This window comes from Taudactylus pleione, unplaced genomic scaffold (assembly GCF_031769625.1).
Source record: "Taudactylus pleione unplaced genomic scaffold, aTauple2 ptg000066l, whole genome shotgun sequence".
Classification (NCBI taxonomy): domain Eukaryota; kingdom Metazoa; phylum Chordata; class Amphibia; order Anura; family Myobatrachidae; genus Taudactylus; species Taudactylus pleione.
The window spans coordinates 9,259,735-9,403,913 of record NW_028284468.1 but is presented as its reverse complement, the minus strand read 5'-3'; the positions used below and the strand labels follow the sequence as shown (position 1 = coordinate 9,403,913).

The 144,179-nt window shown below is 44.7% G+C and overlaps 1 protein-coding gene across 1 annotated transcript; it reads left to right on the top strand.

Annotated features, from left to right (window-relative positions):
• Positions 1-51,764: 51,764 nt before the first annotated feature.
• On the top strand, positions 51,765-116,907 carry LOC148534436 (serotransferrin-B-like). Its single transcript, XM_088466657.1, has 17 exons — positions 51,765-51,868; positions 63,664-63,824; positions 67,283-67,391; positions 69,516-69,707; positions 74,626-74,764; positions 85,742-85,794; positions 87,380-87,543; positions 88,964-89,117; positions 92,024-92,172; positions 94,872-94,965; positions 95,819-95,854; positions 101,772-101,930; positions 105,333-105,483; positions 105,917-105,981; positions 108,780-108,964; positions 112,984-113,176; positions 116,414-116,907. Exons 1-17 carry the CDS (start codon positions 51,826-51,828, stop codon positions 116,452-116,454), a joined length of 2,088 nt encoding a protein of 695 aa, XP_088322783.1. The 5' UTR covers positions 51,765-51,825; the 3' UTR covers positions 116,455-116,907.
• Positions 116,908-144,179: the final 27,272 nt, after the last annotated feature.

Here is a 144,179-nt window from a genome sequence, read left to right as displayed (position 1 = left end):
CGCCCCCGGCACGCCCACCAAAGGGGGCGTGCTGTCACTCACCATCGACAGCATGCCCCCTTTGGTGCAAGACCCCGAGCGACGGCTTCCCCGTCGCTCGCCGGGTCTCGTGCACGCACACGACGGAGCTCCCTCCATCGTGCGCATGCGCACTTGGGCACCATCGACCCGCTTGCGAGCGTACAGCGCTCGCGAGCGGGTCTGAATGAGACCCTGTGTTTCAGCTTACAGCAGGGAAAGCCTGAGGAATAGCTACATTTCAATTAACAATCGGTAACATCGAGTAACATCGAACCCATACGCAGCACTTGTGGCTGACCATACCCTACCGCAAGCACTGCGAGTGCTTCAGTGTGTAATTCAGCCATGTCATGTTATGAATACCCCTTAATCGCTAGTCGCTTTTAGCGCTGCAAGTCGCATAAGAAATAATTGCTTTCCAGCCCAACTGTGTTTCCAAAGCACAAAAAGTTCTTATTGCAACAAAAAGTAAGTTACACGCTTTGATCTATCACAATTAGCGCAAAGACAATTAAATACAAAAGGTACAGCTTGATACTTGATACGCATGCACACTGGTCCCAGTAAACAGTCGTCATTCCAGAAGCCTGTGGTCATCCAAGAAGAATGGCTACTGACTGGGACCGGTGAGCAGGTTATATACCCTACAGATCATGATAACAACAATGTAGACAGACAAACATAATTCCATTGGTTCTTGCTCTTGGTCTATGTAGTACGCTGTAGTTCATAGGACAGTTCATATGTTGTCACTAGGTGTATGTCCCAATTCTCCAACAATGTCTTGAGATTACATTGTTTTTCTTTAACTGGTTTAAGACACTACATACAGAGTATACATTCTAACCAATAATTTCCTATAATCCATAACCATCGAACGCAAGATGTGACTCCCTCGCTGATAGACTCGAATAACTGGAAATAAACAGGGTGTCAGTAAAGTACCAAACATGCCATGTCTACCATGTTGTATACCTTACATATCACATATGCACACTTTATACCATAATGATTGTCTAACAAAACCTTTTCTTAATGCTAGGGAACCTTTTATACATGTGCTTGCATAAGATATACTGAGATTTTTACAGGAATTCTTCAGTGTGTCTTGTGTTTCTGAATGCAGCGCAAACGCTGCGCTGCGTGCATGTGTCGTGTATCATACAAACATGTGCTGTATGTATTTTATTATATTATATATATATATAGCTTTATCCAGTAATTTTTTTTTATATTATATCTGTCTGAATCTAATTACAAAAGGTCATATAAAATTAAGTTTGCCCTGCTCACGGGTGGAGCAAGCCTTGGCAAGAAGTCTGATAATTTTAACAAAGGCTTTCCTATGCTTATTTAGAATACAATTGTTAGTTCTTCTTAACCACATAAGCACTGGACACAAGGCATACAATTGCTAACGATATTCAAACTTCTGACAATTGTTTCTAACTCTACACTCAGAACACTTCAATTGTGCATATCAGTGTCTGTGTTACATTTCAATTGCCACGGACATACTGTATCTGTATGTGGAGCTTCTCAATTTATATGCAAACACTCACAGTATATTTGTGTATTTTTAATTACTTTTCACAGACATACTCCTGCTTCTCACACACTTGGCTAAACCTTGAATTATATAAATATATATATATATACGCATTTGTGCGCATCGCTTGCTTCCGATGCAGAGTAGCGTCCGATTTTACTCTTTATCAGCCCATAAACGACTAGATCATCAGATAATAATTAAAAACGATCATAACCAATTATTTGACTTCGACGATGTGTATTATAATGCTGCGTCTCAATTATGTACGCCTCTATAACAGCGTAAGGATGCACAGACATGCCAGCGTTCGCACCACCACTCCCCCATTTCCATTGACCATCCCCTGTCACCACCCACAAACGGCTCGTCCTGTCACTCATTCTAGCGAGGCAGTTATGTGCAGCATGCGAATGCTTCCCGATCGCATGGACTAGCTCGCGCACACATGCGCACATTGTAAACATCGGCAGACTATGTGCGAACGCAGCCTTGCGTGCGGGTCTGAATTGGGCCCTATATACTATAATTATTTGAATAGATGATATGCGACCATATCTGGTACAAGATATAATGTATGGAATATGGAATTACCAAAAGCTTCCCACTCATAGATGCAAATTATTCCCCATGTTATAATGTCAGGATTATTATTTAAAAACTGAGTTAGTGAGAATTAGGTTTTTGATATTACTGCAACCCTAATAGAATTAGTTACATTGACAGTCCGCAGTCTTATTTTAGTTTTCACTCCTTTGTTCTATAATTTTATTTAGCTGATTTTTAATATATACTGTCATTTAAAATGGTTATTAATGCATTTTAATACAAGTTAATTTTTAAATATGGCCTGCTGAATCTATGCAACATCCATGTGCACTCTATTTAGCGACTACTTTTCACTATTTTGAGCTTAGGATCCTGGCGTGGTTTGCTAATGTGGTGGAGCCTGGCAGGGGTCCTAGGCACAGCTGCAAGCTTAGATCCTGGCTGCCAAAGTGCTGGGGACTGGCGGCAACCTCTGGCATGGTGACAGGTCTGAATCTTGGAAGATCCAGTCTCCACCGTCCACTCCAGAAGAGCGCCACAGCAATTCCAGGGGCAGCTAATATGGGTCTCTGCCATCGTCGCTCAGCATGGAGAATGGTGGCGAGCCTGAATCTACAAGGATCCAGGTTCCTTCATTCACGGGACGGCATTTCAAAACCGATCGCAACTCCCTGAGTCATGGGCTGGGAGCAGGAAGCCAGACGAGCAAGCAGAGCACTGAGCACATCCACCCTGGCACCAGCACAGGGAAACAGAGACACTGGACTGGAAGGTGAGTAAGGGAGAGGACTTTGCAGTTGGCGAGTCAGCGATGCTGATGGGAGCCAGCCAAGCCAGGAAGGTGGTGGAATGGGCAGAGTGGGCAATGTGTGTGGGCCCCTGGACAACCACCCAATCCGCCCCACCTATTTTCTGGCCCTGCCTATGGGCAGTAATAGGACAATAGGCCCAGGCAGCATAGGAGGGCACTAGGCCAAGGAGACATAAAGGGCACTAGGCTCTATAAGGAAGGTCACTAGGCCCATGTATATATTGGGTCCCCCCCTGCTCTTTTTAAGATGGACACTAGACCCAAGGGTATAGAGAAGGCATTAGGCCCTATAGATATTGCTTTTGCCCCATGTACTAGGCTGTGGCACAGAGGGCACTAGGCCCATAGGTACTGGTTGGGCCACCTTGTAGGTGGTGCTAGGCTGAGCCACAATGAGTAGTAGGCTCTATAGGGTTGTAAAAATTGTATGGTTAGAAGCACCATTGGTTAGACAGTCAGACCCCCATGAAAGGTAGGCTGTGCTAAATCATTGTGGGCCTGATTCAGCATGGATCGCTATTCTGCTTATATGCACACAATGCAGTTGCTAATATCAGTGGGGATACGTTAATGTTTTCAATCGCATTGCGATCGCAGCCTAACATAAGGACGCCCACTTCCCTTACTCACATCCGTATACATTGGTAACATAGTGAAACAATCAGTAACATCGAGTAACATCGGACCTATAATCACAGTTAAGGCAGGTCAGACCTCACTCAGGAATTGCTTACTTCAGCGCACACTATGAGACCTCAGGCTGCGCATGGTATTGCAGTGGCTAATTTATGCACACCCCTGTAATGCCATCTCAACGCACTGGCACGCCTACGTTCGGCCGGCCACCCTCCCATCACCACCCACATATTGCACTTCCTTTCAATCACCATGGATCTGCATATCCTCTGCAATCGCAATCACAGTGGCTAGTTTGCGCACACATGCGCAGAACACAACAATCGGCCGATTACGTGCGTATGTTTCCCCCACAACCAGGCCCCCATTAAAAGTAGCATATATTAAGTCATTGAATCTCCCGCAGGCTGTACAGCCGCTTCAAGTGCCCTAAGGACACTTGGAGCAGTGCAGTAGTGATCCAGAGTTGTCAGTCCCCAAACTCACCTGTGAGTGCACTGTCGAAGTCAGATAATTGGATATGATCACTTGCAATTATTATCTGACAATTTAGTCGTCTATGGCCTGATGACGAATTGCTTGGACGCTACCCTGAGTCAGCGCAATTCAGATATGCCCAAATATATATTTATATCACTACAGAATTTGGTCAGAGTGTGGAAGACAGGTTTGGTGTGTATGTCTGTGGGTGTTTGCATATTGTTTGAGAGACTCTGCATACTGATACTGTATGCCTGTGACAAATAATTAAAAATGTAGCACAGTCTGAATGCAAGGTTGGGAATCATTGTCAGAGGCCTGCAGGTCATTAGCAATTAAATACCTTTTTGTTCGGTGCTGTTTTGGTTCATAGGAACTGACACCTGTACTCTAATTAAGTGGAGAGGGGCCTGTCGCAAGCTACCAGACAGAGTGGCAACGGCAAACAGCTGGGGGTCCCCCCCTGCTTAGAAATAAACCTTTATTTACAACTTAGAATTTGGTTCAGGCAATGTCTAAATATTAAAATAATGCCAGTAAATAGATAAAGCTAGGAATATATATATATATATATATATATATATATATATATATATATATTAATCCATCACAAATACACTGAATTGCATAGCACACACACTTAGACTTACATGGTTACACATCTCGAATGTGTAACTATATGCATGCACCTTTAAGTGCACACGCACCCACATATATTATACACACAACGCATACTAGCGAATTTACACAATTATCTTACACTCACATATGCACGTACTGATAAAAAGGTTCCTTCACAGTAAACGTGATATTAGAGGTTTTATTAGCATATAATTATGTTGTGAAATGTATGTATATGATACTTAAGGTACAGAACTATTAGACATGTCATGTTTGGTACCATTCTAAATCCCTGTTTATTTGCAGATCATTGGTTCCATCTACAAGGAAATCGCATCATGCGTCTGCAAGATTTGAATTATAGGTTAGAAAGTATCTCTGTATGTAGTGTTTTTTATTAGTTCTTCGGAGGGAAACCTACACAAAAAAGCAGTTGGAAAGCTGATCCATACCTCTGATGACACCATATGAACTAACCAATGAACGGAGTGACCTGATGCAAGAACCAATGAGCATCTGTTATTCTGTGCCTTTGTTGTCTCTGAAACCTGTACCGAATATAGGCTTGTGAGCTGGGGCAGTAGGCAGTCATTTCTTCCATATCCTTGGGTGACGGTGACCGCAGATTCAGGACTGAAATACTGCATATTGGGTCAGTGCGCATGCGTAAGTATCGGTTTGTATCGTATTATGTATTTCAATGCCTTTGCACTAATTGTGCTAGATGAAAGCGTGTGACTTTCTTTTATTACAATAAGAACTCCTGTGCATTGGAAACACAATTATTGGATTGGAAAGCAATTATTTCTTATACAACTTGTATCGCTAAACAGCGACATTTAGGGTGTATAGATTTAGGGGTATTCATAGTGCACCTGACACCCGCGACACCTGCTGCTGTGAGTGGCCGGAATGCAACAGTGTGCACCGCCACCAATGTGAACACAGGGGAATGCAAGGTGAGCACAGAGAGAAGTGATTGGCCGGCCACCGCATGAGGAGGAGATGAGTCTGGGCATATAGGATGCTGTAACATTCCAAACCACAATGATAAGGTAAGTGATCTTTTTAGATAACAAAATCAAATCCTTCTGTGGTGGTCCTCAATAAAAAAGGAAGGGGTTCTTGATTCAATCCTTTTCAGTAGTAAAACATCATATGCCCCCCAAAAAGGAAAAAAAGGGTATATATAGTGTAACACAGTTTTTAATAGAATTAAAACATAACACGATTCAAACAGCAAAGATTTGCATGGACTTCAGAATCCCCTAGTAGCTGAATAGGTAACAATTACCAAGTCTCAGAAAGAGCTGACACCGATCAGTTCTTTAGGAGCAGTAAATGGTTAATTCACAAACAGGTATCCAGGATCTACAGCCGGCCGGGATTCCTTTCCAATGGATCTGTTACCGTATTCAATCAGCGGGGTCCTCCGTCCTTAAACTCCAACGCGTTTCCACCCTTTTACTAGGGTCTTTTTCAAGGTGTAGCAGCAAGCAGAATGATAAGACTGCTTAAAATCATCCTATATATACTCAAACTAGCCTATCGTATCGGCACTAGCACTGCGGTTCCTATACACAAATCGACTACAAGTCCCATGAACCCCTGCTGTGCTAGGCCTTTCAATATGAAACCAATCCTTGGGTCCTACGTCAAAGTGGAAACCTCCACAATCACTCCATTTGTCTGGATTGGCTCCATCATTCGTTTGTTTCGTTGTTATGGAAACCATCTCCTTGACGCCCTGGACGCTAACGCTTTGCATCATGCGGAACGTCACTTCCGGGTAGTTGCCAAAGTAACCGGGGGCTTTTTTGTAATCAAGTCCTGCGTCATAACGTAGTTGATTCTTAGATATCAGATATAGGGCCTGCTTTAGAGCCGCTCGTAAGCGGCCGCTCGTTCGTTCCGAGCGATGTTAGCCCAACTGCGCATGCGCACGGATTGTTATACGCATGCGCTAACCAGTCAGTGCGGCCAAAATTCATGTGCTCGCAAAATAGCGAATGCCTGCTATTTTGAGTGACAGAAAGAGGCGTATGTGGGTGGTAACAGGGGAAGGTGCTTGAAAATGGGGAGTGGAAATCAGAATGCAGGCGTGCTTAAAGGTCAAAACGGGCGTTTTATGGGTGTGCATATTTAAAACAGCAGCGTCATGGACCACGTCACTGGGTTATTTTATAGTCAGAACTGCTCGCAAAATTGTGGTAGCAAACACCAACCCCAAGAATAGCGAGCAGTTCATACCCTTGTCGATGTACTCGATTAATCTAATAAATAGCGGACATGACGTAAGATGCGAGCGGCCAGGGGGCGTATTTTTCCAAAAAACGAATGCAAGTTTTGTTCGCTCGTTCAGACATAGAGGCGTGAACAGACCGCAAACAGCGAACGGTTCATTTGAATAGCCACCCCTAGTTTTAGAACGAACGACCGGAAATAGCGAGTGGCTCTGAATGAGGGCCATAGTCCAGACATTCATCGTAATGGAGTTTTTATATATTTGAAGCATCCCTTTTCATTACATGACGTAGGGCATAGAATACAGGCTTAGATCACTACAATTAAAAAAAGGGACAATGTAAATAACACACAATAAAATCGGGACATAAAAATGAATTTAAAGTGCACAGTGCAAGTGAGTATGTGGTAAAATGAAAGATAAAAATAAAAACTCATAGGAACCATTTTACTTCGAAATCGAGGTTTAAACCTCCAGGTTTCAGAGTATTAAACTCATATTTTATTTGCATCTCCGGCTTTGCTAATTGACTAGCTAAATCCCTTTGTCTCCAGTGGCCCTTTACCCATGCCAACCCCACAAATCTTTTTATAACAAAGGGGGAGCAGTTATGATGTGTTTTAAAGTGGTTACACAATGCATGCATCTCTAACCCTTCTTTAATATTTCTAAGGTGCTCACTAATTCGCACCTTAAGTGGCCTACTGGTACGACCTATATAAAATAGCCCGCAGACACATTCAATAGCATAGATTACATTGCTGGTATTGCATGTTATAAATTCTCTAATTGGGTTGTTTTTCCCATTTATCTCAATTTCAGTCATTTTCATGGTTCCATTCCCAGGAATATGCCTACACCCTAAGCATAACCCACAACGATAAAAACCCTTTGATTTTATAGTCGAGACAGTTTTCTTCTTGGGTAAGGCACTTCTAACTAAGGACGATCTAAATGGTAGGTGCATTTCTATAAATACATTTAGGTGCAACTGGTAATAATGCACCGATAACTGGATCTTTTTGGAGAATCTTCCAGTGTTTTTTAAGAGAATTTTCTATTACCGTATATACTACCGTATAAGCCGAGTTTTTCAGCACAAAAAATGTGCTGAAAAAGTACCCCCTCGGCTTATACTCGAGTCAAGTGTAGCGCTGACCGGACGGAGTTCGGTCAGCGCTACACGCTGCCAAACACACAGCCGCCGGAGCTGGCAGCTGCGTGTTTGGTGTAATCAGCAGCCGCTGAGAGTCTGTCAGACTCTCAGCGGCTGCTGCTGCTCCCACTGCGGGAGCCATCTTCCGGCTCCCGCAGTGGGTGATGGGAGACACGTCGTCATGACGACGTCTCTCCCATGCAAAGCGGCCGGAGGAGCGGACAGCGGCGGGACCAGGAGCGGGAGTTTAAGGTAAGTGTTAATTTTTTTTATTCTTTTCATGTCTCTCTCTACTAGGGGGGGGGGGGGGACTACAGGGGGCACTACCAGGGGGCGATGACTACAGGGGGTGATTACTACAGGGGGCACTACCAAGGGGCATTGTCAGGGGGCGATTACTACAGGGGGCACTAAAAGGGGGGATTACCACTGGGGGAACTACAAGGGGGGGATTACTACAGGGGGCACTACCAGGGGGGGATTACTACAGGGGGCACTAAAAGGGGGGATTACTACAGGGGGCACTAAAAGGGGGGATTACCACTGGGGGAACTACCAGGGGAGGATTACTACAGGGGGCATTATCAGGGGGCGATTACTACAGGGGGCACTAAAAGGGGGGATTACTACTGGGGGTACTACCAGGGGGGGATTACTACTGGAGGCACTGAAAGGGGGGATTACCACTGGGGGCACTACCAGGAGGGATTACTCTGGTATAAAAAGATTTGTGGGGATGGCATGGGTAAAGGGCCACTGGAGACAAAGGGATTTAGCTAGTCAATTAGTAAGTTTTGTTCGCTTGTTCGGACATGGAGGCGTCAACAGACCGCAAAGAGCGAACGGTTCATTAGAATAGCCACCCCCTTTTTCTGAACGAGCAAGCGCTAATTGCGTCCGGCTCTGAATCAGGCTCTAAGCCTGTATTCTATGCCCTACGTAATATAATGAAAAGGGATGCCTCAAATATATAAAAACTCCATTACGATGAATGACTGGACTATATATGATATCTAAGAATCAACTACATTAGGACGCAGGGCTTGATTACAAAAAAGACCCCGGTTACTTTGGCAACTACCCGGAACTGACGTTCCGCATGATGCAAAGCCTTAGCGTCCAGGGTGTCAAGGAGATGGTTCCCATAACAATGGAACAAACGAATGACGGAGCCAATCCAGACAAATGGAGTGATTGCGGAGGTTTCCACTTTGACGTAGGAGGCAAGGATTGGTTTCATATTGAAAGGCCTAGCACAGCAGTATTTCATGGGACTTGTAGTCGATTTATGTATAGGAACCAGCTGTGCTAGTGCCGATACGATAGGCTAGTTTGAGTATATATAGGATGATTTTAAGCAGTCTTATCATTCTGCTTGCTGCTACACCTTGAAAAAGATCCTAGTAAAAGGGTGGAAACGCGTTAGTGTTTATGGACGGAGGACCCCGCTGATTGAATACGGTGACAGATCCATTGGAAAGGAATCCCGGCCGGCTGTAGATCCTGGGGATACCTGTTGGTGAATTAACCATTAACTGCTCCTAAAGAACTGATCGCTGTCAGCTCTTTCTGAGACTTGGTAATTGTTACCTATTCAGCTATTAGGGGATTGTGAAGTCCATGCAATTCTTTGCTGTTTGAATCGTGTTATGTTTTAATTCTATTAAAAACTGTGTTACACTATATATATACCCTTTTGGGGGGGGGGGGATTATGATGATTTATTACTGAAAAGGATTGAATCAAGAACCCCTTCCTTTTTCATTGAGGACCACCACAGACGGATTTGATTTTGTTATCTAAAAAGATCACTTACCTTATCATTGTGGTTTGGAATGTTATAACTATATTTTTTTATGTGATTGCGCTGGTGAGCTGTGTCTATCCTATTTCTTTACATATTCTGTTTGGTGGAGGTTAGGAGGAACTCCTTTAGACACTGATTATCCTAGCTGCTTCCATCACTTTTTGCGCACTCTAGTTCTTCACAATTTGTATATATAGGATGCTGTTGCTGCTGCTGATGTGGATGAAGATGATGAATGAGGTGTCAAACTTAAGTGTTCTGGAACCTAAGACTGTAAAATTTAAGTGACACTGATCTCCTGCATAAAGCCAAAGAGTTCACAGATATATACAGCAAGGGCATTTCTCCAGCATTTTGTGAAAGATTCTAAGGGGTAAATTTACTGAGGGTCGATTTGACTTTCATTTTGTAGTTCGATTTGGCTCACCTCAAACCGACTCAAATCGAAAGTTCAAATCCCTCTTCAAATCCCTCATTTACTAATATTCTATTTGAGAAGCATTTCTCAAATCAAATTTGATTTTGGTTCGGTTTGGAACAGTGATTTGCTGTTCGATTTGACATGTTCATGTACAAATCGAGCAGCAAATCCCACTTCAAACCGAACTGCAAATACCTGACTGACTCAAACTACTTCCTGTTTTCACACTAATAAATGCAGACATCAGTGAGATGCCTGCATGTATCTTACTGTAAATAGCTTATAGATAGACATAACCAGCTCCGGACTTTATAGAGCTAGTCCTTTTTGTTTAGTCAGCCCAGGCCAGGGATCCCTGGGGAGTTGGGGACCCCCCCAATAAAGGGGTCCCCCTCTCCAGGGCACCCTTAGCCTAGGCTGATAGCCTGGGGCTGTCCCTGCCACCCCTGGGTAGTTGGTGGCGGGTTGATAGTGTAGGTGTTGTGTAAAAATAGATTATTAAAAACATTGTCTTTACAGTAGAACTGCAGGTCCAAGCAAGTCTCCCCCGCATGCTGGTACTTGGAGAACCACAAGTACCAGCATGCGGGGCATTAAGGGCCCGCTGGGACCTGTAGTTCACCTGTAAATAAATGTTTAAATAAACACAAGACACACACACTGTGACAGTAAAGTTTTATTCCATACATACACACTCACACATACTCACCTACATTACCTGGAGTGGTCCCCTTCTCCTGTAGGCATCCAAGGTCCTCGAATGTTAGTAAATTTACCCCTAAGTATGTGTTTGGCATTTGGCGATGAGATCACAAAAGTGATAACAATCAGTGAACTCGTCTGTCTTTGTAAAATAATCACTTTCTTTCATCCAGTTTTCCTGAAGTTTGTACACCTTTGATGTTATTTTTGATTGTTCCAGTCACAACTGCGCATTCTTTTTCCACACTTAAAATCATAAAAAAAACTATCTTAGAAGCACCATGATTCAGCACAGATTGAAAGGTTTAGTAGTTCTATCCATTGAGCAGTACGTGGCTAGGAAGATGAATTTCAAAAAAGTCATAGATGACTTTGCCAAGGTCAAAACCAGAAGGAAGGAATGTTAAGGTAGGAAACGGTTTATAGTAATAATCAATTCTGATTATTATTTATTTTGCATATACAGTAAAACATCCTATTCTTTAGAATGTTCTTGGACTAAGGGGTTTATATATATTGTGTTGTGTGTGCAGGGTCGGTGAAGGGTTCTGGGCGCCCTAAGCAAAGATTCACCTTACCACCCCTGCTCCCCCCAGCAATCTAGATAAAACCTCACTCATATGCTTTTAAACTGAACTTTGGGAACAACATTTGTGTGTACGCTCTGGATAGTAATATGCCACACATCAGTGCCCCCAAAACATAATATGCCAGATAGCTCTGCCCTTAATACATGCTTATGTCAGGCATCAGTGTCACATTCACAAAATGTCACATAAGTGCCTAATATGTAATTATGCCACACATAAGCGCAACAGTACATATATATGCCCGACATGAGTGCCGCAATACATAATTTTGCCACACATCAATGCCACAATGCAATCCAATAATGATACCATGACACATGTAAATACATATTTTTACCTCTGGCCAGGTTGATTCAGAGGCAGACAGAGGCTGTAAATTGGTGCTGGCTGTGGAATGTAGACTCCAAAATAGCCATGGAGGCAGAAAACAGAGATGTCTCAGTATAGGAGGCAGCGTGGCACTACCTTCCTCCAATCCAAAGCACTCTGGTTTGGAGCTCAGCGTGGCATTCCAAAAGGAGCCAGGATGCATTTTTCCATCTGAAGATGGGCAGTGAGCAGCGCCCTGCTGAACCAACCGGGCATGAACCTACATATCCTGTCTTTAAATCTATTAAACTGTTGTATACTCAGAGAACCTAATTTGCCCGATTCACAACCCCCATTTACCCCCAGCAACCAATTCACCCATCCTGTCAGCACCCATTAACTCTTTTATCAACCATTACATTCCCCCCATCCATCACCCTTCCCCTCAAGAATCCATGAATATATTAACCCCCTATTAAGCCTTTCCCTCATAAACCCACCAATCTCCACTGAGAATCCATTAACCTATTCCTCTTCATTCCATCATCATTTCACCCATCCAGTATCCAGTAACACTTTCATCCCCTCTATCAACGCATATAAAGATCTCCCCATACAGCACCCATCAACCTATTTACTCATTACCACCCCCACTGAGCACCTAATAACTTCACTCCATCCACCTATTAAGCTATCATGTCACACACATCTCAGCATCCATTAAAGCATTCATTCACCTTCCCTCACACACACATACACAGACACACACCTACAGTATATACACACACATACACAGACACACACCTATATAGTATATACACAAACATACATACATACACACGTGCATATATACACACACACATGCATACACACAGCACACATATACACACACATGCATGCACTCAACACACATACTGACAGCAGCTCCTCGTGTAGTCTGGAGGGGCGGAGCTCCATTTGTGATTGACAGGCTGAAACTCCCAGGTTAGGAGAAGACCAGAGGAGAGGGAAGGGTTGGCCACCACACTGCCTGCTTGTGCCATGTCACTGAATTCAGATACATGACAGCCAGGAAGGTTCTTCTGATATGACCCTCCAAACCTCTCCCCCCCTCCACCCTCCCCCACGACACATCCTTGCACTTCACAGTCTTCAGTCAGTGACAGAGAACAGGCAGTCTGGTGGCCACCCCTTCCCTCTCCTCAGGTCTCCTCAGCACACGGTGACAGCACATCAGCTCTGAGCCTCTGATGCTGACAGCCCGGGAGCCATGACAGAGAGACAGTGTTGTCAGGACAGATATCGGTGGCTGCCGCTGATTAGACCAGCAGCCACCACCAGTGCAGTGTAAAAGAAGGATGTCTCTCTTTCAGAGGCATCCTTCTTTTTTGTTTGGTAGACTCAGCAGTGCCCTCCAGGCACCGGAGCCCTTGGGCAGCTGCCTATAGTTGCCTAATGGTAGCGCCAGCCATGTGTGTGTGTTAATCAATGAATTCTAGTTTCACTGTAAATTTCTAATGCCAGGGGCCTCCAAGCCTCTAGTTATGTCTCTTTTACTTTAGTCCTCATTGTAGGTGGCACTAGGCCATGGCACAGAGGGTACTAGGCCCATAGGTACTGGTTGGGTCACCTCGTAGGTGGCACTAGGCCGAGCCACAGATGGCAGTAGGCCCTATAGGGTTGTATAAATTGTATGGTTAGAAGCACCGTTGCTTAGACAGTCAGGCCACTATGAAAGGTAGGCAACTAAGTCATTGTGCCCCTCACAGCTGGACACCCATTAAAGGTAGGCTGTAGTAAGTGACTGAATCTCACACACTCAGGGCCCCATTAAAGGTAGGCTGTTGGTAAAGTACCTGCATGTGTATTTGGTTCTGTAACTGTACTTTTGCATTGTTTCATAACTGCACTAAATTATTGGGTAAATGCATTATTGGAAAAGTGTAGGAATAGTGTGTTAAGGCAGTGCACTACACACCACCTGGGATATTGTTGTTGTCCATTGGGATGCTAGAGTTAGGGCCTGATGTGTGACGGAGTAGCCAAGTTGTTGTGGGTGGCACATGCTAAGAGGTCAGTGTATTGCAGCCGTGGGGTTGGGCTGTTTCTTTGTTCTCATTTGCAGGTGCCAAGATCAGGACCATTTGTCCATCAAAGGGGCAAGAGTACATCCAGTGAGTGTGATTTGTGTTCTGCGTGTATGTGTGTCTTTTGTGTCACCCCCTTCCCCTTAGGGTATTTACATTTGGGTTGCACCCCGGAGCTCTGCACTGAGGTGTAAGCAGTCTGAGGCCAGAAGTGCCAATGATGACCATGTGGATGTTATCCCAGTTCAGCAGGTTTTTGTCTGCAGGGTTCATGAGCAGGTGGTTTAGCCTGAAATCTATGCATCCGACCTTGGTTCCACAACCATTGTCTGGAGCATCATTGGTGGCCTGAGATAAGTGCCCAACTACACCTGCTTTTGCACCATCCTAGATACCCCTTTATATTTGGTGTAATTGGCAGGATCAAGATAACAGGCAAGATGAAGGCCAAAGACATGGAGATCCACAGTTTGAAATGCTCCAACATAACCAAGACCCCAAGAAGACAGACTACGTGGTCCAGTTTCTGCATGCAATGCTGCAGCGTGCGAAAAAGGGCTCTAAGGAATTGACTGAGGAGATGACCCATGCAGAGATCATACAGCTGGTCCAACAAGTGGTGCGAACATATGTTGAGAAGGACCAGGTGAAGAAAGAGCCCTGGTGTGAGCTCTGTTAAACTATGGGGTGTGAGCTACCGGGTTCTCCATGGGGTGAAGACCAGATGATTGTGGATGAGGCCAGGGGGCTGAGATAAAAAATGCACAAGCTCCCCACCGACAAGCAGCACAAAGATACAATGACGTGCACTGAAAAGAAAGTCATGAGTAAGATAATTGTCCAAGGGACAAAGAATGGAGCCATGAGGAAGGATAGCTCTGGTGTAAGAGATGTGCAGACCCCAAGCATGAGCTACTGAACTGTCCCTGGACTGATGACCGGATGATTGCGGATAAAGTGGTAGAGGAGATGTCGGCAGAAGGAAAGGAGTACGCCATGACATATTGAGATTCCTTGATGCAGAGATCTGAGATGAGACCGGACTCTGGCCAGCAGAGCACTTTTCCTCAGGGGGCCCAGAAGAAGAAGTTTGCCACATTCGAAGATTGGCCAGTCCATCTAGAGAGGATGGATATGTTAAAGATGAATGCTCGACAGTGGAATCTTGAAGGCCTGTTGGAACATGGCTCACAGATGATTGCCATCTTAGCAGAGGTGGGCTGGTTGAGTGCATCTCACCAGAAAGAGGAGGTGAAGCAGATGACCATCAGGGGAAAGGATGGTCTGTGTATCGTGGGAGGACAGGATCCAGTAGGAGACGCTGAACCGACAAGGATGCCCCATGAGGATGTTATGCATATGGCAACAAACAACTGGGAGGAAGAGGATGCCTTAGAAGAACCTACAATTGTAGGGTGGATATTCCCAACCCCAGAGGATGGGGCAACTACTCCAGGTGATCTGGAGGACAAAAAGTGGACAATGGCTACAGTTGCAGAAGAGGAGACCCCATGATGGCTCAAATCATGGGGCCCTGATGAGTTGTCAGTCCGAAAGTGAGACTGCAGACAGAGGTCATGGGGTACAAAGAAGAGGTGAACAGAGCAGACAAGAGAAACAGGGGTGGTCACTGTTTCTTCAGAATTGACTCGCGAACATGGCCCAACAGTTGGAACCAGATATGAAGCCCCCAACTCATGGAAAAAGGTAATCTCTGTCTTTGCAGGGACTACAAAGGCAAACAGAGGGAGAAATGTAGCAGGGAACAGTGTACTAGACTAGTGTGGTCACTAACCTTGCTACTATGAGTGGCTTAAGGTAAGTACCAGACTACACCTGCACTGCAGCAGGCTTTTGCACCACCTCCTAGCCATTCCTCTACAGCCAAATAAATATTTAAAGATTTGATTAACTCTTTCCAGAACCATGTGTTTTCACTACATCTCTATTTGGTAGTCTTAGAGACCATACTGCTTAATTTACTTAACTTCTATTGTAAATATACTAAAGTGCCTGGTCTGTGCCATTTCCTTGTTATAACTAAATAAATCACAATACAAACTGTTATTGAAGTTTGGCACACTGAATACATAAAGACAGGATTGTCCTAGAACAAGATCAGACATGCTTTTAAAGAAAGAACAATTAAGACATTGTATTTATCATTTCCTCATGCCGTTTTATCAGTGCGCTTTATACTGGAGTGTACCAAATATTATGTGTTATATACCACTTGTGTATAATATTGGACACCATTATGTTTTTTCTTCATGTTGATTTGACTTGGAAAATCAAAATTACAAATACTTCATTGTGTAATGCATTTAAATTAGTTCCATGCTTATCCAACAATTAAAATCTCTAAATACTTGGGTGGACAAAATCACAGTCTTGATTATCTTAAATAATGACATGACTGGGCATGAAAAAGGGGATTGGCTATATTTCTTGGCATCCATCTGGCATTTTGGCATTTCATCCTCTTTAATCTAACTATTCCACCTTATTGTATGTGACAAGGTTAAAAGTTTTATCTGAACAGAAAATTAGGTTGTTGTTTTGGATTTGAATTCACATTATGGCCCCCATTTACTAACGAGTTTTATCACCAAAACGAGTGATAAATGTCACTGTGTATGATAAATGGTGCTCCAGCCAATCAGCTCCCAACTGTCATTTTTCTAACACTTAACAGTTGGGATATATTTTTGCATATATGTACTTTTAAATAAGGAATTTGTACTGTACACTATCACTTGGGTCAGTGTTATACCAGACATGTCTTTGTGTTGGAGTATGTAGGATCTAGATATAGATCCAATCACTATCTAAATTGGTTCTCTCATGCAGTCTTTCAAAATAAACAAGGGATTGTTGTGATCATGATGGGATTTCCGACTTGCGCTCCATGTATCTGGAACGCATGACGTTATGCTGGCTATTTGCTGTAGAGAGCATAGCAGCAGCCCATGACTGAGCTTCCGGGTTGCGTTCCACGAGGGTGGAAAGCATGACGTCATTTCCGCCGGTTACCATTTGGAGACAGCCTGGTGAAGTCCGCGATCCAGGTTATGATGTGGCTATTAACGGTAATATATGTAACATTTTGCATGTACATTTTGTATGTGTGGATGAGCCTTTATGAGCTACCGCATTTGATTTTTGGCTGATTGATTCCCATAAGAATATGTTCCTCTGAATCGGACACAAGCACTGTGGTTATTATCTTACTACCGTCTAAATTGTTTATAACTATAGTCTTGTTGAACAATTATCTATACAATTTGATCAGGGTATGTGACAATGTCAATATAGCCTTGTAATCATTCACCCACACTTCCTGGTTTGGTAAATGGGGGTGTGGTGTGATTGACATGTGTGGTATATATAGACCCACCATTTTAGCCTGCTCAAGGAAGTTGGGGATTGTAATAGCCGCGGCAGGTGCATAAATGCGGCTATTGAAGAAGTGGTGAAGAATAGCACTTAGGTTTTTTTAAAAAAAAATAACATGTTCCATCAAATTTGGGGTACATGGAAATGGGTGCAAGCATATTTTAAAGTCCCTAAAATGTATATATATATATATATACGAGGGCTGATTGAAAAGTAATGATACTGCCTACGTTTTTCTGTCCCATAGGTAGACGTAGCAACCCTATGCTGGTTATTGTGAAGCTCATACATTAATGTGTCTGAACCTGTGGTTGGACTGCCGTATTCTTCTTTGTTTGGTCACAGCGAGTGGAAGTTCTTCGTACGTTTTGTCATGGCGGATGAGGAATACGTGTCTGTGAGATAATGTCAGAAATGTGTGCTTGAATTTTGTGTTAAACTTGAAAAAAGCGTAAATGAAACATATGAAATGTTACGGCAAGCATACGGTGGAGAAACAATTAGCCGTGCTGCAGTATTTCGGTGGTGGAAGCACTTCAAAGAGGGTAATACGCGAGTGCCTGATGAAACGTGTTTTGGGAGACCATCCACTGCGGTATGAATACCCCTAAATTGCTAGAGAGAAATAATCGCTGTCCAGACAATAATTGTGGTTCCAAAGCACAAAAATTCTTATTGCATTCAAAAAGAAAGGTACATGCTTTGATCTAGCACAATTAGCGCAAAGACAATTAAATACAGAAAATAAGATACAGCTCAATACATATGCATGCGCACTGGTCCCAGCATACAGTCATCAGTCCAGAAGCCTGTGGTCATCCAAGGAGAATGGCTGTATGTTGGGATCAGCAAGCAGGCTATATACTTTACAGATCACAGATAACAAAAATGTAGACAGACAAACATAATTCCATTGGTTGTTGCTCTTAATATCTTAATATCTTAATATACATATATATAGCTTCATCCAGTAACTGTTTTTTTTTTATATTATATCCATCTGAAGATAATTACAAAAGGTCATATAAAATGAAGTTTACCCTGCTCACAGGTGGAGCAGGCCTTGGCAAGACATCTGATAATTTTAACAAAGGCTTTCCTATGCTTATTTATAATACAATTGTTAGTTCTTCTTAACCACATCAGCATTGGACACAAGGCATACAATTGCTAACGATATGCAAACTTCTGACAATTGTTTCTAACTCTACATTCAGAACACTTCAATTGTGCATATCAGTGTCTGTGTTACATTTCAATTGCCACGGACATACTGTATCAGTATGCAGAGCTTCTCAATTTATATGCAAACACTCACAGTATCTTTACTTTTCACAGACATACTCCTGCTTCTCACACACTTGGCTAAACCTTGAATGATATATATATATGCATTTGTGCACATCGCTTGCTTCCGATGCAGAGTAGCGTCCGATTTCACTCTTTATCAGCCCATAAACAACTAGATCATCAGATAATAATTAAAAATGATCATAACCAATTATTTGACTTCGACAATGTGTATTATAATGCTGTGTCTCAATTATGTACACCTCTATAACAGCGTAAGGACGCACAAACATGCCAGCGTTTGCACCACCACACCCCCATTTCCATTGACCATCCCCTGTCACCACCCACAAACGGCTCATCCTGTCACTCATTCTAGCGAGGCAGTTATGTGCAGCATGCGAATGCTTTCCGATCACATGGATTAGCTCGCGCACACATGCGCACATTATAAACATCGGCAGACTATGGCCCTCATTCAGAGCCGCTCGTAAGCGGCCGCTCGTTCGTTCTGACCGATGTTCGCACATCTGCGCATGCGTACGGATTTTAATACGCATGCGCGAACCAGTCAGTGCGGCCGAAAATCGTTTGTTCGCTATATAGCGAATGCCTGCTATTTTGAGTGACAGAAGGAGGCGTATGTAGGTGGTAACAGGGGAAGGTGCTTGAAAACGGGGGTGTGGAATTCGAACGCAGGCATGCTTAAAGGTCAAAATGGGCGTTTTAAGGGAGTGCATAATTAATACAGCAGCGTCATTGACCACGTCACTTGTTTTTTTTTTACTCAGAACTGCTCGCAAAGTAGCGGTTGAAAAAACCAGCCACAAGAATAGCGAGCAGTTCATACGCTGTTCGATGTACTCGATTAGTCTAATAAATAGCGGATATGACGTATACTGCGAGCGGCAAGGGGGCGTATATTTCAAAATTACAACCGCAAGTTTTGCTCGCTCGTTCAGACTTAGAGGCGTGAACAGACAGCAATTAGCGAACGGTTCATTTGAATAGCCACCCCTTGTTTTAGAACGAACGACCGCAAATAGCGAGCGGCTCTGAATGAGGGCCTATGTGCGAACGCAGCCTTGTGTGCAGGTCTGAATTGGGCCCTATATACTATAATTATTTGAATAGATGATATGCGACCATATCTGGTACAAGATATAATGTAATAAATATGGAATTACCAAAAGCTTCCCACTCATAGATGCAAATTATTCCCCATGTTATAATGTCAGGATTATTGTTTAAAAACTGAGCTAAAGTGAGAATTAGGTTTTTGATATTACCACAACCCTAATAGAATTAGTTACATTGACAGTCCGCAGTCTTATTTTAGTTGCTAATGATATTCAAACTTCTGACAATTGTTTCTAACTCTACATTCAGAACATTTCAATTGTGCATATCAGTGTCTGTGTTATATTTCAATTGCCACAGACATACTGTAACTGTATGCAGAGCTTCTCAATCTATATGCAAAACACTCACAATATCTTTGTGTATTTTGAATTACTTTTCTCAGACATATACCTGCTTCTCACACACACTTGGCTTAACCTTGGATATATATATATATATATATACGCATTTGTGCGCATCATCTTGCTTCCAACGCAGAGTAGCGTCCGCTTTTACTCTTTATCAGCCCATAAATGACTAATGACTAGATCATCAGATAATAATTAAAAACAATCATAACCAATTATTTGACTTTGACAGCCCACCCTGTAGTCATGCATAATAATGTATTATTCAAGGTTATAAATGGTGTGACACAAGTAGGTCACTGAACCGTTAAATAATGCATTTCAAGAGGGTAGAACAACCCTTATATGCCATCTGCGAATCAATAGGGATCATTGGTGGGATGTAGGATCTCATCAAACCTATAAAGGAAGTTTGGGGGGATTGAGACTACATTATCTCGGATGTTTAAAAATAACTTTAACAATACATTCATTCATGACCACATGATTTTATATTTCATCATCTGATGGTACACTCTAATTCGGGGTTGTATTACAGTTCTTCCTTGACCTTGGTATCCATAATATCATTGCTTACCACCATCATCTCTGTTTCTGTTTGCCCTTGTACATTTTCCACACTTCAAGACATTAGGATGACACCTGACACATAAGCCAATTACTAGGATGACAAGAAGTATGAGGATCAGGAGCTTGCCAATGCTCACAACCATTTCCTGGAGCCACTCTCCTAGACCGGAGAACCATTTCACTGGGTTCAACCAAGAGAACCACTCTTCTACCTTTTCCTCTACTTCAGCCACTGAAGCATTATGGTTCTTCCAAAATTCCAATTTTAGCTGCAGAATTTCGTCCATTTTCCGGTCTATCACCTCCTTGGGGTCACTAGTGTTATTTGTGATGTACGTGCAACACTTGACACCAAATTGGGTGGATAAAGTCACACAGTACCCTCCATTAAATAATTTAACACTAGCCTATGTTGCAAAAGTTCTTTCTTGTAGGCCTGTAACTCCTTACCTGTGTACCTAAACGTGTCATCATTCATCTCGGTGATATTATGTATCAATTTGGCAAGATCTTGTACATATCTAAAATTTAAAGTACCCCGAGCGATCCTGGTGGGATCCAATGCTACTAAAACTTGAAAGCCAGTTGTTTCACTAATCAACTGTGTGGCTTTATGTACATCACCAGGAATCATGTTTCTTTTGTCTTGGTGTTCATACTGTGTATGAAGATATGGAGATGGTATATTCTTATGGATACCAAGGATTTCACCATGTGTAAGGGTCATAACCTCTGGAAGTACCCTTCCCAGGTAGCATAAACCTTCTGAACTCAGAGACAGCCACTTATACGCTTTCCTTCCACATATAAAATACACATCATCGGGGAGAACGTAAGGAATAGAATGCACCATAATCATCAAACACATTTCCCTAGCAAATGATCCTATCTCAGGTTCTCCCATCTGACTAGCACACGTTTCTGGTTGTATAACCCTGGCACAGTACCCTTCTGGTACCCTACCAACCATTTCTTTGGTGTCACTACGTGTATACCGATACCGGAAGTGTCTCCCACTTAATCTAATTGTGCATAACAGTTCAAAATTTATAGGTTTATTATCAGCTCTTAGTGAAAAGGTGATCGTCTGGTTATTCCCAGTCACCTCCCAACTTCCTGGTTTGTTGAAGTTGGTGATGTTCAAACAAAAAGTGATCTATCTACTTGGTACTGGTGGAGTTTAAAATGAGGTGGTTTGGACATAAGAAATTTTCCATCCAGCGTCTTCCCTATTTGCAATTCTAAAACCTCAGAGACATTTAATGGAAATGGCACTAACTCTACATTTTGTTGTCCCTGAGGCACGTAAGAGCACACCCAACAGTCAATCTGGTTTAAAACTTTGCCCACCATGGTATGATAATCCTCTAAAGGATACCCACCCCAATACTGGTTATACTTAGGCTGGCACCGTTGGATGCATCTCTCATCGACTAGGGACCCACAAAACTCACAAATACTATATTCCTCAGACGATAACCCTTCACACTGTCTCCGAGTTTCCAGGCTAACAGATCTCTTAGCAATTACTGTACTGAGTTTGGTCAGATACCGCCCTTGGAAATGTATGGCTCCTTCTCCCGACTCCACTCCATCAATATCACCATCAACCTCTCCCTCCATCATCTGCCCACCGTTACAGAAACAGGACATCCCGAACCAAACAAGGATGATGAGAATTCTGGAAGAAAATAAGAATGCAAACCCAGCCTGCAATTCCATTGCTGGAATAGTGGACTGCAAATTTCTCTAGCTCAGGTATCTCACTGCAGTCTTTAACTCTCCCGGAACAAGCTTGCAATTGACAGGTCTACATTATCTGCCTCAACTCCGGCTTGTATCTCCACCAGTTGATTGACTTTTCTGCAGTGAGTGGAATGGACCCAGGTATCTCTCTCTGCCACTTTCAAGGATGTTGTACTTGTCAGCAACACTTGATACGGACCTTCCCACTGATCTGTCAGACAACCTGAATGTAAGAAATTTCTGATCATAACAAATTCTCCAGGTTCAACATCATGACAGTTTGTTTCTGGCATATCAGGTGACAACAATTTAAATTTCTGCTGCTGCTGTTTCAACTGTTTACTCATTGTTATAAGATACTTTACAGTAACCTCATTGTTACTCTTCAAATCTTCCTGTGGACTTACAATCAGATGAGGTTGTCTCCCAAACAGTGTCTCAAAGGGTAAGGCTTCTGGCCAACCTAATCCAGTTTCAGCCATGATCTTACTCAGAGTGTTCTTAATAGTACCATTTACCCTCTCCATCTTGGCACTGGCTTGCAGTCAGTAGGGGGTGTGAAGTCTACTATTAATACCCATCAACTTACACATGTTCTGGAAGACATCACCAGTGAAATGAGTACCCCTATCACTTTCTATGATTCTAGGGATACCGAACCTGCATACAAATTCCTGAACAATCTTTTTAGCAGTAAACGCAGCAGTATTAGTGGCAGCTGGATATGCCTCTACCCAACTAGAAAACACATCTGTACAAACTAATACATATTTGAGGTTCCTGCAGGGTGGTAATCGGATGAAGTCAATTTGTATTACCTGAAAAGTTCCGTCTGTCAGAGGGATATGGGATGGCTCAGTTGGTATTGTTTTTCCAATGTTCTTCCTCAAGCATGTCAAGCAGGACATTGCCCTCTTTTCGGCTTGGGAAAAGAAACCTGGTGTACACAAATATGCCCTCACCAACTTGCACATACCTTGCTTTCCCAGGTGAGTAGGACCATGCGCTGCCTCAGCCAAGCTTGGGTAGTATGCCTTGGGTGCCACTGGCTTACCTTGTCCATCTCTCCAGAGTCCGGAGGACTCTTGTCCACATCCCTTTGATCTCCAGACTGCCTTTTCCTGAATGGAACACAAATTTGCATCTCAATTAATTTCTGCGTATCAATTGCATGAAAAACCATCATTTTATTAACTGGCATGTTAATTCTTAACCCTGCTGCCCACGTGGCAGCTTCATCTGCCCTGCTATTGCCCAGTGACACGGGGTCTTCTTCACATGTATGGGCTTTACATTTGATGACAGCTACTGCCTTTTGTAACTTTTCATACATAAGTGTTATCACTGCAGGATTTCTTAAACAGAAAAAAATGGAACAGAATAAAAATGGAATGATATACCATGAATGTATGTGTGTGAAGTGTACATGCATGTGTGTATGGGGGGGAAGGGAATTTTTTTTTTTTAATTATACACTTGCACTTCCGGCCCGACTACTCATCTATAGATAAATTGTGGAAAACAATCTATCAGAGAAAATAATTATTGGTGCATGTATGTGCATGTGTGGGGTCTCATGGTAATGTAGCCATGATGGTATAAAGAGATTGTTCTTCGTCATTTATAAAAACATAATCCTGTGCATATTCTCCTGTGTCAGTTTGTCTATGACAACTCCCATCCATGTAAAACCATCAAATCTGCATTTTCTACTGATGTATCACTATATGTCAGGCCTTGCAGTAAAGGTCTGTTTCAAATACTCCATACAATCCTGTGTATCAGTGTACCTGCAAAACTCACCTTCAACCAGCGACTCACCTCTCTCCACCCTTTGTGAATCTTGAGGCACACATGGCAAGCACGTCGCTGGATTTAACGTATTGCACCGTTTACCTGGCTGAAGAGATGTGTCTGGTTTGGGCAGAATTCAGCAAAGCAGACACAGCATGTGGTGAATAAACAATCATGTCATGGCCTAATACTACATTATCGCTCTTGTTTACCAGAAGAGCAGTTGCTGCTACACTTCTTAAACACATTGAGAGTGATCTTGCCACATTGTCCAATTGTGCACTGTAGTATGCTACAGGTCTGCTAGCATCACCATGTTTTTGTGTGAGGACACCTGTTGCACAGCCATCAGTTTCCGTATAATATAACTCAAAAGGTTTTTTTCATAATCTGGCAGTCCCAGGGCAGGTGGTCTTGTCTGACTATCTTTAAGGTTAAGGAAAGCCTGCTCTGTTTCCTCAGTATGTGTGATGCGGTCGGGGTTTGAGGATGACACCAATTCCTGCAATGGTAATGCCAAAATAGAAAAAAAAAACTGGGATCCATGATTTGCAGCATCCACACACACCCAAGAAGGTACGGATTTGCTGCTGGTTTTGAAGCAGTGTCATGGTCTGTATGGCCTGTATTCTGTCAGTGGTCAAGTGTCGTAGCTCCTGGGTTAGACAGTGTCTCAAGTATTTAACCTTAGTCTGACATAGCTGTAATTTGTCCTTTGCAACCTTGTGTCCTGTTTGTGAGAGATGAAGCAACAATAGTTTAGTATCATTCAAACATGACATAAATGAATTAGAGTACAACACATATTCAGCAAACCCTCGAATCATAAACTGCAATATTATATGTGGTTTACATGCGATCTAATACACAGATAATACAGTATAATACACCATCTGTTACCTTACTAAGAAGTGAATTCCTTAACTGCTGTATTGCAAGGATTTTTCAGAAGTACATACACATGCGCACATACAAAACTCCAGACAGAAAATTCTCATATGCAGCATGTACAAGCTTATACATAGAAAACCTTCATATTTGGGTTTGCTGTGACTAATTATGAATGCATAAGTTTCAATGCAGATTGACTAGACTTTCAAGGAGATCAAGGAAAAATTAACACATATAGTAGCTATTCTGGCCTCAGGTCTCAATCTCAATATTTACTGTAAACAAAGACACCTGATTTTTGTTTATTTTTTTTCCTAGAGGTGCAATGACTAAGGCTTGTACACACTTTTTTTTTTTTTTTTCAGTTACAATTTTCTTTACAGTTACTTGTTACGATTTTTATCATTTTTGGTATGGGCCGTATCTTCACCTTCCACTGCGTAGGGCAGTGGAGGTGCACCTGTGCTACTAACTGTACTTTCGGCAACGCTATCTTGCCATGCATATGTGCTCCCTTGCGGCGCGCATATGACGCTATTTAGCATTGCGTGCGCGCTCCCTTGCGTCGAGAGTGCAATGCTATTTTGCGCCGCGTGCGCAACACTAATCCACATGTTTCCCTCATGCTGCCACAGCTTCAAGCAATCGTTATATTTTACTCTTTTCTTCAGAGATTTCACCACACAGATGCTGTCTCTAACATTGTTCATTATTTCCAAATCAAAACTGCCAATCTTCGGAAAAGGTTTCACACACTTCCTCATCATCATCATCTTAACCCCCCAGTGCATAGTTGCATACGCACCGTACTTTGTATGCATTATATGCCATGCTGAGCCTGTCGGCCCTTCCAAAAGCAGTGCATCATCTAACATTTCCACTGTATGTTCAAAACTCTGAACTTTTCAATAGAGATTTAGACCGGCGGATGTATTCACAGGCTGCGTCCACTCACCTTCCCCCGCTGTGTACAACCAACTCACTAATCGTTACAGTCAACCTACACAACGAGCAGCAGAATGCCGCCTATACAATATCCTGCCTTCCGGATAGGGAAAACACAGTACCCCTAACCAATGGGAACACACAGTACCCCTAACCAATGGGAACACACAGTACCCCAAACCAAATCCCTTTTCGAGTACTTTCTACTGCTAGAATTTAAGAGTTCCAATAACCCTTACCCTTTTCAGTGATTTCCTCCACCACAACTCTGTTCACAATCACAGTCTGCCCCAACCGTGTGGTTCAATCGCAATGCCCAAAGAACCTAACTGATCAATGGATTGTGCGATCACACTGAGAGCCGATTTTTAACTCTAGGGAACACATAGTACCCCTAGTAATAGGGAATGGACAGTATACCTATTCTGCAAAACACCTATGTGTACCCTAGGAAACACACAGTAACCTAGCTCTAGGGAACACGAAGTACCCCTAGTAACAGGGAACACACAGTACCCCTATTCTCATCACAAGTATACATCTATCATGCACCTTTTCTGCGCAGAAAAGAAATTAAACTTTTTCTCAGATATGGCAGTATGATTAAGAGACTCAAAACAATGTAATCACGCCATCAATTCAACAATGCAATCTTAAACAATTTGTTTGAACATGTGGCAGCAATACTGGAAACACATATACGCTATTGTGCAAATCGCATTTAGCATTGGGACAGATTATGAAAGAAACAGACTTTTCTCTCCCATTCCCGAGTTCTAGTCAGCACTCCTTGAAATCACACAACAACGATTCTCGGTTTCACAACACCAGATGGTGCAGGTTTCGAGCCTGATGAAGGTGGTTGTGTATTACCGAAATGGCCGTCGAGTCTGTCATTTGGTGATGGCTACTGGCACTGCACTGTATATATACGATGAGTATCTATTGGATCATTGCTGTTCAATATACTTGTGCTCTGTCATCCTGAAAGCACACTTTTATGGAAATGCTGACATTTTTATGATGTCCCTTTTGATGTTATAAAATGTTTCCTTATTATGGATGTGCTGCCTCTTGACTTTCTTTTTACATTAACTTGTATGTGCCATTGCACTCCCACTATCGTTCGCAATTGTGATGCAAGTATGCTAATGTGCAGTATATTAATATACATATATATATAGCTTCATCCAGTAACTGTTTTTTTTTATAATATATCCATCTGAAGATAATTACAAAAGGTCATATAAAATGAAGTTTACCCTGCTCACAGGTGGAGCAGGCCTTGACAAGACGTCTGATAATTTTAACAAAGGCTTTCCTATGCTTATTTAGAATACAATTGTTAGTTCTTCTTAAACACATCAGCATTGGACACAAGGCAAACAATTGCTAATGATATTCAAACTTCTGACAATTGTTTCTAACTCTACATTCAGAACACTTCAATTGTGCATATCAGTGTCTGTGTTATATTTCAATTGCCACAGACATACTGTAACTGTATGCAGGGGTTCTCAATCTACAGTCAGGTCCATAAATATTGGGACATTGACAGAATTTTCAGATTTTGGCCTCTATTTACCACCACAATGGTTTTGAAATGAAACAAACAAGATGTGCTTTAACTGCAGACTTTCAGATTTCATTTGAGGGTAATTACATCCAAATCGGGTGAACGGTGTTGGAATAACAACAGTTTCAATATGTGCATTCCACTTTTTAAGGGGCCAAAAGTAATGGGACTATCAACTCAAAAGCTATTTCATGGACTGGTGTGGGCTATTCCCTCATTATTTCATTATCAATTAAGCAGGTAAAAGGTCTGGAGTTGATTCTAGGTGTGACATTTGCAATTGGAATCAGTTGCTGTCAACTCTCAATATGAGATCCAAAGAGCTGTCACTATCAGTGAAGCAAGCCATCATTAGGTTGAAAAATCAAAACAAACCCATCAGAGAGATAGCAAAAACATTAGGTGTGGCCAAATCAACTGTTTGGAACATTCTTAAAAAGAAAGAATGCACCGGAGAGCTTAGCAACACCAAAAGACCCGGAAGACCACGGAAAACAACTGTGGTGGATGACAAAAGAATTATTTCCCTGGTGAAGAAAAACCCCTTCACAACAGTTGGCCAAATCAAGAGCACTCTCCAGGAGGTAGATGTATATGTGTCAAAGTCAACAATCAAGAGAAGACTTCACAAGAGTGAATATAGAGGGTTCACCACAAGATGCAAACCATTGGTGAGCCACAAAAACAGGAAGACCAGATTACAGTTTGCCAAACAACATCTAAAAAAGCCATTACAGTTCTGGAACAACATCCTATTGACAGATGAGACAAAGATCAACCTGTACCAGAGTGATTGGAAGAGAAGAGAAGGAAAGGAACTGCTCATGATCCAAAACATACCACCTCATCAGTGAAGCATGGTGGTGGTAGTGTCATGGCGTGGACATGTATGGCTGCCAATGGAACTGGTTCCCTTATATTTATTGATGATGTGACTGCTGACAAAAGCAGCAGAATGAATTCTGAAGTGTTTTGGGCAATATTATATTGCTCATATTCAGTCAAATGCTTCAGAACTCATTGGACAGCGCTTCACAGTGCAGATGGACAATGACCCGAAGCATACTGCAAAAGCAACCAAAGAGTTTTTTAAGGCTAAAAATGTTATGCAATGGCCAAGTCAATCCCCTGACCTGAATCCGATTGAGCATGCATTTCACTTGATGAAGAAAAAACTGAAGGGAAAATGTCCCAAGAACAAGCAGGAACTGAAGACATTTGCAGTAGAGGCCTGGCAGAGCATCACCAGGGATCAAACCCAGCGTCTGGTGATGTCTATGCGTTCCAGACTTCAGGCTGTAATTGCCTGCAAAGGATTTGCAACAAAGTATTAAAAAGTGAAAGTTAGATTTAGGATTGTTTAGTTTGTCCCATTACTTTTGGCCCCTTAAAAAGTGGGAGGCATATATAGAAACCGTTGTAATTCCTACACCGTTCACCTGATTTGGATGTAATTACCCTCAAATTAAATCTGAAAGTCTGCAGTTAAATCACATCTTGTCTGTTTCATTTCAAAGCCATTGTGGTGGTGAATAGAGGGCAAAATCTGAAAATTCTGTCAATGTCCCAATATTTATGGACCTGACTGTATATGCAAAACACTCACAGTATCTTTGTATATTTTTAATTACTTTTCTCAGACATACTCCTGCTTCTCACACACACTTGGCTAAACCTTGAATGATATATATATATATATATATATATATATATATATATATATATATATATACTAGGGGTGTGCACCGGCCACTTTTCGTGTTTTGGATCTGGATCTTTCTTCGTGTTTTGGATCTGGATTAGTTTTGCCAAAACCACCCTTCCGTGTTTTGGGTTCTGGGTTTTGTGTTTTGGATCTGTATTTTTTTTTTAAAAAAAGCATAAAAACAGCTAAAATCACAGAATGTGTTGGTTTTTCTGCTCCTATGCTATTATTAACCTCAATAACCTTAATTTCCAGTCTATTCTGAACACTTCACACCTCACAATAGTGTTTTAATGTCCAAAAGGTTGCACCGAGGTAGCTGGATGACTACAGTAAGCGACACGAGTGGGTGGCACAAACACGTGACCCATCTAGGAGTGATACTGCAGTGGCAGACAGGATGGCAGTTTGAAAAACTAGGCCCCAAACTGTACATAATGCAAAGAAAAAAAAGAGGTGCAAGATGGAATTGTCCTTGGACCCTCCCACCCACCCTTATGTTGTATAAACAGGACATGCACACTTTAACAAAGCAATCATTTCAGCGCCAGGGTCTGCCACATGACTGTGGCTGAAATGATTGGTTCGTTTGGGCCCCCACAAAACAAGCTGGCAATTAATCTGTCCCTGCACAAACTGGCTCTACGGAGGCAAGATGTCGTCCTCATCCTCCTCATCCACCGATTCCTCACCCTCTTCAGTGTTGTGTACATCCTCATCCTCACAGAGTATTAACTCGTCCCCACTGGAATCCACCACCACAGGTCCCTCTGTACGTTCTGGAGGCTGGTCTCCCTGGAAGAGTTGATAATTCATTTTGATGAACATCATATTCTCCACATTTTGTGGAAGCAACCTCCTACGCCTTTCGCTGACAAGGTTCCCAGCTGCACTAAACACTCTTTCGGAGTACACACTGGAGGGGGGGCAACTCAGGTAAAATAGAGCCAGTTTGTACAGGGGCCTCCAAATTGCCTCTTTTTCCTGCCAGTACAGGTATGGACTGTCTGACATGTCTACTTGGATGCTGTCACCGATGTAATCCTCCACCATTCTGTCAATGGTGACAGTATCATATGTAGTGACAGTAGACATGTCAGAAATTGTTGCCAGGTCCTTCAGTCCGGACCAGATGTCCAAACTTGGTCCTGCCTGCCCTGCATCACCGCCAGCGGGTTGCTTAGAATAGCTGAGTTTTTTCCTGGCAGCCCCAGTTGCGGGAGAAAATGAAGGAGCTGTTGACGTGTCATGTTCCGCTTCAGCTGACAGTGTGTTCACTAGCAGGTCTTTGCACCTCTGCAGGCTTGTGTCGGCCGGAAAGAGAGACACCACATAAGCTTTAAACCTAGGATCGAGCATGGTGGCCAAAATGTAGTGGTCTGATTTCAACAGATTGACCACCCTGGAATCCTGGCAAAGCGAATGAAGGGCTTCATCCACAAGTCCCACATGCCGAGCGGAATCGCTCCGTCTTAGCTCCTCCTTCACTTTCTCCAGCTGCTTCTGCAAAAGCCTGATGAGGGGAATGACCTGACTCAAGCTGGCAGTGTCTGAACTGATTTCACGTGTGGCAAGTTCGAAGGGCTGGAGAACCTTGCACATCACGGAAATCATTGTCCACTGCGCTTGAGTCAGGTGCATACCCCCTCCTTTGCCTATGTCATAGGTATAGGCTTGAATGGCCTTTTGCTGCTCCTCCATCCTCTGAAGCATATAGAGAGTTGAGTTCCACCGCATCACAACCTCTTGCTTCAGGTGATAGCGGGGCAGGTTCAAGAATGTTTGCTGGCACTCCAGTCTTCGGCACGCAGTCGCTGAATGGCGAAAGTGGCCAGAAATTTTTCGGGCCACCCAAAGCGTCTCCTGCATGCCCCTGTCGCTTTTCAGAAAATTCTGCACCACCAAGTTTATTGTGTGAGCAAAACATGGGACGTGCTGGAATTTGCCCAGATGTAATGCCCGCACAATATTGGTGGCGTTGTCAGATATCACAAATCCCCAGGAGAGTCTAAGTGGGGTAAGCCACTGGGCGATGATTTCCCTCAGTTTCTCTAAGAGGTTTTCGGCGGTGTGCCTCTTACTGAAACCGGTGATACACAGCGTAGCCTGCCTTGGAACGAGCTGGCGTTTCTGAGATGCTACTACTGGTGATGCTGCTGCTGTTGCTGCGTAAGATGATACATCTACCCAGTGGGCTGTCACAGTCTTATAGTCCTTAGTCTGCCCTGTTCCACTTGTCCACATGTCCATGGTTAAGTGGACATTGGGTACAATGGCATTTTTCAGGACACTGAGGACACTTTTTCTGACGTTTCTGTACAGTCTCGGTATCGCCTGCCTAGTGAAGTGGAATCTAGACGGGATTTGGAACCGGGGACACACTACCTCCATCAATTGTCTAAATCCCACTGCACTAATAGCGGATACCGGACGCACGTCTAACACCAACATAGCAGTCAAGGCCTCAGATATACGTTTTGCTTCAGGATGACTGCTGTCGTACTTCATCCTCCTCGCTAAGGACTGTTGGAGGGTCAATTGTTTAGTAAAAGTAGTGGTGTTCCTACTTCTTCTCTGGGATGATGAACGACTCCCAGCAGCAGCAACAGCAGCAGCGGCAGCAGTAGGCGTAGCAATGCAGGATCCTCCGGAGGAATCCCGGATAGGAGAGTCAGTCATGCCAGTGACATGGCCTGCAGGACTACTTCCGATCCTGACTATGGAGGAAATTGACGAGGAGGGAGTAGACGGTGTGGTTTGCAGGCGCTTGGATACAACAGGACAACGGGATTTAGGTATCCCTGGACTGCTTACGGTCTTAGCCAAAGTTTCTGAACTTGACAGTAACTTATTATGAACGCGCTGCAGGTGCCGTATAAGGGAGGATGTTCCTAGGTGGTTAACGTCCCTACCCCTACTTATTCCACCTTTACATATGGTACATATGGCAAGACAGTTGTTGTCCGGATTTGGATAAAAATATTGGTAGACCAAAGAGGTTGAATGTTTGGTCTTCTGCCCAGGCATGACCGTGATGGGCTTTTTCATCCCACGGACAACAACTGTCTCCCCCAGAGCCTGATTTAAACAAACCACATCACCATCAGAATCCTCCTCGCCAACTTCCTCCTCAGCCCCAGCTACACCAGTATCCTCATCCTGTTGTACTTCAACAGTGACATCTTCAATTTGCATATCAGCAAGTGGACTGTGGGTGCTCCTTTCAGCACTTGCAGGGGGCGTGCAAATGGTGGAAAGAGCCACCTCTTCCCGTCCAGTGTTGGGAAGGTCAGGCATCGCAACCGCCACCACACTTGGACTCTCCTTGGGGATTTGTGATATCTTCTTAGAACGCACAGTTCTTTGCTGTGCTTTTGCCAGCTTAACTCGTTTGATTTTTTTAGCGGGAGGAGGGCTTCCATCGTCACGTGAAGCTGAACCACTAGTCATGAACATACTAGTCATACTAGTATGACATACACTAGTCATAGGGAAAGACCTTAGCCGTTCCTTGCCACTCCGTGTCATAAATGGCATATTGGCAAGTTTACGTTTCTCTTCAGATGATTTAAATGTTTTTTTTAAGGTCATTTTCCTGAACTTTGTCATTTGGGATTGTATGTGGCTTCTACTATGACATTGGGCATCGGCCTTGGCAGACGACGTTGATGGCATGTTATCGTCTATGTCATGACTAGTGGCAGCAGCTTCAGCACTAGAAGGAAGTGGTTCTTGATCTTTCTCTATTTTATTTTTATCGGAGAAAGTTTGGTCGCCATTTGTTATATCGATTTGATATATACGTGCGGCTAAGGCGCACACAAACACAGAAAATATTTTTCTATTTTTGCTGGAGAGTAGTGCACTTTGTGGGTTACACCACCCTTTAAGAAATGAGCCAGCCAGCTCTTTACTTATGGGACACAGGCGCACGCTTGGCGCTGCTCCTTTGTTGATGCACGTGCGGCTACTGCGCACACAATTCACAAACACAGAAAATATTTTTTTATTTGGTTTGGAGTGTACTTTGGGGGTTACAGCACCCTTTAACGGTCAAGCCAGCCGGCCCTTTACTTATGACACAGGCGCACGCTTGGCACTACTTTGTTGATGCACGTGCGGCTACTGTGCACACAATTCACAAACACAGAAAATATTTTTTTATTTGGTTTGGAGTGTACTTTGGGGGTTACAGCACCCTTTAACGGTCAAGCCAGCCGGCCCTTTACTTATGACACAGGCGCACGCTTGGCACTACTTTGTTGATGCATGTGCGGCTACTGCGCACACAATTCACAAACACAGAAAATATTTTTTTATTTGGTTTGGAGTGTACTTTGGGGGTTACAGCACCCTTTAACGGTCAAGCCAGCCGGCCCTTTACTTATGACACAGGCGCACGCTTGGCACTACTTTGTTGATGCACGTGCGGCTACTGTGCACACAATTCACAAACACAGAAAAAATAATTTTTTTTTTAGCACTTGGGGGGACCACCCCTGACGGACAGAGCACCCCCTGGACAACACTACAGCACCCCTTTAGGACTGGGACACTGCACAGGACTTTGGAGTGGACACAGCCCCTATGGACAACTGATTGCACAACACAGTCCAGCCAGCCCCTATGGACTTTGAAGTAGTGGACACAGCCCCTATTGACAACAGCAGCACAGCACAACACAGCCAGCCCCTATGGACTTTGAAGTAGTGGACACAGCCCCTATGGACAACAGCAGCACAGCACAACACTACTCTGCACTACACTACACTGCACAGCCCAGCCAGCCCTAACTCCCACCCTCCCTCTTCACTGTCCACAGCCGAGTGAAAAAATGGCACCGACGCGGGTACCTTATATAGGATCCAAAACCCGCGAGACCCGGAAGGCGGGATGATGACGTTTTGCCTCGTTTTCAGATCCGAGTCAGGCGGGAAAAGTCGAGCCTGACTCGGATCGGCCTCGGATCGGGGGGGCTCGGGGGGGTTCGGATTTCAGAAATCCGAACCCGCTCACCCCTAATATATACGCATTTGTGTGCATCGGCTTGCTTCCAACGCAGATTAGCCTCCAATTTTACTTTTTATCAGCCCATAAACGACTAGATCGTCAGATAATAATTACAAATGATCATAACCAATTATTTGACTTCGACAGAGGTTAGATGTCAACATTGCCAAAGCTGCAGAGATGTTGCAAAATGACAGAAGTTTAACTTTCGGCTTCATTTGACACCTCATTCGAATGGGTTTAGCATATTGTGACAAAGGAACTGAAAATACATCACGTGTGTGCCAGGTGGGTACCCAGATATCTTACAGAAGAACAGATGCAACGATGAGTTGAGTCGTGCAAGAACACCATTCGAATGTCGGAGAGGATACCCGATTTCCTGGCATTGTTTGTGACGTGTGACAAATCGTGGATTTGTCATTATGATCCGGAAACCAAACAACAGTCCAGTGTATGGAGACACTTTTTCAGAAACGTCACCAAAAGGGTAATATTTTTTTATTATCACATTATGTAATTAATATTTAAATGTGATTTTACATTTTCATTAAAAACATTTTATTTAATAAGGTTTAATAAGTCTTATTTACATAATGTGCTAATAAAAAAATCAACAATTTTGGGGAAATTTTTTTGAAAAAATTATATTAATATTGTTAACTTCTAAATGCTAGAAGATATATACACTGATGATCTAAAGATGCTCTGAGACAGGGGCAGAAATACAGGAGGCAATGGAAGGCTGTTGCCTCCGTTCACCAGCTCTGAAGAGGGCACGCTGACCTCCTCTATTGCTTCAGGGTCTACTTTTATGTGCCCAAGAGCAGTAATAAGCAAGGAGCCCAGAGTGCATGTGCTGTGGTCAGGGCTGGATTAAGGCTTGCGGGGCCCCTAGGGCAACTAAGTTGTGGGGGCCCCCTCCAAGCCACAGAGAGCCTACCCCAACCCCCCACCAAAAGCCCCCCATGGAGCCTGCCACCCCATTCCACATGAAGCCTGGGGAAAATGCAGGATTTTCTGGGGGGGGGTTCTAGATGTAAATATACATATATATACATATATATATATATATATATATATATATATATATATAAAAAATGAACAAAGGGGGTGCACTCACCAGTCTTCTAAAATACCTTGACAAAGGTCCATGGCTAGGACCGAAACGTCGGAGCTTTACTATGATGCTGTAAAAATTTTTTTAAAAAGATGAAATAAAAACTCAATGTTCATTTTTTGTATGCAGGGATACAGGTGATCCCTTTTGGGTAGCTACCCCAGCAATTGGATTTTCAGACGTGAGTGTGGACTAATACTGGACTTTATATATATATATATATATATATTTATATATATATATATATATATATATATACAGAATACACACAATAACACATATACAAAATAGCACATGCACATATATACCCAGTAACACATACATGCATACATACATGCTAAAACAGTACACATACATTCTTACACTTGATGCAGCAGCTGCTGCAGGTATAGGTTCTAAAAGGGGCCGGTCACCTCTATTCATTAGACCCCACCCACGTGATATAGTGCAGCAATTTACAGTTATATGGTGGCGGACTTGCCATATTGGCTCTGCTCTCAATATGGACAGTGTAGGGGGGAATCGGTGTGTCAGGGGGGGTTTCTAGGTAGTTAGAAAACTCCCCTGTATGTGTATATGGAGCCTACCCCTACCTACTGCTAGGTCCCCGCCACCGATGACTCACCTGGCAGAGCTGCTTCTGAGTCCCTTCCTGAGCATCACAGACATGTTATGTGATGCTGATGAGGGGAGTCGAGAGCTACTCTGCACTGCATGCAGTAGAACAGCCTCGGCTGCTGAGCTTCCACCCAAGAACAGGTGCCACTGGACACCTGTTCTCGACAGGGTCACATTGATCTTGTGTGTGGGCCCCTCTGTGTGTGAGGGCCCTGGGGCTACTGCCCCTGTCCCCCCTTTATCCAGCCCTCGCTGTGGTCCCTCCTCTCCCAGGGGCCCCACCCTGGAGTCCGGTTTCTAGGGACATATCTCCAGGAAGGAAACCGCACTAGTGTACATAAAAGTGGTGGGACAGAGGCTGGAGTGCATGGCCTCTCCCTCCTTTATTGATTCTTCCCCCTTACACATGTGGGACCTGCTGTTGCTGTGGGATCAGCAAATAGCAAAAATGGAAGACCCTTACCTTCAACATGTAGTGTTTATCTGCTGTGGTGCTGGTTGTTAATTGGGGAGAATTGTGTGTCTGGGTGCTACTGCTGGGGTGTTGGCAATGAATACAGCAGAGGAGAGAGTTTGTGTCTGGGTGCTGCTGCTAAGGTGTTATTAGCGAATGCAGTGGGGAGAGGGAGAGTGTGTGTCTGGGTGCTGCTGCTGGGGTGTTGGCAGTGAATGAATGCAGGAGAGGAGAGAATGTGTGTCTGGTTGCTGCTGCTTAGGAGTTATTGTGAATGCAGTGGGTGGAGGGAGAGTGTGTGTCTGGGTGCTGCTGCTGGGGTGTTGGCAGTGAATGCAGGAAAAGGGAGAGTGTGTCTGGGTACTGCTAAGGTTTTAGTAGCATATGCAGACACGGGGGAGTCACTTACAGTGGGTACATCTTAAGACTCAGAACCGCTCACAGAGGACGCCATATTCAGATGGAGAAACTGCGCCTGCCATAGGGCTCATGCAAGATTCAATGGTGTGATCGATGGTGCATCTAAATATGCACTGAGATGGTTACTGAGATGCGCAGCAAGTGGGGGTCTTAGGGCCTGATTCAGAGCCGCTCGTAAGCGGCCGCTCGTTCGTTCCGAGCGATGTTTGCCCAACTGCGCATACGTACGGATCGTAATACGCATGCGCGAACCAGTCAGTGTGGCCGAAAATCGCTTGTTCGCTAAATAGCGAATGCCTGCTATTTTGAGTGACATGAGGAGGCATATGTGGGTGGTAACATGGGAAGGTGCTTGAAAACGGGAAGTGGAGATCCGAACGCAGGCGTGCTTAAAGGTCAAAACTGGCGTTTTATGGGTGTGCATAATTAATACAGCAGCGTCATTGACCACGTCACTGGGTTATTTTATAGTCAGAACTGCTCGCAAGATTGCGGTAGGAAAAACCAACCACAAGAATAGCGATCAGTTCATACGCTGGTCGATGTACTCGATTAATCTAATAAATAGCGGACATGACATAGGATGCGAGCGGCCAGGGGGGCGTAGTTATCCAAAAAATGACCGCAAGTTTGTTCGCTCGTTCAGACATAGAGGCGTGAACAGAACGCAAAGAGCGAATGGTTCATTTGAATAGCCACCCCTATTTTCTGAACGAACGACCGCAAATAGCGTCCGGCTCTGAATCAGGCCCTTAGTATCATCAGCCGGTGCATTAGCGTAAAGATTCTGCCTCAAAAGAAGAAGCTGCGGCCACGTCTGCGTCTGACTCAGCATCACCCCCAAACTGTGTAAATGTGTTTTATAGTCTGCTAAATCATATTTTCTTGTAACCATGCATTAATAAATACAGATATTAATGCAGATAATCTAATACTGTAGATTATCTGCATTCTTCTCCTTTTACACAGCAAATAAACTAAACAACAAACTACAAACACTCCCTGGCACAGTTATAGTTAAATGTCTGAAAGGTCATTGTGATGCTTTATAATAGCCAATGACATTATACAGTAGGTGTGAAAGTCAGGGCATTGTAGATATGGTAGAGATGAAAAATTTCATCCATTAATATTAATTCAACTGCTGCTCAAATGATCACTGTGGGCCTGATTCATTATGGATCGCAATTGTGAATGCAATAGTGATTACGCACGCAGTTCCACTGCGATAGTATGCTAACCCATTGCGATCGCTATGCCGCCGCAGCACTACATAAAGACGGCCACTTACACACATCCATAATGTTTAGCAAGACTGCAAAACCATCGGTAACATCAACTACCATCGCAGCCTCTCGCACACTTGCACAAACTCTGACCTTACTCGGAAATTGCCGACCTCTTCGCACGCTATGAACAATCAGGCTACATAAGGCATCGCAGTGGGATAATTTATGCACGCATATGCAACGGCGTTCAAACTCACTGGCACGCCTGCGTTTTGCCGAACACCCCCCCCGTCACCTCCCCCAAACGGCACTTTGCAGTCCCTATCGCAGTGGCTGGTTCACGCACACACACTGCATACGCATGCACAGAACGCAACAATCGGCCGATTGCGAGTGTATTAGCATTTGAGATCCTTTCTGGATCAGGCCGTGTGTATATGTACTGTGTTTTGTCAATGTAAGGAGGTCATTGAGTGCAGGTAATCTGAATGCCCCTTTATTTGGTTTTGTCATCCTGCGGCATTCATCGCCCACATAAGGGAGATCCAGGAATATCAAAGTCTATTAAATGTAAAGTACATAGAAGGTGTTTTTATTAGCATGTAAATCATTGTCAAAGCCAGAGAGGTTCATTATGGTCCTATGAGAAGGAAAGCAATTACTTGTGCAGTGCAGGTGGTAAAGGTAGAGGAGATTGGTAAACAGACAGCCGTTGTCTAAGTCTGCATATCGATGGCTTGTATTTAGGATAAAGAGGGCTGTCCTGGTATTCATATATCTGGCTAAAAAGATTTTTATGTGAAATATCGTGATTTTTTGTAAATTCACACATGTGCAGTGGGATTCAAAATGGTGGCACTGTGGAAAGGCCGGAAATGCCATAGATGGCAATGCTAATCAATTATCCCTAGTATAAACAACAGACAAGAGCACGTTAGGGAAGCTTCCTGATGAAGTCCAGCTATTAAGAGACAAAGGTGCAAATGTATAAAGCTCTGGGAAGTGATAAAGTGGAGAGTGATAAACGACCAACCAATTAGCTCCCAACTGTCATTTTTTAAACACAGCCTGTAACATGACAGTTGGGAGCTGATTGGTTGGTTGTTTATCACTCTGCACTTTATCACTTTCCAGAGCTTCGTACATCTGCCCCATAATGCGTTGAGGCAGTATGACTCTGGGACTCTCTCTGACATTCTAACGTTACCTTGCTGTTGGTTGGACATCTGGATGAGCGATTTTTTTTATGTAAGATTTTTTATCTTTTTGTGTTGTATAAATAATTTGTGAATACTACACCATGGCAGGGCCGAAACTAGGATTTCTGTCACCCGGTGCAAGGCAGCAATTTTGCGCCCCCCTCCCTTCCCGTACCTGGATTTTGTCCTTGCTCCTCCATAAGGTAGTGCATTACTCAGACTTCCCTGGTTCCATGCTCGTTGCCATGGGGTTCCATGCTCGTTTCCAGGGGGGTTTATGCTCGTTGCCAGGGGGGTTTGAAGGGAGAAGATGCAGCTCTCAGCATCCTCTCCCTGCAGCGCCAGCGTTCCCGGCACTTACGGGAACGCTGTGTGCATTGCGCTCTGCTAACAGACACTAGAGGTCCAGTAGGACCTCTAGCATCTGTCTCTTCCTTGGCGGCGGCCATTTTTTGATGGCCGTTTTCAGCAGAGTCCATGCGGACGGCTAGTCCGCATGGAATCTGCTGAAAACGGCCATCCAAAAATGGCCGCCGCCAAGGAAGAGACAGACGCTAGAGGTCCAGTAAGGACCTCTAGCATTAGTCTCCTCTTCGGCAGCGGCCATTTTCAGATGGCAGAGTCTGCATTTTCACCCCCCTGCAATTCCCTCCCGGTGCACGTGAACCTCTAGCCCCCCCCTAGTTGCGGCCCTGACCATGGGTGCCATTATTTTCTCCCAACATATGGAAATTGTCCAAAAATGGGTACATATACATCTTGATGATAATTGAACAACGGTGGCCATTCTTGAATATCTATACAAGAAAGTGGTTGACTGTTGTCCAGCTGGATCTACAAAAGATAATACATACAGTAGATGTGGATGTTTTTGAACCAATACATTCCGCATATTAAGTATCTTTACTATGCATTGTGATGCTTTCTGTGTGGTATCACGGTCACTAGGTTGCTGTCTGTGCAGTACAGTGGTCATTGGTATGCTGAATGTCCTGTATGGCGGTCACTGCGATGACGTATGTATTTTTAGGTGGTCACTTATCTAAAGAAAGAGCCCTTATCTAAAGTAGGCAACATTAGGTGTATGCACCAGGTCAGCAGAGTCAATTATTCTGCAAGTAACGGATTTACACAGCATTCTTCCAGCAAAATGATGTCGCACACCCCTAGTTATAGCCCTGTTTGAACATGTGCCAACACTTACATTAAAGTTCCAATGGCAATTTGATAAGGAACTCCTCTAATTTCTTCTAGCTCTGTCTCTGTTGCTGGACTGTCACATAGCTTTTATTATTTGTGTGCTTTTGTCAGTTGGTCTGCTGACAGGTTTAGCTTTTGACATTCCAAACTTGATAAGTTTTATTGGAGGCAGAAATAGGTCTAATAATACAAATATGCAATAAGGGCAGAAATCAAGGTGGTAATTATTAGATGTAATTCACAGGATAGCTCTATCCAATCAAATAGATCAGTAACGGATGTCTGTGATATTCACAAAGCACCTGTCTTCAACAATTTAAACCTGAAGGCGTTGATTAAAGGCTCCCATACAAGCAATCAGAAAACCACAATTGAAGGATTTGACGTTTTGTTGCCTGATTTAACGATTTCATAATCCACCAATCTGCAACCATACAGTACAGGTCTTTTTCAGTGATTTGCAATTTTTTTTAGGAAAAACAGGTCTGCCAACAGAGGCATAACTAGGGTTCATGGCGCCCAGGGCAAATTAAAAACCGGCACCCCCTAAATATAGTTCTATAAAAACATGACAGAAATCTTATATTTGTACTTAAAATGGTTAATTGCTATAATATCGTGACTTCTCCTGGTAAAATATAAACTATAATCATTTTGCCTGTAGCAGGATGTAGGTTACACAGTGTAGTACAGTATGTCTAATATACAGTAGCTAGTCTAACATAATAGTGTCTGTGCTGCATAGCTGATGTGATTAAACTGGACTAAAGCAAATAATCTGGATTAAAGAGCCCCCTGTATGTTCTTTATGTGTATGATCCTGCATTTAGCCTAGAGAGCATACGTTATGCAGGATCGTATGCACCAAGAACATACCATACAGGGGACTCTTTAATCCAGATTATTTGCTTTTAGACCAGTTTATTTGCTTCAGATATACAGCATAGACACTATTATACTAGACCAGCTAGATTAGACATACTATGCTGTGTAATCTACATCATAACTATATAATATAATTTACCAAATTAATAAAAGCATACTACCAGTCCACGGTTGACCCCTCCCTTTCCTCTCAAATCCATAACCCTCAGCACCCACATTTAAATACAGGTTGAGTCTCCCATATTCAAAATGCTTGGGACCAGGGGTATTTTGGATAACGGAATATTCCGTATATTGTAATAATTGCATATCATAATTAAATATCTTGGGAATGGGACCCAAATGTACACATAAAATGCATTTATGTGTTATATACATCTTATACACACAGCCTGCAGGTAATGTTATACAATATTTTCAATAATTTTGTGGCTCAAGCAAAGATTGTGTAAAGAAATGAAATTCATTTATATTTCATATACACTTTATACACACAGCCTGAAGGTAATTTTATACAATATTGTTAATAATTTGTGCCTTAGACAAAGTTTGTGTACATTGAACCATCAAAAATCAAAGGTTTCATTATCTCAGTCATGCCAAAATTATTCCGTATTTCGGAATATTCAGTATTTCAGAATATTTGGATATGGGAGACTCAACCTGTAGTAATATTTTCATACAATCATGCACTGTTCACATAACCTGTCTTCACCTTATTTTGAAGGTGACTGACATGTTCACATATTTCAAATAGAGGTCTCACACCCCAGTGATGGACTGACAGCCAGGTGCCTGGTGTGTACTACAGTCACCATAACAGTCATCAGCCTACCCTCAGTCAGCTCAGCCTGCGGCCAGTATGGTGCCATGTTGAAAGAGACACTGGGCAAAATTTACAAAGCGGCAGGTTCTAAACCCGGGCAGTTTGGTGGCGGTTTGACGGCGGGTTCTAAACCCGGCGGCATTACATACCGATTCCATTGGTAATAGATAACCAGGAAGTTACTTTATGGGCGTTCACATAGTGGAGCCACCAAATGCGGCTTAATCATTTAAAAAATTTTCTTTATTTGGAGGGGTTAGGACATTGCTGTAATTTGGAGTGGCATTGTTTCAATATAAAAGAGCTAGGCGGGGGTTTTGCTGTAATGCACAAGGGTTTTTGCAGTAATTTGGGAGAGCTGGGGGGCATTGCTGTAATGTCAGGGTGGTATAATATTTCTGCTTCAGTTATTTTTTGTTCATGCGCGGCACCATGGGCTGCTGATGCTGAGTCTGATGAGCACCATGATGACTGAAATCAGGACTCAGGAGGACCTCACCCGCAGCTTTCCTTCATGCATGTATTGCGGCTGGCCCTGAGACCACTCACTCTGCTTGCTGTGTGTGAGTGAGCCCAGCCATCTCGGCAAACACTGATGTGTTGTTGATTTGGTTGAATAGAAATGTAATTGGTTGAATTGAATTGGATATCTCTATAAGTGCTATGGTTCATTTCCACGGTTTTACACATATATATGCAAGTCCACGTGATCTAACTTACCTGATCTCCTCTGTATGCAGACACCCACCAGCCTGTCTTAAGACGCCCACTTGCACACGTCATCTCCAGGAAGTGTATGCAACCATTGGTACATCGAGTATCATCGGAAGCACTCGCAACACTTGTGGCTGACCATACACTGCCGCAAGCACTGTGAATGCTTCAGTGTGAAATACAACCAAGTGACGTGTACCATGACGCTGCCTCTTACTTATGCACACCTCTGAAATTTTGTTGAGACTCTCAGGCACGCCTGCATTTGCACCTCCACTCCCCCGTTTCTAGCAGCCAGCCCATCACAAACAGCTTCTCCTGTCACTAATTCAGCAGGGCTGTCTATGCGCAGTGAACGTACGCTTCCCGATTGCTCACACTGGCTTGCGCACTCGCATTGTGATGTGTACGCAAGCGCAGAATGCAAACATTCGGCTGGCTGCGTGCGAACGCATCCTAGCGAGCGGGTCTGAATCAGGTCCTTAGTGTTAGGCACCCCCCTCGGGAGGGTTAGGATAGGGGAAGGGGGGGATACGGTTAGGCACCACTGGGGGGAGGTTAGGCACCTTTAGGGGAGGTTAAGGTTAGGCACCAATAAGGGAGGGTTGAAGGGAGAGGAGAGGGTTACGGTATTTACGTGCCCCTGTCAGGATCTTCATCCTTCAGGCTTCTGGCGTCGGTATTTGGTCCGCCGGTTTGGCGACAGTTTCTAATGACAGCCCTGTTCTATTCTATTCTAACATTTGACTGCGGTTTTGTTGCAGTTTTGGCCTTAGTAAATCTGCAGATAGCAAAACTGCAGCCAAACCACCACCAAACCGCTGGGGTTTAGAACCTGCTGCTTAGTAAATTTTGCCCACTGAGCCATCCACCCATGTCTATTTCCCACGCTCCACACTGGGAGAAGGAGGCGGAGAAAGATGCTGGCATCATGCTGCACTGAGATTAAATCTTAGGGGAAAGGAACATTTGCCCCACTCCTCTCCTCATTGCCAAGCCTCTGCCTGCCCTCCTGCCTGTGTTCTTCCCCTGCTGGTCTCATTCACTGTGAATAGATATACAGGCAGTTCTCTGCATAGGCATCATGCATGGCAAACATGATGCAATTAAAACAGAGTTACATTGATGATATAGAACATTTTTTTTCTTTTTAAGTGACCTAACATTGTAGTCTCAGATGCTGGCAGGAGTGCTAAAAAAGCATCTAAATGTATTTCACACTGACATAGCCCCCAAACACTGATGACCCCCAAAGCTGCTGGGGGACTAGGCAGCCCCAGGACCCGGTCATCCACCTAGCATGGCGGGAGGGAGTAGACGGCGGGGGAGATGATTTCCACCACCTCTCCAGGACCATTTTATGCCTTGCATAGCTCTCCTTTTTGTACTCTGTTATTGCTTAAATTAGGTTTATTTTGAGTCATGTTTTTTAAAAAAAAAAATCTTTAAGTGTATAGTGCTGTGAGTCCTACTAGAAGAGAATCTCTATAAAATTAACATTATTATTATTATTATTTTAAATTCAGCACACACAAATCTTACCACAGATCCAGGAACCAAATGTTAATGACGGTGTATGTATACTTTTACAGCTTTTATTCTAGTGTTGCAACTTCCAATGCTCAGAATAGTTATCCTGTGTCCTAGAGGAGAAACAATTATTGCACTCAGCCGTCCCTGAAATGATATCCCGGCAGCTCTGAGATCCTGAGGGGAAAATCCCAAATCAGGTCAGCAGTTCACTCAATAGGAGTTTCAGTCAACACAGATTCCCATCAGCATACATCTTACTGAAATGAATGACCACTGTATTATAATGGGGGTTTCCACTGTTAACCCACATGAGGAAAAAAAAAAGATTATTTAAGGCTCATTCACTAAGATGAATGTAATATAATTCTGTCAGTCAGATAAGACAGTTGCTAACTGTGGGCCTGATTCAGAGCCGCTCGTTAGCGGCTGCTCGTTCGCTCCGAGCGATGTTCGCATCATCTGCGCATGCGTACGGATCGTAATGCGCATGCTCCAACCAGTCAGTGCGGTCAGAAATCGTGTGCTCACAAAATAGCGAATGCCTGCTAATTTGAGTGAAAGGATGAGGCGTTTGTGGGTGGTAACAGGGGAAGGTGCCAGTGGGTGATTGTGTGTTTGTTTATAGTGTCTACTCTATACATATATTTATGTGTTAGACGTGTGTGTGTGTGTGTGGGGGGGGGTTGTGTGTGTACCCCCTCACTCCTTGCCTGCTGCATCAGTGAATGCAATGTTTGTTTTGCTACCAGTGTCCTGGTTCTATAATATGGTTGTATCTGTTTTCAGTTCGGAATAGGAGAAAATGTTTGACTCATTTCTCTTAAATCAATATACTATATTATATAAACTATATAGGGATAATACTGAATGTACAATGATTTACATTTTTTTATTTATTTTTTTCAGATGGGGAGTTAGTTGTTTATTAATATGAATAGCTAATTGATTTTCTACCACCGCTAAATGGAAAATCTTGTATCGCCACAACAAAATGTTGCCAGAGCAGCTCCTAGGTCACATTAAGTAAGAGGTGGACGCAGCGGAGCAGAGAAGTTATGCAAATGATGCAGGTGGTGCCCTGTGTAATGAGATACCCAACTGCGGCTTCTCAAATCCGCTGCATGCATCTGAAAACACAACACAGTAGAAACATCGTGCCGAGCACTGGACAACCCTAAGGTTTCTCAGAATGTCCATCTCAACTAAACTGCCCGGGCCATTAAACATGCGTCCATAGACGCAGTGGCTGGTTTTACCACTCTGCCAGAACAGCACCACCGTTTTCAACAATGCTCCCCATCTCTGCCTCTAAACTGTTGTAGTTTGTCAATCAAACTGCAAGTTACTTCTGATTTTAAATGGTGTTGCATCAGTATTTGAGCACATGTGCATTGTATCTTCAATACATGCACAGTCCACTAAACAGTAGCAACCAAATCTAAACTGCATTCACCTCTGAATCAGCCCGCTGTCTGGCTGTGGTACTAATAAGAGTCTTTGCCACTTCACCAGCCAGCTCTGTCTGCATCTGCGCATGTGTGACCCAGCTTTACCAGATAACACAGAATCAGTGGAACTGAAAATCCTGACTTGAGCTCCCAGTTGGTTCCACTTTCAAGAGCTAACTAAAATAACTAAATAACTAAAATGTAAAAAAAAAAATAGATTAAAAATAATTACAACAAAAAAAAACCTTTTAAAATGGAAAAACATATACACCACGCACTAACACAGACTGGCTATTGTGAGCTAGTTGAACTGGCTCCCAAAGTGCAAGATAATGCCATAGTTACTGATATATATATATATAGCATTGCCATACAGTACAATATATGTATATATATATATATATATATATATATATATATATACATACAGTATATAATATTTGATTAATTTGACAATACATACAAATACAGATGTGCCTAGCTACATCGTTGCCGATCACGCTACAAACGTGCACACACATAGCGCCATGCAATTACACATAGTAGAATATGTTACGGTATGCTATGGCGAGCATGAGATCGCACCATGCAATCCTATGGAGGCACGGGTGGGAACGCAGTGCGCATGTCTGCTCGCGGGCACACACCTCACGCCATGCATGGTGCGATTTGCTGCATTCACAGCAATGATGTAGTTGGACTCATCTGTAGTCAGAATTTTAAGTACTGCCTGCAGAAAGAATCCACAGTAAAAACATTCACATTCCTAAACAAGTAAAATACTTAAACTTATAAAATCTAATTTTATAAACATGAGATAAAGGGGAAAAAATGTGTTCTGTTCACTCTACTGAAGTATACCTCAGGCTATTTAATGTTCTCTTGTATCACGCAATGGGTATACTACACGTACTGCGAGGCCTTGCTCTAGTCCACCAGGTACGAACCGCTGGGTTTATCTTTTGTCAACACATATTTCTGTAGATGGTAAAAGTTCAGGACAAACAGTTTTGTTCAGATTGCACAAGTCTGGAAGTTCCAAAAACTTGTGTTGCATACTGTACATGTCAACTGTCTTGTGATCAGGACCAGACAGAGGAAGATACCGGAGAGGCTGACCACAGGACACACACACACCACTAAGGGCCGTATTCAATTAGGTGCAAAATGTCACGTTTGGCAAAAAGCATTTGCGGGTGTAAACTTTTCGCGCAGACATGCCTATAGCTATACAATTGCCGGAGTGTTCGCATGTGCGAAAACTCAATAGGCAGAAACCGGCAAAAAGTTTTTCCCATCTCAGAGGCAGGTGATAAAATGTGCAAAATCCCTATTTTTGGCCAAAAATTTGGGAACTTGGGCCCTGATTCAGAGCCGGACGCTATCAGAGCCGAAAGCACTCCCACTGACATCACTTGTGATGTCAGTGGGGCCGGCCCCAGACGGTAGGCGTTCCCATGGGAACGCCTCTGTCTGGCCAGCCACGCCCCCGGCACGCCCACCAAAGGGGGCGTGCTGTCACTCACCATCGACAGCACGCCCCCTCTGTAGCGAGACCCATAGCGACGGTTTGCCCATTGCTATCCGGGTCTCGCGCATGCGCACGACGGAGCCGCCTCCGTCGTGTGCATGCGCAATGGCCCAACATCGACGCTCGCGAGCGGGTCTGAATTAGGCCCCTGGTTCAGAACCCTTTGGACACCCCCCTTAATGACTAATTAGGCAAAAAAAAGATATTAATTAACTTAATTCCCCCTAATAATGACATTTAATTTTGTGTGTGAAAATGTAAAAAGTGTTGGAAAATGGGTTTAAAGTACTGGGTCAGGTATTTGGGGAGCTGTATGGATGGGTCAGGGATTTTGGGTGGCTGTATGGATGGGACAGGTGTTTTTAGGATTGCAGGTGTCTGCAGCAGGTGTATTTTTTAGAAAAATTTAAAACTGCACTTTATAGACACATAAATATACTACTGTAGCACCCATTTTAATGTACCCCCAATTTAACTACAGCAATTATTTTTCCCTGAAAAAATAGCTTTTTATAATTTTTCCGCAAATATGCATATAACAGCCATAACAGCCATTTGACTCAATTTTAGAATCCAAAATACTTTTATTAGGGCAATTGATACACCTCTATATTGATTTCCAGTGTCAGTTAGGCTTTTTATGGGGTGCAGGCTGATTTCCCAAAAATATGCTGTCCTTTTCGCTAGTTTCGCCATGCGCAATTATCACACACATATGCGTTTTCAATTAGATCAGGCGAAAAGCGGGAGCATGCATTGAGAAAGTACGTGAAAAGAACACATCAAAACTGGCAAGTGAGGCGGTAACTTCACCATACGAATGCTTTTCGCCAAACCTGACTTTCGCACCTAATATGGCACTAAGGAGTCTCCTCTACTCCTGAATTACAGCTGTCTATACACAGCATACATGCCAACTGTCCCACTTTTCACGCCACAAAGACCCACTGGCCGCCGGGAGGTTGGAGGGGACACTGCGAGCATAGCAGCGTAGGTGAATGAGTCGCGCTCACATGAGCTCCTTAGGTGCACAAGAGGAGCCCCTTTTTGGGTTTTTTTAAAGTTAGACAGTATGAACACAATGATCTTTTAAATTGTTTGTAGCACTGTGGCATAGTAGTTAGCATTACTGCCTCACAACGCTGAGGGATACAGTTCCGATTGTATGTTCTCTCTGTGTTTGCATCTGTTTCCTCCGGGGGCGCTGATTTCCTCCCACAATCCAAAAGCAAGTAGGTTAGTTGGATTCTAGAATGGCATAAACACATACTTTAAGGAAAGGAAGATGGTACTCACATGAAAGAGGATGCATGAAAGGCAAGACCCTTATATTGTACTTCAGCTATTGTTCATCAAATTCAAAACAATATTACCAGAGATACTAGAACTGTCCATATTGGACTCCTCTGTGAGCAAAGCTCCATTGTCACCTCCTTGCCGCCAAATCCAAGGGCCAGTACTCTCTGCTCATTCTCCTTGACCTCTCTGCTGCATTTGACACTGTAGACCACCCTCTCCTCCTGCAAATCCTTTACTCTCTCGGTTTACGTGGCACTGCCCTCTCCTGGCTTTCCTCTTACTTATCTGATCGTTCCTTCGCTGTGTCCTCTCATGACTCCTCTTCCCCTCCACTTCCACTAACAGTAGGAGTTCCCCAAGGTTCTGTTCTTGGACCTCTCCTTTTCTCCCTATATACATCCTCTTTAGGTGAACTCGTTAACTCCTTTGACCTCCAATATCATCTCTATGCAGATGATACTCAAATTTACCTTTCCACCCCTGAGCTCTCCCCCTCGCTCCTTACCCGTATCTACAACTGTCTCTCTGCTATCTCTTCGTGGATGTCCCAGCGCTTTGTTAAACTTAACATGTCTAAGACCGAGCTGATCATCTTCCCACCCTCTTCCACTACATCACTTCCCACAATTTCATTATCTATTGATGGCACAACTATCTCCTCTAGCCCCAAAGTGCGCTGTCTTGGAGTTATCTTAGACTCCTCCCTCTCCTTTAAACCGCACATTCAGCACCTCTCGCAGTCCTGCCATTTTCACCTAAAAAATATCTCCAGGATTAGATCCTTCCTCACCCAGGATGCCACTAAAACCCTCATCCACTCACTGGTCATATCCAGATTGGACTACTGTAACCTTCTCCTAGCTGGCCTCCCAGTATCTCACCTCTCTCCACTACAATCTGTTCTCAATGCTGCTGCTCGGCTCATCTTCCTCTCCAGACGTTCTACATCTGCTTCCCCTCTCCTTCAAGCCCTACACTGGCTCCCCTTCCCCTTCAGATGCCAATTCAAGGTTCTTACATTCGCCTACAAAGACTCACCAAATCCTCTCCCACATACATTTCTGACCTTCTCTCCCTTCATACTCCTGCCTGTCCACTTCGCTCAACTAATGCATGCCGCCTCTCTTGTCAACTGATTACTTTCTCCCACTCCCGCATCCGAGATTTTGCCCGTGCTGCTCCCTACCTTTGGAATGCTCTCCCTATCAGACTCTCCACCTCTCTACAAATCTTCAAACGGGCTCTCAAGACCCACTACTTCTTCAAGGCCTTTCAGCACTCATCCTAACCCACCTCATGCTCTTTCCTTCCTATCTTCCCCTTCTGTGTCATGCCTGTATGTCTGCCCCTCCCCTCAGAATGTAATCTCTCACGAGCAGGGACCTCTTCCCTCATGTGCTTCTCTTTACATTTTCTTCTACTCTCTACTCCCCATTAGGGCCCCTAACACGGGACTGCCAACTCCCGGCAGCTTATTGTGAGTGCTTTAATCACTATTGCAGCAATGTATATAAGTTGTGTCCTTGTCCTGCACTGTAATGTACTGTAAGTTACTTGTTTCTTTTTCACCTATTAGTTCTATGTACTATGTAAGGCGCTGCGGAACACTTGTGGCGCCATATAAATAAAGGATAATAATAATAATAATTGTCAGAGAATTCATCACCTGAAGAAAGAGAGCAGTATTACATCCCAAATGATTGTGCTAAAGAGCAAGTGTGGGATTCTGCTACAGTAATTCAGCCATCGTTACAGACTGTCAGACATCTGATGAGAAAAGGAGCTAGCCAACTTGCTGAAATTGTGTCTGTTTTCTAAGTCACTGAAAATCTTCACACTGAAAACTGAACATGAATAGTTGTCAAAACTGCTAACCAACGCTGGACGAACAATGTGGACATGTTAATAATAACATACACACCTTGAAATTCCATGAAGAAAAAGCAGATTAACTGATTGCAGAGCATGGTCTGCAATTCACCATAGAGACCAGGGGCAAACGCAGGATTTCTAAAAGGGGGGTTCGAAATGCTTCATTTTAGAGTGAGTCTGGCCAGTCCATGAAGAGCTCATAATTAGAACTTAACCAGCTTTAATATGCATAATACAAAGTGGTCTATTGTGTGTCATAATTCCAGCAGTGCTTACATTAGGGTATGGTCAGCCACAAGTGCTGCGTATGGATCCGATGTTACTCGATGTTACCGATTGTTGAATACACTTCCTGGAGATGATGTGTATTACTAAGGGAAAGTGGGCGTCTTATGACAGACTGGTGGGCGTCTAAACACACACTGTGATCGCACGCCAAGACATAGTGGGTGTGCTGATGTCTTGCCGTGCGATCGTGGGATTTGCATACTTTCACAGCTGATGGCTGCGTGCAAACGCATCTAGCGAGCGGGTCTGAATCGGGTCCTCGGTTCGACCCAGGCCCTCAAACATTGGATGTTTTTGGTTTTCAGCAAATCCGAACCACTCATCTCTAAACACAAGATATAGTTTTGTCAAATGTAAAAGAATAGATTGCTGCTACTTACATGGGACTATCCTGTACAATGTATTTCCTGGAGGTGGCATAGGACATACTGTAATGCACAGGTTGTTGTTTACCCTCACCTGGAACTGATAGTATGGCAGACTGATGAGCGGGAATTTCCCTTCTGTTCCCCATACCTAATCTCTCTTTAGGTGTAAGGGTTAATCCAGCCCTGTCTAGGAAGCTATTCAAACCAAATAGGATTTTGTCCCAAAAATGAATGTCTCTCAATAGGGATTAGTGAGAGGGCGGAGGAGAGGAGGCACTGTTGTGAAACACTATTGAGTAAACATTACAGGGACACAAAATGTGCCCAGTCAGCTTCCCTGTGAGTGTATAAAAGGGATGTGCTTTATCCTGACTTCTCTCCACAAACTGAGACCTGACAGTTTGGGAGGAACACTGCGGTGACAATGGCTCCTACTTTCCAATGGACTCTCTGCTTCGGCATCCTGGGTAAGTGACAGATGCTCCTCTTCATGGGAGTGTGACATGCTGTATGCATTACACAATTGTAGACAGCTCACAACCCTAGTTAAAGGTTTATATAATGATATTGTGTACTGTGCTGTGTGTGATCCATCCCGATGCTGTCATATTTCTAATACTGTCTGACAAATGATGCACTGAGTGATTTATTTGGGTTAAAGCACAATTGTGCCCCATTTCATAATCAGATAGACCTCCAGGTGATAGATAGATAGATAGTGTGTTTGTGTAGACATATGAGAAAGATAAATATGATATAGATAGATAGATAGATAGATAGATAGATAGATAGATAGATAGATAGATAGATAGATAGATAGATAGATAGACAGATAGTGTGTGTGTAGACATATATGAGATAGATAAATATGATATAGATAGATAGATAATTTTCGTGTGTGTGTGTGTGAGAGAGAGAGAGAGAGAGAGAGAGAGAGGCATATATATATATGAGACAGCTATGAGATAGATAGATAGATAGATAGATATGTGATAGATATGAGATAGATAGACATCAGAAAGATAGATAGATTGATAGATATGAGATAGATAGATAGATAGATAGATAGATAGATAAATATGAGATAGATAGATACTGTAGATACAATGGCGGGCTGGGCCGGGGGGCAGGGTGCCATGTGCCCCCCGGGCCGCAGCGTCATGTGGGCCGCGGGCCACGGGCAGTCTGTGTCACTGTGACACAGACTGCACCGCGTGTGTAGCGCTGACCGGACGGAGTTCGGTCAGCGCTACACAGCAGAAACACACAGCCGGAGCCGGCAGCTGTGTGTTTGCTTTAACAGCTGATGAGAGTCAGACAGACTCTCATTGGCTGCTGCTCCCACTGCCAGGGCCGGACTTCTTCCGGCTCCCGCAGTGGGTGATGGGAGTGACGCGTCACTCCCATAATGCAAAGCGGCAGAAGGGGGAGCTGATCTCGGCGGCGGGACCAGGAGCGGGTGTCAGGTTAAGTGTTCTTTTTTTTTTATATTATGTGTGTCTACTGCGGGGGGTCTGGCACTATAAGGAGGAGACCACTACTGGGGGCACTACAAAGGGGGGGACTACTACTACTACTGGGGGCGCTACAAGGGGGGGGACTACTACTACTGGGGGCACTACAAGGGGGGGGACTACTACTACTGGGGGCACTACAAGGGGGGACTACTACTGGGGGCACTACAAGGGGGGGACTACTGCTAGGGGCACTACAAGGGGAGGGGACTACTACTAGGGGCATTGCATAGGGGGGAGGGGACTACCACTGGGGGCACTGCATCGAGGGACCACTGCTGGGGGCTCTATATAAAGGACAATAGTGGGGGTACTGCATAGGGGGAACACTACAACTGGGGCCACTATTTAAGGGGCACTGAATAAGGGTTACCACTACTGGGGGCACTATATAAGGGGCTTACTACTGGGGGCACAAGGGGCACTGCATAGGGGTGATCACTACTGGGGGCACTACTCGAGGCCTGTATAAGGGTGTCCTCTCCTGTGGCAAAGGGTGGCACTGCATATGGGCACTACAACAGGGGGCTGCCCCTAATCTTTATTTTTACCTTACATTAATCCCATATGGGCCCGCCTCCTCCCTAGAGCACTTGAGGGGGGGGGGGCGCCGTAGCACGCACATTCTTTCGGGCACCCTGGCTACACGCTACTCCTCTGCCAGGGCCGCCTGCATGCATTTGCCCCCCAGGCTAAAAGTTGCCAGCCAGCCCCTGGATAGATAGATAGATAAATATTAGATAGATAGATAGATAGATAGATAGATAGATAGATAGATACAGTAGATAGATTGACATCAGAAATATAGATAGATAGATAGATAGATAGATAGATAGATAGATAGATAGATAGATAGATAGATAGATAGATAGATAGATATGAGACATATATTAGATAGATAGATAGATAGATAGATAGATAGATAGATAGATAGATATGAGATAGATATATATGAGATAGGTAGATAGATAAATATACTTTTATAAATATAATGTGTGAACAGCGCTCAGAGGAACGTTATACAGGTAGTAAGAGAGCAGCTTAATACTGGAGATGTCCTATCTCTAAAAATAGTATATAGAAGAAAAGTATTGTATTATGCGCTCACCTATCTATAGAAAATAGGATGTAATAATGTTGTGGTATTACTCTCTATAAAAAATGAAAAGGAATTGAATATATAAACAATATCGTGTTTTTTATTTTTGGGAGACACAATGCTACAATATCTATAGTAGCTGTAAAAGTTCTGAATATAGATGGTTATATGGGAAAATTAGAGACTCCTTTAGGTTGTCTCTATCCGTAGTGTCCCTCAAACAAACTACGTCTCCTCTATAACATTAAAAAGTCCAGGAGTGGGATATGGGTGATAGGTGTGCCCTTTGAGGAGGTTAACTTCCGTAATTTACTACGTCACCCTATAGTTAGTAACTTAGTATATAATAGTCAATGGTGATGTAGGTATAAATACTATGTGAAGCATGTATCCTTGAGGAATAGTCTGTAGTATGGTATCTATCACCTCAGGAAATCCTGAGTATATTCACCCCGCTGTAGATAGGGATGTGAGGAGACCTAGAATTCTAGGCACCTCTCCATATGTGACCCATACGTCTCCTATAGTGTATTGCTGTGAGACAGTCTGATGGGGGGTGTGCCTGTGTAACCGCGGCGTCCCGCGTGTGAGGCTTACCCGTGGATGTCTTCAATAGGCTCCGTGCTCTGACACTGGCGATCCGGAGGTGAAAATGAGCGGTGGTGCCCTGTGATCAACCACACGGTGCAGCCACACTCACCCGGTGTCGTCCGTCCCTCCGGCTGGGGCAAAGGCGGGAGCTGACGGCCGGATGTCTGGGTCTGCAGTGTGGCGGTATGAAGTGACCCTGTCTCTATTGGCAGCGTGGAGCTGTGCGCCAAGAGCGTTACTGCTACTGATCAGCGTGTGTTTGCTGGGTCATGTGACAACATTATTACATCCTATTTTCTATAGATAGGTGAGTGCATAATACAATACTTTTCTTCTAGATAGATAGATATGAGACATATATTAGATATAGATAGATAGATAGATAGATAGATATGAGATAGATAAATATGAGATAGACGATAGATAGATAGATAGATAGATAGATAGATAGATAGATAGATAGATAGATAGATAGATTGACATAAAAAATATAGATAGATAGATAGATAGAGAGATATGAGATAGATAGATAGATAGATAGATAGATAGATAGATAGATAGATAGATAGATAGATACATAGATAGATAGATAGATATGAGATAGACGATAGATAGATAGATAGATAGATAGATAGATAGATAGATAGTGTGTGTGTAGACATATATGAGATAGATAAATATGATATAGATAGATAGATAATTTTCGTGTGTGTGTGTGAGAGAGAGAGAGAGAGAGAGAGGCATATATATATATGAGACAGCTATGAGATAGATAGATAGATAGATAGATAGATAGATAGATATGTGATAGATATGAGATAGATAGACATCAGAAAGATAGATAGATTGATAGATATGAGATAGATAGATAGATAGATAGATAGATAAATATGAGATAGATAGATACTGTAGATACAATGGCGGGCTGGGCCGGGGGGCAGGGTGCCATGTGCCCCCCGGGCCGCAGCGTCATGTGGGCCGCGGGCCACGGGCAGTCTGTGTCACTGTGACACAGACTGCACCGCGTGTGTAGCGCTGACCGGACGGAGTTCGGTCAGCGCTACACAGCACAAACACACAGCCGGAGCCGGCAGCTGTGTGTTTGCTTTAACAGCTGATGAGAGTCAGACAGACTCTCATTGGCTGCTGCTCCCACTGCCAGGGCCGGACTTCTTCCGGCTCCCGCAGTGGGTGATGGGAGTGACGCGTCACTCCCATAATGCAAAGCGGCAGAAGGGGGAGCTGATCTCGGCGGCGGGACCAGGAGCGGGTGTCAGGTTAAGTGTTCTTTTTTTTTTTATATTATGTGTGTCTACTGCGGGGGGTCTGGCACTATAAGGAGGAGACCACTACTGGGGGCACTACAAAGGGGGGGACTACTACTACTACTGGGGGCGCTACAAGGGGGGGGACTACTACTACTGGGGGCACTACAAGGGGGGGACTACTACTACTGGGGGCACTACAAGGGGGGACTACTACTGGGGGCACTACAAGGGGGGGACTACTGCTAGGGGCACTACAAGGGGAGGGGACTACTACTAGGGGCATTGCATAGGGGGGAGGGGACTACCACTGGGGGCACTGCATCGAGGGACCACTGCTGGGGGCTCTATATAAAGGACAATAGTGGGGGTACTGCATAGGGGGAACACTACAACTGGGGCCACTATTTAAGGGGCACTGAATAAGGGTTACCACTACTGGGGGCACTATATAAGGGGCTTACTACTGGGGGCACTAGGGGCACTGCATAGGGGTGATCACTACTGGGGGCACTACTCGAGGCCTGTATAAGGGTGTCCTCACCTGTGGCAAAGGGTGGCACTGCATATGGGCACTACAACAGGGGGCTGCCCCTAATCTTTATTTTTACCTTACATTAATCCCATATGGGCCCGCCTCCTCCCTAGAGCACTTGAGGGGGGGGGGGGCGCCGTAGCACGCACATTCTTTCGGGCACCCTGGCTACACGCTACTCCTCTGCCAGGGCCGCCTGCATGCATTTGCCCCCCAGGCTAAAAGTTGCCAGCCAGCCCCTGGATAGATAGATAGATAAATATTAGATAGATAGATAGATAGATAGATACAGTAGATAGATTGACATCAGAAATATAGATAGATAGATAGATAGATAGATAGATAGATAGATAGATAGATAGATATGAGACATATATTAGATAGATAGATAGATAGATATGAGATAGATATATATGAGATAGGTAGATAGATAAATATACTTTTATAAATATAATGTGTGAACAGCGCTCAGAGGAACGTTATACAGGTAGTAAGAGAGCAGCTTAATACTGGAGATGTCCTATCTCTAAAAATAGTATATAGAAGAAAAGTATTGTATTATGCGCTCACCTATCTATAGAAAATAGGATGTAATAATGTTGTGGTATTACTCTCTATAAAAAATGAAAAGGAATTGAATATATAAACTATATCGTGTTTTTTATTTTTGGGAGACACAATGCTACAATATCTATAGTAGCTGTAAAAGTTCTGAATATAGATGGTTATATGGGAAAATTAGAGACTCCTTTAGGTTGTCTCTATCCGTAGTGTCCCTCAAACAAACTACGTCTCCTCTATAACATTAAAAAGTCCAGGAGTGGGATATGGGTGATAGGTGTGCCCTTTGAGGAGGTTAACTTCCGTAATTTACTACGTCACCCTATAGTTAGTAACTTAGTATATAATAGTCAATGGTGATGTAGGTATAAATACTAGGTGAAGCATGTATCCTTGAGGAATAGTCTGTAGTATGGTATCTATCACCTCAGGAAATCCTGAGTATATTCACCCCGCTGTAGATAGGGATGTGAGGAGACCTAGAATTCTAGGCACCTCTCCATATGTGACCCATACGTCTCCTATAGTGTATTGCTGTGAGACAGTCTGATGGGGGGTGTGCCTGTGTAACCGCGGCGTCCCGCGTGTGAGGCTTACCCGTGGATGTCTTCAATAGGCTCCGTGCTCTGACACTGGCGATCCGGAGGTGAAAATGAGCGGTGGTGCCCTGTGATCAACCACACGGTGCAGCCACACTCACCCGGTGTCGTCCGTCCCTCCGGCTGGGGCAAAGGCGGGAGCTGACGGCCGGATGTCTGGGTCTGCAGTGTGGCGGTATGAAGTGACCCTGTCTCTATTGGCAGCGTGGAGCTGTGCGCCAAGAGCGTTACTGCTACTGATCAGCGTGTGTTTGCTGGGTCATGTGACAACATTATTACATCCTATTTTCTATAGATAGGTGAGTGCATAATACAATACTTTTCTTCTAGATAGATAGATATGAGACATATATTAGATATAGATAGATAGATAGATAGATAGATATGAGATAGATAAATATGAGATAGACGATAGATAGATAGATAGATAGATAGATAGATAGATAGATAGATAGATTGACATAAAAAATATAGATAGATAGATAGAGAGATATGAGATAGATAGATAGATAGATAGATAGATAGATAGATAGATAGATAGATAGATATGAGATAGACGATAGATAGATAGATAGATAGATAGACAGATAGACAGATAGACAGATAGACAGATAGATAGATATTCACAAAGTCTTGGAGAGAGATAATGTGGAGCGAGATAAACTCCCAACCAATCAGCTACTACCTGTAACTATAATTTTTCAAACACAGCCTGTAAAGTGACAATTAGGAGCTTGTTGGTTGGTACTTTATCTCCGTCCACTTTATCTCTCTCCAAGGCTTACTGAACAGACTAGATAGATAGATAAAGCGATAGATAGATAGATAGATAGATAGATAGATAGATAGATAGGGCTCTTTTCACTAAGCCTTGGAGACATATAAAGTAAAGAGAGATAAACTCCCAACCAATCAGTTCCTAACTATCATTTTTCAAAGGTAGGAGTCTATTTACTAAGCAGTGATAGGAGACAAAGTGAAAAGTGATAAGAAAGTGATAAGGTGCCAGCCAATCAACTCCCAACTGTCATTTTTCAAACACAGCCTGTGAGATGAAAGTTAGGAGCTGATTGGCTGGCACCCAGGGGCGTATTTACCCATTGGCCAGGATGGCACTCGCCAGGGGCACCGACCAAAGGGGGGGCGCTGCCCAGCAGTGCCACCTGTAGCCAAGGGGTGGACAAGTCCCCCGGGCCCCACAAATGTAGGGCAGACCACAGTGAGAGCGTTCTGCCCTACACAGTTTACAAACACACATCCGCCAGCGCTCATGAGCTCCATGTTCCAGCTCCCCCTGCAGCATGTGATGGGAGAGACGTCATACGTCATGACGTCTCTCCCATACAGAAGAGCGGACCTGGACTCAGACAGCGGCGGTCGCGTCAGGAGCGGGGATCAGGTGAGTTGAATTTTTTTTTGTTCTTTGTGTGTGTGTGTAAGCCTGGCACGGGGGGGGCACTGAAATAGGGGGTTCCGCTACTGGGGCAACTTTATGGGGGGGTGCCCGCTACTGTATTGGGGTGGCCACTAGTGGGGGCAATTTATGTGGGTGGCCATTACTGGGAGCACTGTATAGGGGTGGCCACTACTGGGGGCAATTGGGGGGGGGTGGCCACTACTGGGGGAACTGTATAGAGGGGTCTACAACTGGGGGCACTATATAGGGGACTACTACTGGGGGCAATGTATAAGGGGCTACTACTGGGGGCAATGTATAGGGGGGACTACAACTGGGGGCACTGTATGGGGGGACTACTACTGGGTACTGTTACTGGGGGCACTGTATAGGGGGGACTACTACTGGGTACTATTACTGGGGGCACTGTATAGGGGGGACTACTACTGGGGGCAATGCAGCATAGGGGGGATTACTACAGGGGGCACTGTATAGGGGGGCTACTACTGGGGGCACTGTATAGGGAGGACTAGTACTGGGGGCAATGCAGCATAAGGGGGATTACTACTGGGGGCACTGTATAGGGTGGGGCTTCTACTGGGTATTATTACTGGGGGCACTGTATAGGGGGGGCTACTACTGGGGGCAATGCAGCATATGGGGGATTACTACTGGGGGCACTACATAAGGGGGGCGCCAGTACATTACATTGCCAGGGGTGCTTGGATCCCTAGATACACCCCTGCCGGCACCTTATCACTTCCTTATCACTTTTCACTCTGTCTCCTAACACTGCTTAGTAAATTGACCCCACAGTCTGTAAAGTGACAGTTAGGAGCTTATTGTTTGGTATTTATCTCCGTCCACTTTATCTCTCTCCAAGGGCTCTATATACTACAATCCGCATTGGTAATGCAGATTGTAGTGTGATATTACCGAATGAATTCACATTGCGAATTCAAGCAATATCACAGGGATTACTACAAATCCCTTGCAGGGACAGAGCTTGCGATAAAGCTCTGTCCCTGCGAATCCCCTCCGCACACTAGGCACGGTATTTTCGCATAAAAATACCGTGACAAGTGCCCCGCGCAAGCGCCAACCGGCCGCCGCTGCTACCCCCAGTGCTAAGCCCCGCCCCCATTGCCAAGCCCAGCCCCCCATGATCGCAGTCCCCCCGCTTCCCCCCCTCTCCCTTAATTACACTTACCTGCATGGTCCGGGCTCCGGTGATGTCCTCCGGTCAGCTGACATCCCATACTGCACTGGCACTCTGTTAGACGACCGGGCCGCAGTGCAGCATGGGAGACCAGCTGACCGGAGAGAGGACATCACCGGAGACCCAAACTCCGGTCCCTGGTGTCAGGTAAGTTTTTTTTTTTCTTTTTTTTTACAGTGAATCAGCGTGTGGTCTGTTTAGACCACACAGCTGATTACTGGGGCCGGGCTCTGCTCTTCCCGTCAGAGCGAAGCAGGAGTCCGGTAACCTGGGAAGACCCTGGATAACACCACCTCCAGGTGGCGTTATTATCACAGGGCTTTCCCCGGTATTTTTTAACATTTTATTTTTAGTAACGTTGGCCAGATCACATTTCCCAATACAATCATGGGAAATGCGATCTGCTTACTAAAAATAAGTGATACTTAGGGATTGGAGTAGAATTTTACGAATTCTACTCCAATTGCCCTTTAGTGACTGTAGGTGATACTAAAATAATGTGAAAAGGGTATGAAAACACCCTTTTTCACTTTATTTTAATAAAAATAATGTTAATAAATAGAGCCCCAAGGCTTAATGAACAGACTAAATAGATAGGGATCTATTTATTAACATTATTTTTACTAAAATAAAGTGAAAAAGGGTGTTTTCACACCCTTTTCACATTATTTTAGTTTTACCTAAATTTACTAAAGGGCAATTGGAGTAGAATTTGTAAAATTCTCCTCCAAGCCCTAATTATCACATATTTTTAGTAAACAGTCGCATATCCCATAATTGTTATGGGAAATGCGATCTGCCTAAGATTTACTAAAAATAAAATGTGATAAGATACCGGGGGAAGCCCTGTGATAATAACCAGGTTTTACCCCGGTTACCGGACTTCTGCTCTGCTCTAACAGGAAGAGCAGAGCCCGGAGCCGGCCCCAGTGATCAGTTGTGTGGTCTAAACAGACCACAAGCTGGTCCCTGCAAAAAAAAAAAAAGTAAAAAAAAAAAACTTACCTGAGTCCAGGGCCGGTGATCGGTCCTCCAGTCAGCTGGTCTCCCCGCTCTTGCACTGTGACCCTGGTCAGCTGCTGCATTAAATAACTAAACCGGGTCACAGTGCAGGGTGGGAGACCAGCTGACCATAGCCCCGGAGGAAGGACATCACCGGAGCAGCGATGACCTGACCGGAGGTAAGTAAAAGCAAGAGGTGGTTGGCCGTGAAGGGGGAAGTAGCAGCGGACGGTCGGCACATGCGCAGAACCTTGTCACTGTATTTTTCCCCAAAAATACAGTGATAAGGCTGTGGAGGGGATTCGCAGGGACAGAGCTTTATCACAAGCTCTGTCCCTGCAAGTGATTTTTAATACATCCCTGTGATATTGCCTGAATTCGCAATGCAAATTTAGTCGGAAATATCACACTACAATCTGCATTTTAATGCGTATTGTAGTAAATAGAGCCCATAGAGAGAGAGAGAGAGAGATAGAGAGAGATAGATAGATAGATAGATAGATAGATAGATAGATAGATAGATAGATAGATAGATAGATATGTGATAGTCAAATAGATATGTAGATAGAAAGATAGATATGTAAATAGATATACAAGTGCCTTGCAAAAGTATTCACCCCCTTCGCATTTTTCATGTTTTGTTGCCTCGCAACCTGGAATTAAAATGGATTGTTTGAATGTGTGCATCATTTCATTCACAGAACATGCCTACAACTGTGAAGTTGTGTTTTTTTATATTGTGAATCAAATAACATTTAGGACATCATTACAGAAAACTTCAGCGTGCATAACTATTCACCCCCCTAAAGTCAGTACTTTGTCGAGCCACCTTTTGCGGCAATTACAGCTGCAAGTCGCTTTGGATAAGTCTGTATGAGATTGCCATATCTTGCCCCTGGGATTTTTGCCAATTCCCCATGGCGAAACTGCTCCAGCTCCTTCATGTTGGATGGTTTCCGCTTGTGAACAGCAATCTTCAAGTCTGACCTCAGATTCTCAATTGGATTGAGATCTGGGCTTTGACTAGGCTTTTCCAACACATTTAAATGTTTCCCCTTAAACCACTCGAGTGTTGCTTTAGCAGTATGCTTCGGGTCATTGTCCTGCTGAACGGTGAACCACCGTGCCAGTCTCAAATCACAGGCAGACTGAAACAGGTTTTGCTCTAGAATATCCCTGTATTTAGCACCATCCACCTTTCCCTCGACTCAAATCAGTGTCCCAGTCCCTGCTGCTGAAAAACATCCCCACAGCATGATGCTGCCACCACCATGTTTCACTGTGGGGATGGTGTTCTTGGGGTGATGGGATGTGTTGGGTTTGCGCCAGACATAGCATTTTGCTTGGTTGCCGAAAAGTTAAAGTTTAGTCTCATCTGACTAGAGCACCTTCTTCCATACATTTGGGGAGCCACCCACATGCTTTTTGACAAACTAAAATCGTGTCTTCTTATTTTTAACACTAAGTATTGGCTTTTTTCTGGCCACTCTTCCATAAAGCCCAGCTCTTTGGAGTGTACGGCTTATTGTGGTCACATGCACAGATACACCAGTCTCTGCTGTGGAACTCTTCAGCTCCTTCAGGGTTACCTTTGGTCTCTGTGCTGCCTCTCTGATTAATGCCCTCCTTGCCTGGTCTGTGAGTTTTGGTGGGCGGCCCTCTCTTGGCAGGTTTGTTGTGGTACCATGTTGTTTCCATTTGATGATGATGGATTTGATGGTGCTCTGGGGGATCATCAAAGATTTGGGTATGTTTTTATTACCCAACCCAGAATTGTACTTCTCAACAACTGTGTCCCTGACTTGTTTGAAGAGCTCCTTGGTCTTCATGGTGTGATGCCTCTTGCTTAGTGGTGTTGCAGCCTCTGGGGCCTTTCAGAAAAGGTGAGTTTATACTGACAGATCATGTGACACTTAGATTTCACACAGGTGGACTTCATTTCACTAATTATGTGACTTCTGAAGGCAATAGGTTGCACCAGAACTTTTGAGGGGCTTCATAGCAAAGGGGGTGATTACATATGCACATGCCAATTTTCAGAATTGTATTTATAAAGATTCTTTTTTATATATATTTTTCTCATTTCACTTCACCAAATTAGACTATTTTGTGCAGATCCATCACATAAAATTCAGATAAAAAATAAATAAATAAATTACAGGTTGTAATGTAAGAAAAAAGGTAAAAAGCCAAGGGAGGTGAATACTTTTACAAGGCACTGTATATCAGAAGGACAGGTATGAGATAGATAGATAGATAGATAGATAGATATTCACTAGGCCTTGGAGAGAGATAAAGTGAAGAGAGATAAACCCGTAGCATCAGCATTATGGGGTGGCAATACTAACACAGTGCCACCATTCCACAACAGCTGCAGAGAGGCAGTGTGCCTAAGTACACCTCAAATGTTAGCATTACACCCCCAAAGAACATAGATTTTTAAGCAGATCATGGTCTTGTTTTTTCACTGTTTCTGTATAGCTCTGTGCTTTGCTGCTCCAGCAAAGAAAGTCACCTGGTGTGCAAACTCCGAAGCTGAACTAAAGAAATGCAAAGAATTGGCAAAGAATTGTGGAACCCAACAGATCTCCCTTAGCTGCATCAACAAAGGCAGCACTGAGGAATGTTTAAAAACCATTGCGGTAAGTTTACACTAATTGAACATTCAATAGGCATATTTTCTAGGATTATTATAGATTATTATATGCAGGTATGCATCAATTACTGCATCTTTGAGAGGATTTGACTAGACTGGCCTGCTGTGCCAGCCTCAGACCATTTCTATAACAAAGCTTTGGGTATAAGTTGCTGGGGTCCTATGCGCTTGCCACTTATTTCATTTTCCGCTAGTTTTCTATATTCCAAAAATCTAAATTCAGCCAAATAGAACACACCCCAGTACCATTGAGACCCATGCTCATTCATACCTAGTAATGCCCAACAGTGGTAGTTCATGTCCATTATGCCCAACCAGAAATCCTTACTACTCTATGAAAACCTGAGCTGTAAAAAGGAAACAAGAGAACTGGCTTGATCTTACATCCAATATGAGTATTGACAAATATGAGCAAAGTAAAGTATCATAAAATACTGGCACCCAACTCTTATTACCTATCACACAATGTTAACTAGAAGCACTGCTCTTTACATGTCCTGAAATCACCCACCCCTGCAGCTTTTTCCTCATCACCCAGGGGTGCCTTCAGGATACATACATAAGTAATGTGTTTAGACATGGGAGCCATCTTTCTTATTGCAAGTTTTTCTGGAGGGTAAATTTACTAAGAATCGTGTTTGGCCAATAATAAACATGCTGGGATTTACGTGTGATTTTTACAACTGAAATCCCAGATTTACTTAGAATCGTGTTTGTCTGTCTCGTTTGATCCGATTGTGATACTGATTGTGTTGTATCGTATGCGAGTTAAGTCATTTTGGCCCCTTCTTAATTAGTGTGGTGGGTTCAGTGTCTTTGGAGCTTATTCAGACCCGGTCGTTAGCTCTACGAGCTCGCAACCAGGTTGATGTTGCTCCGTCGTGCACATGCGCGAGACCCAGCTAACGACGGGTGATCCGTCGTTAGGGGTCTCATAGCAGACGGGGCGAGCTGTCGATGTTGAGTGACAGCTCGCTCCGTTTGCTGGGCGGGCCAGGGGCGTGCCCAGCCAAACGGAGGCGTTCCTGTCGGAACGCTTGCCGTTTGGGGGCGGCCCCACTGACATCATCAGTGATGTCAGTGGGGAGCTTCACGGAGTGAAAAGGCACCCCGTGTAAGGGAGAAGATCGTCGCTATCACTGGACACTCTGAGGTATAGTAAGGGACAGTTAGGAGAGGAACGGACATACGGACTGCCACTCACAGCAACGCTGATAAGACACCAGCAAGCTGCAACTCTCATTAGTCACAAAAGAGTATAAACATATATGTGTTATTTGTACGTTTGTTTTGTTTGTCCGCTCAGATCACCACAAGCGCTTAAACATTTTTTCAGTGGGGAGCTTCCTGCTCAAACAGAGCAGGAAGCTCCCTGGGACTTAAGGTTGACGAGACCCTACTTTAGGGTCTCGTCGTAAGCCCCGATCATCACCCTTAGCGGTCGTTAGAGCTGTGGGTGTTAACCCACAGCCTAACGTCCGACATGGAGGCAGCCGTTCAGGATGCAAGCGGCCGCCCTGTTTCAGAACGACCGCTTGCATCCTACGACTGCCTCTGAATGAGACCCTTTGTGTGTTACCGTTCAAAGAAAGGGTTAAAAATGTAAAACATATTGGCGTGGGGTCCTTCTCCCAAAAGCATAACCAGGTCCGTTTACAGTGCTTACCCCGAGAATTAATTTTCCCATATGGTTTCCTGTACCTTAGAGCTGATTTGCTTAGAGTCAAACTCTCTCAGTCCATCAGTGTGTGGTCTCTATGGCAGTGGCCTCTGATTGGCTGAGATAGTTCTGACTCTTTGTCAGACCTAATGCTGGCCATACACTAGTCCGATTTCAGGGCGATTGCCCTATTTTAGACGTGTTGTACCATGAATCGTGTCAAAATCATGTAGTATTTTGGTAGGATACGATGCATGCTCCCGCTGCTGTTCTATCGTATCGTATGATCAGATGTGCAGCCCATAATATCGATCGTAATCGTATGCAGATCGTGTGTGTAAAAAGCACCAATCGTGCGGTCGGGAGCTGCTGGGGAGTTCAAGGGATATCGTAAGATGAATCTCATCTTACTACATTGTACTAGTGTATGGCCAGCATAAGAGTCAGACCTCTCTCAGCCAATCTGCGGGCGGTTTCTATGGCAGTGGCCACTGATTGGCTGAAAGAGGTCTGACTGTTAGCCAACAATGCTAAGATGCCGGAAACTACATGGGAATTGTAATTCTTCTTGCAAACACTGTAAGTACAGGATGTACATACAGTGCTTGCAAGTCCGTGGGATCGGGATTGTGGTTTGTTATTTTGCCAAGCCTCCTAGATGTCTACCTGGAAAAAGGAACTGAAAAGCGCCATGGAGTATGGAGTGTGAGTGCACGTGAGTGGGTAATAAAAAATTAACATATCCGGTGTGTGAGACCCTATGATGTGTGCCCCCTGCTATTGCATTATCCCCTATGCTAGTTGAACCCGGTGCTGGTTACTTGAAATATGAGGAAACTCCACTAATTTCCAGTACCAGAATGAGCTTAGAGGTCCGGGGCTGGTTATGCTTTTGGGGGCTGGACCCTACGCCAATTTTTTTCTAATTTCTAACCCTTTAATTGCACAGTCATACACAAAAGCACTACACAGATCACACTGATCTGTACAGTCCTTAGGCACAACACGCAGCTTCCAGGCAAGTCTATTGATTTATTTTATTCTGCTCCATGTTCTAACATGTTTTGAAACACGTTTCTTAGTAAATCCGTGAGTTGTATTTTTCTATGGAAAGTACTCGTGGGTTGGTTTGATGGTCTATTGACTTCTGTTTGATTGTTTTGCCATCAATTTCTGTGCGGGATCATGTTTTTGCATGCATGTTTGCCTTTAATAAATCTTCCAGTTGCAAATTCAGGGGAACCCTCGGGAATGCAAACTCGGCCAAACAGGATTCTTAGTAAATTTACCTCTAGGTGTTTCAGGTGTATGTGAATATTAAGGGAAAACAATTGTCAGGCTCATATATTCTGTAATAGATGTCAGGGATAAAATATGAAATACTGTAGGGCAGTGGTTCCCAAACTGTGTGCCGTGGCACCCTAGGGTGCCTCGGGACACTTGAAGGGGTGCCTCAGCTAGGTGGACCAGCATCAAATCAATTGTCAATTATTTATGGTCAATGTAATATAAATATGTGGACAAACAGAAGTGCACACCTGTCCACCACCACATAACTGAACCTAAGGATGACCGGTAAGCATAGTTTACTTATTTTTTTATTTTTATTTTTTTTTATTTCTCATTGACAAACTTTTGGCCTAAGGGTGCCTTGAAAACAATGCTGATACTCTAGGGTGCCATGACTCAAAAAAGTTTGGGAACCACTGCTGTAGGGTAAAACCAATGTCTAAAGAAAAAAATATTAAATAATACTGGATTTACAGTAACCATTTGTTTTCCAGAAAGGAGACGCAGATGCTATTACTCTGGATAGTGGTTATATATATAAAGCTGATATGAATCCTTATAAATTAAAGCCAATCTTGGCGGAAAACTATGGCACTGAGAAAGGTACAGTAATTGAAATGTGATATTGCTGCATTATGGGGGAGATGTACTAAGTGGAGAAAGATAAAGTAACTAACTTTATATATATATAGAAGGGTTAAGGGTCAGTGGTGCTCCTATATCCATAGTATCCTATTATTTACTGTAGTTATCATTACAATATTTTACACTTATCCCAGGTGCTTTATTTCCACTTCAACATGTTAGATAGAAAAGACAATGTTTTAGGGTGTTCTTCCCCTTCTTCTTCATTATTATCCCCCTTACCTCACAAAGGGTTCAAGGTACTAAGCCTTGGAGAGAGATAAAGTGGACGGAGATAAAGTACCAACCAATCAGCTCCTAACGGTCACTTTACAGGATGTGTTTGAAAATGACAGTTAGTAGCTGATTGGTTGGTACTTTACATCCGTCCACTTTATCTTTCTCCAAGGCTTAGTACAATGTTGTGTCATCTTGTCTAACATGTCAAAGGGAAATTAAAGAAACTTGGATGAAACTTGGATGATTTATAAAATTCCACTTTTGACTATCATTGTGGTCTGTCAGATTCATGCAGCTTCACAAATGTAACAATGCATGAAGTATCCTCATGAACAATACACCATGGGGGAGATGCACTAAGCCTTGGAGAGTGATAACATGGAGAGTGATAAAGTACCAACCAATGACATGGTTTTTAAAAGCTACATGTTACAGAGTGCATGACTCCGAATACTAACATTACTTTGAAGTTGAAAAAGTGCTTACTAATCACTTCTAAAGCTGTACTAACCGTCTATAAAGGCATGAACTGCTTGTTATTATCTTTTGGGACATTACAAATTGACTAATCGCTTCCTATAAAAAGCTACCTTGCTATCTGCTTCAGGGATACTAACCAGCCATTAAAGAAATATTGCTAGCTATTGGTTGGATGCAAAGTTACAAACCCACTTATTCACAAGTAACAATTGAATTGTCCACTGAATTCTGGAATACAAAACTACTCCATGGGATATAAGCTATTTTTGTTTGCTGCTAATAGGAAAAGGAAGTTTTTATGGGTCCATATTATTTGGAATATAGTTTAATACCTATATGAATTATTGTATTTTTTAAAACCTAGGATTATTATTATTATCATTTTATTGTATTTTGTTTTTTATGTGTATTAATTATGCCAGCACAATTGCATATTTATGTATGAATTAGAGGTTTTTTATGTCATATTATTATTAAACATATAACTAATTGAATCTCAATCAGTTGAACAGCGCTCTCCATTTTTGAGGTTTAGAGCCTCAAATTGTGTTTTTATTTGCGTAAACTAAAGGGTGCAACACCTTTTTGAGAGCAGCAGATCTATTGTAGTTTGTACTGTCACCAGAGAGGTTAGCGCCCTTGGTTTCTATTTCTATCGTTTACATCTTATATAAACATATTGTTTATAAAATATTTCAAAACACTAATTTTAACATGAACAGCGAGTATCAAATGCAATGGGCAAACACAAACACTAATGTTGGACGTGAACTGTAAACAGCAAAAGTGAACTATTTATTTTGTACCATCAAACCAGTGAAATTCAATCTAAGGGCTAGATTCAATAATGCAACATCGGATCATCTGCGTGATCATAGGCCGACTATGAGACCCATGGGGTCAAGCAAGCCAGCCACCGCAGAGGCACAAAAGAAGCCAGGAAATCTCTGTCAGATCCTGGCCTTGTCACTCCCCCCCACAATGGCGGTTAAACTCCTCCGTTTAGGGAAACGGAGGCTGTCGTCGCCCAGTCCCCACCCTGAAACGGCAGCAGAATGTCAGTCACTGACAGCCTGCTGCCGAGCTCCATGCGACATCACAGATCCATGCTGCACTTGTGCAGTACAGGTCTGGCGCATGCGCAGATTATCAGCCATCGGGAAGCTGCGAGGTTTCTTCTCCTGCGTTCTCTGCTGAATCAGGCCCTAATTTCGAACTGGTTAAACATTTTCAAGCATTAAGTATCACCTAGGTACTAGTAACATATTTATATCTTGTCTCAGTGATATCACTAGTTCCTAGTTAATGGAATAATGGCCCAGCAGTAGCTATTGACTAATTGTAATGCATTACATCATTAATACTGTAACTTTTCTTTTGCAGATGTAGATACTTGCTACTATGGAGTGGCTCTTGTGAAAATATCAAGTACATTTATGTTTAACGAACTCAAGGGCAAGAGATCCTGTCACACTGGGGTAGGAAAAGGGACAGGCTGGATTATACCAGTTGGAAACTTACATTTGAAGGGTCAATTACAGTGGGGCGGACCTGAGGAACAATCTATTGAGAAAGGTAAATCTTATTCCTTTGGCTATAATGAGAGATAGGATATATTTCAGTTGCATAACAGCCACAATTCACATTTAGCAATTGGAACAATGCCCTGATCCACCTATGTGAAATAGCTTTACCATACCCCTAAATTATAAGGACATGCCCCATTTGTCCTGACTGCCAAACAATGGAACAGATGAGCCATGTAGATTCAAATATTGCCATAGCATATATGAAATATGCACATAAGCAGATATATCTGGTACATTAAGGACATATCAACTGCACAACATGACCATTGGTGCTAGCCACTACATTTGAAGGATATTGTAGTGTCACAGACATTGCCATGATATGGGTGGTCATATCATATCAATCACTTTCAGCCAGAAAGTGCAAGTCTGTGCCGTGTCATGTTGCAGGCTAGTGGATGTTGCATTGGCAGTGTTGAGGTGTGGAGTGTAACAGACTCCCTGGTCTTCACCAGGAACTGCCGATTGGAAGTATCAGGAAGAACAGATGTGTTACAAAATCAGCAAACAAAAGAGTATTCAGACGTAGCCAAAATAGGTGTCACAAGCTCATATTCAGCACAGAACAAGGCTAAGGTCAGGGTTACAAGCTCAGGTGTGCAAACACTGTGTAAGCAAGGGTCAGGGGCACAGGCAAGGATCACAGTCCCAAACAGGTAGAAGCCTGGTACAGTACACAGGAAATATGGTATGAGTCCTCATATAAGTCACGTGCTCTATAGCAAGGTTGTGAGACCTAGGGGTCTATTTACTGCCTTGGATGGAAATAAAGTGAATGGAGAGAAAGTACCAGCCAATCAGCTCTTAACTGCCATGTCACAAGCTGTGTTTGAAAAATGACAGTTAGTAGCTGGTTGGCTGGTACTTTATCTCCTTGCACTTTATCTGTATCCAAGGCTTAGTAAATAGACCCCCTAATATTTTGGCACTGAGAAGTTCCCAAAGTGTTGTTTAAATACAGATGTGTCCATAGCTGAAGACCCCTCTACCTTGCACCACAATGGATATAGTGACTTGCTATGTTATCGCCACTTTCAAAACTGCAATGCATATCACAACTGCAAGGTGGCCACAGGGTACTGCTCTGCTTAGTATGTGAGATCATTACTGTTAAACACTGATAAATGTGAGTGTGGAGGTGGATTTGAATGTTCCAAGACCCCTTTCTGCCTATACAGTTGGACAGACAGAGCAATATCATATTAAATTAGCAATTTTTTAAAACAAAGACATAGCTTTGGGATTTACTTTATTACTTACGGGCTGTCATTATCAGCATATAAAATGTTTTGATTATGGCATTATACACTGATAATAGCATGAATTGTGTTCACTTAAAGAAGCTACAATCAGAATGAATGAATGTATGTGCTGTGATTGGTCAGAGCTCCCCTGTTCTGACCAATCACAGTGTTTTTATTCATTTTAATGTCAGTGTCAGATACTGAGCTGTCAGAGGCTTTGGGTGCCATATATTTGACTATTTTTTTTCTGCATGGATGTGGGCTACTTCAGGACCTATGGAATAGGTAACAAGTTTAACACCACTAGCCCTGCCAATCACATGACCGCCCATTTAACTCCGGAACAGAGCTGCATGCCTGTCTCTGTAGAAAGTACCGGTGTCAAAGTAAGAAGACACCAAAGCAGGGGAGAACAGGGACGGCCAACAGAAGGAGCCATTAAACTGTGGTGCCATTGCTTTCATCGCAACATGCCTGGCAATGCCATGTACCTATTGCCTGGTAACCATTCAATGGTTTAACCATCTATGGTATGCTAGTATGCATGCGCAGTGGACAGCTGAAGTTTATGCATGCTCAGAGGTGCTCAACTACAGACACAGAGTTTCTCCTTTCTGATGTACACAGCAGGAGTGATGTCAGCTGCCAACAGAAAGCAGCAATCGGAAAAAAATCATGTGATGGTGGCAAACATTGCAATCCTAATATCGAATGGAAAAAACATCTCCACTGGATTGCAAACATCAATGGTTGCCAACCATCGGTTTCCGAAGGCCATCCCGAGGGTAAAACCAGTAGTGGAATACACAGTGGAGAGGAAAGCCCTTACCAGTAGACCCAGTAAGCTGGAGCAAGCCTCCATTTTGTGACATGGAGTCTTAACTGATCTTTATACATTTGCATACAACAGAGATAGGGCCCAGGTCATGACATGGAGCATCCTCCTTTGGTATCCAAACTGAGCCACAAGTGAATGACCATAATAAAGGCAGAATGAAGATCCAACTGCTGTAGTCCCAAATCCTTGAATTATGGGGGTCATAACACAGCCAATATGTTAGCAGGAGGCCCAGTTAGCCACACTCTTGAGTCTAGTTTTTTTCTATTTTGTATAAGTTAAACATAGATATAATTAGAGATGTCCGCCGACCCCTGTGTTTTGGTTTTGGTTTTGGAACTGGAATTACCCTGGTTTTGGATCTGGATTAGTTTTGTCAAAACCTCACCTCCATGTTTTGTTTTCGTGTTTTGGTTTTGGATCTGGATTTTTTCTTTAAAAATCATAAAAACAGCTAAAATCACATAAAATGGGCCTGTTTTTGTTCCTACAGTATTATTAACTTCAATAACATTTATTTCCAGTAATCTCCAATCAATTTTGACCACCTCACAATATTATTTGCTTCATCTAGTTAAGGCCAAAAGGTTGCATCCAGCTTGCTGGCTGACTAAGCTAAGTGACACAGTGGGCGGCACTAACATGTGGCAGTTCAGTTTCTAATTTCCAGTGTGTTATACAGTGTGGGTTGGATACACCAATAGTGCACTTACTGTGACAGCAGTGTCGGCAGAGCAAGGTTGCTGACAGTGTCCTCAGTACATGGAATGGCAGTGCTGCGGTGCTGGCAGTGTCTTCAGTGAAGGGTACCGGTGATGTCGGCAGTGTGGGGGTGCCAGCGGTGTCCTCATTGCAGGTTTGCTGACTGTGTCGGCAGTGTGGGGGTTGCTGGCGGTGTCCTCAGTACATGGAATAGGAGTGCTGGCAGTGTTCTCAGTGAAGGGTACCGGTGGTGTCGGCAGAGCGGGGCTGCCAGCGGTGTCCTCATTACAGGGATGCTGACTGTGTCGGCAGTGCAGGGGTGTTCTCAGTGCAGGGTGTCGGCAGTGTGGGGGTGCCAGCGGTGTCTTTAGTGCAGGTTTTCTGGCTGTGTCGGGGGTGCCAGCGGTGTCTTTAGTGCAGGTTTGCTGGCTGTGTCGGCAGTGTGGTGGTGCCAGCGGTGTCCTCATTGCAGGTTTACTGACTGTGTCAGCAGTGCGGGGGTTGCTGGCGGTGTCATCAGTACATGGAATGGCAGTGCTGGCAGTGTTCTCAGTGAAGGGTACCGGTGGTGTCTGCAGAGCGGGGGTGCCAGCGGTGTCCTCATTGCAGGGATGCCGAGTGTGTCGGCATTGCAGTGGTGTTCTTAATGCAGGGTGCCGGCGGTGCCGGCAGAGCGGGGGTACCAGCAGTGTCCTCAGTGCAGGTTTGCTGACTGTGTCGGCAGTGCTGGGGTGCTGGTGGTGTCCTCAGTGTGGGAGTGTCGGCAGTGTGGGGGTCGCTAATGGTGTCCTCAGTACGTTGGGCAGCAGTGCAGGAGTGTCGGCAGCGGTGGTGTCGGCAGCGGGGGATGCTGCCAGTGGGGGTGCCGGCGGTGTCGGCAGCGGGGGATGTCGGCGGTGTCAAGCGGCGGGGGATGGTGAGCGCCATCTTCTTTTCTTCTTTTGTGCTGTTTTCAATGGCAGATGGCTCTCTCAGCCAATCAGCGTTAAGCCCACTCGGCGCTCGGATCGCCCCGGATCCCCGAAATTCAGGTGGGTTCGGATCTCTGAGATCCGAACCCGCTCATCTCTAGATATAATACATACCACATATTTAATAGGCTTTAGATTGAAATTGATGGTGGCATTGCACTCTCTATTACTCATGAGGTCTAAGAAAGAGGGCCATGTGAAGGATGAAACAGGAGGATAACTTATTTTAGGAATAAAATAACCACATATCATTATCACAATTTTCACATGTTAGAAGGCAAGGTACAGTGGTTTATTTTCTGTCATGATGAATTGCTATTACTCTTATATGCATTGCAAAGCCTCCTTCTCTGCAGAGCTGTGGTTGTCTTGGACAAAATCTAAAGTGTTTTGTGAGTCCCTCTGTCCATACGCCACTCTGGAACAAAACAGTGTACATGTAGAAAATGGCTCCCCAACCACTGTAGCTTCTGACCAAAACAGCAAGGCTCAGAGCTCTGGTAGCTAAATAGGGCTGCTGCTTGAACTTAGTGAAGCATTTATTTGACTTTTGATTCCAGAGGCTGTTGCTTCTAGTAAATGTATACTGTGCAGCACCAGTAACTCCTGGCCGGTAAACCTCTTCGTTTGGAGACCGATATCAATTTTTGACTTTTTGGGGGCTTGACATTATCCTTCAGCAGATGTGATAAATATTTGAACTATTCAAATGCACCAGGTTTTATTATCACTTGCTGATTAATTGAATTTAATTTATTTTATATGTTACAATGTACTTTTAAGTTATTGTATGTATAGATACTACAATCTTTCACTTTACTAGCAATTTTTTCTATATTTTTATTACTTGCATTTTTTACATTGTATCATTTGTTTGGTACTTTATAACATATATAGATTCTATCATTACATTGTCTCAATAAATGAGTGAGTCGGGTTAGCTAGCGCAGTTTTCTTTTATCCAAAATGTCTTCATGAGAAAAATATTTTCAGATAAGGTGTGTCATAGATTAGATAGACAGACAGACAGACAGATAGATAGATAGATAGATAGATAGATAGATAGATAGATAGATAGATAGATAGATAGATAGATAGATAGATAGACAGGTTAGATTCTTATTTTAACATTGTATTTCTATTATCCAGCTGTTTCAGGATTTTTCTCAGCCAGCTGCGCTCCTGGTGCCAAAGAGAGCAACTTGTGCAAACAGTGTGCAGGACAGGGAGACCAAAAGTGCAAAGCAACTGACAGGGAACCATATTATGGCTACAGCGGAGCTCGACAGTGAGTATGAGGAAACATCTGCCATCCTTAGAATTACTGTACCCTACTTTACTACGGTAGACATGACTGTTTTCCCGTGATGAGTGGCTCACTCTCTGACTCTGACAGAGCTTTATTATTTGTTTCCATAACAAGAAATATTAGTTTTCATTAGGGCAGCAGCCTTTGGCCCTCAAAGTGGGAGTATGGGATTTAGCTATTACATGATAGCCAAATACCGCACTCTGGCCCTGATTCAGAGCCGGACACTCTGACAGAGCGCTCACTCTGAATCAGGGCCGTCCCTCTTAGTTTTTAGAGCGGCCTCCTGGCCGCTCGTATAGCTGTGGGTGACCACCCACAGCTATAGCGAGCGGCCAAAAAGATGGTCGCGATGGTCAAGACCATCGGGCTTGCGACCAGACCCTTGTGGTAGGGTCTCGTTGCTGCAAGCCCTGGAGTGCTTTCGGCTCTATCAGCCGTTCCATAGGAACACCTCCATCTGGGCAGCAATGCCCCCGGCACACCCACCAAAGGGGGCGTGCTGTCACTCACCATCGACAACACCCCCCCTTTGTAGCGAGACACATAGCGACGGCTTGGCCGTCGCTATTCGGGTCTCGCGCATGCGCACGACGGAGCCGCCTCCGTCCTGCGCATGCGCACTTGGCCAACATCGACCCGCTTGCGAGCGCTCAGCGCTCTCGAGCAGGTTTGAATTAGGCCCTCTGAGCAATCACAAATGTGATCATCAGCTGGCTGCTTCTCTTACAGGTTATTGGCTATCGCTATGTAGGGCCACCTCAGGGTTATTTAAGATACAGGAGATGGGATGGTACTAAGCACAAAAATACAGTCAAACTTCCAAATGCCATTTTTAGAGGTTTGCCACATCCCCAGATTCATTAAAGTGGTCTGCAGTTGATATCAGAAATATCCGTTGCGGACCGCCTGCTCTGCAATTCCTTTATAGAATTCTATGGGGCTGCGGTGTGACGGTATGCATCAAGCAAAACTTTCCGGAGCTTGATCCTGATAGGCAATTCCATCTATAGGGAGAGGGATTCGGAGAGGGATCCCCAGACAGGAATCCAACAGATCCCTTTCTGTTCCCTCGTGGTTGGTGCTGACGCTGCAGGTCATAAACCCAGAAGTCCTTTCTTCACAAGGGACAGCTCTTATTGGAAGAACTATTGCGTAATTATTCATGCATATGGCGTTAATAAATGGGGTAGGGGGCGGAATGTATTGCATAGAAAAGGTGATACATGATACATCCTGCCCTGGATGAGTTTTTTTTCATTATCATTCATTTAGGGGCTGGTGCAAAGTTCAATGCAAATCAGTTTGTGGCCGCATCTTGTTTTTGCACTGCACGTTCTCTGGAGCCGAACATATTCAACTAAACAGACAACAAAGTTGTATATCTATTAGTGGCTGAAGGGGTGTATTTGGGTGGTAAAGAGCATTCACACATAGGTTACAGAATTGTAGACTACTGTTTGCAGGGTTGTGCACATGCATAATTATGATAAATGGATCTTTCGCTCTATGGATAGGGCTGGTGTAAGTGATAATAACGGTGACTATGAAACCAAGCGTACGGAAATGGTCTGGCCACAGAGATGCATGCAGCTCAGTATACTACGCTACGGACCATTAGACGCATTTAGTTATGTGCATGCAATTATCTGTGTTCAATGTTCTTATCCAGCAGATTTGGATAAATCATTATGAAGATTACATCTCATTGTGGTAAAGATTGCAAATTTAAGATTTTTTTCTGTCCTAACATCTCAGGTCCTCCTATATCAGGGGTGGGGAACCTTTTCTCTACCGAGGGCCATTTTGATATATATAACATAGTTCGCTGTCCCGATGCAGGCCACGCCCCCTCACTGTGACGTCACACGGGGACGGGGCCACAATCGCCAGTGATTACAGCAATTCCTGGAGCATTCTTAGGATGCTCCGGGGAGCTGTAAGGGCAGCGGTGTGACCGTCTGAAGCGTCCTAAGGATACTCCAGACGGCACTGCTGCATAGATTCTGGCTGTAGTGTGCCATTCTAGGCCCCCTGCTATCCAGCTGAGGCTAGCAGAAAAAAGCTCAGAGGGCCAGACCAAATGATTCTGGGGGCCTTATATGGCCCCCAGGCCTGAGGTTCCCCATCCCTGCCCTATATCAATCCTGCTATCTGAGTGATGGTCACACAAAATGGCCGTGTGGACCTTCTGTGACCCATGGGCCATTGGTGTTGTATCTATGACTCAGCTGGTCTGGCCAGCACATTGTGTGGTGCACATGTACTCTCCCCTATTGGAAGACAACCCCACAAACTAGAAGTGCATCTTGGTTTACAGGGACAGAGAAAAATCTTGGGATGCACTGTGCAAAAGTTTAAATCGCTACTCCAAGAACATCCTTTCTCATTATTATAGTTTTTTGAGTTTTTTCCTCTAAAACACTAACTGGTTTAGTCTCATGTGTGGTATAAATTAATTAAGAAAGTGAGGGGACACCAAGACTGCCTTTATTTTATTTATTGCGTCAGGGCCGGCTCTAGGGGTGTTCGACCAGCGCGGTCGCACAGGGGCGCCACTCGTAGAGGGGCGGCACCCCTCCCCAGCATCCTGATTTCAGCGGGACAGTACTGTCCTGCTGTTCCACCGGCGGGCCGAAGTGGCCCGTGGTGGTCAAATCGGGAGGTTGGGGACCCCCACCGCCGCAGCTGTACGGCAGTGCCGGACCCCCGGAGTGTGAATGGATGCCGCGCGCATGCGCGCGGCAACCATTCATTGACGGGAGAGGGCTGGGGGAAGCCCAGCCAGTGATGGAGTGCTGGGCTTTACCCCCAGCCTGATGTTATTTGGAGGCGTGCAATGCGGGCACGCCTCCATATAACGTCACACAGGGGGCGTGGCCTATGGTAATTAGACCACGCCCCCAAGTGCTAAATTAAAAAAAGGAAAAATACATCCCAGCAGTGTATAACGAGATGAAATCTCCATGACAAGCTGCTGCAACATTTCAATCTTTTCTGCAATGTTGAAAATTCAGCGCACTCTTTAACAGAGCAAAGACTAGCCCTAAAAATTAACCCTCTCCTCGATTTTGTAACATCGTGACCAATTTATGTCCTCAACACAAACATGGTTGGTCCAAAGGGCCACAATGATAAGCTTAGGAAGCTCCTTTGAACTGTGCTAAACAAACAATAGGTGCAGGTCTAAACACTAAATCATCATAGCCAAGCCAATAGCATTACGTCCACTAAAATAACCGAATAAGATAAATATAAATCATTTTACTTCTCTTTCATCAGTAGCTCTTAGATACTGTATGGTCTTGTTCTGCACTGTACACTTACGTTGGAAAATAATACATTTGTATTGCAGGTATAGCTAAGTTTGGGTCTGAATCGGATGTGGATGGTATTGCACAGCAACAAGGAAGCGGCTTTGCAATACCATCCAACTAAATGCAAGTGCAGCAGGTGTCGTCATAGGTCTTAGAAACCTCCTGCTGGCATCTGCGATCTGAGTGCAGAATCCGTAGACACTGCTTTGAATCACCATTGCGACCATTGCAACCATCAGTTACGATGGTTGCTGCCTTTGGCCAAGCTGTGTAAGCCAAAGCAATCCCAACCCCTATGCCAGGTCCTAGCACTCCCACAAAACGGAGGTGACATGCCTCCGTTTTATGTATTGGACCCGGTCACCACCTTCTCCCGGTCGTGATCGCAGGACACGTTCTGCATGCCCCACTATTGGATATGTATGTAAACCATTGGGTTCACGTAATATCTGAATCAGGCCCTGTATCTGGAAACAGAAATATTAGTCGAACTCCTGGGGGTATATTTTCTAAAGGTCGATTTTAATCAACATTGATGTTGTGTTTCTGGGGCAAAATCACACATTTATTTAAAAAAATTAAAAGTTGTCTGTTAGTAAATGTGTGATTTAGCCCCAGTAACACAACATCAATGTTGATCAATTTTGATCGATTTTAAATTGATCAAAATGGATTAAAATTGAACTTTAGTCAATATAACGCCCTGCTGTTCAGTTCATGAGTTAATTTGTGATTTTGAAATACTAGTTCAAGCACGTTAATGTTACAAGTCCAGTCCAGGACTTGTACATGCTCAAGATTCTCCTGATCCTGATCCTGTTCCCACTGGACCTGCCCCCAGGAGATCCGGACATCTGAGACCTGGGCTGGGTTCCTCCCATGTCACCTGATGAGTCCTTCCTCTATTTAAAGTCACTGAACTTTTGCTGCCTCACCAGCTATAGCGTTTACTTCAGCGCTCGGCTCTGCTGCATGGTAAGCATTACTTACTTGCTACAAGTCCTACGTGTCTCCACCGACTGCTCGGCCGCTCCAGGACACACTTCCTCTCGGCTGCCCTCGTGCTGCCTCCAGCTCTCCTAACTGCAGCACCAGCTGTTGTCTGCTGTCGGCTGACACTGAGGGTGCACTCAGCTTCCTGACCAACTCCCTGGCAACTCCTGCAGCGTTGCCAATCCAGCCTCCGTCTGTACCCGGTTCAGCCACCGCAGTACAAGCAGCGCCTCTAGGACATCGGCTATCATCACAGCTCCTGCATCCTCGTGCTGTCATCGGCTCCTCAAGCTGCAGCACCCATCGCTTTCCAGCACCATCAGCCGTACCATCGGTCCAGTGGCAGTCATCATTGGCTTATTAGCAGCATCATCGGCCCATTGGCCACAACATTGACCCACTGGTCAAAACATCGGCTCACCAGCCGCAACATCGGCCCATTGGCCACTTTCATCAGCTCATTAGCCACACCACCGGCCCAGTAGCGGCACCATCGGCATTAGCCGCATTATTGGTTCTTAAAGACCGCAACAACCAGATTCTCATCTCTCCCCGCATAATTTGTTCCATCACCGGCCTTCTTAGGAACTCCAGTTCTGACATCTACTTCATGTCTATCTGGACTCTAACGGCTACCTTAAAGGTATAGCTAGAGACCGTAACATTATAGCAAGCCCTAAATACATTGTAGGAAGAACCTGGGGCTTGTCATCGGCCGTACCCATCCTTCACTATGGAGCAAGGACAGAATCCTGCCCAAGTGCTGGCCGCACAAATCCAAATTCTTAACCAGAAGGTACAGGAACTTACAATACGGTTTGAAGAGAATCGTTCACCAGTACATCTGGTTCCTCCTCAAGAACCAAAGATGCATTTACCGGATCGATTTTCTAGTGATAGTCGACAATTTTAAACTTTTGTGAAAGTTGTAACCTTTATTTTCGACTTCGTCCTGTCTCCTCTGGCACGCAATTACAACGAGTAGCATTAGTCATCTCTCTCCTTCAGGGGGGTCCAGAAACTTGGGCTTTCGGATTGCCCTCAACACATGCTGCATTAAAGACCGTGGATGCTTTCTTTACGGCTTTAGGCCTATTATATGATGACCCAGACTGCCCTGCTTTGGCGGAGTCTAAATTGCGTGCCCTCAAACAGGGTCAGAAAGCAGCGGAGGATTATTCCTCAGAATTCTGCAGATGGGCCACCGACTCAGGCTGGAACGATCCAGCTCTACGCAGCCAATACCGCCTTGGTCTTTCGGACACCATCAAGGACATCCTTGTCCAACATGCACCTTCTGATTCTTTGGACGGTCTTATGCAGCAAGCCATTAGGATTGATCAGTGTCTACGGGAACGTAGGCGTGAACAGAACCTTCCGGCCAAGTCACCTCATGCTCTTTCGTGGATTCCACCTTCAGATACAGAAGAACCCATGCAGATCGGGGCTTCTCGCCTGTCATCAGAAGAGAGGCGCAGAAGAAAGTCCTTAGGCCTTTGTATGTACTGCGGTGACAAGGGATTAACTGTTGTCCACTCAAACCAGTAAAAAACAAGGCCTAGGTGTTCGGTAGGATCTGCACTTAGGCCTAGCATCCATTTCCTCCAAAAATTAAATTTTAGTTCCAGCTACCATTCAACTTGCTGATTTCATCCTCACTACTTCGGCTTTTCTGGATAGCGGGGCAGCTGGAAATTTCATGGATATTCTCTTCTTCCGCACTTTTGGTGTTCCAGCTATTCCTCTGGAACAAAAGATTTCTATCTGCGGTTTAGACGGAGGATTAATCTCTCCAGGACATGTCAAATTTAAAACACCCCCTCTCCGTTTTTCTGTTGGGATTTTGCACTCCGAGACTTTGTAATTTTACCTCCTCCATTGTCCCTTAGCTCCAGTTGTGCTTGGGTTCCCATGGTTAAGGGATCACAATCCTAGGATTGATTGGCAATCTGGGGAAATTATTAAATGGAATCAGACCTGTCAGAATCGCTGCTTGACCATTCCATTGCGGTCTGTTCTTTCTACAGTTACAGAAGATCATCCAGCTATTCCGTCTCAATACCAAGATTATGCTGACGTCTTTTCCAAAAAACTTGCGGACGTTCTTCCTCCACATAGGTCCTATGACTGTGCGATCAACTTAGTGCCAAATGCTAAACTACCCAAAGGACGGTTGTACTCCCTTTCAGTACCCGAGGAGCAAGCAATGAGAGAATACATCGAGGATGCTTTGGCTAAAGGTTTTATATGCCCTTCCAGATCACCTGTAGGAGCTGGGGTCTTCTTTGTAGGGATAAAAGATGGATCTCTACGTCCCTGCACTGACTATCGAGGACTCAATAATATCACAGTAAAAACTTCACATCCTTTACCTCTCATTCCGGTGCTATTTGATCAGCTACGTCAAGCTAGTATCTTCTCCAAAATTGATCTTCGTGGAGCGTACAACCTAATTCGTATCAAAGAAGGGGATGAATGGAAAACGGCTTTCAGTACTCATTCTGGGCATTACGAGTACCTGGTTATGCCCTTTGGATTATCCAACGCTCCGGCTGTTTTTCAGGACCTGATCAATGACATCCTTCGTGAGTTCCTGGGGGTCTTTGTTGTTGTATATCTGTACGACATTTACATTTTTTCTCAATCACCAGCTCAGCATCATCAGCACATATGGCAGGTTCTTCAAAAGCTGTGAGAGAATCATCTGTACACTAAATTAGAAAAGTGCGACTTCGACGTCTCGCAGGTTTCCTTCTTGGGATATACCATCTCGTCTCAGGGATTTTCAATGGATCTCTAGAAGGTCAAGGCTATACTTAAGTGGGTTCAGCCTACCTCTCTTAAAGCCATCCAGCGGTTCCTTGGCTCTTTGAACTATTATCCTCGATTCATTAGATAATTTTCGGATATTGTGGCACCCATTGTGGACCTGACCAAAAAAGGAGCAGACACCCTTAACTAGTCAGACAAGGTGGTCCAATCTTTCAAAGCCCTCAAAGTTGCATTTACCCAGGCACCAGTACTTTGACATCCTGATCCGGATCTTCCGTTTGTCGTAGAGGTTGATGCTTCTGAAGTGGGAGCTGGAGCGGTGTTGTCACAAAGAAACCCTTCTGATGATAAACTACACCCATGTGCTTTTTTTTCCTGTATATTTTCTTCTGCGGAACGCAACTATGATGTGGGTAATTGGGAGTTGCTAGCAATCAAGTGGGCTTTCGAGGACTGGAGACATTGGCTAGAGGGGGCCAAGCATCGGATTTCTGTTCTTACGGACCACAAACATCTGTCCTATATCCAATCCGCCAAGAGGTTGAACTCACGACAAGCACGTTGGGCATTATTTTTTACCCGCTTCAATTTTCTCATTTCATTTTGGGCCGGGCTCAAAGAACATCAAAGCTGATGCTCTGTCCAGAAGTTTTGAACCTATTCAACAGACTGTTGGGACCAATGAGGCTATCCTTCCAGATTCTTCCTTCCATTGTGCATTTAATCGAGATCTGGTGGACCTGATTCAAGCCTACCAATCTGAATCACCTTCGAAGAAGCCTTCTAATTGATTATTTGTTCCAGAGAGGTTCAGAAGAGCTGTTTTACTAAATTTCCATGCTAGTAGAGCTTCTGGACACCCTGGCATCAATAAAACATGTGAATTTCTCTCTTGCTCTGTTTGGTGGCCGTCGTTGACCCAGGATGTGCGGGAATTCGTCCTGGCATGCAAGGTCTGCGCTCGGAATAAGACCTCGAACAGCTCCTTCAGGCCTGTTACTTCCACTTTCTATACCTAGGAGACCTTGGACCCACATTGCCATGAACTTTATTGTGGATCTTCCCATTTCGGCAGGTTGTTCCGTTATTTAACGGTGGTGGACAGGTTCAGCAAGATGGTTCATTGTATTCCACTACCGAAGCTTCCATCTGCTAAAGAACTGGTGAGCTTGTTCATACAACATGTCTTCCGATTGCACGGGTTACCAGTCGATGTGGTTTTCCGACCAAGGGTCGCAATTCATTGCAGTTTTCTGGAAACATTTCTGTTCTGTCCTGGGGATACATCTTAGCCTGTCGTCTGGATATCACCCACAATCCAACGGGCAAACAGAGAGAGCCAATCAGACCCTAGAGCAATATCTGCAGTGCCACATCTCCAAGTGCCAGAATGACTGGTTGTCACATTTGCCTTTAGCTGAATTTGCCTATAAAAACTCATGCCATTCTGCTTCCGCGGTGTCACCATTCTTCTGCATCATGGGTCAACACCCTAGGGCTAATTTGTTTGATGTCAGCTTCTCTTCATCCACGGACCCACCGGTGGTCTCCAAATTACGGCGCATTTGGTGTAAGGTCCATGCGAATTTGACCAAAGCTTCAGCCCAGGCCAAGAGGATCGTGGACAAAAGTAGAAGGCCATGTACCTTTCAGAGAGGATATCTGGTCTGGCTTTCTACCAGGGACATCAGACTTCATCAACCCACTATGAAGCTCGGCCCCAAGTTCATTGGTCCTTCTTGGATCATCACACAGGTCAACCCGGTGACTTTCAAACTTCAGTTACCAGCTTCTTTCAGGATTAACAACTCCTTTCACTGCTCCCTTCTCAAGGCTGTTGCCACTTCTGCCAAGTTGGGGAGTCCTCGGGTATCCAGACCTGTACCAGTGGAGGTTCGAGGCCAAGAAGAATTCATTGTTGAAAGAATCCTGGATTCTAGAGTCTCTAGGGGTCACCTCCAGTTTCTGGTACACCGGAAGGGTTATGGACCTGAAGAGTGGTCATGGGTGGCAGAAGATGCCTTACATGCTCCCAGGCTGAAGAAGGCATTCTTCCGGGACTTCCCATTTAGACCAGGCTCTAAGGATTCTTCAACCCAGTGTCAAGGGGGGGGGTACTGTTACAAGTCCAGTCCAGGACTTGTACATGGCTCAAGATTCTCCTGCTCCTGATCCTGTTCCCACTGGACCTGCCCCCAGGAGATCCGGATGTCTGAGACCTTGGCTGGGTTCCTCCCATGTCACCTGATGAGTCCTTCCTCTATTTAAACTCACTGAACTTTTGCTGCCTCGCCGGCTATAGCGTTTACTTCAGCGCTCAGCTCTGCTGCATGGTCATCATTACTTACTTGCTACAAGTCCTCCGTGTCTCCTCCGACTGCTCGGCCGCTCCAGGACACACTTCCACTCGGCTGCCCTCATGCTGCCTCCAGCTCTCCTAGCTGCAGCACCAGCTGTTGTCTGCTGTCGGCTGACACTGAGGGTGCACTCCAGCACCATCAGCCGTACTCTCGGTCCAGTGGCAGTCATCATCATCTTATTAGCCGCACCATCGGCCCACTGGCCGCAACATCGACCGACTGGTCACAGCATCGGCTCACCAGCTGCAACTTAGGCCCGTTGGCCTTCATCATCGGCTTATTAGCCGCATCATCGGCCCATCGGACGCAACATCGACCCACTGGTCACAACATCTGCTCACCAGCCGCAACTTAGGCCCGTTGGCCTTCATCATCGGCTTATTAGCCGCATCATCAGCCCATTGGCCGCAACATCGACCCATTGGTCACAACATCGGCTCACCAGCCGCAACATCGGCCCATTGGCCACTTTCATCGGCTCATTGGCTGCACCATCGGCATTAGCCGCATTATCGGTTCTTAAAGACCGCAACAACCAACGGGCCATGTTTTGTGGATAGCCTTTAATATTGCACAGGGTGCGGTATATTATGTAGACATTCAAAATATAGACAATCATAATATAGACAATCATAATATAGACACCATAATGTTGACAGGTAAATTATGTAAACAGCTAAATGTTAACATGAACTATATGTCGACAATCAATATGTAGACAGTCAACAATGTTGACAGGGCCATATTGTAGACCTGGACATAATGTAGACAATTAATATATACACAGGTTAAAATTTTAACATGGACAAAATGTCAACAATTAAAATATAGACATGATCAGAACGTAGATATGGTCAATGATAGACATACAAAATATAGACATGATCATTATGTCGTCATTTAAAATATAGACATGGTCAAAATGTAGACATCTAAGTGCAAGATGTGAACATGGTTCTTATTGGCACCTTCTATCTTCAATACTAACTTGATATTAACTTAATATATGTCTATAAATGGCATTCTGTGTGTTTACACACATTTTCGAAAATAATGCAAATCAGTTTTTAGGTCTCGAAAAATACATGCATTAATATTTTGCTAATAAAATAATGGCAGTCGACCTTTTGGTGTCGACCTTATGATTGTCTAGATTTTCACTGTCTATATTTTGACTACATCCATCAACTTGAGGGTTGAGAACCACTGGTAAAAACAAAAAGTTTGCTCTAAAACTTGCTGTTATGTTAATGTTTCTTAAATAATTGATATCATTTTGGCCAGAAATGACAACAATTTTGTTATGAGATCTGCAAAAGTTTTTGTGAACTAATTTCAATGGCCAAGAAAGACTGGTATTCATAGAAAGTTGCTAAAAATATAACTGTCTATATATGTCCATAATGCTAATACAGTATATAACCCACATACTATGTACAAAATGTAACTAAGAAATGTGTCAATGTCATAATGATGAGCTAATTTTTTACCCAAATGTTACGTTCTTTGTGTAGATGTTTGAAAGATGGTAAAGGAGATGTGGCCTTCGTGAAGCACATTATTCCAGGTAATTAAAATATGTGAATTGTCTCTTTTTATGACATAACATGATGATCTAAAGGGAAAAGAAATCCCACATTTCTTACATTGTGCAGATACATATACTATAGTCATAAAAACATTGATTTCCTTAGACTTCTGCTCCTCATTGTAACTACTCCTACATGAACTTGTGCAGTGCTGAACTCTGTTGAATACAGAAATACAGGTACCATAAAGTTATGAGCTTGCAGATGTAAGCTATATTCAATCTCCCATAACTGAAGATGTAGAATGCATTAATGATAATTACATATCTTATCATATTACATATTTCCTGATTATGCGCCTGATTCTGAGTCAGATATTCTGTGTTAATGGGCGCATCTCCCATTTTGGAGACTACTGCTCAATAGACAGAGGGTCCGAAGTCACAAGTACAGATGCCTGCTGCATCTTGTGTGATTGGAGATGAGCGCGAAGTGTTTCTGGGCGGCGAGTATCAAGATGCCAGGAGTGTCTATTTCCGATGGGAGTGTAATGGAAGTGTCGTGGGTGTCTATGTACATCTTTATATGGTTCTGGGTCGTGCGCATGGGCACGGGCGCCGAGCGCGGGGGTAGCGGGACTAATTACCCGGGCCCCGGATGCTGGAGAGGCCCGGTGGGGTCCAGCACTGCCCCCCCCATGCCCTCTTAAATCACAGCATCCCAGCACTGTGCTGCTGTGTGAGACTGCTCGCAGCTGCTGAGCGGCAGCCGCAGCAGTCTCCTATGCCTGTGGGAGGGAGTGATCACGTTGATCGTACTCCCCCGTGGCTTGCACTGGGCTGAGGAGCTCACAGTGCCCCCCTCCCCAGCACGCAGCAGCGCTGCAAACCACTTTTTTAAAAAAAAATCCTATGGGGGTGTGGTCACGCCTCCCGAGATTGGGCCTCGCCCCCCGGACCGGCCTCTCTACGCCACTGTGTATGGGTAGGGCCATACACAGGGGTCGGGCGCCATTGGCAAAGTGATAGACTTGACACGCCCCTAACCCCATCTTACACATAATAATTTTTGCTTATAACTTAACCATCCATGCTGTATAGGGCATATTATAGAGGACATTGACTGTAATAATGGGGTATCTATATTAGGGGGAGGTGGGGGAATGGACCCGGTGGTCATTAGGGGAAACTGAGGAGGATGAGACTGTGCAGTAAGAGTGGCAGGAGGGTAGGGGTGTTGGGTGGGAAGGATGGGAAAGAGGGGGCGGGGCAGTAGAGATGTAGGCGAAGCCGCAGAAGCCGAGAAGTGGGCACAGAAATATGCGCCTTGGAATCAGGCCCTATATGTTTAAGTGATAACATTTCTTAGATGTATCCACCTGATATAATAATCTGACAAACCAACAGAGTCCAGAGACTACTCAGGTTCCAGACATTTTATACATTCATAACACCTAAAACTATAGTTTTCATTTTATATTTGATATTATCAATGTCTATGTGACTTTGCTTCACTATATCCATAACATCAGCCATATGAATACAGCTAAATGGAGAGTGAAAGTGTGTATTTGTAATAATAATAATATACTGCCCTCAATAATTGTTCACCAATGTCCTTCAGCTGAATTTAATAAGAATTATGAGCTGCTGTGCTTAAACAATACAAGGAGACCAATCAACGAGTATCGGGATTGTAACTGGGATAGAATACCGGCTCATGCTGTGGTGTCCAGATCAGATGAGAACACAATTCAAGCTATTACTGAATTTCTCCAAAAAGCTCAGGTACAGGTTAACTTTAAAGCATGGCATCCTATCTCTATTCTGAGGAATACGGTTATACAGCAAATGTATGCATGTACTGATTACACGGCGCTTGCTGGTGGGGCACAGACCTGTTGGAGGGGCTCGCGGAGCCTCACATTGCCACGACCTCTCATATGCGGACCCCGTGGATGTCTCAATGGCCCTGCTTTTAACCTGAGACCAAACACCTCTTAGAGTTTTTTATGGTTGTCAGTCGCCCATGGTATCGGCACTTTTTGTTTGCTGACCAGTTCCAGTAACAGGAAATCGGTGAAATAAATTCAGAATTTAGAAAAATAAACATCTGAAGACTTGTCCAGTATACGAAGGCTGCTATAAATCTCTTACACCTTTTAGCTCTAGGTGTGTGTTCCCAGGGGGTGAAGAAGAAAAATCACATGTAATATGAGTGGTTTAATTAAAAACATAACGTTTAATCATATACTCCAAAAATAGTATAGGGTCTGTATCTAACTGCAATGGGCAGTCAGACCTTTTGTGACTCCGTTGTCAGGATGCTTTAACCTAATGATAATATGGGGCATGCACTATACAAAAATATTTGGAGCTTATTTTGGTTACTATAATAAATGATGGGAACGGGGGTGGGGATGTATTATAAGAATCACTGTACGCCTCTTGCATGATGCTGTGCACAACTTGTGGCAGCTGACAAATAAAATATAATAATAACAACAATAATACTAGTAGTAGTATTTGTTTAACAGCTGATCCATATACTGGAGCTAATTCGGAGATGTACATTAATTCGATATGTTTCTCATTCTCCTACAGCACTATTCTGATTGGCCTTAGACAGGGACACTTTCTTACCCTATGTCCTGCAAACACTCAATAATCCTTCAAGCAATAATAGAGAAGACAAACACCAGTGTACAATATAGGGCTACGGCCATTTAACAAAAATGTAGCATTTATAATTGTGTAAGGAAAGGTTTGTAACCGGCCACCAATTACCCATTTGCCACGTATGCTGTCCTACCTAAACCACTTAATCCAAATCCATTACCAGGGGTACAATTACTAAAGTGAGAGTTTTTAGAAGTGAGTTTTTAAAAGTGATGTTGCCCATAGCAACCAATCAGATTCTACTTAACATACTTAACTAGCACCTTGTAGAAGATAATAGCTAGAATCTGATTGGTTGCTATGGGCAGCATCACTTTTAAAACTCACTTCTAAAAACTCTCACTTTAGTAAATTTACCCCCCAGTGTCGATTGCAAACCAGCCACTTAATGCCCATCTTGGTGACAATTCAAATCCGGGATATAATAATCCAACCAAGGGGTGAGAACCCCTACCATGCCTGCCAGACCTTACCCCAAATAATATATAAACACATGCGTGTGTATTTTATTCTTTTCTTTTGCTTTCAGGAAAAACCAGAGTGTAAACTGTTCAGTTCCCCTCATGGCAAAGATTTACTCTTCAAAGATTCTGCAACAGGTTTCCGTCCCCTTCCACCTAAAATGGATGCCTTCTTGTACTTGGGAGCAAAGTTTACAAAAACCTATAATGCCCTGCATAAAGGTATGAGATTTATGATAAATGGTATATACAGTAGTATGTGCGAGTGTGCAAAGTGTGATGTGACCCACAGCAACTAGTCAGATTTTGACCTACAGTATTTCAAGCACAATTTAGAAAATGTGCTACAGGTTACAACTGTGCAGAAACAACAATGTGTTACTTTGTGCTTGGTAATTATCATCCTAAACAGGGCTATTTTTCTGGAAATATAGGTTCAGGGACTGTGGGAGGAGCTACTGCGGTGGAGAAAAACAATTAAATATATATTTTATATATACTTACAAATCTATTATTTATACATATATATACAGTATATAGTATTTTGAAAAGAAGGCACTCAAAATAGCCTTTAAAATAAAACTTATCTTATGAAAAATAAATTTTGGCCTGTCATAGTTTAATGAGAGGTTCAGGACCTGAGTTCCTGCTTATTCCTGCTGAAAATAGCACTCATCCTAAAAGTATACTTATAAAGGGTCACACGTTTTCTATGCCGAACAGACAACGAAACAGTAAAATAAAACAAAAAATAGATGAAGGTAAAAGTAATGTGAGAACAATTGCACTTTAAGACAGGACGTATGTACAGTAAATGATCTTCTTAATGCCAAATCAAAGGGTAATTTCTCTCTACTCATCCTCCTTGAGCTGCCTGCTGCCTTCCACACTGAGAACCACTATTTGCCCCTTTAAAACTTTCACTCTTTTGGTCTCTGTGACACAGGGGTCTATTTACTAAGCCTTGGATGGAGATAAAGTAAACGGAGATAAGGTACCAACCAACCAGCTCCTAACTGTGATTTTTCAAACACAGCCTGTGACATGGCAGTTAGGAGCTGATTGACTGGTACTTTATCTCCGCTAACTTTATCTCCATTAAAGGCTTAGTAAATAGACCCCTCTGTGTTCTCTCAAAGTTGACTTCTTACCTCTCTAACAGCTCCGTCTGTCTCTCTTCCTCTGACCACCCCTCCCCCTGTAACCATCAATGTCCAGCAAGGGACTGTTCTTGACCCCATCCCCCATTACACCTTCACAAGACAAAATCTCATCAGATACTTAACCTTTCAACTTCCACTCTCCTCTCCTGACCTCTTTCCCTCTATTCTCTCTCGTGTCTCTAAAAGTCTCTCTGTCATATACTCTTGGATGTCTCAGCACTTTCTCAAACTCAATAAGTTCAAAACCGAGCTCATTGAGCCATATTCAATTAGAGGCGAAGTTTTCGCCTGTCCGACTGTTCGCTTCATTCGCCTGTTTCAGAGGCGAATTTATTCCGTGCTCGTCCCCGCTTTTCGCCTAATTCAATTGCAAAACAGGCGAACATGGAAATAGGCGAATGCGGAACAGGTGAAAAGTACTGAAAGAATTGGGGAAATCAGTCTGTACCCCAGAAAAAGATGTTCTAACATAGGGAATCAATATAGATGTGTACTAATAGCCCTAATAAAACTATTTTGCGTACTTAAGTTGTGTAAATTGGCTGCTATTAGCGTCTTTGTAAAAGTGGTGAAGAATGGCATAAAGCTGTATTTTTTGGTGAAAATAAGTAGTCCAGACAAATTTGGGGAGCTTGAAAATGGGTGCTAGCATATTCTTATGTCTCTAAAGTGAAGTTTTAAAAACCGTGAAAAATCCACCTGCTGCATGCACCTGCAATCCCAAAAACACCTGACCCATACTTGTGGACCCCCAAGAAGTATTTTTCGCTACTTTTAATGTTTATCCCCCCACTTTTTAAATTTACACCCCAAAAATGACATGTCTTTTTTGGGGTGTTCTTAGGTTTTAGTTTCTGGTTTTTTTTGCGTATTTGTCCTTTGGGGGCTGTCCCAAGGGGTCTGAGTTGTTTCCCCATGTTTGCACCCCAAAATAAAGATTTTGCATTTGTTTTCACCAGCTATTGATTGGAGAATCATTTTTGGAGAATTGTTTCCACTTAGGCGAAATTGTCCTGGAATTGAATTTGGCGAATTTATTTTAGGCGAATTTTTCACAAAAAAACAGGCGAATATGGCTTTTCGCCTCTAATTGAATTCCCCTCATTGTTTTCTTCCATGTAGGACCCCTCATCTATCTGTTGACATTACCATCTTCTCTTCTGCCTCCCAAGTCCACTGCCTGAGCATCATGCTTGTCTCTTCCGTCTCCTTAACTAACATCATCCAACCTATCTCATAATGCTTCCACCTTCAGAATATCTCAACAATCAGACCCTTGCTCACCGTGGATGCCAATAAAACGATCATCCATGCATTTGTCATTTTCCACCTGGACTACTGCAACCTCTTCCTGTTTGGCCTTCCTCTCTCCTGCCTCTCCCAACTTCAAGATAACTTTACTATTTCCGCTCCTCATTTACCTCTCCTACCACTCTGTATGGGCCTCCTGCCTCTACAAACTGCTTCACTGGCTCCTTATCTATCACAAAATACACAAGCATGTCAAATTACTTGTAAATAGTGACATCACTGAGTTGTGAGGCACAATGTGTATTCAAGAGCCTCACGCCCCAATTATGCTATTAGTCACTATTGAATTCACAGGCTTCATTCCCATGAATGTCAGTGAGAGTCTTGTGATGCCTTAACTGTATCGTGAACTTTTGTAAAACAAAAACTGACAACATACAGTAGTTTTAATAAATATATATGCAAGCAGCATGTGCGCAAAAATGTAAGCATTACAGTGGTAGAGTATGTAAGAGGCTTGACTGCTAGCACACTAAAAGACACAATAAATAGGGAAAGGAGTGATGGAACAACACTTAAGATCACCAGTCAATTGTTTTTTGAGTATGTGAAATTATACACACCTGAAATTCCTCTGTAACAATCAGGTAAGACGTGAGTGTACAGTATTGGCTGAGTACAGGTTTTAAATGCAGTTTTTACTTTGTGATACAGAGGCAGAGCCTCAATCGGAGAACAAGATTCGCTGGTGTACACAAAGCAATGAGGAGAAAAGGAAGTGCGACAACTGGAGTATTTTTAGTAATGGAGCCATTGAATGCGTTGAAGCAGCACTTGCAGAGGAGTGTATTACAAAGATTATGGTACGTTAGACATTCTCTGTTTTATAATGAAATACAATGAGATAAATCAAATGTATGATTCTCCTTATCTTTTTCTGTAAGAGACATTTTGGCCTCCAGCTTCCCCAGGTACTGGTCTATCTGCAGGCACTACTTTTGCAAACCTCATCCTGGCCTTTTATAAATTAGGATGAATGGAGGGATAGACGGCAGCTATACTGCTACTATAGGGCATCGCTTAAAGCTCCATGCAAAATGCGAAGTACCTTGGTACAGAATTGGTGCAGTGCACATACAGTATTTGAGGTTGGACATATTTTGCACTTGTCGCCTCTATGTCATCACGTGGGTGCAGTACAGGAAGGACGTGAAGATACAAGTTAAATTTGCTGGGGTAATATGCTTTATTTTGAGATCTGCGTATCTTTAATGTAAATGTCGCTGTGAGACATACATTTTGTACCTACTGTACGTACAAGTTTTAGAGCCGATGATGTTGATTGTCCTATCTTTTCTTTGGATACATATATACAGGGCCGTATTATTCATAAGGCTGACTAGCCTGAAGCTCAGGGGCCCTGCAGGGAGACGTTGCAAGGCACACTCATAGTCAGCTGAGGCTTGTTTTGAGACAATGGGGGGGAGACAACAGACCAATAGTGCATTAGCGTCAGGGCTGTTATACCTCCATACCTGATGGGCAAATGTAGTCCCACATAGTCTTCTAAGTAGATTCACTCTCATTACACTTTTAAAAGTGGACAACCGATACAAGGAGTCAATTAGACTTTCTTTTAATGGATCCCAGAAAAGAGAGGCTCTATGAAGCTTCTAATTCAGTGACAAATAGCCTGATTCGGAGTTGTATGCTAATGCTGCCACCGCTGCTGTTGCTTCTGCCATGAGAAAATGTGTAAACGTCGCAGCCGCCTAGAGATGACTCCCACCTGCGGCTTTGCAAATCCAAGCGTCTGTTTACTAGGACAGATCATCCGATGCTATCAGCTCTGAGTAACTCTATGCTCCAATACAACAAACAAAAGAACAGCAGAGATCTGTATGAGGTGCACTACAATTAAAATATGACCTTTATTAGATAACTTAATAGTATATAAAATAGTACATAAAGCAAAGCGAACTATATTTCAAATGAAGTAATAAATGTAATCTGTTTCGGATTTTCATAGCCAAGTTCCTTCAGCAATTATAGCCAGTTTCCTTTCTACTTAATAGATCTACTTGGTGTATATCTCTCACTTAAGGTGCATATCCACTACTAGACAGAGAAACAAGAGCACGACTATGACATTGTAATCGTGCTGTCGTTTCTCCGTCTGTGATGTGCCTACACTGAACGAGCAGTCGTTCAGTGTAGGCACATCCATCATCCCCGTACATGCTGAACCTGACGTGATCGTCAGGTTGACCAGCATGTACGGTCGATGATAGATGTCGGGAAGGACCAGCGGGCTCGCGCATCGCTGGTCGTTTCCGACATAAATGTGCCCAATACATGCCCGATTTGCTCGTGATTGAACGATAACGACGTCGTTATCGTTCAATCGCCTGCAAATATCGCTAAATGGATACGCACCTTTACTGTGTCAGATTTATTCCTCAACCAAAGTTATAAAACTGTATAATCAGTTCAACACATTATATCTACTATTAAATCCATATGAGTGTCTTATATACATCTAAGGAATAAATAAAACAAACATCAACACAATGTAATTAACTAAGCATTATAGTAAGAGTCAAATAAACAGGCACTGGGTTGTCCAAAATGATTTATTTTCTTGTGTTTTAAGCACCATTTCATACTTTATACACATTTCTTACTACATTTTAAATATAGTTCGCTTTGCTTTATGTACTATTTGATATACTATTTTTAAGTAATCTAACAATGATTATATTTTAATTCTAGTGTACCCCATACAGATCTCTGCTGTTCTTTTGTTTGTTGGATTTAATCTCTATAGATCTGTAGTAGCATCCCCACTAATTATACAGACAGAAAATTCTCATTAATAGGACATTTTACTGTACTATACTGAGTCTCCTGTGCAACACATCTCTCTATCTCTATGGTCCAGCGGGAACTGAAACACCGGAGCCATATTTCCTGCGTAAGGGATGGTAGATGCAGGGTGTGACTTCCCTGAAACGGTCCCATCACGCCTGTTTTCTTTACCGCCACTCTCAGTTACCTCCCACAAATGCTCTCTGACTGTGAATCACACTGCAAATAAGTAGTCACTCCGAGTGACTACAGTAATGTACCTTGACGCATGCGCTGTGTGACTCATGCAGAGTATCGATAATCGCTCAACTGCGAAAACTGCCATATGTCGCCCATGATTCAGAAGCCCTAACTTTTGGATCATGTGTTAAATTCCTTCACAATGAGTACTGATAACAACCTGTAATAACTGTTATATATTTATTAAGTTTTTCGCCATTCTACTGTATGCCTGTTGTTTTTCTTGGTACCTGATATTATAAATATGTGTCAGATTTATGTAAATGAACGTTGCAACAGTGTTTGTGAGCTTCTGCCATCTGCTGTATTTTTAACTACATGAAAACTATGGAAGTGAAATCACTAAAATGATTCAAAGTAAAGTTTCCTTTTCAGAGTGCACTTTTTACCAGAACTAATTATCCCTTGTATGCTAAGTCTGTAGATATGACTTTGTGGCCTCTTGTGTCTGCAGAAAGGTGAAGCTGATGCAGTCACACTGGATGGAGGATACCTGTATACAGCAGGGGAGTGCGGACTGGTCCCAGCAATGGGGGAGATTTATGACGGTAAGACATTGATTCCTTGGGAGCAGACATCAGGCCATTGATAGTAAAATAGTACATCTTGATTGCACATGCATTTCTGCGCATGCACAAATCAGTAACATCGGAGATGTACACAAACCATCAGGCTTTTGTACATCTCTAAATCAGGCCCCAAGTGTCTAGTCCATAGTGAGGATTTCAGTGTCTGTATAATAGCCAGGTCAGTGACTCAAATGGTCATTCAAGGTGATACACACTACAACGATATCGGGATGATTTATCTTGTTGGAATGACAAATCCCCTACATTGTCTAGTGTGTACGCACAATTGCACGCTCCCGCGGATGACATACAAGGTTGTTTGCTTGACCATGCTGTAGACCAATCAAATAACATCATATGGCAGCTGTGCATTTTAATGAACGACAGAATGAGGTATTGTTCCGTCGGTCATTAAATAGTCTAGTCACTGGCAATCAGTGATGTGAATGGACAAATATTCTCTGTAAAGTGCTGTGGAATATGTGTGCGCTATATAAATAGCTGGTGATAAATAAATGGTCCAAGGCGAAGGGGAATCACAACGACCATCTGCACGATTGCCGGTCATCCTAATGTGTACCCACCTTAAAGATAATATCACTAGAACCCCTACATAACCTAATAATCTGTCATTATTTCTTTCTACCAAATGTTGGCAGTGGCACATACTTATTCATACACTGTTTTTCTCCATTAGGTTTCCACATGTAGTTTTACACCATTGTCTTGTATGTGCAATAATTATGGTGATTTATATGTAAAGAGAATTCATTCTGTGGTGTAACATTATCATTAATCCTTATCTCTTTATTTTTTTTACTGTTTTTGACAGATGGAGTCTGCAGAAAAGAAAGCTCAGGCACACCAGGTACAGATAAGATGTGTTCTACATACTCACCTGTTATGTATGCCTATTGCATGGAATGAAATACTGGCATATTGTATATTAATCATCCATGTTCTGTCTAGATCAGTGGTTCTTAAACTTGATCCTCAGAACCCCACACAGGTCACGTTTTCCAGGTCACACAGCAGGTGCACAGGTGTATTCATTACTCACTGACACATTTTAAAAGATTTACAGCTGGAGATAATTATTTCACTTGTGATTCTGTGAGGACACCTGAAAAACATGCACTGTTTGGGGTCCTGAGGACCGAGTTTGAGAAACTGTGGTCTAGATGTTCAGTGGATGGAATATCATCAAACTTATTCACTCCAATACATACTGTGCAAATATTGTGTACTATATAACAATGACCTAGCATCAGGGCCGGATTATGGGGGGGGCGAACGGGGCGGTCGTCCAGGGGCCCCCACACATTTGGGGGCCCCCAGCCCCCACACTGCCGCACGTATTGTCCCTACCTGGCCAGCTCCTGGGGAAGCCAGTTGCCAGTCCAGGCAACGGCAATCACAAGAGAGAAGGCTCCTCTGCGCCGCGGCCTCTCTCCCTTATGGCTGGCTGCACCGCAAGGTTGCATTGGCCACCACTGACAAGCTCCTGCAACCCGTCATTGCATGGGCCCGGTGGCGCGCGGCACTACATCAAACAGCGACGGGCAGCAATATGGAGGCATGACCTGGCGCCAGCAGTCAGCATGTGGTCCGGGCACAGGACATCAGTCGCAGCGGGAGCTGTGGACTTCCACAGAGACTTTGCGGGGGAAAACCGCTGAACAGAGCTCCCAGATTTTCAAGCTAAGTAAGGGGCATACTAGTAGAGTAAGCAGGCTGTCAATTTTATTGGTGGGGGCCTCCACATCTCGGTTGCCCTGGGGCCCCCACAAGCCTTAATCCAGCCCTGCCTAGCATTAAAAAAAACAAGAGTATAACCTATATTTTGATGTACTGTAGCAACACTTAATGCTCCTTATAACAGGAAGCCAGTACATTTACAGTGACATGCGGTCACACAATTTCTACCTTGCATTGTTTAAAATGCATAAGGCAGGGGCTGGATGCCACATTTTACAATATGGCATCCAGGGACAAGCACATACACAGCACTGGCACATGAGCAGCAACCCTTAAAAAAGTGACTTTAGGGGTCTAAGTTAGAGGAGCAGACTAATACCACTTTTACACCTAAATTTAGGGTCTGACCCGGAGTTGGAACAGGGTTCCAATCCGGATCAGACCCTTAATTTAGCCAGCGCCAACCCAGGACATTCCCGAGTCGGTGCCGTTTACACCGGAATCGAGTCTGCATTTACCCGGCTTTTCCAGCGTTGAAGTGGACGCTTGGATATGACGTCATCTCCAAGCGCCACTGAAGCTGGACTAATCGGCCGGCATGCGGCGGGCACTCCAGGTCATCGTGACCCGTAGCGCGCCGTTCACACTGCAGGGTTTCACAGGTTACTCCCGTGTTAAACCTTGCAAGTTACCTGGGTTGGATTGTCGGGTCGATCCAACCCTCTCCCCTTTCACACCAAGGAGCTACCTGGGTTAACCCTGCAATAACCCAGGTTTTAGCTCCGGTGTAAAAGGGGTATAACTGAGTGCAATGTTGGTATGGATGCAGTTGGCAGATGTCAGAAGTACTGTGAATGCTTCTGACTCGATTTTTGGTGCAAGAGCTGTGGATTTCAATGGAGTTTCTGGTTTACAGTATTTGTACTTAATACGAGCAGGTCCATATTGATGCTCACTAATACCCCTTTTCCACCTAAATTCCGGGTCTGACCCGGAGTTGTTCCCGAGTCAGCGCCGCTCACACCGCGGTCGGGTCTGCATAGACCCAGCTTTGGCGGAGTGAAAGTGGTCGCTTAGAGATGACGTCATCTCCAAGCGCCACTGAAGCCTGACCAAGCGGCCGGCTAGCAGCGCACTCCAGGTCATCGTGACCCGGAGTGCGCTGTTCTCACAGCAGGGTTTCACGGGCTATGCCCGTGTTAAACCCTGCTAGTTACCTGGGTTGGATTGCCGGGTTACTCGACCCGGCGATCCAACCCTCTCCCCTTTTACACCAGGGAGCTGCCCGGGTTAACCCTTCAAAAACCTGGGTTTTAGCTCTGGTGTAAAAGGGGTATTAGAAATGCAGGATTAGTAACCACAACCCAAATGCTAACTCTAATGGTGTGTACACACTGGGCGATTAAAGTGGACGACTGAACGATAACGATATCGTTATGGTTCAGTCGTCCACTTTATCATCAATTTTTAACAGAAAAACGATGAACAATAACGACGACGCGCGTTCCTGCGGGTAGTTCGTCATCATCGTTCATCGGGTTAACATACAGGCCAACCTGACGATGTCGTCAGGTTGCTGCATGTTATGGAATGGGGGAGAGAGCCCGGCGCTGAACGATATCGCTGATGATATCATTCAGCGGGTGTGCTCAATGTCATGAACGACATTGAGCACACCCTGCCGGGGACACACTAGACTATATCGCTCAGGGAGCATATAGTCTAGTGTGTACGCACCATAATAGAAATGACGCCATATCAATGATGTCAATATTTTAACCATTGTGAATGTCGCGACTTCATGAAGGTGGAGATCCAAAGTGTCCAGCTTTTTATTGTGATAGGACTATGAAAAAGTGCTTAATACTGTTATTGTGAGGATATTAGTATTACTGTTGCTACCAGTAACCACTAACCAGTGTCAGCTCCAGAGGTGGGGCTGCAGCGCAGACTAAAATTCAAATAGGGGAGCCACACCAACTGCCACTGAGTCATGGCCAGTGATGTTTGGCAGCCTTTGGGATGTTAGTTGGTGTGGCTCCCCTATTTAAATATTGGACTGTGCTGCAGCGCCACCTCTGGAGCGCCACTGTCTGTAACTATTTAGGATGGCACTGAAAGTCTTTTTTATTCTGGACATTGTTAGTGGTCTGTTACCACAGGTGAATGTGTTAGGGGAATGGCAGAGGTTGTCTAACTAGAGTTCTCTTTTATGTATACGTGCTCCTTATCTTGACCTCAGTATGCTGGGCTGCATAGTCTGGGGGGTTATTTTGTTTTCAATTTCTTCACCTTGTGTTTGGTATTTAGGGCCTGATTCAGATGTGGACCCAAATGCCATCGCAGCTGCGATCTCTCACAGATCGCAATTGCAAAAATATGCTAATGACTCATTCGCCGACCAGTGCTTAGCGATGCCCACTGAAAGTATCTCACATCCGCCGCTCGCGCACAAAACTGGGAACATCGATCGCAGATCTGGTGCCCATCAACCTTCTGAGTAAGCCTAAGTGTTCGCAGACATATCGGGTCTCCAGACATGCAGAGGGCTCTCCTGCTGTGAGTAAGAACGCAGTGGCTAATTTATGGACGCCCAGAAATCAGTGTTTAAACGGTCCGACATGGCTGCATTTTTCAAAAATCCAGCCAAAACCCTCCCCACAAATAATAAGCAGAACAAGTAGAGCTATTCATTTTTTATTATCTGCTAAAGGATAAAGGACCCACATATTAGTCTTGTCCCCAGCACCATATGTCCATGTTACATCACTACCCATAATCTGTACTTGCTCTTACCTGTGTGTACAAATATTGGCAGAACTAATGGAGTTGATAGGTGTCAGCGGTGTGTGATGGGGATTGGTTTATTAACCAGGTAGAACACAGGATACGGGTTAACACAGGGTTAATGCAGCAGCTGCTGTATACAATACAGGAACATGTAGCACAACAGATCCAGCCAGGAGCTGGTTAATACCGTGATGTGCACCAATATACTCTGTGGTGGTAGTGGAATGTATAGAGCACTCAGCGATGGTGACACAGTGTTACATAGGCACCAGAGTACACGGTAGTGGTTAAAGATATGAATGGGCCTGTGTGCAGCCTCCATGCCAGCCCCCTCTGATCCTTGTCATGATTGGTGCTTGTGAGTTACCTGTCTCAGGTGATGAACTGAATTCTCTGGAGGCCCGCTGGACCGGAACCATGGGTGATGTAGATAGCTCTATTTACAAGACTTGTGTAGCAGTGCAAACTGCCTTTGATGATAAATGACAGGAACTGGAGGAACCGGACTGGGACGGGCAGGAAGACTTGTTGAATTGAACTGATGAACTAAGAACTTGACTCTGGACTGGAACAACGTGGACTGAACTGATGAGCCTGGAACTTGATTCTGGACTGGAATAACGTGACAATGGCTGAAGGGAAATCAGGTAATGCTGAGACGAGGGCTAAACAGGGTGATCCGGAAATGCTGTGACAAGGTTGGAACTCAGGTGCAGGCTGGATGGGATAATTGGGAATAACAGGTTTCAGGAAGGAATGGGTAGGTTTGGGAATTTTAGGTTCAGGGAGGGAGTAGGTAGGTAAAAGGGGCAGGAGTTGATCCACAGCAGGAAGCAAGGCAGGGTGACACGATGCAGGTTTACAGAGTGCCAGGGACCAACCAGGAGTAGGACTAGCAGCAGAGCACAGGCCAGGTACTGCTGTAACAGGACGACTGGATGCCAGGTATAACTGTAGCAGGTTTTTGGGATGCACCAGGGGTTGCTGTCAGCAGATTTACTGGATTGCCAGGTTTAGCTGTAGCAGGTTTTCTGGAAGCACCGGGGTTGCTGCCAGCAGATTTACTGGATTGCCAGGTACAGCTGTAACAGGTTTTCTGGATTGCACCAGGGATTGCTGTAGCAGGTTTCAGGGATATACTTGAATGCAGAAACAGCATGAACCATACACCACGGGAAGACGAGATGTTCAGGCCCAGAATGCTATCAGGAGAAGATATATACACCATGGTTCTGGCAGCAATTGGTGGATACGGACAGGTGGTCTGGCAGTAGCATTCTGAGTGGTGGAAGGCACAACATGCAGAGGGAGTATTCATCTCTGCACCTCTGAGAATCAGAACCACACCTGCGATTCCAATCAGGGCTAGCATTGCTCAGAGGAGAGGCCAGGTGCAATAATCAGAGCAAATCCTCCAGGCAAATTACACACACAGATCCATGGGGCAGCTGGCAGTGGTAAGTCTCAAGGCAAAAAGGTGACAACTAGACAGGGTCGTGACACTCCTGCAGTGTAGTAGACTCTGGTTTTGTGCCAGAATCTATTGGGCATGCACAGGTCTTCGGGAACATGGTACACGTGCTATGTTCCCGGAGACTTCTCTACTGCGTATGCGTAAATCCCTGGATAAATGGCCGCCAGGTGGCTTCTGTCTGCAAAGTTGTCTGACGCGGGACATCAGAGAGGTAAGTATAAGTATATGGCATGGTGTGCCCATGTGCACCGCACACCCTGCACCCATTATAGATACGCCAATGGCTGTGCTTATGGCATAGTCTTCCTGAGGAGACTCTTATGGGCACTTCCTATCACTATAAAGGATGGAGAGAAAAATGCACTGTTATGCTGCGCAAGTACAGTGGTGCAATGGGTTGGAGGTCGCACAAGTGGCATCAGCGCTCCTCCATTATTATAGGTACCCTGCAACGAAGGAGACAGTGCAGATGGCGCTCTTTAAAAGCAAACTCTAATGATCATGGGCAAGAGAGTACTGTAACTACCATAGTCCTATGTGAATATGTGAGATTTCAACTGTTGGTCAGTACTCGTTTTATTCCCACATGTGTCTACTTACATCCCCGGACATGCATCTAGTTATATACACATTTTCAATTTAAACAAAAAAATGACATGCTAGAAAATTCTGTCAGCTTACAGCATGCTACCACAGAATATGTTTTCCTTTTTTTAATATACAGTATATAGTGATTTGATATTAGTCCTTTATTGATGTACAGTAATAAGTACTAATGTAAAAATGTAGAACATTTATTCTCCCTCTTGTGATTTTAACAAAGGCTCATATTTTGCTGTTGCCGTCGCGAAGAAAAGCAACAAAAACATCTCATGGGACAATCTTAAAGACAAGAAAACATGTCACACCGGCATAGGGCGCACCGCTGGCTGGAATGTTCCTGTGGGTTTGATTCATAAAAAAACTGGCATTTGTGATATGGGTGAGTGACCTGTAAGAACTGTGCTTGTCTGCTTAAATTACTCATCCCAAAAATGACTCAAAATGTATTTATCTAGTTCTGATGGGTATGGGATGCCGGGCATTCTGGATCCAGGCAGTCAAAATCCAGATGCCGGCATCCCGACAGGGTTAGCACACCAACACCTGTCGGTCGGTATCCTAACCCTCTCCCTCTCACTAGCCTAAACCTAACCTCCAGTGCCTAAACCTAACCTCCCTCTCCCTGCACCCTAAACCTAACCCTCCCCCTAGTGCCTAACCCTAACCCCTAACCACACTACTTACCTTCGGGATTCCGGCAGTCGGGATTCCATCACCGGCATTCTGACCACTAGAATCCAATGTGTTGGAATATTGAACGTATCACCTCTCAACTATACAGTAGCTATACCAAATATGTGTACTGTACAAAAAGATTTCTTGGCATTCCAGAGAGTACTGAGATTTGGAAGGCCCTCTTAGCTCCTATCTCAAGTTATATTGCTGTATTACTCTCTATGCATATTTGTACAGTTCTGATTAATGTCTTTTGGCATATTTATTAAGATTTCCTGGATTGTGGCAATAAACATTTGCCACTGCAATTAAACTCACAATGGGGGTAATTCAGCGGAGGACGCAGTACTATCACAGCTGCTAACATGATGGCAGCTGTGATAGCTGTAATATGGTAATGCATCAGGAGGCGTCATGCCACCTGCATGCATTACTTATCTGAGCTGTGTCCAAGGACGCAGCATCGCATAAACTGCAAACACATCGGCCGGCTGAGTGACCCATGGGGTCATGCAAGCCGGCCGCCACAGATACAGCAAAGAGGCTAGGAAATCTCCGTCAGCCAACAGAGATCTTGGCCTCTTCTCTCCCTCTCAACGGCAACAATGGTTTGGGGAAACGGAGGCCATAATCACCTCCTCCCCACCCGCAAACGGCAGCAGACTGTCAATCACTGACAGTCTGCGCAGATTCCCGACCATCGGTAATCTGCTGAATCAGGGCCAATATTCATAGGGAAGGTGAGATAGGTAGACGGACAGGCAGCAAGACAGATAGACAGGGAGGTAGATGGCCTTTCAGTTCCACTTGTTAAAAATGATCAATTAGGTCTTACTTATTTAAAAAATGTACAAGTAAAAAGATAGTGGAGGATAACTAATTATCTCTGGCACTTGTTAAATAAATGAGTAAGTGAATTGGAAATGTCAGCTGCAAGCAGTGACGGTTCTAGGGGCGGGCTAAGAGGGCTGTTACCCGGAGCGCCGGCCCCTAGATGGCGCCACTGAGTCCCAGAAGAAAAAAAAAAAAAACGACGCCGGTCCATTTGCCGGGTGCCCGCTGAGATTTGTTACCAGCGGGCACCCGGCTCCCTCCCTGCAGTGACAGCCGAAAGGCGGTGCTCACTCTTGAGCTCCGGCTCCTGCAGAGAGCACTATGGGAGGGATGTCATGACGTCTCTCCCATCGATCCGTGGAGCCGCGGTCAGACCGGACGGCAGCGGAAGCAGGAGCAGGGTGTAAGGTAAGTATTGTGTTTGTATTTTTTTATTCAGAAGCACCATCACTGGGGGCACGACTATAGGGCATTACTACTGGGGGGATTACTATAGGGGGCACTACTATAAGGGGTATTACTAGTGAGGACATGACTATAGGGGGCATTACTACTGGGGGGCATGACTATAGGGGGCATTACTAATGGGGGCATTACTACTGAGGGGCATACCTACTGGGGGTATTACTAATGGGGGCACTAATAATGGGGGCACTACTATAGGGGCATTAGTACTGGGGAGCTTTATTAATGGGGGCATTACTACTGGGGCACTAATATAAGGGGCATTGCTACTGGGGGCACTACTATAGGGAGCATTACTACTGGGGGCACTACTATAGGGGCATTAGTACAGGTTGCATTACTACTGGGGAGCTTTATTAATGGGGGCATTACTACTGGGGCACTACTATAAGGGGCATTGCTACTGGGGGCACTACTATAGGGAGCATTACTACTGGGGGCACTATTACTGGGGGCACTACTAATGAGGGCATTACTACTGGGGGCACTACTATAGGGGGCATTACTAATGGGGGCATTACAACTGTGGAGCATTACTACTGGGGGCATCAATAATGGGGGCATCAATAATGGGGGCACAACTGGGAACTTTCACCCTGAGCTCCACAATGTCTAAAACCGGCCCTGGCTGCAAGTGAACAAGATTCTTACAAGGAGTCTATAAAACAAAGATATACTACGTTGCCTATGGAATTGCTAGAAGTCCCAAATGGTTCAAGTGCTTCAAACCAACCTCCTCGTTAGTCTGATAGGGGGAACATGCCTCCAATTCCGTATAGTTCTCCAAAGAGTAAAAGGATATTTCCTGCTTTCATCTCATTAGATGGCTATTGTCAGCGCAACTGCCAGCTGAGCTGCCTCTGTAATAGTTCTCAGTGTGCACTGATGTGTTTCTGCCCCAGTAGGAATAGAAACAATGGTTCCTAGTAAGTTTCAGTCCAGTGGTATCGTAGTATGTTGGCTTCAGAAGTGATAGCTTATGGGTACTATCCAACGCATTTCGTTCTCTAGAGGAGAACATTTTCAAGACTGTTCTCAATCCCAGTAAGGAGTTCTGCTGCGGAAACCAAAGTGAACTCTCCAGGCAGCTTACCAGACTACAGGGTACCATTCTATCTGATTTAGGGATCTATTTACCAGGGCCGTAGCTAGGGTAGTGCGGCCGGTGCCATCGCACAGGGCACCACAGGTCAGGGGGCTCTGTTTGGGCCTGTCAAATTTCTGTTTATTATCATTCTTGCTTGTAGCTTCTCTTATTTCATCCCCAGCATCTCCTGGCCTCTCCTATCTCTTCCCTTGCCCTTCCCCATGAAGCCTTGGCCCTTTTTTGGGTGCATTATGTCCCTTTGAAAAATGAGGGGGGCGCCAATGCTCTTTCTGGCACAGGGCATCAAAAAGTCTAGTTACGGTTCTGCTATTTACTAAGCCTTGGATGGACATAAAGTGTATGGAGATAAAGTACCAACCAACCAGTTCCTAACTGTCATTTTTCAAACACAGCCTGTGACATGGCAGCTAGAAGCTTATTGGCTGGTACTTTATCTCAGATCACTTTTTCTCCAAGGCTTGCTAAATAGACCCCTCAGAGTCAGCCCCATAATTTTCCTTGTGATGTACAAAAGAGAGTAACAACTATTTCAAGCTTAAATGTGCCCACAAAATGATCTAACATATGCACAAGCAATGAAGAAAGCACTGGCAGCTTAAGATGTGAATCCACAATCAACAATAGGTATCTTGTTTCTGGACAGACATGAATCCCTAATGAAATATATGTGTATTCTGTTATCTTTATCTACTTTGGCAGCAAATTACTTCAAAGCGAGCTGTGCCCCTGGAGCTGACGTTAATTCTAACCTCTGCAAACTGTGTGTCGGTGACCCACAGGCTAAACTGGACAACACAAAATGCTCTGCTAATAATAAAGAGTTATATTATGGTTACGCAGGAGCTGCAAGGTAATGGAATACGGAGTGTTGAAAGTGTTAGTTGAATGTCGTGGAGTTGGGCTGTCCCCTCCAAATTCTACCGGTTCTCTAAGATCTGGGAACCTGCCCCTACATTGACTGAAGTTTGGGAATACAGTATGTTGTATAGAATGACTGAAGACTCTTAAGTATTTTAGGAATGCAAATTTAAAAAAAAACATTTAGTACATTGCATGTTGAGGGCTCAGAAACTGTACTATACCTTGCAATGTGATAATTGGGTTACCAGCTTTCTTTATACGATATACAATGTGATAAGCAGGGTGCAATACACTGCATTTATGGACAGTTATAAACAGGGTGCAGTAAGTAGAAATATACATTTGGGATATGATGAATGTAAAGGTGAAGATGGTTTATAGTATGATGAATTGATAAAGTGACATCTCTTGTACTGTTTCAGGTGTCTCATTGAGAAAGGAGATGTCGCCTTTATAAAGGAAACAACTGTTTTTGAGAACTTTGAAGGTGAGTAAGTAGGTTTCTGAAAAATGTTGCTGTACAAGGCGTAGGTCATGAGTTCATACAAACATAAGTAGATGATGCTGTTAATCAGATTTCTAAAGCTGGCCATACACCAGACCAACTTTCCCCCAACCATCCAACTAATTGGTTGGCTAGAAAAAAAATGGCAATGCATGGGAGCTAGTGACAATCAGCCATTTGTTCCCAAATACCAGAAAACACGAAAAAGATAGTTCAGGCAAAGTTGGTTAAATCTATTTCATTTAATAAACTTGTCTAAACAACAGCTTTCGTCCCTTTTCCGGTGTTTGGGAGCAAATGGCTGATTGTCATTAGCTCCCATGCATTACCGGATTTTCATTCCAACCAACCAAATAGTTGGATGGTTGGAGGAAAGTTGGTCTGGTGTATGGTCAGCTTTACATTAACCCCTTCATGACGGGAGACAGTTTGGACCTTAATGAGTAGACTCATTTTTGTGTCAGAAGAACCTAGCACTGCCCTGGACATATATATGTACATATTGGTCTCCTTATGTACTGGATGGTGTATTATTATACAGTATTAATAATTAACCCTATTGATGGTCTACAGCAGTGCACCCCTAACAGTGCATGTTTTCCATATGTCCTAGTTGGTGCACAGGTAAATTTTTTACTAGCTGACACATTTTAAAAATTCTACAGGCGGTGCTAATCATTTAATTTGTGATACTGAGAAGAACATGCAGTAACATTCTATTATATTACTATTTCTATTGTGGTCATGGTGTGTACTGGGGAGGGGGGTTTCCAGGCAGACGGAAACCCCCCCTACATTTGACTATGCAACCTACGTAACTGGCCGGCTTTAGTGGCGCTCAGGGGCGCCAAGAGGGGGGGGAGGGAGTATAGATTACCCGGGCCCGGGCTTCCTGAGGGGCCCGGCGGGGGCCCGGGTCCGGCGCCGCTCCCCCCCTCACAGCAGCCCAGCACACAGCGTGTGCTGAGCTGCAGTTGGAGACTGCTCGTGGCTGCTGAGCAGCAGCCACAGCAGTCTCCTATGCGGGGGAGCGATCACACTGATCGCGCCCCCCCTGGCTTTGCGCCGGGCTGAGGGGCTCAGAGCGCCCCAGCGCGCAGCGCCGCCAAGCTGTGCTGGAAATCTTTTTTTTTTTTCCTCGGCTAGGGGGCGTGGCCATGCCTTCCCGATTAGGCCACGCCCCCTATTACCGGGGCCCGCCACAGTTCTTGGCGGGCCTGGTGGCGCTTCGAGATGACATCATCTCCAAGCATCCACTTCCACGCCGTAAGAGACGGGTCACTGCAGACCCAGCTCTGGTGTGAACAGCTCCGACTCAGGAATATCCTAGGTCGGCACTGGCTAAATTCCAGGTTTGATCCGGATTGGAACCCTGTTCCAACCTCCGGGTCAGACCCGGAAATTAGGTTTAAAAGCGGTATAAATGTTCCTTATTTGCAGATCTAATGGATCCAATGGTTGAGTTTATAACAATGGCATAAAAGTTTCTGGGTAGTATTAAGTGTTCTATAGAGAGGGCATAGATGATATATAACGAAGTCACCTACTAAACTTAAGGAACTAATAACAATGAACTCTGGGAATTTGATACGTCTCTGGGCATGTTTAAAACTTTGATTGGTAGAGGTTAATTGAATAGGATGGGATAGTACATTGAAGAGTGTAAGTACAACACAGGGGAAGTCCTGGATACATGATTGTCGGGAAATATTAAGACATAAAATTCCGTGCAGTAAGGCATTGATCCTTGATAAATTACAGAATAAAACTGTGTTGATATGTAGAGACTAATATAGAAATGTAGCAAGGTGCAAAACTGTTAAGGGCTTTGTAGGTTAAAAACAAAAAATACAACTACCATGCAGAGCTTAATGATATTATTTCACTTTCACATTCATTTAATATTAAGTGTATCACGCATGATGAAAGTCTCATGATATAGAACCAGTGCAAATGGGTTTGATTCAGAGATGGGCAAGAATGCGATCGCAGTTGCATGTTTTAGTGCTTCCAAAGCTCACCCAAGCATAGGGACGCTCACTGCTGCCTACTCATCTGCGTACAGCGTTGCTTACCTGCTTAATTATCGGTAACATCGACACACATCAAGCAGCCTTCTTGCCATTGTGGCAGGTCTGACCAGCCACAAACACTGCAGCTCTCCTAACACGCAGAGGGCGCTCATGCTGTGTATGAGATTGCAATGGCTAATTTATGCACGCCCCTAAGGCACACCTGCATTGTTATGACCACCCCCTTGTTACCTCCCCCAGACGCTAACTACCTGTCAATCACTTTGCGAATAGATCCTTTGTGCGTGCGGAATCGCAAGACAATCGCAGCGTGTGCACAGTGTTGCTTGTACTCATGCATAATGGTAAACAATCGCTCGATCGTAAAATCGTAAAAATCGCCATTGCGTCCGTCTCTGAATCAGGAACATAGTGATATGGATTAAACTAGTATGTCTGCTTACTCTACCAAATAGCACGGTAACGCATCACATTTTATGTGATCACAATACCTCAGTGGTTCTCGCTCTCAACCCTCAAGTTTTCACAACAGGTCATGTTTTGGGGATTTTCTGTCTGTGGCAGCAGGTGTAATAATTACTGACCCAGCAACATAGGTTAACTCACCTGTGCATGATTCAATAAATCATTTAGCTGGTATAGCTGAGCAAAATTCTTCTTCTTAATTATTACCTTAACATTGTATTAATTTAACTCACATGTGACCCAGTTACTAAAATCGTAAGGTTATGGATATCCACCCTCTAGGTCCAAACAAGCCAGAGTGGGCAAAGGATGTGACTCTAGACCAGTTGGAGTTATTGTGTCTGGATGGCACTCGCAAAGCCGTCAGTGAGTACAAAAGCTGCCACCTCGCCAAGGTCCCAGCTCACGCTGTTGTCACTACTCAAGAGAAGAAACAGACAGTGGTAAAAATTCTTAAAGAACAGGAGGTAAGATCAATGCTAAGTAAGCGTGTATGAGTCTGTCATCATTGACTACTAGACATGGAGTGTAGAGCTCCACCTTTGTCAACTTCAATAGAATCCAAATCTGGAGTTAAAAGAAATGTGACATAAGATGTAAAATATGTCATAATATAGAATTGTTAAGGGGTCATGGGGATAATTTACGAATATGCAGCAACAGAAAATATTTCTATCTATAGCCATGGTAAACGGTAGCCTTTGATAAATAGGACAAAACCCTGTGAACAGCTTCATAAAAATGCCCCTTAACCTTGCAGAAAGACATAGACCACTATGGTGAGTTTGTAAAAAAGCAAAACTAAATTATGCCATAAGGTATGTAATCATTATGTACCATTCATAACCCTAACCCTCCCCCTACTGCCTAACCCTAACCCGTAACCCCAAACCTAACCATAATGCCAAGTACACGCTAGATGATGTCTAGTGTCAGTGGCAAACGCAGGATTTCTAGAGGGGGGTTTCCAAATGCTTGGTTTTAGAGCGAGTGTGGCCTGTCCGTGAAGAGGGCAGAATTAGTACTCAACCAGTTTTAATATGCGTCATACAAAGTGTCTTGTGTACAGAGCCTGGAAGAGCAGCAGAAGAACCTAGCACTGCCCTGGAAATATATGTACATTTTGGGCTCTATAGCAGTGCATCCCTAATAGTGCATGTTTTCCAGATGTTCTAGTTGGTGCACAGGTATATTTATTACTGTCTGATACGTGTTAAAAGATCCACAGGTGGTGCTAATTATTTAATTTGTGATACTGAGAAGAACATGCAGCGCTAGTAACATTGTATTATATTACTATTTAAACTGTGGTCGTGTGTGATGGGGAGGGGGGTTTCCAGGCAGATGGAAACCCCCCCTGCATTTGCCTATGAGTGTGAACGACATCAGCAGCGGCGGCTTCCGGTGGGGGCCATATTGCACTAGCAGCATGGCCCTGCTAACGTACTATACTTGTATTAATTTGTTTCCTGATTCATTTCTTTGCACCTAGAAATTTCATTAAAGAAATACCAACTTCTCCCAGACGTTACATTCCCCTTATCCACTCCAAAAAGCTTATTAATTAATTATCAGCTGGGTCAGATTCAGAGGGTGCAAGCATAGGAATAGATTATAATTACAACCTGGGGATAAAAAAAGCACTCAAACCCATAATTCTAACAATGAGTAATATATACTTTGATACTACTATCTATGAGACTGCATAGCCTCTAGCAGAACCTTCTGAACCATAATTCCAAGTTAAAAGCTTTAACTATTTGTGGTCAGGTCCAGGTGTCCGTATAAGCAGATATTGCTACTGTATGTCCGCCACCATTACAAATTAACCAGGTGTCTATTTATTGTAAAACATTTACATTACATTGCAACCTTCTATTCTTAGAGATAAAATGATCAGATATGTTCACATGATATTATATATTATAATTAAGTAGACTTGCCATAGCATCCCTTTAATTTGGGAAACACATGAATTACAGGTTCTGTAGCTGGCGGGCTTCAAGTCTCCATTTCACCTGGTTTTAATCAGCCACAGAACCTGTCTAATTCATATGTTTCCAGAATTAAATGGATGATACGGGAAGCATATAATTAACTTATATAACCTCACTCAATTCACATATAGGGTACTAAGCATCACTTTCTTGATGCGGTATATTCCGCCACTTATCGGGTACATACCGGCATTAATATAAGAGCTGTGCTTTGCGATAAAGAGACTTCCAGGTTTATGACCTAGAGGTCCCTCTGGTGACCCAATTGGATCCCTCTCTGTGCAGGAAGCGAAAAGATGGCGTTGCCCCCTGGGTGGAAGTTCCAGAATGTCTCGCATTGCGGCGCTTGATACGTAAGGAAAATGTGGCCAAATTCTAAAAATGGCAATTTTGGGATTTCTGCCCACATTTTCTTTTGTACATCCCGCCAATAGAAACTACAAAGATTTTGTGTTACTCAGCACCTTGCTGTCTATATACATATTTACTAGTGCTTTAAGCTAAATTACAAAATGGAGTATCATTCTAAAAAAATATGCAGATCATATATCGATCAAGATAGTGAAATTACCATGGTGTAAATTTTAATAAACTTATTAAGAGAAGATTGCAGAGTATGCACTTGGGCAATGTACAAAGAATCGCGGAAGTGCAACAATTATTTTCAGTGTACATCACAACTGAATAATATTATTTACATGATTATCCCCGCTACATACTAAATGTAACTTGCAGGGACATCGCTAGCGATAACCGATGTCCCTGTGAGTTACATCCCAGGGGTATCGGAGGTGTCTTACATGTTGGAAGCAACATGACCTAAAATCATGGCCAACCAGTCAGTGACGCTAAACATGATGCTTTGATAGTATATACAATCTGCCATTTACCAACCCACAGCGGGGGGTGCACCGCGCAGCCACTCTGTTCAACGGCCACACACTGGCCGCTACAGGAAAAAAATTGTTCAAAAAAAGTTATCTTATAGACAATGCGAATTACGGCCGTGATGCTGGCCTTTGTTGACAGTCATCGGCCATCTATGGGGTGACGCCCTCATGCAGCCACGCTGCTCGTACAGCCCTCGAACTGGCCCTGTTACTTACAAACAAAATGCTATAACAAATATGCTACATAGCAAGCTGCATCAATTAAAAATGATCATGTGGGTTGCTGTTAAACAAGTGTACAAACATATATACACATTTTATTTATATATATATATATATATATATATATATATATATAAAATTAGTGGTACATTTCAGTTCACTAGCATTTAGTTATGTAGCGCCTTCTTATCACATGGCGTTTTATAGAGAATATTTAGTCATTCATCTCACTGCACCAGTTGGCACACACTATAAAGACAGTGACGGGATGTGTGATAGGAATGAATTGCCATGGTAACACGAACAATAACAACTCCAAACAAAATTAACATGACCTATATCTTTGTACATTTACATATCGGCAACCCTATATAGCAAATTTATTATAGCATTTTCTGTCAGAGGTGGACATAAGCGCACAGTGTTTTAAATCTGCACATACGTCACAATGGTTACCGCCGGGAAGTGCAGATAAAAAATACATGTAGATCCATGCAGTTCCAATGAGAAAATAAATACCCTCGGGGGGGATAAAGTACCAACCAATCAGCTCCTAACTGTAATTTTTCACACAAAGTGGCAGTTAGGAAGTGATTGGTTGGTACTTTATCTCTCCACACTTTATCATTCTCCAAGACATTTGCCTGTGTTACACATATAGAGACCCCTACCATCTCATACAGTTGTCTCCATAGTCGTGATTGAAGTACATAGGGTTGCACTATTATCCGATGGTGCGACTGATGTCAGCTCGATGGTGCAATTACACCACAGTGAATTAGAGCCACAGCCCGTGGGCGTCTCAATAACCAGCACATCAGCTGCGGCATTAGCCTAAATTAGCAGCAGCACCTGCGAAAAAAGCTGCATCATCTATTGCATTAGTGCCCACCTCTGACTCTAAAGCTGGCCACACACTAGAACAACTTACATCCAACCAGCCAACTTGTTGATTGGTTGGAATGAAAATCTGGTAAGGAATGAGAGTAAATGATGATCAGCAATTTACTCCTAAATGCCAGAAAACAGATGAAAGTGGTCTTTCAGACAAGTTTGTTAAATGTTTGATCTAAACTATTTGTTCATACAACAGTTTTGGTCCATTTTTCAGCGTCTGGGAGCAAGTTGCTGATTTAATTCCTTACCAGATTTTCATTCCAACCAATCTACTAGTTGGCTGGTTGGACAGATAATCTTTAGATGTGTGGCCAGCTTTAGTCATGTGATCAAAAGACAATGGATTTTTTTTTCGTCTTAATTATTTTCTTTCTATTCTTTTGAGAATTGAGAGTGGTTTTAACAAAGCAATTAATAACAATATTCGCAAATAAACAAGCTTTCCATTGAGCTAACAATTCATTGCTTTTTCATTTGCAGGCAATTTTTGGAAGGGATAGGCCCAAAGGTTCCCAGTGGCAAATGTTCGCTTCAGAAGGACGCAAAGACCAACTCTTCAAGGATTCCACACAATGCTTGCGCGAAATTAAAGAGGATTGCATGAAAGATTTCTTAGGAAAGGAATACGTTGACGCTGTATCTGCTCTTAATGAGTGTTCAAATTCAAAATCAGGTAATGTTTCAGGCTGACTCCTACATCTTTGTTTTCTTAACATGTGGGGGTTCGTCTTTTTAACCTCCCCGTGTCTCCAGGTGTGACATTCTATTATTTGATTTTTTGTCAACATCACAATGCACATTTTGGAATTGAAACACCCTCAGACTGCTCTGGTTCAACACCAATTTATGTTAATTTACAAATATTACTATGAAGTTTGATTTTATCCATAGCATAGTTTGTGTATAAAGATAGTTATAGTCACAGATGAATACAGACCTTCCACTCGACCATATAATACAGAGCGCTGAAAATGGCATTAAAGAACAATAGGTCTGTTTCAGAGGTGGATGTCCATTAACATACAAAGATCCACCATCGATCTCTCACATTGGTCGCACCATCAATTCTCAGAGGCGTAACTTGGTATTTGAAGTCCCCATAGCAAAAGTTTGTAAGGGTCCCTATGTACCACCCAATGGTAAAAAATTTAAATAACACATGTAACATTGACAAGGAAGATAGGCCCCTCTCAGCTCTGGTCCCCATAGCAGCTGTACCTCTTGCACCTATGGTAGTTATATCCATGTCTCTGAGCAGTACTATGGTTGCTCAGAATGTCCGTCGGAAGTCAGCCGCCAAAGCTATTTCAACCATGTACACAGACGCAGTCGCTGGCCAAGACACGCTCCTCAAAAGCTCACAACATGTCCGCATTTTTATAGCCACACCCTCCACCCCACCACTGTCACCTCCCATAAAAGCGCTCACTCTGCATCTAGATTCTCACTGCAACTGCCGACCGTAATCAATCTCGGTGCATGCGCAGTGCTAAAGAAATCCGCAAACATCGACATTGCGTCCACCTCTAAATCAACTCGTTTGCCGTTAAGGCTTTTTTCACCCCAGTGCTGAACCTATTTTTGCACTTTTTGGCCTTGTCACATTTTAATTTTCTATGCAGTATTTACACAATTTATACCTTTCTGAAATAACAGAAAAAAAACCACTTATTTTGCTTAGAATTCAATTAAAATTGCAAAGTACTCTTTTTCTGCCAACCCCAAGAAAAATTTTTAAGGTTCTTGCTTCAGTATTAATCTACCTTTCCAAAACAGCAAAGCGCAAGATTCTAAAATTTAGAACACATTTTTTTTTGCCAATTTTAATGAAACCCATAAAAAGTGTACAAACTATATTTTAACCCAGCGTATATAATATTCAAGGCCCTTGGAGTTTATTGAAGCCAGGATGGGGGCAGATTTGGGCATGAGAACCATCATACTGTATCTCTTGATTTTTTAACATTTTCTATAGAATAGATTGTTACTTTCTTGTAAACATAGAAGAAATTACTCTATTTTAAATGAAAGTTCCCATCATTGTGTAGGTGCTAGGATGGGGAACATAAGGCACTACTAGACTGTTCCAGTTGTTTCAGTAATCCATGTGGCAAGGCAGCTCACCAGTAATCTAGACCACAAGGCAGCTCACCAGCCTGCTCTGCATTCTGTCCCTAGGGCCTGATTCAGACCCGCTCGCATGTTGCGGCCGCTCGCATCCTGAAAATGCTAATTTTTAAAATTGACGTCATGGGATGTGATCACTCGCCAAGACAAAAGCACACCCACTTTGGCTGTGCGGGCGATCACTCTGCGTATGCAGCCGCCCATCATACCATGCCCACTAGCGCACGTCATCTCCTGGAAGTGTCTTAAAACACTGGTACATCGAGCACCATCGGAAGCTAACGCAGCACTTGCGGTTGCCTTACTGTACCGCAATCACTGCGAGGACTTCAGTGTAAAAAACAGCCAAGTGATGTGAACTATGACGCTGCCTGTTAATTATGCACGCCTTAAAAACGGCATTGAAACACTCTGGCACGCGTGCGTTCGCACCTCCATTCCCCCGTTTTTAATGGACTGCCCTGTTACCACCCACAAACGGCCTCTCTTGTCACTCACTCTGCTGGGCTACCTTTGGTGGGCGAGCGGGCGGTATGCGATCGCGATGTGTAGTTCGCGCATGCGTGTACGTAGACCATCGGGGGGCTTGCGAGAGCAAGCATATAGCAACCGGGTCTGAATCAGGCCCCTAATCCACACTATTACCAACCTGCATGAGGAGAAGCTGCCTAGCTACAATAATTACTCTTCTAATACAAAAGCCAGCACTAGGGTTCCTGACCCAGGTCAACAAAACCTGACATTAGTCATTGTGGCCTATAGGTTACATATCGCTTTATTTACCGGGATAATTCCCTGATAATAGCCAATCACACATGCGCTGTCTGTTGACGGCACATGCGCAGTACTACTAATGCAACCACTTTACTTTACACAGCCTCGGAGCCTGTCCCTGGATGTCATTTACTATACATACGGATGGTACAGAATTTCTTATTGCCGCAAACAGCAGCAATGAAGAGAGAAAGAGAGAAAGAATGAGAGAGAGAGAGAGAATGAGTTACACTTGTCCTTAGCACTGAAGGGTAAAGTGAAGACAGCTGCCAAATTACAGTAGGCGTTCATAACACTTTTACAATTCAGAGGTGCAGCTAGAGGAGGGCTGGTGGGGCATGTGCCCCAGAAGAGTGAGGAGGGGGATGCCAGTGGGAGAGCCAGAGCTGCTATTCAGGGTGGGATCCAGTAACTGCGGCAGTTGGCTGAATAGTGTATTTACATCTTATCCCCTCCCATAGATGGGCTATGCTGGGGGTGTCACTGCGGTGCTCTATTTATTACAATTTATATAGCAGCCATTGTTATGCTCTCTGTATGCAGGATCATGGCAGTCACTGCCATGACCTGTGGAAAATGAGGCAGTATAGTACAGGCAACGATACTTACCTTTAAGTCTTGAGCCAGTGCAGTCTGCATGCTCCATTTAAATAAGAAGACACTCCAGAACCACTGAATCAATGTAGCAGTGTTGGCACCTTAATATAATGTTACTTAGCAGGTTTTGCCCTCACCCTGCAAATATTTCAGTCTTCACATTGTTGATGTCAGTATTCAAACACCCAAGGGTGACTATAATGTACAGTGGGGTGTCTGTATATAGAATCACCCAGGGAAATGTGTTCCTTTCTTAGCGGTGTAAACACCAATCAATGAAAATGATTGGACCAGCAAGGTTGAAGGCAAGGGAATGTGTAATGCTGTTGCTAAATTGTTATTCATTTTATGCTGACAGAGAGCACCTGACCTGATTCACTCACTGCTGTCCTGTTTTTATTCCTATTCACAGAACTGCTGGCAGCCTGCACCTTCCACACCTGCAAGGTCTAACAACAGAACCATCTTCATGCATTGTCTGCTAATTTTGTACATTTATCTGCTTGATTCTTCCCAAAAAAACAACATTGCTCTGCAACCAGTAACATCTTGTCTGTCGTCTTTCAATAAATCTGTCCATTGTTGCTGTTACACACTTTAGAATTTTGTTCTTATGTAAATCTTCCATACCCCATGAACAACTACAAGATAGTCAGTATATCAGTGGATAGAAAATGTAGAGTAATGATAATATTAAAGATGCACTCCTGTTTCATTTTCACGGGGATCATAAGAGAAATGCAGTCACCTGGACTGGCAGAGCAGTGGCTGCGTACGTTTTGGTATCTTGGGGTGTTGTAGTGTCATCCTGCTGTATGTGTTGAAGGATTGACATAATCTTTGTATTACCCCATTGATGTAGATTCTATATTAACACTTGTCCACAATAAATGAGACAGTACCTGCTGTGACGCTTCCCCTGATTCCATGTATTATACAGTAAACCAATGTGATTAGCACCCAAAGTGAAGCACTGAAAATATTAGTGTCATAAAAGGTGACTGTTTCAAAGTCTAAAAAAGGGTTTGATGACCTTTCTGATTGTTAGTGTCTGCATTATATTCCACATTCCATTGTTGTAGATATTAAAATGGGATATATGTTCAATATCCCGACAGGGGGGATTCCGGCGGTCAGAATACCAACACCGGAATCCTGACACTTATTGGGATGCCGGCACCTGAAGGTAAGTAGCGGGGGGTGGATTAGGGGTTAGGCACTAGAGGGAAGGTTAGGCACTAAGGAGGGAGGGTTAGGTTTAGGCACCGGGGATGGGAGGGTTAGGTTTAGGTACCGGGGAGGAAGGGTTATGATAGGGTTGGGGTTAGGTTAGGATACTTGCCTATCATCCATCAGGATAGTAACCTAGTCGGGATGCCAGTGTCGGGATTCTGACCGTAGGGATCCCGAACTCCGGCACCCCAAACGCCGGCGTCCCATACCCAACTCATTTCAAATAAATAGTTAAAAAAACACAGTACACACACACACCGTTTACAGTGCAACTTTATTACATTCACCTACCTCATTCACAAATACCTGCTGCCAGATGTTCATGTCTGTTTCTCCCGTAGAATCCAATGGAAGTACCTGTAATAAAGATCACATACTCACCTACATCCTTGCACCGATCTCCTTAGCATCCCCGTACTTGGCAAAAAAACAAATCGAGTGACCCGGTCCAGACACTTAGGGGTACATTTACTAAGTTGAGAGTTTGGGAGAGTTTGCAAACTCTGGAGAGTTTGGGCATTTTTTCCCACTCTCAAATTTACTAATGTCAAACTCGGGAGAGAGATCTCCTTTGCTACGAGAAAATACTGGAGAGTTAGCAAACTCTCTTCAATTCACCATCAGCAAAACTCGAGAACCTTTTCACTGGTGAAGATAGGATTCTGGAATTTACCAAGCAGAGAGTTTCTAAACTTTCATGAGATGGGAAAACTCTCCTGTAAAAACTCGTGAAAAAAACACACCTGTCTATGATCTGAGAGTTTGGCAGAAACATAAACAGATCGCTGTGACCCATGTATGATTCTGCTTGTATATATAGAGAAAACATTTAAATATCAGAAAAAAAATTACATAGGGTCCCACACAAAAGCCTAACCAGCCCCAGGCTTGCCAGCCAGTCATGGTTTCTAAAATTACGGGGAACAACATGTGTAGGGTTCCACCGTAATTTAGAAACCAATACCAGGCTGCAGGGCCAGTCCTGGTTTTAAATATAGGGGGGAAAAAAGTGCGTAGGGTCCCCCCATATTTCAAAACCAGCACCAGACCCAAAACGGCCGGGCTGTAATGCCACAGTCCGGAGACCCTTTCACCGGGGTTCCGGGGCCAAAGCATTATCAGCCCAAGCCGGTCAGGCCAAGCCAGGGATCTCAGGGGAGGTGGGGACCCCCCCAAAAAAGGGGTACCCCCTCTCCCTTAACCCCAGACTTGGTCTGAAGCCCGGGGCTCTTCCCCACACCCCTGGAGCATTGGGTACGGGGGTAATTATGTGGGGAAATATATGTAAACTATTGTATTTTACAGTGGGACTACAGATGTCAGCATGCCTGTCCTTTGGCACTTGTGGAACTACAAGTGCTAGCAGACGGGCACCTGTACTCACACTCTAAAATAAATAGCTAAAGAAAGACAAAACACACACACCGTGATTAGTAAAGCTTTATTACATACACCTACCCATTCACACATACTTACCTATACCAGATGCTTCTGTCCTCTTCTCCAGTAGAATCCTTAATGACTGGCCCTGCAAAAAAGATTGCATACTCACCTATATCCTGGCGATGGTCTCCGCTGTAATCCATGGACTTTTCAAAAAAAATAAAACGAGTTTCCCGACCCACGCACCCGGTATCAGTATGTGTGTTGCCACACATACTGATACATCCCAAATGGCAGCTGACGGGACTGCACAGGGTTTGCACGTCCTGCCAGCCAATCAGCGGCCACAAACTGTAGAGCGGCCGCTGATTATCTCCGGCTACTGACAGTTCCCTCGTGGGTACTGTAAGTAGGCAAAGCCAATCACCGGCTGCTCTACAGTTAGCGCACCACTTTTCATTATGGACATTGCCATGATTGTGTGTGTTTGACAGGCAATGTATATTACTAGACACCAAAAATACGCACACCTTGGCACCTGATCAGATTATGGAGATATTAAGCTTACAAGCCAATCTGTGCTGCAGCTTCTTAATACATGTAATTGCCACACCTCTTAACAGTAAAAACCAAGAGAAAAGAATAAAAAAAGCGCTGCTGATTGGAGACCCTCTACCTCAATCGTTTTAAATATTAATTTATTACATACAATTTATTATTACATACAAATGGCCATATATAAAACACACAAAAATAAGACACAAGAAAAAATTCATAAGTAATGATGTAAAAGTATACTTTTAAAATATCAGGTTATTATCTGAGCATGTAGTTATGAAGCAGCAGATTTATTAGCAAGCCACCAACACCTCCACAGAGGTTGCTGTGATGTAGAAATAAAAGTATACAAAATAATTTAAATCGTTCCACACATCTCTGGACGTCTCTCTGGATTATGGGTCTGAATCAGGTCGGCCTGTTTTTTTTTACCCGGCCTCCAGGCCGCTCGCTATGCTGTGGGTGACCACCCCCAGCTTTAGCGGGCAGCTAGGTGATAGTCGCGATTATCGCGACCATCGGGCTTGCGAGGAGACCCTTGTGGTAGGGTCTCAGGTCTCCAAAGTCCGAGTAGACTTCCTGCTCTAATAGAGCAGGAAGTGCACTACTGACATCACGAGTGATGTCAGTAGGGCTGCCCACAAAAGGCAGGTGTTCCTTCGGGAACGCCCCTGTTTGTCCAGCCACCCCCACTACCCGCCTACAAAACGGGATAGCCGCCCCGTCTTGTAGCGAGCCCCGGAGCAAGTGAAGTTCTCACTCGCTACAGTGTTTGCGCACGCGTGTGCGCAATGGCCCACCATCGACCCGCTTGCAAGCGCAATGCGCTCGCGAGCGGGTCTGAATCAGGCCCCATATCCCAAAGAACACTTCAAAATTCCAATTGTATTTTAATCCATACCATTTTGTTTGGTCAAGAACCAGTTAGTATAACAGTATTTTTTCGTTCCTTAGTGGTTGGAATGGACTTGGTCGTAGATATGTGTGGGTACACAATATTAAATGTTTAAGTCAACTTAACATTTCTCATAGAGAGATAAGGATCTTCCCATCTCCCTTAAATGGAATATGCGTACGTATGTAATAATAAATTGTATTTAAAATGATTGAGGCTTTTTATTATTCTTTTCTCTTGGTTTTTACTGTTAAGAGGTATGGCAATTACCTCTATTAAGATGCTGCAGCATAGATTTGGCTAGTAAGATTGATATCTCCATATTCTGATCAGGCACCAAGGTGTGCGTATTTTTGGTAATCAATCAATTAATCAATCAATCCTTAACCTGGCTTCCGCTAAATGCTCCACCTCCATTTATCTGTGCTGGCCTCGGGCTTCTGATCTAGTTCTTGATTAATGAAAACATTATATAGCATTGTGTAGTTTGTATTAAACTGCCATCTTGTCTGCCACTGCACTGCCACTGTTTCCTAGATGTGCTATATTCTTTTTTAAACTACCATGCAGTGGTCGAAGTGGGGCGGTATACGGCGGTATGACATACCGCCACTTCCTGGCCCCACTTCACTTTAGCCGCAGAAGAGAATGCATCCCAGCGCTGGAGCAGCAGCGGCAATGTGTAGAGATGTGTCCCGCATGGGACACATCTCGATCAGCGGCTGGCATATACCCGGGACAAAGCAGCCACCTGGTCCCGGCTGCATTGTAAACAGCGCATTCTGGCTGCCAGCCAATTGCAGTGCTTGCGGCCGCCAGCCAATCACGGGGCTCGCGGCCGCCAGCCAATCACGGGGCTCGCGGCCGCCAGCCAATCACTGTGCTCACAGCCGCCAGCCAATCACGGGGCTCGCGGCCGCCAGCCAATGAGAAGCTGCCAAGTGGCAGCTTCTCATTGGCTCGCACTACTGGAGCAGCAACGAAGACCCGGTGCTCCTGGCAGCTCCGTTCCAGCAGCGCAGGTAAGAGGGAAGTAGAGAGAGGGGAGGATGTGAGAGAGGGAATAGAGAGAGGGGCAGACAGAGGGAGGCAGGCAGTTAGTATTGTAGGGGGTGAGGGAAGAGAGGGATTCAGTTAGAAGGTGTGAGAGAGGGGTGCAGGCAGGGAGAAGTGTGGGGGTGGGGTTAGAGACGTACAATGGGGTGACATGGAAGCAGGGGCCCAGGGGGGAAATTCAGTCTCCATACCCCCACCTCTAAATTCCCACTTCGAGCACTGCTACCATGTGTTTGTGCAACTGCTCTGCTGCTTAGTTTAGCCAGTCAGCTCGCTGCAGCCTGTGACCACTATGGATGGAAACAATATTGTGAGCTGTGAAGTGGTCAAAAGTGACTGGAATTAACTGGAAAGTAATATAATTGAGGTTAATTATATTTTAGTAACAAAAACAGGTCCACATTACATGATTTTAACTGTCTTATCAATTTTAAAGAAATCCAAAACCAAAAATGATAAGAACCAAAATACTTGAGGGTAGAGATGTACGCCGACCCCCGTGTTTTGGTTTTGGTTTTGTATCTGGATCTACCCTGGTTTTGGATCTGGATTAGTTTTGCTAAAACCTCACCTCCGTGTTTTGTTTTCGTGTTTTGGTTTTGGATCTGGATTTTTTCTTAAAAAATCATAAAAACCGCTAAAATCACATAAAATGGGCCTGTTTTTGTTCTTACAGTATAATTACCCTCAATAACATTTATTTCCAGTAATTTCCAATCAATTTTGACCACCTAACAATATTATTTGCTTCATCTAGTTAAGGCCAAAAGGTTGCATCCAGCTAGCTGGCTGACTAAGCTAAGTGACACAGTGGGCGGCACTAACATGTGGCAGTTCAGTTTCTAATTTTCAACACTGATACAGTGTGTTATACAGTGTGGGTTGGATACACCAATAGTGCACTTACTGTGACAGCAGTGTCGGCAGAGCGGGGTTGCTGACGGTATCCTCAGTACATGGAATGGCAGTGCTGCGGTGCTGGCAGTGTCCTCAGTGAAGGGTACCAGTGATGTCAGCAGTACAGTATACTCATTTACCACATTAACATGTATAGAGTGTATTTCTGATTTCTGATAGTGTATATATATGAATAGTGTGTGTGCACACACATACACAAACATTATATATATATATATATATATATATATATATAATCCAACCGCAGGGAAGGCACTCTGGGACTTGTAGTACAAAACATAGATCAGCACATACTGTACTTGTAACGTTTCTGGACAGCCCTACAAGAATGGTGAGTGCCAGCTGTGTTGTTTCTTATGTGTGTATATTAGGGGTGAGCGGGTTCGGATTTCTGAAATCCGAACCCCCCCGAGCCCCCCCGATCCGAGTCCGATCCGAGTCAGGCTCGACTTTTCCCGCCTGACTCGGATCTGAAATTGAGGCAAAACGTCATCATCCCGCCTTCCGAGTCTCGCGGGTTTTGGATCCTATATAAGGTACCCGCGTCGGCGCCATTTTCTCACTCGGCTGTGGACAGTGAAGAGGGAGGGTGGGAGTTAGGGCTGTGTAGTGTAGTGTAGTGTAGTGCTGCTGTTGTCCACTACTTCAAAGTCCATAGGGGCTGGCTGTGTTGTGCTGTGCTGCTGTTAATAGGGGCTATGTCCACTACTTCAAAGTCCATAGGGGCTGGCTGGACTGTGTTGTGCAGTCAGTTCTCCATAGGGGCTGTGTCCACTCCAAAGTCCTGTGCAGTGTCCCTGTCCTAAAGGGGTGCTGTAGTGTTGTCCAGGGGGTGCTCTGTCCATCAGGGGTGCTCCCCCCAAGTGCTAAAAAAATAATATATTTTCTGTGTTTGTGAATTGTGTGCGCAGTAGCCGCACGTGCATCAACAAAGAAGTGCCAAGCGTGCGCCTGTGTCATAAGTAAAGGGCCGGCTGGCTTGACCGTTAAAGGGTGCTGTAACCCCCGAAAGTACACTCCAGTCCAAACCAAAAAAAAAATTATTTTCTGTGTTTGTGAATTGTGTGCGCAGTAGCCGCACGTGCATCAACAAAGTAGTGCCAAGCGTGCGCCTGTGTCATAAGTAAAGGGCCGGCTGGCTTGACCGTTAAAGGGTGCTGTAACCCCCGAAAGTACACTCCAGTCCAAACCAAAAAAAAAATTATTTTCTGTGTTTGTGAATTGTGTGCACAGTAGCCGCACGTGCATCAACAAAGTAGTGCCAAGCGTGCGCCTGTGTCATAAGTAAAGGGCCGGCTGGCTTGACCGTTAAAGGGTGCTGTAACCCCCGAAAGTACACTCCAGTCCAAACCAAAAAAAAAATTATTTTCTGTGTTTCTGAATTGTGTGCGCAGTAGCCGCACGTGCATCAACAAAGTAGTGCCAAGCGTGCGCCTGTGTCATAAGAAAAGGGCCAGCTGGCTTGACCGTTAAAGGGTGCTGTAACCCCCGAAAGTACACTCCAGTCCAAACCAAAAAAATATATATTTTCTGTGTTTGTGAATTGTGTGCGCAGTAGCCGCACATGCATCAACAAAGTAGTGCCAAGCGTGCGCCTGTGTCATAAGTAAAGGGCCGACTGGCTTGACCGTTAAAGGGTGCTGTAACCCCCGAAAGTACACTCCAGTCCAATCCAAAAAAAAAATAATTTTCTGTGTTTGTGAATTGTGTGCGCAGTAGCCGCACGTGCATCAACAAAGTAGTGCCAAGCGTGCGCCTGTGTCATAAGTAAAGGGCCGGCTGGCTTGACCGTTAAAGGGTGCTGTAACCCCCGAAAGTACACTCCAGTCCAAACCAAAAAAAAAATTATTTTCTGTGTTTGTGAATTGTGTGCGCAGTAGCCGCATGTGCATCAACAAAGTAGTGCCAAGCGTGCGCCTGTGTCATAAGTAAAGGGCCGGCTGGCTTGACCGTTAAAGGGTGCTGTAACCCCCGAAAGTACACTCCAGTCCAAACCAAAAAAAAAATTATTTTCTGTGTTTGTGAATTGTGTGCGCAGTAGCCGCACGTGCATCAACAAAGTAGTGCCAAGCGTGCGCCTGTGTCATAAGTAAAGGGCCGGCTGGCTTGACCGTTAAAGGGTGCTGTAACCCCCGAAAGTACACTCCAGTCCAAACCAAAAAAAAAATTATTTTCTGTGTTTGTGAATTGTGTGCACTGTGGCTGCACATGCATCAACAAAGGAGCAGCGCCAAGCGTGCGCCTGTGTCCCATAAGTAAAGAGCCAGCTGGCTCATTTCTTAAAGGCTGGTGTAACCCACAAAGTGCACTACTCTCCAGCAAAAATAAAAAAATATTTTCTGTGTTTAGCCGCACGTATATATCAAATCGATATAACATAAATGGAGGACCAAACTTTCTCCGATAAAAATAAAATAGAGAAAGATCAAGAACCACTTCCTCCTAGTGCTGAAGCTGCTGCCACTAGCCATGACATAGACGATAACATGCCATCAACGTCGTCTGCCAAGGCCGATGCCCAATGTCATAGTAGAGGGCACATACAATCCCAAATGACAAAGTTCAGGAAAATGACCTTGAAAAAAACATTTAAATCATCTGAAGAGAAACGTAAACTTGCCAATATGCCATTTACGACACGGAGTGGCAAGGAACGGCTAAGGTCGATCCCTAGTATGTTCATGACTAGTGGTTCAGCTTCACATGACGATGGAAGCCCTCCTCCCACTAAAAAAATCAAAAGAGTTAAGCTGGCAAAAGCACAGCGAAGAACTGTGCTTTCTAAGAAGATATCACAAATCCCCAAGGAGAGTCCAAGTGTGGTGGTGGTTGCGATGCCTGACCTTCCCAGCACTGGACGGGAAGAGGTGGCTCTTTCCACCATTTGCACGCCCCCTGCAAGTGCTGAAAGGAGCACCCACAGTCCACTTGCTGATATGCAAATTGAAGATGTCACTGTTGAAGTACAACAGGATGAGGATACTGGTGTAGCTGGCGCTGAGGAGGAAGTTGGCGAGGAGGATTGTGATGGTGATGTGGTTTGTTTAAATCAGGCTCCGGGGGAGACAGTTGTTGTCCGTTGGATGAAAAAGCCCATCACGGTCATGCCTGGGCAGAAGACCAAACATTCCACCTCTTTGGTCTGGCAATATTTCTATCCAAATCCGGACAACAACTGTCTTGCCATATGTACCATATGTAAAGGTGAAATAAGTAGGGGTAGGGACGTCAACAACCTAGGAACATCCTCCCTTATACGGCACCTGCAGCGCGTTCATAAAAAGTTACTGTCAAGTTCAGAAACTTTGGCTAATACCGTAAGCAGTCCAGGGACACCTAAATCCCGTTGTCCTGTTGTATCCAAGCGCCTGCAAACCACACCGTCAACTCCCTCCTCGTCAATTTCCTCCTTAGTCAGGATCGGAAGTAGTCCTGCAGGCCATGTCACTGGCATGACTGACTCTCCTATCCGGGATTCCTCCGGAGGATCCTGCATTGCTACACCTACTGCTGCCGCTGCTGCTGTTGCTACTGCTGGGAGTCGTTCATCATCCCAGAGAGGAAGTAGGAACACCACTACTTTTACTAAACAATTGACGCTCCAACAATCCTTAGCGAGGAGGATGAAGTACGACAGCAGTCATCCTGAAGCAAAACGTATAACTGAGGCCTTGACTGCTATGTTGGTGTTAGACATGCGTCCGGTATCCGCCATTAGTGCAGTGGGATTTAGACAATTGATGGAGGTAGTGTGTCCCCGGTTCCAAATCCCGTCTAGATTCCACTTCACTAGGCAGGCGATACCGAGACTGTACAGAAACGTCAGAAAAAGTGTCCTCAGTGTCCTGAAAAATGCCGTTGTACACAATGTCCACTTAACCACGGACATGTGGACAAGTGGAACAGGGCAGACTAAGGACTATATGACTGTGACAGCCCACTGGGTAGATGTATCACCTTACGCAGCAACAGCAGCAGCGTCACCAGTAGCAGCATCTCAGAAACGCCAGCTCGTTACAAGGCAGGCTACGCTGTGTATCACCGGTTTCAGTAAGAGGCACACCGCCGACAACCTCTTAGAGAAACTGAGGGAAATCATCGCCCAGTGGCTTACCCCACTTAGACTCTCCTGGGGATTTGTGATATCTGACAACGCCACCAATATTGTGCGGGCATTACATCTGGGCAAATTCCAGCACGTCCCATGTTTTGCTCACACAATAAACTTGGTGGTGCAGAATTTTCTGAAAAGCGACAGGGGCGTGCAGGAGACGCTTTGGGTGGCCCGAAAAATTTCTGGCCACTTTCGCCATTCAGCGACTGCGTGCCGAAGACTGGAGCGCCAGCAAACACTCTTGAACCTGCCCCGCCATCACCTGAAGCAAGAGGTTGTGACGCGGTGGAACTCAACCCTCTATATGCTTCAGAGGATGGAGGAGCAGCAAAAGGCCATACAAGCCTATACATCCACCTATGACATAGGCAAAGGAGGGGGTATGCACCTGACTCAAGCGCAGTGGAGAATGATTTCCGTGTTGTGCAAGGTTCTCCAGCCCTTCGAACTTGCCACACGTGAAGTCAGTTCAGACACTGCCAGCTTGAGTCAGGTCATTCCCCTCATCAGGCTTTTGCAGAAGCAGCTGGAGAAAGTGAAGGAGGAGCTAAGATGGAGCGATTCCGCTTGGCATGTGGGACTTGTGGATGAAGCCCTTCATTCGCTTTGCCAGGATTCCAGGGTGGTCAATCTGTTGAAATCAGACCACTACATTTTGGCCACCGTGCTTGATCCTAGGTTTAAAGCCTATGTGGTGTCTCTCTTTCCGGCCGACACAAGCCTGCAGAGGTGCAAAGACCTGCTGGTGAACACACTGTCAGCTGAAGCGGAACGTGACACGTCAACGGCTCCTTCTTCATTTTCTCCCGCAACTGGGGCTGCCAGGAAAAAACTTAGGTATCCTAAGCAACCCGCTGGCGGTGAAGCAGGGCAGGCAGACCAAGTTTGGACATCTGGTCCGGACTGAAGGACCTGGCAACAATTTCTGACATGTCTACTGTCACTGCATATGATACTGTCACCATTGACAGAATGGTGGAGGATTACATCGGTGACAGCATCCAAGTAGGCATGTCAGACAGTCCATACCTGTACTGGCAGGAAAAAGAGGCAATTTGGAGGCCCCTGTACAAACTGGCTCTATTTTACCTGAGTTGCCCCCCCTCCAGTGTGTACTCCGAAAGAGTGTTTAGTGCAGCCGGGAACCTTGTCAGCGAAAGGCGTAGGAGGTTGCTTCCACATAATGTGGAGAAGATGATGTTCATCAAAATGAATTATCAGCTCTTCCAGGGAGACCAGCCTCCAGAAGGTACAGAGGGACCTGTGGTGGTGGACCCACTGAAGAGGGTGAGGAATCGGTGGATGAGGATGACATCTTGCCTCCGTAGAGCCAGTTTGTGCAGGGACACATTAATTGCCAGCTTGTTTTGTGGGGGCCCAAACGAACCAATCATTTCAGCCACAGTTGTGTGGCAGACCCTGGCGCTGAAATGATTGGTTTGTTAAAGTGTGCATGTCCTGTTTATACAACATAAGGGTGGGTGGGAGGGCCCAAGGACAATTCCATCTTGCACCTCTTTTTTTTTCTTTGCATTATGTACAGTTTGGGGCCTAGTTTTTCAAACTGCCATCCTGTCTGCCACTGCAGTTTCACGCCTAGATGGGTCACGTGTTTGTGCCGCCCACTCGTGTCGCTTAGCATAGTCATCCAGCTACCTCGGTGCAACCTTTTGGACATAAAAACACTATTGTGAGGTGTGAGGTGTTCAGAATAGACTGGAAATGAGTGGAAATTAAGGTTATTGAGGTTAATAATAGCATAGGAGCAGAAAAACACACAAATTCTGTGATTTTAGCTGTTTTTATGCTTTTTTTCAAAAAAATACAGATCCAAAACACAAAACCCAGAACCCAAAACACGGAAGGGTGGTTTTGGCAAAACCAATCCAGATCCAAAACACGAAGAAAGATCCAGATCCAAAACCAAAACACAAAACACGAAAAGTGGCCGGTGCACACCCCTAGTGTATATATATATATATATACACACACACACACACACACACACACAGTATATATTAGGGGTGTGCACCGGCCACTTTTCGTGTTTTGGTTTTGGATGGAGGGTCTGCCACATGACTGTGGCTGAAATGATTGGTTCGTTTGGGCCCCCACAAAACAAGCTGGCAATTAATGTGTCCCTGCACAAACTGGCTCTACGGAGGCAAGATGTCATCCTCATCCTCCTCATCAACCGATTCCTCACCCTCTTCAGTGTGTACATCCTCATCCTCACAAAGTATTAACTCGTCCCCACTTGAATCCACCACCACAGGTCCCTCTGTACCTTCTGGAGGCTGGTCTCCCTGGAAGAGCTGATAATTCATTTTGATGAACATCATCTTCTCCACATTCTGTGGAAGCAACCTCCTACGCCTTTCGCTGACAAGGTTCCCGGCTGCACTAAACACTCTTTCGGAGTACACACTGGAGGGGGGCAACTCAGGTAAAATAGAGCCAGTTTGTACAGGGGCTTCCAAATTGCCTCTTTTTCCTGCCAGTACAGGTAAGGACTGTCTGACATGCCTACTTGGATGCTGTCACCTATGTAATCCTCCACCATTCTGTCAATGGTGACAGTATCATATGCAGTGACAGTAGACATGTCAGAAATTGTTGCCAGGTCCTTCAGTCCGGACCAGATGTCCAAACTTGGTCCTGCCTGCCCTGCATCACCGCCAGCGGGTTGCTTAGGATACCTAAGTTTTTTCCTGGCAGCCCCAGTTGCGGGAGAAAATGAAGAAGGAGCCGTTGACGTGTCACGTTCCGCTTCAGCTGACAGTGTGTTCACCAGCAGGTCTTTGCACCTCTGCAGGCTTGTGTCGGCCGGAAAGAGAGACACCACATAGGCTTTAAACCTAGGATCGAGCACGGTGGCCAAAATGTAGTGGTCTGATTTCAACAGATTGACCACCCTGGAATCCTGGCAAAGCGAATGAAGGGCTTCATCCACAAGTCCCACATGCCAAGCGGAATCGCTCCGTCTTAGCTCCTCCTTCACTTTCTCCAGCTGCTTCTGCAAAAGCCTGATGAGGGGAATGACCTGACTCAAGCTGGCAGTGTCTGAACTGACTTCACGTGTGGCAAGTTCGAAGGGCTGGAGAACCTTGCACAACATGGAAATCATTCTCCACTGCGCTTGAGTCAGGTGCATACCCCCTCCTTTGCCTATGTCATAGGTGGATGTATAGGCTTGTATGGCCTTTTGCTGCTCCTCCATCCTCTGAAGCATATAGAGGGTTGAGTTCCACCGCGTCACAACCTCTTGCTTCAGGTGATGGCGGGGCAGGTTCAAGAGTGTTTGCTGGCGCTCCAGTCTTCGGCACGCAGTCGCTGAATGGCGAAAGTGGCCAGAAATTTTTCGGGCCACCCAAAGCGTCTCCTGCACGCCCCTGTCGCTTTTCAGAAAATTCTGCACCACCAAGTTTATTGTGTGAGCAAAACATGGGACGTGCTGGAATTTGCCCAGATGTAATGCCCGCACAATATTGGTGGCGTTGTCAGATATCACAAATCCCCAGGAGAGTCTAAGTGGGGTAAGCCACTGGGCGATGATTTCCCTCAGTTTCTCTAAGAGGTTGTCGGCGGTGTGCCTCTTACTGAAACCGGTGATACACAGCGTAGCCTGCCTTGTAACGAGCTGGCGTTTCTGAGATGCTGCTACTGGTGACGCTGCTGCTGTTGCTGCGTAAGGTGATACATCTACCCAGTGGGCCGTCACAGTCATATAGTCCTTAGTCTGCCCTGTTCCACTTGTCCACATGTCCGTGGTTAAGTGGACATTGTGTACAACGGCATTTTTCAGGACACTGAGGACACTTTTTCTGACGTTTCTGTACAGTCTCGGTATCGCCTGCCTAGTGAAGTGGAATCTAGACGGGATTTGGAACCGGGGACACACTACCTCCATCAATTTTCTAAATCCCACTGCACTAATGGCAGATACCGGACGCACGTCTAACACCAACATAGCAGTCAAGGCCTCAGTTATACGTTTTGCTTCAGGATGACTGCTGTCGTACTTCATCCTCCTCGCTAAGGACTGTTGGAGGGTCAATTGTTTAGTAAAAGTAGTGGTGTTCCTACTTCCTCTCTGGGATGATGAACGACTCCCAGCAGTAGCAACAGCAGCAGCGGCAGCAGTAGGCGTAGCAATGCAGGATCCTCCGGAGGAATCCCGGATAGGAGAGTCAGTCATGCCAGTGACATGGCCTGCAGGACTACTTCCGATCCTGACTAAGGAGGAAATTGACGAGGAGGGAGTTGACGGTGTGGTTTGCAGGCGCTTGGATACAACAGGAAAACGGGATTTAGGTGTCCCTGGACTGCTTACGGTCTTAGCCAAAGTTTCTGAACTTGACAGTAACTTTTTATGAACGCGCTGCAGGTGCCGTATAAGGGAGGATGTTCCTAGGTGGTTGACGTCCCTACCCCTACTTATTTCACCTTTACATATGGTACATATGGCAAGACAGTTGTTGTCCGGATTTGGATAGAAATATTGCCAGACCAAAGAGGTGGAATGTTTGGTCTTCTGCCCAGGCATGACCGTGATGGGCTTTTTCATCCCACGGACAACAACTGTCTCCCCCGGAGCCTGATTTAAACAATCCACATCACCATCAGAATCCTCCTCACCAAATTCCTCCTCAGCGCCAGTTACACCAGTATCCTCATCCTGTTGTACTTCAACAGTGACATCTTCAATTTGCATATCAGCAAGTGGACTGTGGGTGCTCCTTTTAGCACTTGCAGGGGGCGTGCAAATGGTGGAAAGAGCCACCTCTTCCCGTCCAGTGCTGGGAAGGTCAGGCATCGCAACCACCACCACACTTGGACTCTCCTTGGGGATTTGTGATATCTTCTTAGAAAGCACAGTTCTTCGCTGTGCTTTTGCCAGCTTAACTCTTTTGATTTTTTTAGTGGGAGGAGGGCTTCCATCGTCATGTGAAGCTGAACCACAAGTCATGAACATACTAGGGATCGACCTTAGCCGTTCCTTGCCACTCCGTGTCGTAAATGGCATATTGGCAAGTTTACGTTTCTCTTCAGCTGATTTAAATGTTTTTTTCAAGGTCATTTTCCTGAACTTTGTCATTTGGGATTGTATGTGCCCTCTACTATGACATTGGGCATCGGCCTTGGCAGACGACGTTGATGGCATGTTATCGTCTATGTCATGACTAGTGGAAGCAGCTTCAGCACTAGGAGGAAGTGGTTCTTGATCTTTCTCTATTTTATTTTTATCGGAGAAAGTTTGGTCCTCCATTTATGTTATATCGATTTGATATATACGTGCGGCTAAACACAGAAAATAATTTTTTTTTTGGTTTGGACTGGAGTGTACTTTGTGGGTTACAGCACCCTTTAACGGTCAAGCCAGCCGGCCCTTTACTTATGACACAGGCGCACGCTTGGCACTACTTTGTTGATGCACGTGCGGCTACTGCGCACACAATTCACAAACACAGAAAATAATTTTTTTTTGGTTTGGACTGGAGTGTACTTTCGGGGGTTACAGCACCCTTTAACGGTCAAGCCAGCCGGCCCTTTACTTATGACACAGGCGCACGCTTGGCACTACTTTGTTGATGCACGTGCGGCTACTGCGCACACAATTCACAAACACAGAAAATAATTTTTTTTTTGGTTTGGACTGGAGTGTACTTTAGGGGTTACAGCACCCTTTAACGGTCAAGCCAGCCGGCCCTTTACTTATGACACAGGCGCACGCTTGGCACTACTTTGTTGATGCACGTGCGGCTACTGCGCACACAATTCACAAACACAGAAAATAATTTTTTTTTTGGTTTGGACTGGAGTGTACTTTCGGGGGTTACAGCACCCTTAACGGTCAAGCCAGCCGGCCCTTTACTTATGACACAGGTGCACGCTTGGCACTACTTTGTTGATGCACGTGCGGCTACTGCGCACACAATTCACAAACACAGAAAATTATTTTTTTTTTGGTTTGGACTGGAGTGTACTTTCGGGGGTTACAGCACCCTTAACGGTCAAGCCAGCCGGCCCTTTACTTATGACACAGGCGCACGCTTGGCACTACTTTGTTGATGCACGTGCGGCTACTGCGCACACAATTCACAAACACAGAAAATAATTTTTTTTTTGGTTTGGACTGGAGTGTACTTTCGGGGGTTACAGCACCCTTAACGGTCAAGCCAGCCGGCCCTTTACTTATGACACAGGCGCACGCTTGGCACTACTTTGTTGATGCACGTGCGGCTACTGCGCACACAATTCACAAACACAGAAAATAATTTTTTTTTGGTTTGGACTGGAGTGTACTTTCGGGGGTTACAGCACCCTTTAACGGTCAAGCCAGCCGGCCCTTTACTTATGACACAGGCGCACGCTTGGCACTACTTTGTTGATGCACGTGCGGCTACTGCGCACACAATTCACAAACACAGAAAATATATTATTTTTTTAGCACTTGGGGGGAGCACCCCTGATGGACAGAGCACCCCCTGGACAACACTACAGCACTCCTTTAGGACTGGGACACTGCACAGGACTTTGGAGTGGACACAGCCCCTATGGAGAACTGACTGCACAACACAGTCCAGCCAGCCCCTATGGACTTTGAAGTAGTGGACACAGCCCCTATTAACAACAGCAGCACAGCACAACACAGCCAGCCCCTATGGACTTTGAAGTAGTGGACAACAGCAGCACTACACTACACTACACTACACTACACAGCCCTAACTCCCACCCTCCCTCTTCACTGTCCACAGCCGAGTGAGAAAATGGCGCCGACGCGGGTACCTTATATAGGATCCAAAACCCGCGAGACTCGGAAGGCGGGATGATGACGTTTTGCCTCGATTTCAGATCCGAGTCAGGCGGGAAAAGTCGAGCCTGACTCGGATCGGACTCGGATCGGGGGGCTCGGGGGGGTTCGGATTTCAGAAATCCGAACCCGCTCACCCCTAATATATTGTGATAGGATCACTGGTAAAGTGGTCTGTGACAGGGACATTTATCCCAGATTCCTGTCTTATGTGTTTTAAATCCCCAGGAGAAAGTCTGCAGTGTAGCAGGCTTGAGTCTCGGCTTTTTGAAAAGCCAGTTTGGGACCTGGGGGTTGTGGGTGAGAGGAGAGGGAGGGCTCCACCCACGGCCACTCCAGGTTTTGGTTCTCGCAGCCTGGTACAGGCTTGTTAGGGTTTCCACCTGAGAGTGGCCAATATAAGGCTAGTGTGTTTAGGGCTGAGTGTCTCACCTGGGAGAGCAGACAGGGAGTTTGCTCAGAGACACTTGAAAACCTAACTGTGAGTGTTGTGCTGTGCCTTTGTTGCTGGTGAGGGCATTAGGCCCTGCCAGGTTCTGGTAGTGAGGGAACCACCTGTGAAGTTAGTGCCCCGACAGGGCTAGGATTTATGTTTATGTTTTCTTTATGTTATTTCTGACATTGTACAATAAAGACTGGCGCCGACCAGCTTGTACTCGCATCCAGACTGGTGTGCTGCTTCCCTGCTGCTGTGTGTGTGTGTAAGGAAGGAGTCCCCTACCCAGGAGAGGGACCTCCTAATCTGACTGTGTCACAATATGGTGGAGAATGCGGGCAACCACACACACTGAAGTTGCAGCGAGAGGAAAACTTTCCGTTTAAAAATTAAAGGGACAGACACCCAATTGGTGAGTGTGGAAAAAACACTGTGTCCTTGGAGTCCCATAGAGGAGGCGTCAGCCAATGCTCAGAGAGGCAAGGTTCAGCTTCCAACCTACACCCCAGGACAAAATGGAGGACATTATTAAGGCCTTGCTCCAAGCTACAACAGCTCAGCAGGAATCTACCAGAGCTCAGCAGGAGACGAACAAACTTCAGCAGGAATCTACCAGGGCTCAGCAGGAATCTACCTGGGCTCAACAGGAATCCACCAGGGTGCAACTGTTGGCCTTGGAGACAGCCCAGAGGCAACAACAGGTCGCCATCGAGGAAACCCGCCAGGCCTTAGCGGAAAACAGCCAGGCCTTAGCGGAAAACAGCCAGGCCATAAAAGAGGTGGTACAGCACCTGGTCGCCCGGCCCAGAGATGTTACTACTGGTCCTCCCACCACCACTCACTCCGTACGAGCCAGTCACTTCCTCCAAAAGATGACTTTGGGTGATGATGTGGAGGCCTATCTCGCTGCATTTGAAAGAACGGCCGAAAGGGAGAGTTGGCCCAAGGAGCAGTGGGCAAGTCTGGTGGCACCTTTTTTGTCTGGGGAGCCACAAAAGGCCTATTACGACTTATGCCTGGCTGATGCCAAGGACTATATAAAACTAAAACAGGAGATCCTAACTCGCTTGGGAGTCACCACCTTTGTTTGTGCCCAACGGGTCCACCGCTGGGAGTTCCATAGGGACAAGCCTCCACGTTCACAGATGCATGACCTCGTCCATCTGTCCTCAAAATGGCTACAGCCCGAGACGCTGACGGGACCACAGATCATGGAAAGGGTCGTGATGGACCGGTACCTGCGATCATTACCTGTGACTCTGTGCAAGTGGGTGAGCCATGCAGACCCTAAGTCCGTGGACCAGTTGATCGAGCTGGTGGAGAGGTACGTGGTGGCTGAGGAGCTGATGAGTATGCCCCACCGAGCCCCGATGGCGCACCGGCGAACTCCCACAGACACTGTTAAGACTGTTCCAGGGGAGAAGAGTGCTGGGCGGTGGAATGTACCTAAGACTGAGGGTGTAGAACCTGGAGACAGGCCTGCCAGGCCAGGAAGGTTCTTGCCCCGTAAACGACTAGACATTAATATGACTCAGTGTTTCCGATGTGGTGGCTTCGGCCATATTGCCGCTAATTGTTCACTTACAACTGAACCTATGCAATGTGATACTGCTCATGTCTACCGCAGGGGGTCTTTCTTTGCACAGACAGCCTGTATGGCTGACCGGCAGGCTGAGACTGATAAGCACATGTGTGTACTCACTGTAGATGGCAACCGAGTAGAGGCACTGTTAGACTCTGGTAGCTTGGTGACACTTATAAAAGCTGAGCTGGTGAACCCCTTGAGGCGTAAGGGGAAAACTGTTGGTGTGACCTGCATACATGGGGATACTCGATATTATGTTACGGCCGAGGTGAACATCGAGACACCATGTGGCTCTGCTATAGTTTTTGTGGGTTTGGTGCATGGTCTGATGTACGATGCAATATTGGGGAGAGACTTTGCTCACTTCTGGAAGTTGTGGGAAAGCCGTTTTGTTCCAGAAGTGAACAACCCCGATCCATTTGAGAAGGTTGTCGATATAGTGGAGAAGGGAGTTTCTTCTGATTCAGAGTTATTCCCTTTTTGTACTATGGTTGGCGAACTAGAGAATGCGGAGCGTGACGGTGGCCCGCCAACTGATGTGCCTCCCATTGAGGTTGGAAGTGTTGTTGGGCCAGGTGATCGTCTGCCTGATTTAGAGGTCAGAAGAGAGGTCTTTGCCGTGGAGCAGTTGAATGACCCTACTTTGGTAAAAGCCAGGGAGAATGTAAAAGTAGTTGATGGTAAACCCGTAGACCCTGATAGTCCTTTGTCCTATCCCCACATGGCAATGTGTCAGGATTTGTTATATCTGGTGACTAAGAAGGGGGAAGATATTGTGGAACAACTAATAGTTCCCAAAGCCTACAGAAGAACAGTGTTGGATCTGGCCCATGGTCATATAACGGCAGGCCATCTAGGGGTAGAGAAAACCACTGAGCGAATAATGCAGAGGTTTTTCTGGCCCGGGCTTCATAAAGAGGTGTCTGACTTTTGCGCATCCTGCCCTGAGTGTCAGTATCATGCTCCCAGGCCACATTTCAAGGGTCCACTAGTTCCAGTGCCCATGATAGAGGTGCCGATAGTAAGAGAGCACCTGGAACCGGCTCAACAGGCACGGCAGAGGGTATACAACCGCAATGCTCGGTTACGCAGCTTTGCTCCTGGGGACAGAGTGTTAGTGTTGGTTCCCACTGTGGAAAATAAACTTTTGGCTAAATGGCAAGGGCCCTTTGAAATCTTAGAAAGAGTGGGACAGGTCAATTACAAAGTTCACCAGCCGGGGAAAAGAAAGCCGGAACAGATATACCATATAAATCTGTTAAAGCCCTGGAAAGATAGAACGGTACTGTCGGCCGTCCGAGCCCCTCCAGTAAATCCAGGGCCCTTATTTCCCGAAGTGACAGTGGCAAAAACCCTGTCGGCAATTCAACAACGAGAGGTCAAGGAGTTTCTGGTCAGAAATAGGGTGCTGTTCTCTGACGTACCTGGGAAAATCTTGGTCGTTAAACATGACATCATCACTGACCCAGGGGTTAAAGTTAATCTAAAGCCCTATAGGTTACCAGAAGCACCAAGAGCATCGGTGTCGAAAGAAATTAAAAATATGCTAGAGTTAGGGGTTATTGAAGTATCACATAGTGAATGGTCAAGTCCCATTGTGTTGGTTCCAAAGCCCGATGGGAGTGTGCGTTTCTGCAATGACTTCTGAAAGTTGAACAGTGTTTCAAAATTCGATGCCTACCCGGTGCCACAGTGGAGAAGGAGGCGTTGGCCATAAAGTGGGCGTTAGAGGCTCTCAGGTACTACTTGGTTGGAAGAAAGTTCAAATTGATCACTGACCATGCCCCTTTGAAGTGGATGTCCGAAAATAAGGACAGTAATGCGAGAATTACGAGATGGTTCTTGGCGTTACAAACTTTTAAATTTTCAGTGGAACACAGGCCAGGGGGCCTGTTGTCTAAAGCAGACGCGTTGTCACGCGTTCATTGTTTGGGGGCTTCAGTTGTTCCGCCCCATAGGTCGAAACAAAGGGGGGGGATATGTGATAGCATCACTGGTAAAGTGGTCTGTGACAGGGACATTTATCCCAGATTCCTGTCTTATGTGTTTTAAATCCCCAGGAGAAAGTCTGCAGTGTAGCAGGCTTGAGTCTCGGCTTTTTGAAAAGCCGGTTTGGGACCTGGGGGTTGTGGGTGAGAGGAGTGGGAGGGCTCCACCCACGGCCACACCAGGTTTTGGTTCTCGCAGCCTGGTACAGGCTTGTTAGGGTTTCTACCTGAGAGTGGCCAATATAAGCCTAGTGTGTTTAGGGCTGAGTGTCTCACCTGGGAGAGCAGACAGGGAGTTTGCTCAGAGACACTTGAAAACCGAACTGTGAGTGTTGTGCTGTGCCTTTGTTGCTGGTGAGGGCATTAGGCCCTGCCAGGTTCTGGTAGTGAGGGAACCACCTGTGAAGTTAGTGCCCCGACAGGGCTAGGATTTATGTTTATGTTTTCTTTATGTTATTTCTGACATTGTACAATAAAGACTGGCACCGACCAGCTTGTACTCGCATCCAGACTAGTGTGCTGCACGAGTGGGCGGCACAAACACGTGGCCCATCTAGGAGTGACACTGCAGTGGCAGACAGGATGGCAGTTTGAAAAACTAGGCCCCAAACAGTACATACTGCAAAGAAAAAAAAGAGGTGCAAGATGGAATTGTCCTTGGGCCCTCCCACCCACCCTTATGTTGTATAAATAGGACATGCACACTTTAACAAACCAATCATTTCAGCGCCAGGGTCTGCCACATGACTGGGGCTGAAATGATTGGTTCGTTTGGGCCCCCACAAAACAAGCTGGCAATTAATGTGTCCCTGCACAAACTGGCTCTACGGAGGCAAGATGTCGTCCTCATCCTCCTCATCCACCGATTCCTTGGATAAAACAGGAAAAAGGGATTTAGGTGTCCCTGGACTGCTTACGGTCTTAGCCAAAGTTTCTGAACTTGACAGTAACTTTTTATGAACGCGCTGCAGGTGCCGTATAAGGGAGGATGTTCCTAGGTGGCTAACGTCCCTACCCCTACTTATTTCACCTTTACATACGGTACATATGGCAAGACAGTTGCTGTCCGGATTTGGATAGAAATATTGCCAGACCAAAGAGGTGGAATGTTTGGTCTTCTGCCCAGGCATGACCGTGATGGGCTTTTTCATCCCACGGACAACAACTGTCTCCCCTGGAGCCTGATTTAAACAAACCACATCACCATCAGAATCCTCCTCGCCAACTTCCTCCTCAGTGCCAGCTACACCAGTATCCTCATCCTGTTGTACTTCAACAGTGACATCTTCAATTTGCATATCAGCAAGTAGACTGTGGGTGCTCCTTTCAGCACTTGCAGGGGGTGTGCAAATGATGGAAAGAGCCACCTCTTCCCGTCCAGTGCTGGGAAGGTCAGGCATCGCAACCGCCACCACACTTGGACTCTCCTTGGGGATTTGTGATATCTTCTTAGAACGCACAGTTCTTCGCTGTGCTTTTGCCAGCTTAACTCTTTTGATTTTTTTAGCGGGAGGAGGGCTTCCATCATCATGTGAAGCTGAACCACTAGTCATGAACATAGGGAAAGACCTTAGCCGTTCCTTGCCACTCCGTGTCATAAATGGCATATTGGTAAGTTTACATTTCTCTTCAGATGATTTAAATGTTTTTTTCAAGGTCATTTTCCTGAACTTTGTCATTTGGGATTGTATGTGCCCTCTACTATGACATTGGGCATCGGCCTTGGCAGACGACGTTGATGGCATGTTATCGTCTATGCCATGACTAGTGGCAGCAGCTTCAGCACTAGGACGAAGTGGTTCTTGATCTTTCCCTATTTTATTTTTATCGGAGAAAGTTTGGTCCTCCATTTATGTTATATTGATATATACGGGCGGCTAAGGCGCACACAAACAAAGAAAATATTTTTTTATTTTTGCTGGAGAGTAGTGCACTTTGGGGGTTACACGACCCTTTAAGAAATGAGCCAGCCGGCTCTTTACTTATGGGACACAGGCGCACGCTTGGCGCTGCTCTTTTGTTGATGCACGTGCAGCCACAGTGCACACAATTCACAAACACAGGAAATATTTTTTTTTTTGGTTTGGAGTGTACTTTGGGGGTTACAGCACCCTTTAACGGTCAAGCCAGCCGGCCCTTTACTTATGACACAGGCGCACGCTTGGCACTACTTTGTTGATGCACGTTCGGCTACTGCGCACACAATTCACAAACACAGAAAATATTTTTTCATTTGGTTTGGAGTGTACTTTGGGGGTTACAGCACCCTTTAACGGTCAAGCCAGCCGGCCCTTTACTTATGACACAGGCGCACGCTTGGCACTACTTTGTTGATGCACGTGCGGCTACTGCGCACACAATTCACAAACACAGAAAAAAAATTTTTATTTGGTTTGGAGTGTACTTTGGGGGTTACAGCACCCTTTAACGGTCAAGCCAGCCGGCCCTTTACTTATGACACAGGCGCACGCTTGGCACTACTTTGTTGATGCACGTGCGGCTACTGCGCACACAATTCACAAACAGAGAAGATATTTTTTTATTTGGTTTGGAGTGTACTTTGGGGGTTACAGCACCCTTTAACGGTCAAGCCAGCCGGCCCTTTACTTATGACACAGGCGCACGCTTGGCACTACTTTGTTGATGCACGTGCGGCTACTGCGCACACAACTCACAAACACAGAAAAAATATATTTTTTATTAGCACTTGGGGGGAGCACCCCTGACGGACAGAGCACCCCCTGGACAACACTGCAGCACCCCTTTAGGACTGGGACACTGCACAGGACTTTGAAGTAGTGGACACAGGGATGATGACGTTTTGCCTCGATTTCAGATCCGAGTCAGGCGGGAAAAGTCGAGCCTGACTCGGATCGGCCTCGGATCGGGGGGGCTCGGGGGGGCTCGGATTTCAGAAATCCGAACCCGCTCACCCCTAATATATATATAATATTATTATTATTTTATTTATTTATTTATTTATTTATTTTGACTGGCACTCACAGGAACATATGCCCAGGTGTTAAACACCTTAATGAATCACGCTATAAGCGGCTCCTTTACCCTGACATTTTCAGTTTTAACCCAAAGCTTTATATTTGTTGTTGGAGCCATTTCTAGCGTGATTTATTGATGCGACTAAGTCCTAAGATTGACGCCTGTCCTGATATATATTGACAGGATTAACAACCCTGCGGTTGCCAGGCTCAATGAGGGAGTTTGCCTTGGCCCTCCACAGACTCCGCCCCTCAACAGACTCAACCCCATTAGGGCTGCTTCCAGAAATTTCCCGGGGGGGAGGGGGAGGCCTGCCTATTTCAGTCTCGGGCCCCACAATTTCTGATGGCAGCCCTGACTAGTGCCATCTGGAGATGGCATTAGCTACTGGGGCCAAGCACCGGAATGCGAAGCATACTGGAGCTTGGTGTATTCGGTACTTAAGAAGCCTCCCATAGAAACCACATTGGTTGCTATGAAGGCTGACATGACCACACAGGCGCGACCATCACTACCAGGCAGAATAAGGAGAGGGGCGACCGCACACCATGATCTTTACAAAGCAATTTGTCAAATTAAATATCTGCTGTTGTACTCCCACAAACATCCGGGTGGTATGTGTGTGTGTGTGTGTGTAGTGAGATCTAGTACTGTGTGTGTGTGTGTGTGTGTGTGTGTGTGTGTGTGTGTGTGTGTGTGTGTGTGTGTGTGTGTGTTTTATACATTTGCTTGTAACCAACTATCACCAGCCAATATTGAACTTGTGTTGCATATAGTCTCTATATCCATATACAGTATGTATATATACCTCCCAACATGACCCTCTCCAGGAGGGACACAATGCTCTGGTCCTGGACTTCCCTGGTAATTTATGATTGGTGGAGGCTCCAGAGGTGGGGCTGCAGTACAGTCCAAAATTCAAATAGGGGAGTCACACCAACTGCCAATGAGTCCCAGCCAGTGATGTTTGGCAGCGTGTGAAATGACAGTTGGTGTGACTCCCTTATTTGAATTTTGAACTGTGCTGCAGCCCCGCCTCTTACCAGGGAAGTCCAGGACCAGAGCATTGTGTCCCTCCTGGAGGGGGTCATGTTGGGAAGTATGCATATATTTGTGTGTGATATACAGTAAGAGAGTAGGTAACTAAGTTAAAATATTTCACGAAGGTGTCCTCACATGACTAGCCTACAACTTGCCAACATATGACATAGAGAACATGTATTTTGATGCAGAAACAGATTACACAACCAGAGGTGGACATAACAAGAATAAACATCACTTATGCACCCTAAACTAGAACAGTCATAGCCACTGTGTACAAATATGACAGAAAACCATACATATGTCACATATCACAGCTTCGTTACAGATTTCATTTGTCTTAATAAAAATACCAAAACCTTTCATTTTTTTAGTCAGAAAACACTGAATAAAAAAGTAGAAATCATGTAAATAAAAATAAAACAAAGGAAAATAAATGGTAGCATTCTCTCTGTTCGGTGCCTATGTGACTCTAATGTCACTAACATTACCAAGCCAAAACATTACTAACCAGGGTCGGATTAATGGGGTAGGCAGGCGCCCCGGTACCTCCACACTACAGGCAGTGTGTTAAACATTATGACCTGTCAGTGACGCCAGCGTCGTAGCTAGACGGCAGTGCGCCCTGTGCAGCACTGCCGCCCCTCTCACTCCCTCTCCACCCCCTCCTCCCCCCCCCCCCTGAGCTCTTACCCTAACTTCCGAGGGGAGGAGGGAGGGCGGGATCTTCCGCCGATTTTCACTGCCCACTGTCCGGCGCGCACCACTGCCGGAGGTCTCTATCTGCAGACCTCCGGCACAGAGAAGTGTGTGTGGCCGGTGCCGCTGGGGGATGGCGCCCGGTGCACATGACCTCTCAGCCCCCCCCTAGTTGCGGCCCTGATGACGCACAGTGGGCAGCTGCTGGAAGACAATACCAGAGGGACGTGCCAGACAGCAGACAGGTGTGGTGCTAACATTACAGCAGTAACGCTCTACCAGACTGTCATTGACACAGGTTGGGTACTTGATCCCAGTGCTGATTCAGAATGGGTGTGCGACTGGTCTCGCTGCTCAGGGTGCAAAGCCGACAGGAGGCACCATCAGTAGCCTGATGACGCCTGTCTTCAGCTTGTGGGCTGTCTCGAATTGCACCTTGCAGCCATCAGCCAGGTACCTTCTTCTGTAACATCATGATATCACATTTGTTGGGAATGGCAGTGGCTTTTGAACTAATCACTCTCACACTGCACTATCCATTGGACGAGCTAGCCTGATTCCCCAATATCAGGTTACTTACAAAACATTTCACTGACTCCTATGGGGTGAATTCAATTAATGGTGATGTGCCACAGTTATGATACTGCTGACCTTGCACCTCTATAGGGTGCGAGGCAAAGCCTGCAATGTGCATGGCCAAAATGTGCCATTCTGGAATGGCATATCACAGGCATTGTATTGAATTGTTATTATTATGATATTGAATAATTAGAAATATACTCCATGTATATGCAATGACATGGGCATGAAAATTCTTAATCACCCCACCAGAATACCAGTAACACCATCAGGGCCGGCAACAGAAATCTTGGGGCCCGTTACACATATATCTCTGGGGCCCCCCTTCTCCCCCTCCCTCCACACAGCCCACATATCCCTCCCAATACATGTATCACCAAATACAAGACACTGTAATCATGCAGATACAGGAAACCATACAATTTGGGAGTCAATGGTATGATGGAAGAAGAATCCAGCCCGGTACACACTAGACAATGTCTAGTGTCCCTGACCTGGTCAGCGACGAGTCCCGGCATCAGCAAGTGCATACACACTTGCCGATGCCAGCAGCGACGGCCAGGGCCATGCTGCATTTTACTTTGAGAGGTAGTATAGAATGCACATTATATATAGCACCTGCTTTGAAGTTTTTCGAAATATCAGCATACGCTGACGGTGGCTTTCAATATATATATTAAAAGCCACCCTCTAAATATGTATGTATATACAGTATATATATATATATATATATATATATATATATTAGGGGTGAGCGGGTTCGGATTTCTGAAATCCGAACACCCCCGAGCCCCCCCGATCCGAGGCCGATCCGAGTCAGGCTCGACTTTTCCCGCCTGACTCGGATCTGAAATCGAGGCAAAACGTCATCATCCCGCCTTCCGGGTCTCGCGGGTTTTGGCTCCTATATAAGGTACCCGCGTCGGAGCCATTTTCTCAATCGGCTGTGGACAGTGAAGAGGGAGGGTGGGAGTTAGGGCTGGCTGGGCTGTGTAGTGTAGTGTAGTGCAGTGTAGTGTTGTGCTGTGCTGTGCTGCGCTGTGCTGCTGTTGTCCATAGGGGCTGTGTCCACTACTTCAAAGTCCATAGGGGCTGGATGGACTGTGTTGAGCAGTCAGTTGTCCATAGGGGCTGTGTCCACTCCAAAGTCCTGTGCAGTGTCCCAGTCCTAAAGGGGTGCTGTAGTGTTGTCCAGGGGGTGCTCTGTCCGTCAGGGGTGCTCCCCCAAGTGCTAAACAAAATATATATTTTTTCTGTGTTTGTGAATTGTGTGCACCGTGGCTGCACGTGCATCAACAAAGGAGCAGCGCCAAGCGTGCGCCTGTGTCCCATTAGTAAAGGGCCGGCTGACTTGTCCGTTAAAGGGTGCTGTAACCCCCAAAGTACACTCCAAACAAAAAAAATATATATTTTCTGTGTTTGTGAATTGTGTGCACTGTGGCTGCACGTGCATCAACAAAGGAGCAGCGCCAAGCGAGCGCCTGTGTCCCATAAGTAAAGGGCCGGCTGGCTTGTCCATTAAAGGGTGCTGTAACCCAAAAAGTACACTCCAAACAAAATAAAAAAATATTTTCTGTTTGTGAATTGTGTGCGCAGTAGCCGCACGTGCATCAACAAAGTAGTGCCAAGCGTGCGCCTGTGTCATAAGTAAAGGGCCGGCTGGCTTAACCGTTAAAGGGTGCTGTAAGCCCCAAAGTACACTCCAAACAAAATAAAAAAATATTTTCTGTGCTTGTGAATTGTGTGCGCAGTAGCCGCAAGTGCATCAACAAAGTAGTGCCAAGCGTGCGCCTGTGTCATAAGTAAAGGGCCAGCTGGCTTGACCGTTAAAGGGTGCTGTAACCCCCAAAGTACACTCCAAACCAAATAAAAAAATATTTTC

Excerpts from the sequence above, each read along its gene's own strand:
- LOC148534436 (XM_088466657.1), top strand. The coding sequence starts at position 51,826 with ATGGCTCCTACTTTCCAATGGACTCTCTGCTTCGGCATCCTGG. Across the intron at positions 63,825-67,282 it reads AATGTTTAAAAACCATTGCG|AAAGGAGACGCAGATGCTAT; the intron begins GTAAGTTTACAC and ends TTTGTTTTCCAG. Across the intron at positions 92,173-94,871 it reads AGTGTATTACAAAGATTATG|AAAGGTGAAGCTGATGCAGT; the intron begins GTACGTTAGACA and ends TTGTGTCTGCAG.